Source organism: Falco cherrug, chromosome 19 (assembly GCF_023634085.1).
Source record: "Falco cherrug isolate bFalChe1 chromosome 19, bFalChe1.pri, whole genome shotgun sequence".
In the NCBI taxonomy this organism is placed as follows: domain Eukaryota; kingdom Metazoa; phylum Chordata; class Aves; order Falconiformes; family Falconidae; genus Falco; species Falco cherrug.
The window spans coordinates 6,267,782-6,405,645 of NC_073715.1; the positions used below are offsets into that span (position 1 = coordinate 6,267,782).

The 137,864-nt window shown below is 56.5% G+C and overlaps 8 protein-coding genes and 1 long non-coding RNA gene across 21 annotated transcripts in view; 5 read left to right on the plus strand and 4 right to left on the minus strand.

Annotated features, from left to right (window-relative positions):
* The window catches only part of SP1 (Sp1 transcription factor), a 16,776-nt gene extending 15,498 nt beyond the window's left edge, over positions 1–1,278 (plus strand). Inside the window, 1 exon segment of the mRNA XM_055696406.1 lies at positions 1–1,278. This exon segment is cut by the window's left edge and continues 700 nt beyond it. The gene's annotated coding sequence lies outside the window, so the exon portion shown is untranslated.
* Positions 1,279–3,798: 2,520 nt separating this feature from the next.
* On the plus strand, positions 3,799–11,335 carry AMHR2 (anti-Mullerian hormone receptor type 2). The gene is given in 21 exon segments (XM_055697254.1): positions 3,799–3,882; positions 3,884–3,971; positions 4,468–4,514; positions 4,516–4,633; positions 4,986–5,075; positions 5,489–5,529; positions 5,531–5,599; positions 6,086–6,190; positions 6,192–6,311; positions 7,057–7,134; positions 7,136–7,172; positions 7,259–7,378; positions 7,381–7,416; positions 7,577–7,586; positions 7,983–8,040; positions 8,042–8,120; positions 8,194–8,322; positions 8,971–9,278; positions 10,033–10,072; positions 10,185–10,520; positions 10,628–11,335. Coding segments are annotated over 21 exon segments (2,112 nt in total). The 3' UTR covers positions 10,747–11,335.
* Positions 11,336–12,001: 666 nt separating this feature from the next.
* PCBP2 (poly(rC) binding protein 2) lies at positions 12,002–28,441 on the plus strand. The gene is given in 18 exon segments (XM_055696407.1): positions 12,002–12,142; positions 14,829–14,964; positions 15,407–15,430; positions 15,528–15,560; positions 15,909–16,025; positions 17,484–17,615; positions 18,229–18,357; positions 18,881–18,955; positions 20,605–20,634; positions 20,636–20,692; positions 20,860–20,925; positions 21,704–21,745; positions 22,889–22,924; positions 22,926–22,962; positions 23,506–23,544; positions 24,571–24,623; positions 25,024–25,193; positions 27,968–28,441. Coding segments are annotated over 17 exon segments (1,146 nt in total). The 5' UTR covers positions 12,002–12,142; positions 14,829–14,895; the 3' UTR covers positions 28,005–28,441.
* Positions 28,442–29,149: 708 nt separating this feature from the next.
* MAP3K12 (mitogen-activated protein kinase kinase kinase 12) lies at positions 29,150–40,083 on the minus strand. The gene is given in 19 exon segments (XM_055697266.1): positions 29,150–29,313; positions 30,165–30,347; positions 30,349–30,418; positions 30,556–30,626; positions 31,045–31,119; positions 31,122–31,199; positions 31,201–31,425; positions 31,428–31,497; positions 32,021–32,158; positions 32,582–32,698; positions 32,901–33,010; positions 33,591–33,699; positions 34,106–34,264; positions 34,657–34,815; positions 35,534–35,725; positions 36,734–36,917; positions 37,221–37,326; positions 37,329–37,600; positions 39,906–40,083. Coding segments are annotated over 18 exon segments (2,373 nt in total). The 5' UTR covers positions 37,563–37,600; positions 39,906–40,083; the 3' UTR covers positions 29,150–29,220.
* Positions 40,084–41,566: 1,483 nt separating this feature from the next.
* TARBP2 (TARBP2 subunit of RISC loading complex) lies at positions 41,567–46,615 on the plus strand. Its single transcript, XM_055697196.1, is given in 10 exon segments — positions 41,567–41,677; positions 42,346–42,527; positions 43,282–43,387; positions 43,997–44,080; positions 44,263–44,335; positions 44,930–45,047; positions 45,135–45,262; positions 45,986–46,175; positions 46,326–46,423; positions 46,425–46,615. Coding segments are annotated over 10 exon segments (1,092 nt in total). The 5' UTR covers positions 41,567–41,624; the 3' UTR covers positions 46,485–46,615.
* Positions 46,616–47,070: 455 nt separating this feature from the next.
* Positions 47,071–48,195, minus strand: NPFF (neuropeptide FF-amide peptide precursor). Its single transcript, XM_055696912.1, has 2 exons — positions 47,611–48,195; positions 47,071–47,179 (listed from the first exon to the last, which is right to left on the minus strand). Exons 1-2 carry the CDS (start codon positions 47,898–47,900, stop codon positions 47,071–47,073), a joined length of 399 nt encoding a protein of 132 aa, XP_055552887.1. The 5' UTR covers positions 47,901–48,195.
* LOC129734245 (uncharacterized) lies at positions 47,173–49,188 on the plus strand. Of its 2 annotated transcripts, none has more exons than XR_008729918.1 (3): positions 47,173–47,353; positions 48,634–48,743; positions 49,056–49,188. It is a non-coding gene; the product is annotated as an uncharacterized LOC129734245 (long non-coding RNA). The 2 variants fall into 2 exon arrangements; XR_008729919.1 differs by having other exon boundaries at positions 47,173–47,279.
* Positions 48,738–118,467, minus strand: LOC102056311 (cyclic AMP-dependent transcription factor ATF-7). Of its 11 annotated transcripts, none has more exons than XM_055696901.1 (16): positions 118,331–118,437; positions 103,232–103,308; positions 100,855–100,946; positions 99,716–99,852; positions 99,420–99,502; positions 97,391–97,459; positions 71,966–72,062; positions 68,741–68,859; positions 65,946–66,080; positions 65,195–65,352; positions 62,537–62,636; positions 61,196–61,309; positions 59,934–60,080; positions 58,449–58,646; positions 57,070–57,178; positions 48,738–54,355 (listed from the first exon to the last, which is right to left on the minus strand). In XM_055696901.1, the coding sequence occupies exons 6-16, from the start codon at positions 97,436–97,438 to the stop codon at positions 54,135–54,137; spliced, it is 1,446 nt and encodes a 481-aa protein (XP_055552876.1). In that variant the 5' UTR covers positions 97,439–97,459; positions 99,420–99,502; positions 99,716–99,852; positions 100,855–100,946; positions 103,232–103,308; positions 118,331–118,437; the 3' UTR covers positions 48,738–54,134. The 11 variants fall into 11 exon arrangements, with proteins under 11 accessions (XP_055552876.1, XP_055552882.1, XP_055552878.1 ...); XM_055696907.1 differs by having other exon boundaries at positions 48,738–54,352; positions 118,331–118,436; XM_055696903.1 differs by lacking the exon at positions 99,420–99,502.
* Positions 118,468–119,034: 567 nt separating this feature from the next.
* ATP5MC2 (ATP synthase membrane subunit c locus 2) lies at positions 119,035–121,233 on the minus strand. Of its 2 annotated transcripts, none has more exons than XM_055697268.1 (5): positions 121,145–121,233; positions 120,338–120,411; positions 119,727–119,801; positions 119,386–119,546; positions 119,035–119,302 (listed from the first exon to the last, which is right to left on the minus strand). In XM_055697268.1, exons 2-5 carry the CDS (start codon positions 120,374–120,376, stop codon positions 119,188–119,190), a joined length of 390 nt encoding a protein of 129 aa, XP_055553243.1. In that variant the 5' UTR covers positions 120,377–120,411; positions 121,145–121,233; the 3' UTR covers positions 119,035–119,187. The 2 variants fall into 2 exon arrangements, with proteins under 2 accessions (XP_055553243.1, XP_055553244.1); XM_055697269.1 differs by having other exon boundaries at positions 121,154–121,208.
* Positions 121,234–137,864: the final 16,631 nt, after the last annotated feature.

Genomic DNA, 137,864 nt, shown 5'->3' on the forward strand with positions numbered 1-137,864 from the left:
ACTTTTTAGCAAAAAAACCACAAACAAACAAACAAAAAAACCAAAAAAAGAAAAAGAAAAAAAAAAAGAAGAAAAAAAGATTCTATATTATTATTATATATATAAAAATATAAAATGTGTTTGTTTGAGAGAGGAGAGATTTTGCTGCGACCATGGCTTGGTCTCTTTGATGCCTTATTTTGGAGCAGGTTGACCCTCTGGGGCAGTTCAGACAGTGCCTGAGCTGTCTTTCAGACCTTGTATTACATTTTACATTGTAATCTTAAAGGAAAGAAACCACCCCAACTCCCCTGGCCTTTTTTGTACGCTTTGCTTTTAGGTTGTTCTTTAATTTCTTTGTAATTATTTGGGTGAGGGTTTGTTTTTTTGTTGTTTTTTCCAACACCCCCCCCCCCCCCATCTGCCCCTTGTAAAAACAGCTGCCCTCTCCTTGCTCTTCACTGGACTTTTTGATCTTTATTTTCCAGCCATCTTCTTTGCGAAGATCCTTTTCCTTTGGCTTTTCTAATCCTCGCTCTGGCAGGCTGAGCGGTGACTCTACACGTGGAATCGATTTGTTAAAGGGTTTCGTGCAGGTTCACTCAAACTATTCAGCAGAGGGTCTGGGACCCGGTACGGTGGGAGACGGCTCGGGAGGTCCTTGGGGAAAATGTCTATAGTTTGGGGGTTTTTTTTCCGGCCGCTGTTGGTCTTAAGAATAATAATAATTACAGAAAATCAGCGCCCGCAGAGCTGGTCAGTGGAAGACGATGCTCTTCCACCCCGGAGAGGTCCCAGTGGCGAGGGTGAAGCATGGAGGGGACACACGATGGGGCCGTCACCTCTTGGGTTTTGCTGTGAGGCTGCTGGAGGTGGCTCCTCGTGCTTCCTCCTTAAAAAAAAAAAAAAAAAGAAAAAAAAAAAAAAAGAGGAGGGGGTGTTGGAAATGGGGACGGTTCCAGGAAAACCCTTTTGGTTTTCCAATGCCCAGCTTTTCCCACCCTGGGAGGACCAGGACGGCTCAGTCCTCTTCCGTTCTTCCTCCACACCCTCCTCTTCCTGCTCCGCTCGAGACAATATCTGCCCTTTCCCCTCTGGCTGTAAGCAGGCAGGGGCTCCCTGCCCGCCGCGGGGGGGTCCTGCGCCGCCCCCCCGACACTGGGGGGGATTTCATCTCAGGGTGACGCAGAGCTCACGGGGAACCTTCACCTCATCCCCGAAACAAGGCAGCGGTGGGACATGGGTCCCTGCTGCCCCCTCCCCCGGCTGCAGGGAGGTCTCCGGTGAAACCTCTTCTTGTTTTCAAGCAGAAATTTTGGGGTGAGACGAGCACGAAGCGGGTGTGAGCGGCCAGGAGAGCGCCCGGGGGGGCTCGGAGGGGGGCTGAGCCGAGGGGAGCAGGCTGCGGCGGTGGGAGCGAGGTTCACGGGAGGAGAGGGTGCTGAGCTCCCGTCCGCGCGGCCGGGGCACCGCATCTCCCTCGCCGCCCCACCCGGGGGTCTGCCCTGGAGTTTTCTAGAAGCGTGTGATTCCCCTGCCTGGGGACAACCAGGAGGCTGCTCCGCCCGGGGGCTCCAGCGCAGCCGGGACCACCGGGAGGGAGGTGGCAGCTGGCAGCGGGGGGCCAGGGTTGCTCAGGGGGGCTGGGAAGCCCCTTGGAGAGGAGTTCAACCTGCGCCCCCCCCCCCCCCCCCGGGCCCCCCCCAGACCCCCAGGGGCCCAATTTTCTACCAGACTGCTCGGACGCTTCCCATGGCAGGGTGGGCTCGCCGGAGCCGGGGATTCCCCCCCGAATCCGAACCAGGACCCCCCGGGGCTGATCCATCACGGCAAACCCCAGCCAAACTGTGAAGCGTGAAGGTGTTTTTACCTTGTGGTTGGTTTGTTTTTTTTTTTTTAATAGAAGAAGCTCTGCAGGGAGGGAGGCGGCGAGCCTGGCAATTCCTCCGGCCGATCTTTCCGCGCTCTCTCTCTCTCGATATATATTTTTGCATTTGTATATTTTTATATAGGAAACTTTAAGCATTTGTATTTTAATAATCTGTGAAGCACTATGAGTTCCCCAGCGCGTCGTGTCCGTCTCCTCCCCTCCTCAATTCTGGAAGCTACAGAGAATTGGTAGAAAATAGGATATTTTTTTTTTTTATTTAATTGTTGATAATTTCTTTTGGGTTTGGTTTTGGTTTTTTTTTTCCCCTCACCCCCGTTAACGTGGGGGTCCCCCGAGACCCCCCAAGCCCCCTGCGCTCACCGGCTCTGCTCCGTCCCAGCCCACCCTGTGCCGAGCGGGAGTCAAGTGCCAAACCCCGATCCCGAGACCCCGCCGAGGGGACGGGCTCTGCGTGGGGTTTTGGGGTGTCCCGTGCTGTGTGTCCCCCCCGGTGATTTCCCTGTTGTCCCTGATGGAGCTTAATTTTCCTATGGAAACGCAGCTGGGAGGGAGGGGGAGCCCTTGGCGGGGTCCCCCCGGGGTGGGCTGCGCACAGAGCCTGGGGTCTTCACCCCCCTCTCTGTTTTGGGGGGTCAGAAGATCGGGGGGTGGGGGGTAGGGGGGAGCAGCTGGACCACCCAATCCATCCCCATTTTGGCTCTGCAGCTTCCGGGCCCCTCCCCTGCTCTGTGCACCCCAACCCCCCTCCCCCAAATTCCCCCAGCAGCCCCCCAGAACACCTCCAGCCATTCCCGGGCTGGGGGGGGGACACGAAAACGTGCCTTGACGAGGGGGTGACAGGCTGGGGACAAGCCCCTGCTCCGTCCCCACCTCCCCCAGACTTTTATAGGTGTTGGGGGGGCAGGGGGGAGAAACTGGGGGGGGCGGGGCCATCCCCAAGGCTTCCCCCATCTCCCAGCTTTAATCCACCGTTGTCACCCGTTAATCTCGGGGGGCTGGGGCCAGTTGTCTATGCAGCGCGGGGGGGGGGCGGGGGGGTCCCGCAGGATCGCAGGATCTGGCCCCTCCACACCGGCAATAATTTCTCTCTCCTTGTCAAGACTGTTTGATCTTGTCATGTCTGTGCTATATATAATTTTTTTTGGGGGGGGGGGTGGGGGGGTGGGGGGTGGGGGGTTATTTTTTTTTTTTTTAAATCTGGTGGCTGATGTAATAGCATTCAAAACGTGTTTTTGGGGGGTTTGTTCAGGTTTGTTCTCCCCCCCCCCCCCCCCCCCCCCCCCCCCCGCCCCCCCCCCGAAGTGCTATTTTTTTGTACAAAAGAGTTAGATTAAAATGTTAGTTTTTTGGGGGCTCCTTTGTAAATGGGGAATGACGATTTCTTTTTGTAATAAACACGAGTCGCTGGCATTGTCTGGAGATCTGCGGGGGGTCACCTGGGGGAGCACGGCCCGGGGGGAGGGGGGGGGTGCGCTGTCTGTCCCGGGTGGGGAAACTGAGGCACAGCACCAGGTAGAGCTGGGGCGGGAGGGGGGGAACTGAGGCAGGGTGCTCAGTCTGGGGGGGCGGCAGTGCCTTGGGGGGGGTGCTGGGGCTCTGGGTGATGCAGGGTGGGGGTGGCTGCTACCCAGGGTACCCCATCCTGTTCTCCTCCCTGCTGCGGGGGCAGCACCTTCCTCCTCCTCCTCCTCCTCCCCGGGGGCTGCCTCCGGCCAGGGCCTGCTTTCTTCTTCCCACCGGCCCCCGCACGCATCCTGCCAGCTCCCTCCTGCAGCCGGAGGCACCCATGGGGCTGGCGCCGGGGCCACCAGGTGGGTGCCGGGGACCCCCCACCCTAGGGTGCTGCTGGTGGTTGTTGGGGGGTGGGAGGGGAGGAGAGGAGGATATTTTTGGGGGGTGGGGGGGCGCGGCTTGAAGCCATCATCACCATGTTCTGCCCCCCCACCCCAGGCCCCCACAATCTCAGCTGCGTCTCCTACAAGCATCCCAGCGTGCGGGGTGGGTTGGGGGGCCCCAGGGGGGGCCAAGGCTGGCACCGTCCGCTGCCCCCCCGGCCAGTGCTGCATCGGCATCTGGAACCAGAGCCACGCGCTGGTGCAGGGTGAGACCCCCCCACACCCCCCTGGGGATGTATCCCGATATGGGGGGGCCTCGTCCTGTCCCTGGGGGGGGAGAAGGGGCCTGATCCTGTCCTGGAGCGTTGGTGGGAGAGGGGCAGGGGCCTGATCCTGCCCTGGGAGGGTACTGGGGGGGGCAGAAGGGGCTGGGGCAGGATAGAGGGGCCTGATCCTGCCCTGGGAGGGTAGTGGGGGGGGGGGGCAGAAGGGGCTGGGGCAGGATAGAGGGGCCTGATCCTGCCTTGAGGGGCCGTTGGTGGCCGGGGGGAGGTGCTGGGAGGCCAGAGCCTGGGTCCCTTCCCAGCTGCTGCGCTTGACCTTGGCCTTGAGAAGCAGCTACAGAGGCGCTGGGACGGAGCAGCGCTGCGGGGGGGGGCCTGGGGAGGGGGGTCCAGCCTGGCCCCCTGCCCCTTCCCTGGGCTTGGGGGTCCCCTTGCCAGCACCGTGGGGGTGCCCCAGTGACGGTTGCGGTGTCCCCAGGCTGCTGGGGGGGTGGGGGGGCCACCTGCCCCTCTCCCACCTGCGCCCCCCAGCCCCGCGGGACCCCCCGGCGGTGCCGTCCTCGTCTGCCTCTGCCACGGCCACCTCTGCAACGGCAACGCCAGCGGGACAGGGACGGGGCTGGGGGGGCCCCAGCATGGCCCAGGTGCTGGGGGGCACTGGGGGCTGGATATGATCCACCAGGAGGCTGGGGGTGCTGGGGGACGCTTGGGGAGAGGGGCTGGGGCTGCATGGGGGACTGGGGGGACCCATGGGGACCTTCAGGGGACACCTAGTGGGCTGTGGGACCCATGGGGGGGCTGGAGGCCTGGGGGGGGAGCGACTTGGGACACATAGGGGACCTGGGGGGCGGACTGGGGGACCCATCGGGGGGACCTGGGACCTATAGGGGACTGGGGAACCTGTGCGATCCAAACAAAAGGGGGCCACACACCCGGCCACCTGCGTCCCCACCAGGCGTGGGGGGGCCCCCGTGTCACTGCAGCCTCTGTCCCCAGTGCCCGGCCCTGTGGGGGCTGTGGGGCCCCTGTGGCTGTGGGGTGCTGGCCCCCTCCTCCTCCTCCTCCTCACCTGCCTGGCCATCCTCGGTAGGGATGGGGACATGGGGTGGGATGTGGGGACCCCCAGGCACAGCCCACCCCCTACCCTGTGCCCCCTGGGTGTGGGTGTCTCCAAATGCTGCGTCCCTGGTGTCCCCAGGGTGCAGGTTTCCCAGGGTGGGGGTGTCCCCAAGCATCATGTCACCCCTGGGGCAGGGGGGGTCCCTGGTGTCCTGGGGAGCCCTGGGAGGAAGGTGCCCGGGGGGGTTGTCCCCGGTTTCCCCCTGGATGCAGGCGTCCCTGGGTGTGTGGGGGTCCCAGGGTGCCACATCCCCCCTGTCCCCAGGGTGGGGGGGCTCCTGAGAGTCTCTGGTGTCCCGAGGTCCCCCCGGGTTATGGGGGGTCCCTGGGGGGGGGGGGGGGGGGGCTCTGTCCCTGTGTCCCACATGTCCCTGTGCCAGGGCTGCGATGGGCAAGGACCCACGCAGAGCAGCCACCCCGGGGGGTGCCAGGGGATCGAGGCTGCCCCAGAGCCCCCCAGCCCAGACCTGCCTGCACTGCGCTTCCTGCAGGTAACAGGGCACCTGCGGGACGAGGGGCACCCATGGGGTGGGCACCCACGGGCTGAGGGACACCCATGGGGAATCCCGGGGGGGCCACCCATGGGTGCCTGGGGCTCCCTGGGTGTGGGGTGCCAGGGGACACCTGGGGCTAGGGGACACCCATGGGTGCCTGGGGATCCCTGGGTGAGGGGGTACCTGGGGCTGGGGACACCCATGGGTGCCTGGGGATCCCTGGGTGTGGGGTGCCTGGGGACACCCATGGGTGCGGGGGCATCCCTGGGTACGGGGGCATCTGGGGCTGCTCAGGAGTGGGAGGCACCTGTGGGTGCCCAGCACTGAGGGTAGGAGCTTGGGGCTCCGGGGGGTCACCCATGGGTGCCCAGAGCTGCTTGTCCCTGGAGCTGGGGCCACCCAGCCCCGGATGGGATCCCACCACCCAGCGGGGACACGCTGGGTGTCATGATGGGCACCCATGGGTGCTGTGTGCACCGGCAGGTGCTGCAGGCCGGACGCTTCTCAGCAGTGTGGCAGGGCACCCTACAGCAGCGGCCGGTGGCCATCAAGGCCTTTGTGGCCGGGGCGGCCGGGCGCTTCGCAGCCCGAGCGAGCCGTGCACGGGCTGCCCCTGATGGAGCACGACAACGTGGCACGGCTGCTGGGCACGCGGGCGGCCGGGCCTCGTGCCCATGGGGGGCTCCTTGTCCTCCAGCTGTACCCCGCCGTGAGTGAGGGGGGGGGGGGGGGGGCACGGGGTGCCGGGGGTGCCCATGGGTGTGTGGGGGGGGCTCAGGGTGCCCATGGGTGTGTACAGGGTGCTGGGAGCGTGCATGGGGTGCTGGGGTTGCTGAGGGTGCACATAGGGTGCTCAGGGTGCACTTGGTACGCACAGGGCGCTGAGGGGTTGTGCATGGTGTTCTGGGGGTCCTCAGGGTGCACATGGGTGTGCACAGGGTGCTGGGAGGTTCTGCATGGGGGGCTGGGGGTGCACATGGGTGTGCATGGGGGTGCTGGGGGGAGCGTGCATGGGGGTGCTGGGGTGCACATGGGTGTGCACAGGGTGCTAGGGGTGCGCATGGTGTTCCGGGGGTCCTCAGGGTGCACATGGGTTGCTCAGGGAGCACACGCGTGTGCACAGGGTGCTGGGAAGTTGTGCATGGGGGGCTGGGGGCGCTCAGGGCACACACTGGGTGCTCAGGGTGCATACGAGTGTGCACAGGGAGTGCAGGGGGTGCTGGGGGTGCTCTGGGGGTGCATGGGTGCTCGGGGTGCCTGTGGCTGCAGCGGGGGTGCTCTGGGGTGCACAGGGTGGTGCGTGGGCTGCTGGGGGTGCTCACACAGGCCGTGCCACGGCCACGCACCCACCAGAACACGGGGTGCCCCCGCAAGCAGCGGGGGGCAGCTGGGTGCATGGATGGGGGGGGGCGGCTGCCCTGTGTCCCCACGTGTGTCCCCACGCGTGTCCCCAGGGCTCCCTGCGACACTTCCTGGGGCAGCACGTGGGGACGTGGGCCGGCAGCGTGCGCCTGGCGCTCTCCCTCGCCCGCAGGCCTCGCCTTCTTGCACCAGGAGCTGTGGCGCGATGGTGAGTGCAGCCGCTCCTGCACCCGCCCAGCCTCTGCAGGGGTGTCCCCCTCTGGTGACCCCCCACAAATTCCCCCCCCCCCCCAGGCCTGTACAAGCCCAGTGTGGTGCACCGAGACCTGAGCAGCCAGAACGTGCTGGTGCGGGAGGACGGGACTTGTGCCATCGGTGACTTCGGGCTGGCTCTGGCGCTGCCACCCCGCGTGCCCAGGCTGGCGCCCACCATGCCATGCCCATCCGCAAGGGTGACAGGGACAGGGACACGGGTGGGGCGGGGATGGGACCCCCTCACACTGCTGGTGCGTGTGCAAGTGCAGCCCTGGTGCAAGCCAAGCCCTCGTGCATGTGTGAGGACAGGCGCAGTGCTGGGGGGGCTGGCAAGCACACGCACGGCCCTGGTGCAAGCTGGGACCTGGTGCACCTGCAAGTACAGCCACGGCGCAAGGCTCACCACGGTGCCTATGCACGCATGGCCCTGGTGCAAGCCTTACCCTTGTGCATGTGCACACAGCTGCGGGTGCCGGCTGGGACCTGGTGCACGTGCAAGCACCACCCTAGTGCAAGCCTTACCCTGGTGCCCACGCATGCACGGGCCTGGTGCGAGCCTCACCTGGGTGCAGGCCTTACCCTGGTGCATGTGCAAGCACAGTCCTGGTGCAAGGCTTACCCTGGTACATGGGGCCTTGGTGTAGGCTGGGACCTGGTGCTCATGCAAGCACGACTCTTGTGCAAGCCTTGCCCTGGTGCCTGTGCATGCACGGGCCTGGTGCGAGCCTTACCCCGGTGCCTGTGCATGCAGGCGGGCACCCAGCGGGTACCTGGCACCCGAGATCCTGGATGAGAGCCTGGACCTGCGGGCATGGGGCCGGGGCGCTGCGGCAAGCGGATGTCTACGCGCTGGCACTGCTCCTCTGGGAGATCCTCTCACGCTGCCAGGCCCTCAGCCCTGGTGAGCACCCATGGGTGCCCCCCTGCTCCCTTGGACCCCCCACATGCCAACTGACCCCCACCCTCTCCCGCAGGAGCACCCGTGCCGGCATTCCGGCTGGCGTACGAGGCGGAGCTGGGTGCCAGCCCCACGGGTGCCCAGCTCCGGCGCTTGGCCGTGGAGGAGCGGCGGCGGCCACTCATCCCCCCCCGCCTGGCACTGTGCCCCCCCAGGTCAGCCCTGACAGGCACCCATGGGGGGGGTGTCCTGCCCCAGGGGGGTCCCTGCCTGGATGCCCAGGGGTGTTTGGGGGGGTCTGGGGGGGTTCCAGCCCTGGTGAGGTCCCTGCCTGGGTACCCAGGGGTGTTTGGGGGTGCCCAGGGGTGTCTGGGGAGAGTCTCTACCCTTGGGGGGTCCCTTCCTGGGTGCCCAGGGATGCTGTGGGTGCCCATGGGCAGTGGTGACGCGGGGTGTCCGTGCCCAGAGGGTCCCGGGGTGCCTTCGGGTGCCCATGCCTGGGGGGGGTGTCCCCTGCCTGGGTACCCAGGGGTGTTTAGGGGTGCCCAGGGGTGTCTGGGGAGGGTCCCTACCCTGGGGGGGTCCCTGCCTGGGTACCCAAGGGTGTTGGGAGTTGTGGCTGGGGGGTGTCCAGGGTGCCCTGGGGTTCCCCTGTCTGGGGGGGAACACGACAGCCCAGAGGGTCCCAGGGGTGCCTGGGGGTGCCCTTGCCTTGGGGGGGTCCCTGCCCAGGTCCCCAGGGGCACCGAGGGTGCCCCCTGCTCGGGGTGGGGAGGGGTGGTCTGTTTGGGGGTTCCATGCCTGGCGTGAGGGTCCCTTCCCGGAGCTCCCCACGTGGGGGCTCCGCGCTGAGCGGGGGTCCCGCAGCCCGGGGGGGCGCTGCCGGAGCTGCTGGAGGACTGCTGGGACCCCGACCCCGAGGCGCGGCTCTCGGCCGAGCGGGCGCTGCAGCGGCTCCAGCGCTTGGCAGCCGCCCCCGCGCCGCCCCCCGGCGCCCCCCGGCAGGGTGGCGTGCGGGGGGAAACTGAGGCACAGGGGGGCGGGCGCTCCCGCCCGGCAGGGCCCCCGCCCCGCCCCCGCCCCGCCCCCGGGAGGAGCCACTCGGCGCCCCGCCCCCCCCGGTACCCTCGGGCGGGGCCGCGGCCGGAGCGCAGGCGGCAGGTGGGAGCGGAGCCCCCCGGGACCCCCCAACTCCCCCCCGGGACCCCCAACTCCCCCCCGGCACTCCCAGACCCCCCTGCTCCACCTGTGCACCCCCAGATTCGGCCTGCACCCCCCTGGCACCGCCCCGCACCCCCAACTCCCCCCGGCACCCCCCCCCGCGCCCCCCAACTCCCCTCCCGGCACCCCCAGACCCCCCTGCTCCGCCTGTGCACCCCCAGATCTAGCCTGCACCCCCCTGTCACCCCTCCGCACCCCGAAATCCCCCCCGGCACCCCCCCCAGCACCCCCAAATTCCCCCCGGCACCCCCAACACCCCCCAGATTCTCCTACTCCGTCTGTGCACCCCCAGATCTAGCCTGCACCCTCCTGGCACCCCCCTGCGCCCCCAAATCCCCCTGGCACCCCCCCAGATTCCCCCTGCACCCCTCTGTCCCCTTCTGCACCACCAGGTCCCCCTTGTGACCCCCCAAATCCCCCCTGAAGCCCCTGTGCACCCCCTGTCCCTTCTGCACCCCCAGCCCCCCCCACCGCAGCCCCTGTGCATCCCCCATTCCCCCCGGCACCCCCAAATCCCCTGAGCCACCGACCCTGCAGGCCCTGACCCCAGAGACCCCTGAGCCCCCCCAGCCACCCCCCGCACCCTGCAATATCCCTCTGCCCCCCTCTGCTCCCCTGGATCCAGCCGGGGGGGGTCCCCAGGGACCCCTCCTGGGGTGTTCGGGGGCCCCCACTCACCCCTGTGCCCCCCCAGGTCCTGGAGCTGCCAGCTGCCATGTGGGACCCTGGTGCAGGTAAGGGGGGGGGGAGGGACCCTCAAAGTGGTGGGGGGGCTGCCCTGACCCCCTCGGGGCAGCGAGGGGCTCTGGATCCCCCCCTCAATTTTCTTTTTTCTCCTCCCCACAGGGCAGCCGCCCCCCCTGAACCCCGTGTACCCCCCAAACCCCACGTGCCCCCCTCAGCCCCACCCTGCCAACCCTGTGTACCCCCCCCCGGTGGTACCCCCAAATCCTCTGGGGGGACCCGGGCACCCCCCCATACCCTTCGGGGCCCACCCCATGCCCCCCGGGGACTCCCCTGGCCCCTTCGGGGCCCCCCCTGTGCCCCATGGGACCCCCCAGGGTGCCCCTACCCTGCAGCCCCCCCACCCCGGGGTGCCCCCCCCATACCCCCCCCGGGCTGGACAAGAAGGCGGCAAAGAAGATGAAGAAGAGGATGAAGAAGGCTCAGAAAAGGCACAAGGTGAGGAGGGGGACATGGGACAGACATGGGACACAGGACATGGGGGACATGGGGGGGTGCCCCCCAGCCCACCCCGGGGTGCTCATGGCTGTCCTGTCCCCCCACAGCGCTCTTCATCGTCGTCGTCGTCGTCCTCCTCCTCCAGCAGCTCCGACTGAGGCCACCAGCACCACCCAGCACCCACCTCCTGCTGTGGCCACCTGTGACCACCTGCGTCTTCCTGTGACCCACCCGTGTCCTTCCATGCCCATGCGTGTCCTCCTGGGTGCTGTGACCATCTGTGGCCAGACGTGAACACCCAGGACCCTCTGTGTCCTCCTGTGCCCAACCACGTGCCCATGACCACCCAGGATCAGCCATGACCACCTGTGACCTCCCTTGTCCATCCGTGACTGCCTGTGACCAACTAGGACCACGCATGACCATCTGTGTCCACCTATGACCACCCGTGTCCACCTGGGACTTCCCATGTCCACCCATGACCACATGTGACCAGCCATGACTACGTGTGACCATCTGGAACCACCCATGTCCACCTGGAACCTCCTGTGTCCATCCATGACCATGTGTGACCAACCATGACCACGTGTGACCACCTGGGACCACCCGTAACCACCTGTGTCCCCCTGGGACCTCCCATGTCCACCCATGTCCACCTGTGACCATCCATGACACACATGACCAACCATGACCACGTGTGACCACCCATGTCCATCTGTGCCACCCTGTGTCCCCCCACCCGTGGGTGCCCCCCCGCCCCGTGCTGAGGGTGCTGGGTGCCCCTGCTGCCCCCCAATAAAGCCCTGGGACATCCACTGTGTCAGCATCTCCTTCGTGCCACTGGGGGCTGGGGGGTCATGAGCACCCATCAGCCCCTGGGGGGGGAAACTGCCCCCCCAACTGCCCCCCCATGGTCCCTCGTGTCACTATTGCCCCCTGATTCCCTCCTATTGCCCCCCGACCCTCCATTACCCCCTCTTCCCTCTTTTCCCCCCTTATTACCCCTTGCCCCCCTCCAGCCCCCAATCCTTATTGCCCCCCTCCCCTTTTGCCCCCCATTCCCTTCTATTGCCCCCCGTTTCCCCCATTACACCCCTTCCCCTTCTTCCCCCTCGCCCCTTATCGTCCCCGGTCGTCCCCCCCGCCATTGCCCCCCATTCCCCATGGCCGCCCATTGCCCCCTCCTGCCCCGTTGCCCCCCCCATAACCCTTCCCTCCCCAAGTCCTCCGAGGTGCCGGCGGCGCTGCGGTCGTGCGTGGCCACTCTACCCGCGGGGCGCCGCCTCGTTGGTAGGAGCCGGGCGGGGCGGGGCGGGGCGGGGCGCGGGGAGGGGAGGGGGGAGGCCTCTCTATCCCCGCCCCGCCGCGCCTCGCTGGTGCGCGGCGTCCGTTTCCGGGTCGGGGCGGGGTGTAAATCGGGCCGCTCCCGCCGCCCCCTCCCAGACCCGCCGCGGCCGCCGCAGCAGGAGCAGCCGCCGCCGCCGCCTCCCGCCGCCATCCCGCCCGCCCGCCCCGGCGCGCTCCCTCTCCCCCCCCACCTCCCTCCCCCTCCTCCCCGCCCTCCCTCCTCCCGCTCCGCCCGGAGCGCCCTTCTCCTGCTGCCGTTACCGGCGCCGCTCCAGGTAGGCCCGACCCCCCCCCCCCCCCCCACCCCCCCCCGCCGACCCCCCTCCCCTTCCCGAACCCTCCCGCCGCCATCCGGCGCCAACTTCTACACCGGCAGCCGAGCCGCGGCCTCGCGTAGCGCCCCCGCGCCGCCCGGCGCCGCCCGCCGTCGGCCGCGCCCTCACGCCAGCCCGCGGCCTATGTGCGGCCTAGTCGCGGCCTAGGCCGCGGCCTGCGCGCGCGCCGCGCGCCGCCGGCGGGGGGGGGGGGTGGGGGTGGGGGGCGCTGCTGCCCCTCCCCCCCTCCCCGCCGCCCCCCGCCCCCCCCCCCCCCCCCCCCCGCGGGAACCGGGACTCGGGGGGGGGGGGGGGCCGAGGAGCAGCGTGCGTCACATGGCGCCGCCACCCCCCGCCGTCAGTACCGAGCGGTCGCGAGGGGGGGGAGGAAATTTTTTTTTGCCTTTTTTGTGGGTTTTTTTTCGGTTTTTTCCCCCTTTTTTTTTTTTTTTTTTTTTTTAACGGTTGAGCCTGTCTTTGCCGCCATGCCGAGTTGTTTTGCTCCCGGCTTGGCTCGCGACGCTGCCGCCCGAGGGGGGGGCGCCCCACACGCGGGGCTGGGACGACGGCCCCGCCTCGGGGTCGGGGGTCTCCTCCTCTGCCCCCCGGCCCTGCCCGGGTTGGGGCCGCGATCCCCGGCCGGGGCTCGCCCCGCCGCGGCTGCTGGGGTGTTTTTAGAGCCCCGGAGCCGGTTCTTTCCCAGGCCCGGTTGGGGGTCCCGAGCCGCCTCCCCAGCTCCTCGGGACCGAGCTGGGACTGAGCCGCGCTCCCGGGGCTCGGCCCTTGTTCCCCCTGCTGGGGTCTGGGGCCAGTTTTGAGCTGCGATCTTGGCAGTGGGGACCCCCTGCCCTCACCCCGCTTTGTGGATGGGCCTGGTTCAGAGGCTCAGTCCCAGCCCGGAGGTTTGGTCCGTGCTCCCTCATCCCACCGCGGGCCAAGGAGCCCGCTTTGGAGCCGGGATCTCCAGCCCCGGACTTTTTTTTCACATCCCCCCCTGACTTCCGCCACAGGGATGAGCCAGTGGTGGAGCCACGTTTCCTTCCGCCTCAGGGACAAGCTACTTTTGGAGCCAATTCACTGCCCTGGCAACTGGTTCCCCCCACATAATGGTTCCAGTTTTGGGCCAGGATCCTGAGTGGGGAGGCCCCGGGTGGGTGTTTGATCCCAGTACAGGCAGTGGGCAGGGGCTGGGCCTTACACGTGCCCCGTGGGGGCAGGCAGGGCTGCCGGATGGAGGTAAGGAGAACTTTGGGGGAAGTTTCCCTGCGGAAGAGCCTCTCAGCAAGTTTGGATTGGAGCGATGGCTACTCGCCGGCCTTGGCCTGCCCCGCACGGCTTCGCTTCTCCCTTTGCGTAACCCCCTGGCAGGTCTGGTCGGCTCCTTTTGTCCCCGGCGGGCTGTGAGGCAGCCCCGTAACCAACCCAAGCTCGTTTGACTGGCAAAACCGCTGCCAGGAAAGCAAATTAATGCTAACGAAGGCGAGCTGGGATGCTGAACTGGTGGGAGGAGGAGTGGGTTTAGAGCCAGAGAGACGGCGGCGGGTGCCAGCGAGGCTCCCGCCACCTCCGGTGAACCGGGAAGCTCGTAAACAACCAACTCGTGGGATTGGGTCTAGACTTTCCTCCTCACTCTACTGCTGCTGGGCTCGGATCCTGAGCCCTTCTTTCCAAACTAGGCAAATAAGCGCCTTTTTGGATCTGATGGGATGTCAGTGTGAGTTTTATGGAGGCCATAACTCCTCGCTGGGGGTGGGGGGGTGGGTGGAAATCTTCAGTGCCAGTGGCTTTCCCCTTAAAAGAGCATTAACCCAGAGCATGGCAGCGTTGCTTGCTTGGCATGGTCCCCTGCCAGATTAATGCCCCTGCCCTCACCCTGGCTTCTTCTTTCCTGGGGCATGGTTAAACTTTGATGGGGTGGTGATCAACTGGACTGATTAAAAACAAGAGCTAAAATTTAGTTTAATTTATTTTTAAAGTTAAACGGCTGACTAGCTGAGCTGGTGGCCAGTTGTGTTTTGCAACTGCTTTCGACTCGGCCGCAGATTGTTTGAAACCTGATCGTGTGCTCATGTGGCCTTACCAGGTTTGAGTAAATCAACTTGGAAACTGGTCTGAAAGACCTCCCCCCCGCAGGTTCAGGCCACAGATAAGTTCATATATTTTTATTTTCTCAACAGCCTGGCTCCTCAAGCAGGTTAAACTGAAGGGGAGCGGGGCGGTCACTCTGTCTGGCGTGTGTGTCTATACGCAGCTGCGGAGGAAAGCTTGTAATCTAGATTAAGGTATGGGGCTCGCAAGCAGAGGCAAGTTCTCTGGAGCTGTAAGCAAAGCCTCTGTGAGCAGCGGGGTTGGAAAGAGGCAGGGGATGAGTGAGACCCGTATGGCCCCAGCTGGAGGCGGGATAGTGTCAGCTTAGCCCGTCCACTCTGGAAAATGCCTTAGCAGGAGGAGCAGCCTGTTGGGGAGCTGAACCATCATGGATCAGCTCTCCTAATCGCCACTTGAAGAGGAGTGTGGCCCTAAAACTGCCAGGGGGATATTCAAGGAGAGAAGAAGCATAGAGGGGCTTCAGGCCCCCTGGAATGGGTCTGAAACTGGCCAGGGAGGGTTGGCACAGCTCCTCAAATGCAATCCCTCTCATTTGTAGCTCTGCTCGACCAGTGACCAAAGATCTGAGCACTGACGCAGCCTGACTCAACCCAACGCAGCTCAAGATGGACACTGGTGTCATTGAAGGTGGTTTAAATGTCACACTCACCATCCGACTACTCATGCATGGAAAGGTACGTGTCCATGGGACGTGGCTTGTACTGACGCCACCTCGCCCAACGTGGGGGTGGCCCTTCTGGGAGCCCGGAGGGAGGCTGGGTGCTTCCATGGCAGTAAAGCGGCGTCGGTCGGACCTCTTGGAGCTGCGTCGTTACTGCAGCCATTAGGCAGCGGTGTTAGGAATGTGCTCCTTGGCACTGGGCCGGCTCCTGGATATCTCATGACGAGCGAGGCCGCCCTTTAAAAGCCTGATGCATCAATAAAAATATCAGCTTCAGGGGGGTGGAAGTGACTCGATAGAGGGGCTCAGCTGGGAGAGAGGTGGCCAAATGGCTTGGGGGGCATATCTGAGGTGCAGAGGAACTTGTTCTGGCTGTAGCAGGGAGTTGTTTAAGCTTGGGACTCCCGGGAGTGTTTTTAAGCACTGACTAATTGCTGCTTTTGTTTCCATCCCAGGAGGTGGGAAGCATCATTGGGAAGGTAAGTGAGCAACAAACCCCCTTGCCCTGCATCGCTCTCCCCCCTCACCGCCCAGCACAGCCACGCTAACGCCTCTCCCTTCTCTCCCCCTGCACAGAAAGGAGAGTCGGTGAAGAAGATGCGTGAGGAGGTGAGTCGAGGGGGGCTGGGAGGGTCGGGGCGGGGAGCTGGGGGGGGCCGCGGCTGCGCGGGCCTGAAAAGGAATTTGCAGGCAGTGCGGGCAGCGGCACCGGCAGCAGATGGGAGCCGCGGCGCGGGGCATGCTGGGAGGTGTAGGCAGGGCCGGGCAGGAAGCCGAGCGGGCTAAGATGGCTGCCCGGAGCCGAGGGAGGGAGGGAGGATTCGTCACCAGCGGGGGTTCCTGGGGGACCCTGGCTGCCCCATGCAGAACGCAGCTGGGCACGTGGACCTGCTGCTGCTTTTGGGGGTCTGAGCTGGGGGCCGGGAGCCCTGATGTCTGCCCGTTTTCCTCCTGCAGAGTGGTGCTCGCATTAACATCTCAGAAGGGAACTGCCCCGAAAGGATCATCACCCTCGCTGGACCCACCAATGCCATCTTCAAAGCTTTTGCAATGATCATTGACAAACTGGAAGAGGTGTGTCTGCGGCCTCGAGTCCCCCGGTGCTGCCCTGCCTGCAGTCATCCTTTACCCCCTCCCTGGATAAATTTGCCCCAGAGTGTGTGGGGGTGGGGGGATGTCTGGAGCACGAGGGAAAGCTTTTCCCTGAGGATGAGGAGCAGGATGGGCTTGTTCCGCATGGGCTGGTGGTGTTTTCCCCATGGGGCCTGATCTTTGCCCAGCTGTGAGCAGGTTCAAGGTCCAAGCAGGGACACTTCCCTGTGTGCACTCAGCCATCCTTAAGTGACTGCTTGCCGAGTGCCAGAGCCCTGCAGGGACTTTCCCAGGCCAAAACCACCCTGTGGCCACAGGTTAAACAGCTTAAAACAGAACAGGGCTTTGAAACTCACTTGGCTTTGCTCATCCTCCTGGTGCTGCTTCCCCTTTGGCACGCCTCGGTGGGTAGCGGGGCTCGGTGCCATCTCCAGCCCTGCCAAGGAGGGGACCCGGGGGTGCAGCTGCATGGCACTGGAGGAGAAGCTGCATTGTGCCCCTGGTTCCACTGAATCGATGACTTCCAGAGGGAATGTTGGTTCTAAATAACCAGGAGCCTGGCTGTGGGCGTTAGAGCCTGCTCAGGATTGTCTTGTCAAGGAGCTTTGCATCCTGCTCTGCATTGTTTGGAAGGCATGAGCGCTCCTTGCCTGGTGTGAGGCAGAACTCCGTGGCCCTCGCCTTGTCTGTGGGGGTAGAAATCCTGTTGCCCTTTGGATTTGGGGCCCTTCCGTGGAAGGAGATGAGCCAGTGCTGGCAGATCTGACCTGGTGCCCCTCTGCTTTCGCTGCCACCTAAAAGGCTGCTGAGCCTGGAGCTGTTCCTGCTATACCCCGAGCACTGGAGTCCTCTGAGGGCTCCCCATCTGAGCGTGGCTCCTGGCTGCTGGTGCTCAGAGTGCTGGGCTTGGAGTTAAAAGCTTTTATTTTAGTAGGTCAGTTGAGCCGTGGCCTTGTGCCTTCCCCTCCCCCTGCCAGCACATGACCGCTGTAATCAGCGCTGGGCTTGTTTTCCCTGGAGCTGCTCCTGCCTTGATCCCCTGTTACGACAAGAGGCTCCGTGCTGAGCTGGGAGCTGTGGGCACACGGAGCCTCCAGCCACTTGTTCCACTCCAACATGGGCACAGCCCGTTCGCGTTTGGCTGCAGTGTGACCCAGCCGATGCCTCTGCACTGGGCCAGTGGGGGTTAAACCCCCATTGTCAGTGAGATGACAGAGCTTGGCGCCTTCATCCTTCCCCAAGACGTGGCTGTGTTGTTTCTGGGCAGCTAACAAAGTCTGGGAAATGGGACTGAGAGTGCCCTGGGGTCACCTTGGCCTGGCCTGTCTGTGCCAGCGACATCCTCCCTGTCCCTCTGCCGGGCACGTCACCACCCGCGTGCCATTCTGGCGAGGGCAGTGCACCAGGCTGACCCCTCTGAGTAACTCCTCTTCCTCGCAGGACATCAGCAGCTCCATGACTAACAGTACAGCTGCCAGCCGGCCCCCGGTCACCCTCCGACTCGTTGTACCTGCCAGCCAGTGCGGTTCCCTCATTGGGAAAGGAGGCTGCAAGATCAAAGAGATAAGAGAGGTGTGTGTTGGCCACCCTGAGGAGAGATGCACCGGCTCTAGGTGCCCCCAGGGATGAATCCTTGGGTTGGCCCCTGCTCTGGGTGGTGCCGCATGGCACCACTTGGCTGTTTTGGACCTCCTTGTATTTTTAGTGCTTGTGAAAGTGAGACTTGGGGCAGACCCTCCCCTTCCCAGCACTGTCCCTGGCGGTGGGATGCAGGGGTTGTTGCTCCCCGACTTCCCTGGGCTCCTGATTGCCCATCCCAGCTTTTTCCCAGTTGTTGGAGGAGGGGGGAATGCACTGGCAGGCCTGCACCGCCCTCAGTAATGCCATTTAGTGCACTGGGCGCTGCCAGCTCTGGACTGCCAGTGGATTAACTCTGCCCAGCTCCACTGGCTGCGGAGACAGGCTTGACTTGGGTTACAGGAAAGGCTGTAGCCCAGGTCCTCCTCTCCTGCCCTGGGCTCCTGATGGCCAAATTATTTCCAGCTAGGATTAAAGGACTTTATTTTGGGGGAAAGCAGGAGAGGGGGGCAGTTTTGACTATGTATAACCCAGCTGCGGGGTTTGTCGCTGAGGTCACAGCTCTCCCTGAGGTCTGACTGCCTATTTTTAACCGTAAACTTTGCAGAGTACGGGGGCACAGGTCCAGGTGGCAGGAGACATGCTGCCCAACTCAACTGAGCGAGCCATCACCATTGCTGGGATCCCACAGTCCATCATTGAGTGCGTCAAACAGATCTGCGTCGTCATGCTTGAGGTAGGGCCTCCCCTTGGCCCCATGGGCCTGTTTTTCTCCGGGGGAAGCACGTGCCGCACAGGAATCTCCACTGCCCTTGGCAAGCCACGTCCCTCCTCGCGAGTGGAAACTGCTGAGGACGGAGAAATGGCTGCTGGGGGATAAAGGGATAGCTGGGGATTACAGCCTCATCCAGGTGAGGCTTGGAGCTGCTTAAAACCGGGGTCGAGCCAGGCCTCTAGAGCTGCTGACCAGCTAACGGTGTCGCCTGTGGCTCTGTGCTGACCAGTCGTGCTGCCCAGCATGGTGACACTGAGCAGTGGCCTCCTGCCGTCCCGAGCCTCCCTCGCATGCTGCACTGCTCCTCGCATGTCCTCCCTTGGCCTCATGCTCGGGATGGGGAAGAAAGAGATTGTGCTTTGCGTCCTCCCAGATGGCTGATTTTTAAACCCAAGGCAGAGCGTTGGTGTCTGGGGTGCAGGGAGGGGATTGTTGGTGCCAGCAGTGCTTGGTGTCTAACCTCTCCTCTCTGCCTGTCACCCAGTCTCCCCCGAAGGGCGTCACCATCCCGTACCGACCCAAGCCATCCAGCTCTCCCGTCATCTTTGCAGGCGGTCAGGTAAGGCCTCTCCTCTGCTCCTGGGGTGCAGGGTGGGGAGGGGAAGGGGGTGTCTTACCGAGCTGCCACGCTGCCAGCGCACATCAGCCGCTCTGCGTGCCTGTCACCCACGCCGCTTTCTCTGGCGGAGAGTGGCTCTGTTGGGCCTCGGCCTCCCAGAGCCTGCTCCCAGCCTTCCTCGCTGAGCTCACTGAGGGATGGAAGAGGGCAGAGGTGGGATGGGGTGGGAGGTGGGAGGGTAAAAGGGCTGATCTGGAGAGGAGAGGGTGCTGGCAAACAGTCCTGGAGTTAACCAGAGGGGGGAAAAAAAAATAAAAATCCCAGTGTGGTGGGGGATTTGAATCAGGCCGATGCTCCAGCTGCCAAATCCAGGCTTTGCCCCTCTGCCTGCAGCTGGCTCTGAGGACTCAGCACGACCTGTTGTGGGTGACCGGCCCAGAGGGTTGGGGGGGGTTCTCTGCTCTCTGGGGCTGGCTTTTGGGGTGCAGAGGCTTAGCCTGTGCTGTGGGTAGGGTTGGGGTGTGGAAAGGCTTCATCTCGTATGAGGGGAGGGTGTCAGATAGGAGTAGCCATCAGGTGATGTGGGATTTAGTCCCTCCTGCACTGAGCTGATCCAGGGGAGTTGCTTGCTCCCTGCTGCCCTGCCGCCGAGCCAGCTTACAGGTGACAGGGCTCCCTTGGGATCCTGTCTGCTGTAAAGCCCTGAATCCCCCCGGCCCTGTTGGGGCTGTTGGGGTGCTGGCTGGGTGTCCTCGCCCACGGTCCCATCCAGGCCACTGGGCAAGGCAGGAGGCTGAGGCCTGGGTGCGGGTCAGCCGTTCCCCACCCTGCGGTTCCCAGGGCTGCCGTAATGCTTGGAGAAAACACAGCGACTTGTGCAAACGCATCCGCTGCCTTCCTGCTGTCAGGGAGACCCCTCGGGGGTGTCTGGCAGGGCCTGGCGCCCATAGCCAGCCCGGGGACCCGCGCAGGCAGGGTCCAGTATTGCCGATGGAGGCCTCTGTAGGCAGGGAAAGGGGTAGCTGCTGCCGCCGGCCTCCCCGAGAGCCAGGCCTGACTCTGCTCTTCCCTGCCCCCCCACCAGGCTGGCATGCCATGCTTGTTTTGGGGACGGACCTGCTGCCGTCCCCTTCCTCGCCTTGGCCCCCCCCCACCCCTTGCCCTCCCTGCCTCTTCCTCCTCCCCCTCCCTGAACCTGGTCAGCCCCCCCCGCCTCTCCGACAGCTTCTCCTGCCGCTCTGCACCCCGGGGGAAGCGCCTGGCCGGTACGTCTGTGCCCCCCCGCGCCTCTTGCAAGCGGAGGGCCGTACCATGTGGCCCCCCCCCGTGGCGCGGGAGCCGGCCGCCTTCCCCGTTAGAGCAGTGAGGAGCAGGCTTCCCACGGCCACGCATTTCTTCCCTCCCTTCCCCTTTCTTCTCCCCCTTCCTTCTCTTCCACCCCTCTCCCCTGGCCCAGGGCCGCGGCCAGCCCGACGCAGCCCTCCCGGCCCCGCTCCCGGTGGTGTTGCGCTCTGTCTTTGCAGCTCAGAGTCGTGCGTAGAGCAGGGTTAGCCCTCGAAAAGCAGAGCTAATGTCGATGTGACTTTGGTGTTAGCGGAAGGTTTCGGATTGACAGCCCTGGAGACTGAAGTCCTCTAATTTATCCACAGGACAGGTACAGCAGCGGCAGTGCGAGCTACCCCCCACACCGCCCCATCCATGTGCCTCAACTCTGACTTGGAGGGACCACCTCAGGAGGTGAGAGGGGAGTTCAGTCTCCACGGCCCGTTCAATCCTTGGCCTCTCTGAGACTGCCAACAAGGGTGGCATCCCCGTCCCCCAAAACCGTCAACGGTGGCTTTTGTGCTGTGGACTCCTGTCCACTGGGAACTGGACTCTGAGCCCACCAACCTCTCCTCACGCAGGCCACCCGGCAGCCACTGCATGGCAACGAACTTGGGCCAATTCCAGCCTGGGCTGCAGTTCTTCCGGTGACCTGGAAGTGAGGCTGTGTACCCCCCTCTCCCCTTCCTATCCCACCCACCCCCCACCTGCCCGGCCCCCCCCACCCCCCCAAACCTTAGCCAGCCAGGCCCCAGCCAGTGACTCGCCCTTTCTGGGTAGCTTCAGGAGGAATCTGAAGTCTGTGGCTGTCCCTTAACCTCAAGACATGGAATTGTGGCAGGTCAGGCACTCAGCCTTGTTACCCCCCCCCGAATGCCTCTCTTTTGCCTTGTCTAGCATTGGTAGCCAGCTCCAGCATTTACCTCTAGCTTGCCCGGCGACGTTTTCCTAGGCGTGCGGAAGTGACGAGAGGACTCAGAACGGGACTTTTTTTTTTGGGGGGCTGCTGGGCCGGGGAGAGGAGGGGCCGGGGAGCTAGTAGGGCTGGCGGGGGCATTGGAGATCTTCCCCTGTCGGCGAGGCGGGGGGCGCAGGGCTAGAAGCATTGTCGGACTCCACCACACCATACATCTTCATCAAGATCCCAGCCGTTCTGTTTTTGTCTGCCACTTTTTTTTTTGGGGGGGACGGCACCATACTGTCCACTCCCTCCCTGTAACCGCCACGTAAGGCCAATTTGAGTAACCGCCCGTCTAGAAACTGCTTGTTACAGCATTTATCCGTCCCCTGCCTCTCCCTGCCCCACTTCCCTCGCCCCGGAGAACTCTCCACCTTGGCTCTCTGACTTCCTGGCTAGTTGAAATCTGTCTGTCCCTGGGTGGCTGTCCAATGGTTGTTAATAGGACTGTTTTCCTCCTTTTGTAGGCCTATACCATTCAAGGACAGTATGCCATTCCACAGCCAGATGTAAGTTTTGTTTACAACTTCTTGTCTTGAAATCCACCCTCTTCCTCCCCCCTTCCAAAATTTTCTCCGTGCTTTCTCGACTCGAGCCATTAGCCGTCAGCTTGGGCTGAATGCTCTGTCTGATCCGAGCTCCCCCCCAAAAAACTTGTCTCCCTTCAATTCGCCCTCCTGCAGCCAGCTTCACCCGGTCTCAGATCTCTCCTTTTTCCTTCCCCCACCTTCTTTCTGACACTTCCCTCCTCCTATATATATAATTTTTTTTTTTTTTTTTTTTTCCCCCCAACCCGTCTCTCCCCGGCTTGGCATTTCACACCAGCTTCAGCTCTTCCCTTGCCCCTCCACCCCCCCCCAAATTTGGCCCGCAGCCTGTCAAGAGAAAAACAAAAACAGCACATGATGGTTCACTGTCATGGTGGTTCTCCTGGGGCAGGGGACAGCTGGCCCAGCGAGCAGTCGCAGGTGGCAGTCGCGGGGGGGGGGGGGTTGGATCCGGCCCGGCCCAGGCTGCTGCCAGCCTGTCGGGGGACCGTTTGGTGAGAGGAGTGACAGTCCCAGGCAGGGGCCGCCTCTCCCGCGGGCGCTGTCCCAGCTTGCTGTTGGACACCACCATCCTCTGGCACCCATGTTCATCCTGTAGGCTCGTTGCAGGCTCAGTGGGGGGCCGATCTCCGCTCCTGGCACCCTTAGACCAGCAAGGGGGGGCGGCTCTGACGCACCAGGCCAGGGAGAAGAAGGGCTAGAAGGAAGCTGGGCTAGAAGAGCTACTCCGGCAGCTGAACCGAGCCGGGCTCCATCCCCATCTCCCGTCATGGCACCCCTGTCCCCCCTGCCACTCCCCTGCATGGTGTGGTGTGAGCACCCTGCTGTCTCGTCTCCTGCTCCTCTCTGCTTTTCTCCGTTGAGCTCCTTTCATACCTCGCTTCACCAGGGGGTGGGCGCAGCCCTGCCCCCCACAGCCCACCTTGGCCTGGCGCCTTCCCCCCTCTCCATGTGGAGAGGGCCATGCCGTGTACGGAGGGGCCGGGGAGGGGACCCGGTGCCACTGGCAGTGTCCTGTGTTGATGTGTGTGCTGTGAGTCCTGGCCCCCCCGGGCTTGGGAAATGGCTAACATCAGCCTTTTTCTTTCTCTTTTTCCCCTCTAGCTGACCAAGCTGCACCAGTTGGCAATGCAACAGTCCACACTTTCCAATGTCTCATGGCAACACTGGATTCAGTGGTATGGAAACTCCTTCTCTCTTCTGTACGCTAGCGTGGGCCAAAGGCCAGCCCCGTGAGCCGCCGCTTGGCTCCTCTCTAACGGGGCCTCCGCTTGGGTCTCGCGCTCTCAAAAAAAAAAAACCAACCAACCAAAACCAAACGTTCCCCCAGAGCTGAGCCCAGCCAGGTAATGACTTCTGTTGCGACATCTCTGGGGGTGACTTGGTATCGGCCTCTGCAAGTTGCGGTGGGCCGCAGAGGGTAGAGAAAAAAAAAACAACCACCAAAGAACCCCCAACCATACACCAAAAAAACCGAGCAGGCAGGGCCTCTGTGCTGCTTTCCTTCCTCTTCACTCCCATCCTCCACAGCTCTGCCAATGCACCGGGAGACCCCCCCCAACATGCAGCACCCTCTCTCTCCCCTCCGGCTACTCCAGTCCTGAGCAGGCAACTGTTGAGTTGTACCAAATTTGCTGTAGATTTGCTAAGATGGCTAAAAATACCCATTTGGGGCTCTAAACTTGAGACAGCCAAACTCATTGTCACTTGTATCTTAACAGGCATTGAATCCAGCTCTCCAGAGGTGAAAGGCTATTGGGGTAATGATTAAAAAACAAAATCTGTAGTAATTCTATTGTGTATTAATACTGACCGGGGTCTCATTCTCCCTGTTAAATGCTGCCCGCCTTTGTGCACGGATGGGAGGGGAAAGGGGGGGGTTAGGGGAGCCTTAGAAGGGCTGGAGGGTACCGACTGGCTTGGTTGTACGTGCCCCAGAAGTCGACTTGTTGGAGGGCTTGCTTGTCCAGCACCTGAGGCTGTTAGCAAGCCTTGGGCCCCCTCGCTTTACCCTCCCCAACCATGCGCTGAGGGGGGAGCGATTCCCCCTGCCAAAGGAGTTGCTGGAGCGGATCGAGCCCCGTCTTGCTGCTGGTGACAGAATCGCTGGTGAGGGAGGGGACAGCACCCCGTTAACCGCCTTGGCTGCTGGTGTGTCCCCAGGCTGTTTCACCCCTGCCCTGGGGTGAGGTCTTGAGGCTCCCGCTGCTCCCTGTAGCAGGGAGCGAGCTGGGGAGGGGGGCAGAAAAATTAAAAACGCAAAAAAAAAAAAAAATCCGCTTAGCACATGCACTTGGCCCCAACTGAGGCGTGAGTAGCCTTGCAGCGCCCGTGCCGGCCGGCATAGCACTGCCCTGCCGGGGCCGTGGCGGCGAGGAGGAGGAGGAGGAGGGGGGGTAGCGTAGCCCTTGGAAGCTGGTAACAGAGTGGGCAGCAGAGCTGAGTGCCCGCATGGAGCCCCTGCAGTGAGCGCGCTGCTCTGGGACTGTCCTGACCGGAAGGAAGATCCTGTGGTGATATCGTGGGGAGGGGGACGAGAGGGAGAGAAATCGGGGTGACCCAGCTGGGGGAAGCAGGTGGTCGGGGAGGAGGTGTGGGGAGCAGCGGGGAGGGTTGGAGTAACCTCACAGCTTGCTCTGCCCTTCCCCTCCTGTTCTAATTGTCTTCAAGGTAGCCATGAAGCTGGCAGCAAATGCTGGCTTGACTGCTCCGGTCTGTCTGTGCTGCACCCCCCATCCCACCGCCTCCCCCTGAACTTCTCTTGCCTTTTCCCTGTCTCTAAACAGGTTTGGATGCCTCTGCTCAAACCACCTCTCATGAACTCACCATTCCAAATGATGTGAGTATGCACATGGGGTCCCTCCTTCCCAGCCCGCCTCGGGGAGGGAGGGTTGGTGGGCAGCGGGCAGGCAGCTGCCCCCTCATCCCTGTGGGTCACCGGGATCTGCCCCCCTTTCTTCAAACAAGATGGGGTGTGGGGCTGCCCGTTCTCAGCCTCAAAGCTGCAGGAGGGCTTGTGGCTGCACCCCAAACCGCCTCCTTGGACCACTCTTGGTGGCCATGCATCCCTTCTCCCCTTGCAGCCACCTCTGAGGCAGAACCCCCCTTCTCAGCCCCTTAACCCCCCCCAGTAGGTGCCAGCCCTGTCCCCGTGGAGGACAGACACTGGGCAGGGAGGAGGATGAGGACGGGTTAACACGCTTGGCTCTTTCCGCTAACAAGGCGCTTTCCTCCCCCAGCTGATTGGCTGCATCATTGGGCGTCAGGGCGCCAAAATCAATGAGATCCGCCAGATGTCTGGGGCGCAGATCAAAATTGCCAATCCAGTGGAAGGATCTACTGACAGGCAGGTTACCATAACTGGATCTGCAGCGAGCATTAGCTTGGCCCAGTATCTAATTAATGTCAGGTAAGTCTCTGGACGAGGAGACTCGGTGGGTCGGGGGTCTGGCTCTGCACGCCCGTGCCGTGGGGTACTGCTCCCCGGGCTGGGACCTTCCTCATGCCCTGACACATGGAATGAAGGGGTTTTCTCTCCTGTGTTGTTGTTTGGTTTTTTGTTTGTTGGTTTTTTTTTTTTTTCCTCCCCTCCTTTTCCTTTCCCCCCTCCCTGTGCCTGCTGTCCCATTTTCCTGGTGCGATCGCCTCCTGGTCTGTGGGAAGCTGTAGGGTGACGGACCCGGCTGGGGAGGGGCCTGGCCACGGGGCCGAGGGGAGCACGCGGCCGCTTAAAAGCCGTGCCTGGCCCTGTCGGGCCCTCGGCAGTTTGAGCTGTGCTGTTCCGACCCGGCGCTTGCGTGGCGAGGGCTTTTTCATGGGGTGATAGAGGAGGGACACCCCTGGGCCGGCTGGCGGAGATCCTGGCTATCTCCCAGCGGAATGTCGTGATCCTAGGGAGAGTGGTCGGTGCTGCTGGCAGCACTTGGCTGTGCTCCGATAACCTGGGAGCGGCCGGCGAGCGCCAGTGGGGGCACGGCTGGCTTGCGTGGGGCCTGGCCGCTTGCCCGCCATGCGGCACGCTGCGGCGAGCGCTGCCGCAGTGGGGACTGAGGGCCCGGCTTGGGCTCCCCGTGCTCAGACCCATCTTGCTGTGGTGTCCTACGCTCCCTGCGACGGGCCGGGCTGGGAGCGATGCCCTCCGTGGTCCTCAGCCCCCGGGGCTCTGGATGGAGGCGAGTGGCTGGGAGAGCCCCGCACTGGTGCAGGGACTTGTGACCGCTCCGTGTCGTGTGGGTCGATGCTGGGCTGGTGTGGCAGCTCCAGCCTGCTCCCAAGGGGGAGCAGAACAGAAGCCACTTGTGATTTCTTTTTTTTTTATTTTTTTTTATTATTTTTACTTTGGCTCATGCCACTTGCTCCACACTGGTTGCGTTGAGGTGCCTGGCTCTGGGGCACTGGGATGGCCTCGCTGCTGAGCCAGTGGCTTGGCCCAGGGTTGCGGGGGGTCCCGGTGTGGCTTGGAGGGTGCCGCTCCTTCCTTCCCTCCCTCCCTCCCCGAGCTCGGCTCGTGCGATTTGACGCTGTTTGTCCTGTGCTTTTTTTTTTTGTGGTGTTCCCTTCCACCCACCCGTATTTTTTTTTTTTTTGTTCCTTTCTCCTCTGTTACAGTTTAGAAAGCGCTAAACCCTCCTCCCAGGCAGCCTCCGTCACGATCCCTGACCACCTCAGCATCAACCTCTCTCAACCCTCCACCCCTTCTTCTTCTTCCTCCTCCACCACCACCCCCTCGCTCGCCACAGCGGGGGCCTCCGAAGCACCCGCCAGCCTCCCCAACCCTCTTCCGACTGCCCCTTGTGTCTCCAGTCTGCTTGGCATGAAACCTGTCCCTCTCCTGGCTCTAAATGTTGTGTCTGCTGCTAAGGGTACCTCCGCTCCAGCTGTGCCATGTGTCACTAACAAACTGAAAGCGGAAAAGCAGAGATTTTCTCCTTACTGAGTCTGCTTGTGGCCTTAGAGGACCAGCAGATTGGTGGCAGCATGGAGACCCCGTAGAGGAGACTTGGAAGAGCAATTTTTTTTTTTCCTCTTTTTCTTTTTGTGTTTTTTTTCTTAATATTTTTTTTTCTCCTCCTCCTTTTTACTCCAAAGTGAGCTTGTGATGTTTCTTAGAGTGGAGTTTTCTTGCTGGCTGGGAGACTATTTTCCCTGTGTCCCAGCCCGGCATCTAGTGATCTGTTTGATTCCTTCTTGATCCTGCTAGCTTGTAGCTGTTGCTTTTTTTTTCCTTTTCCTCTTTTTTTTTTTTTTTTTTTTTTTTTTTTAGTAGCTTGGTTGCAATCGTGGTTTTGGGGAGGGGGGTGGGGGGGGTGGAGGGAGGGGGTTCGTTACCGAATAAACAAGTTGGGATTTAATTGCATTCCTGGTGACATTGCCCACGGGGCTCGCGGCCTCACCTGTCTCTCTTTAATGTCTGTACCTGTAATAAAGTTGCCACGGTGAGAATCTGCTCTGCTAGATCTGTGCCGACGGCGGGGGGCTGAGCCCCGGGGAGGGGGCCTCATGGGGTGCCCTCTTGCTGGGGGGGTTCACTGCCACCCAGGTTGGGGTGCCCCCCCAAAAAAAAAAAAATTGCAGGGAGGGAGAAGCTTTGAGCCGTGGAGGTGGCAGCTCCCCGGGATGCTCTGTGTGGGTTGGGGGTGCTGGTGTTGTCCCTGCTTGCTCGGGGACCCCCTTGCATTGTGCGTGTGTCCCCCCTCCCTCTCTGTTCTCCAGGGGGTCCCTGGTGGGGGTAGAGCCCCCCCTGCCCCTTGTGCTCTCCCTTCCCTGCAGGAATCGCTGCCAAATTCCTGCCTGCCTGCGCCCTGGGGTGCCCAGGGCACCTCGGCGTCCCCCTTCTGCTGGGTGTCTGCACCCCAAAAGCTTTGCCCTCGCTGCTTGGAGCAGAGCCTGCTGGTGCCCTCGCTCCGGCCGCAGCCCTCCCTGGCAGAGTCCCCAGGGAGCCCCTGGCTCTGTTTTGGGGAGGACAGTCAGGGGGTGCCCCCCTCCTTGCTGCATCTCCCCTGCTGCTTGTGCATAAAGCAACTCCCCGCACCCCAGAAACCTCCTCCCTTCCCTCCCTGGGGGACTGTCCCCCCTCCAGCGCGCTCCCCACGGGGAAGCCTTTCCTCCCTTGCGCCCCATCCTTCCTCCTCCTGTTCCCCCCCCCAGCCGGGGTCCCCTCTGACGCCCTTTTCTTCGTTGCAGGCTCTCCTCGGAGACCGGGGGCATGGGAAGCAGCTAGGGGCCCCGACGCGGACCCTCGGCCTCACCTCACCATCCATCTGTGTAGTCCCTTAGCAGCCAGCCCCAGGTTTTAACTAGTTTGTAAATTTTTTGGTTCCTCCATGCTCTCCGCGGCCACTCATGAGGTTTATTTTTTGTTTTGGTTTTTTTTTTTGTTTTGGTTTTTTGTTTAAATTGTTTTGTTTTGAATTACAAGCATTTTAATTCCTTTCTCTGTTCAGCTGTTAAAATGCTGAGCCCCAGATCTTAGTTTTATAAAGCTTCTCTCTCTCCTCCTGCCCCCCCCACCTCACCCCCCACCACCACACCCCCTGTTTTTCGGCTCATGAAGTTTGTTTTGTCATGAAATGTAAGAGTGGAAGAGAAACATTTCAGTTTAGTTCTGTAATGTCAGGAAATTTTTCAAAAAAAAAGTTAATAAAAAGATGGACTGGAGCTTTTCCTTGTGAATAGAAACTGGAGGATATTTTGGTTAATGGATCTGCCTGTCTCCGTCTTTAATTGAACCCTGCCCCCTTTCCCAGTTCTTCCCAGGTGGTCCAGCTGGGGTTTGGGTTCCTGCTGGTGGTGGAAGGGGGTTCCCCAGGCTGCATTAAACCCAGCCTCCCCCGGGGTGGGGGGGGAGGGGGGAGGCTTTTTTGATACTCCAGCTGCATTTTGGGGGGTTTCCCTCCTTTTCCCACTACCCTGCAAACTGGTCTTTAATGGAAACCAGTGTCCCCGCTGGGTGTCTCTACCTCTTTACCTGCCCCCTCAGCCTGACGTCCACCTGGGACCCTCCTTTGCTTCACAGGGGTGAAAGCGGCTGTCCCCCACTTGGGTCTCTGCCACCACCCAGTGTTCCCAGTTCCACTGGTAAAGGAGCAGTGGGACTGTAGGGGGGCTCAGCTCTTTATATGCTGCCTCCCTACCCCCCAAAAAACAGCTCACTGGGTTGTAACCCCTCTGGGGTGGGGGTTATTATGGTAGGGGCTACGTAAACAGAAAAGGGAGGTAGTCAACATCTACCCCTGCTCTTGCTGTGCGCGCCCCCCCCCCCCCCCCAAAAAAAACCAACACACCCGTTGTGACCCCTGTGCCCCCTCCCTGAGCCCTGTTCCCCCCCCCAGGCACAGAGACAGCACAGAGCTTTCTGTAGAGATCGATAGATATTTATATAAATATTTGGGGCTGTACAAGTGGGGGGTGTGCAGGGTGGTGGTGGTGGGGACAGGTCACAGGCCGGGGGGGGCTGTGGGCCGGGGGGGCCCCTCGCCGCTGCCTGAGTGGTCCAGCTCTGCGCTGTCGCAGTCAGAGTCCTCAGAGACCTGGGGGTGGGGTGGACAGGCATAAATGGGGGGGGGGGTTAAACATCTTCAGGGTCTCCCCCTGCCCCACAGCTGGTCCTGGGGGTGTTGGGGACCCCCACCTCTGCAGGGCAGAGACCTGAGGAGCCCCCTCTCCATGGCCTCTAATGTTTGGGGGATCCCCACCCCATGGTATCTGTCCTGGGGGGGGGCCTGGGGGACCCTGCCCAGCGATTTAGGAGACCCCTCCCTCCCCACAGTACTTCATCCTGGGGGACACCGGGGACCCCCCCCCCCCCCCCCCGAGATACCTGGGGTATGTCCTGGGGAGCCCTTGAGACCACCTGCCCATGATGTCCACCCTTGGTGGGGGGCCCTGGGATATCACCCCCCTCCCCCAGTACTTGGTTCTGGGGGGCTCTGGGGACCCCGTTCCCCATCGCACCTGGTCCTGCCTTCCTCAGTGGGTCCCCCCCCTCCCCATAGAGGAGGACTCCCCTCTCCTTCCCCTTGCTAACCCCGTCCTGGGGGGCTCAGGGGACCCCCTACCCCATAGTGCCTAGCTCTGGGGGACCCTAGGGACCCCCACCCAATGGCACCCATCTCTGGGAGACCCCTTTCCCCTGACTAACCCCATCCTGGGGGACCTTGAGGACCCCCACCCCATAGTTCCAACCCTTAGGGACCCCCACGCAATGGCACCCATCTCTGGGAGGCCCCTTTCCTCTAGCCCCATCTTGGGGGACTTTGAGGACCCCCACCCCGTAGTTCCAGCCCTGGGGGGCCCTTAGGGACCCCTCACCCCATGCTGTCACCCATCCCTGGGGGACTGTGGGTGCTCCCTGGCACCCACCCCGGGGTTGGGGCATCACCTTGGGGCTGAGCCCCCCATGACGGCGGCCGGGACCCTCGGGGGGTGCGGCGGCATCCAGGGGGATCTCGGAGCCCTGGGAGAGCAGGTCCTCGGAGCGGTCGTCGGGCCGCTCGTCCGTGTTGGTGCTGCCCACGTCGGGGGTGGCACTGTGCGAGGGCTCGCTCGTGTGCCCCTCGTCCCCCGTCCCCGTCCGAGAAGTTCTCCGAGCTGAAGGTCGACAGCGACTGGCGCTTGCTCATGCCCGGGGGCCACCTGGGGAGGAAGGGGTGTTGGGAGCGGTGAGGACCCCCATGTCCGGGCACCCACAGACCCCCCTGCACCTACCCCAGGTGCCTGAGCACCCACAGACCCCCAAACGCACCCGGGGAGGCGGGGGTGTCAGCACCCACCTCTGCCGCAGTGGCAGCTCCACCTCGCTGTCCACTTCACCCTCCTCTTCCTCTGATGAGACCCCCCGCTTCTGGTGGAGGGGCGGGGAGGGGCGTTGGGGTCCTCCTGCTGCCTCTCAGGAGGGATCCGGGGGTCCTCACCCCCCACCACCACCCCAGGAAGGACCCACGGGTCTTGGCCCCCTCCTGCCCCCCCAGGAGAGACCCAGAGGTCTTGGCCCCCCTCCCCCCAGGAGGGAGCCAGGGGTCCTGAAACCCCCCGAGGATGGACCCAGGGGTCCTGACACCGCCCCCCCCCCCCCCCCCCCCCCCCCCCCCCCCCTCCAGGATGGACCCAAGGGTCCTGATCCCTCCTTTGCAGGAGGGACCCCCCCCTCCAACCCCTCCCCAGAAGGGATCCATCCCACTTCCCCCTGCTGGGATGGACCTGGGGGTCCTGCCCCCTCCCCAGCCCCCCAGGGAAGGGACCCAGGTGTCGGGGGCTCTCACCTGCCCACGGGTGACAGCCGCGCGGTACAGCAGTGCTGCGGGGGTGAGGTGCTGCCCGGCCCCCCACTTTCCCCCCCCGGCCGGCCCCCGCTCTCCCGCTCAGGCTCACCCGGCACGGGGGGCTGCGGTGGGGGGGACCCTTGGGAACCTGTTGCCACCCTCAGGTCCTGCATCAGGTACCGTGGCTGGGGGGGCACCCACAGCCTCCAGGGTACCCCCAAGGAGATCGGGGCCGGTGGTGGTTGGAGGGGGGCCGGCGAGCCCCCGGGGGGGTCCAGCCTCGGGGCCTGGCTCCCCGCAGCCCCCCCGGGGTCCCGCTTTGCGATGGCGGCCCTTGGCCCGGCGGCTGCGCCCGGGCGAGGGGGGGGCCCTTGGGACACCCCCGGCAGGGCCACCTGTGCCATGGCCGCATCCAGCTTGGGCAGCAGCACCTCCGGCTTCAGGATGTCGGGTCTTGGGGGGGGGAGGGACAGACAAGGGGAAGGGCTGCGGATGGGGACCCAGGCGTCTGCCAGCCCCTAGGACACCCCCCAGCCAGCCAGGAGGGACCCTCATGTCTAGATCCCACCCCTCCAAGGGACACCCCCCCAGCCAGCCAGGAGGGACCCTCATGTCTAGATCCCACCCCTCCAAGGGACACCAGCATCTGCACCCCCAGACCCACCTCCCCAAAGACCCCAGGGATCTGCACCCGCAGAGCATCCCCCCCGCAAAAGGACCCCAGCATCCACACGCCAGCCCCTCTCCCCAAAGACCCCAGGCACCCAAGCCCCCAGAACCCCCCGCAAAAGGACCCAGGTGTCCGGGCTCCCAGCCCCACCAGGACCCCCATGTCTCCAGACACACCCCCAACCCTGAGGGACCCCCATGTCCATGCTCCCCCCAACCCAAAGCACCCAGGCACCTGACCCGCCAGCCCCCCCACCCAAAGGACCCAGAGTCCACCCCCCATCCCGTCCCAGGCGTCCGGCCGCACCGCTTGCCGTGGGGTGAAAGCTTCTGGGGGACGTTGCGTTTCTTGATGAGGGTCTCGACGGCGTTGCCGTGCAGGAGCCCCCGTGGTGCCCGCGGCTTGAAGAGCCCAGGGTAGCGCTTCTCCAGTGCCTGCTCCCGCCTGCCATGGGCCACGCGTGGGCACCCACCCCCGGGGAGGCAGCGTGGGGTGGGGTGGCCATGGCCTTGGGCTAGTGGCCATGGGGTAACGGCTGGCCATGGGTTCAGGGAAGCCACAGGGTGGGTATAGGGGTGCTCATGGCCATGGAGTAGGTATCAGGTTGGCCATGGCCATGAGGTGGCTATAGGGTTGGTCACAGCCACGGGGTAGATACAGCGTTGGCCATGGCCATGGGGTGCTATTGGTTTGGCCGTGGCCATGGTGTGGCTGTAGGGTTGGTCACGGCCATGGGGTGGCTGTAAGGTTGGCCATGGCCATGGGTGGGTGTAGTGTTGACCATGGCAATGGGGCGGCCATGGGATGGGCAGAGGGGGTGCTGGTGGGTGCGAGGGGTGCTGGTGGGTGCTGGAAGGGCCCCCTCACCTGAGCAGCTCTTTCTCCTTGAGCTCCAGCTGCAGCATGAGGGCGCTGAGCTCCATGTAGAGGTTGTTGGCGCGCTCCAGCTTGCGCTCGTAGTGTTCCCGGATGTCCAGCGCGTGCCTAGCGCCCAGGGCACGCGTGGTGTCAGCACACGCGTCCCATGGCACCCACCACACAAAGTGACAGGGACCCAACAGCTCTCCCTGCGCCACGGCACCCTCCGATACCCCCAGCCCCTCGCCCCTCTACGCGCCCCTGATGCCCACAGTGTCCCCAGCATTCCGTGTTCCCAGCGTCCCCGTGTCCCGCGGACGGGCCCCACCGGAGCTCCTCGCGCCGGCGGTTGATGAGCTCCTCCTCCAGCCGGTGCAGACATGTCCCCTCCGACTTGATCTTCTCAAAGTGCAGCTTCACCTCCTCCCGCCACTCCGCCTGTGGTATGTGGGCACTGGCTACCACGGGCACCGGCTACCGTGGCCACCGGGCACCCCGGGCACCGGCTACCGTGGGCACTGGGCACTGGCTACCACGGGCACTGGCTACCGTGGGCATGGGGCACCCTGGGCACCAGTTATTGCGGACACTGGGCACTCCAGGTACTGGGCACCAGCTATCCTGGGCATGGGGCACTCCCGCCACCAGCTACCACGGGCACCAGGCACCCGGGGCACCGGCTGCCATGGGCACTGGGCACCCTGGGCACCAGTTACCCCAGGCACTGGGCACCACCTACTCTGGGCACGGGGCACCCTGGGCACAAGATACCCCAGGCACCAGGTACCCTGGGCACTGCATGACCTGGCTGCAGCTACTCGAGGCACTGGGATACACTGGGCATGGCTACCACGAGCACTGGGATATACCGGGCATCCTGGGCACCAGCTGCTGTGGGCATCAGTTGTCCCTGCAGCAGCCCTCACAGTCCCTGGGATTTGCAGCAGGTCTCCTGCAGGGTTTGGGGGTCCCGGGGTGCCGGCGGTCCCAGGGTGCTGGGGTCCTGGGGTGCTGGTACCTGGGATTTGAAGTAGGTCTCCTGCGGGGTGGAGAGGACATCGGCAGAGGCGATGTCGAGGTGCAGCAGGATCTGCCGGAAGGACGGCCGGTTCCGGGGCTTGCTGTTCCTGGGGGGAGTGCCAGGGTGCTGGGTGCGGGTGGGGGGGTGCCTGGGTGCTGGGGGGGGGGAGCTATGGGGGTGTTGAGGCTTTGGGGGACCACAGAGAAGGGTGCACAGGCCACATGGGGTGCAGCTTGGCATGGGGTGGCCCTGGGCACACCCCTAGGGTGGGGGTACCACTGTGACCAGGGTCCCCCCTGCGCTGCCCGCGTTGGGGTGCCAACGGCAGGTCCCTCATGGTGGTCCCCACAGTGGGGTGCCCATGGTGGGGTCCTCCATGGCATGACGCATCCATGGCATGGGTGCCCATGGTATGTCCCCAAGGGAGGTGTCCCCATAGTGGGCTGTCCCCGTGCTGTGCTGTCCCCATGGCAGTGTGCCCCATGGTGGGGTGTCCCCACAGACGCACTCACCAGCACTGGCGCAGCAGCACCTTGAAGCCGTCGGGGCAGCCGGAGGGGACGGGCAGGTGGAGGCTGTTGCTGCCCACCCCCCAGATGATGGCCGATGAGTCCACGTCCTTGTAGGGGATCTCACCCGTCAGCAGCTCCCACAGCACCACCCCGAAGGACCTGGGGGCACCAGCACCCATGGCCCCTGTCACTCCCAGCGTCCTCCCACTGTCCCCTCATCCCCCTTGCCCTGTGTCCCCTCCCTGCCTCTGCCCATGCTGGTGTCCCCTCTGTCCCCTGCTGCTCCTGTGGTCCCTGATGTCCCCTGTCCCTGCAACATCCCTCCCAGTATCCCAAATGTCCCCATCCCTGGTCCCCTGTAGTGCTCCTGAGGCCTCACATGTCCCTGATGTCCCCGCAGTGTCTCCCGTTCCTATTGTCCCCAGTGCCTCCTGTGCCCCCCAGTGTCCCCACTGCCTCCCAAAGCCCCGTGTGTTGCTGTGTCCCCAGTGCCACCACAGCTCCTTGGTGTCCCCAAGGTCCCCATGTCCCCAAGGTCCCTGTGTCCTCACCAGATGTCAACTTTCTCGGAGACAGGCTCGTTGCGGATGACCTCGGGTGCCATCCAGGCCACGGTGCCAGCAAAGGACATCTTGGTACTCTTGTCAATGAGCTCCTTGGAGGTGCCAAAGTCCGAGATCTTCACCACGTCGTCGTAGGTGATGAGCATGCTGGGGGGCACCTGCTCAGTGCCACGCCAGCACCACACCAATGACACACGATTGACACTGGCATGACACCGACATGGGCACGCAACTGCTATGAGCATCACCAGGTCATGGGCAAGCCACCACCATGGGCACAACACCATCGCAGATGTGGCACCACCACAGCACCAACATGGACGTGGCACCACTGCGGGCACGGCACTGTCATGGGCATGTGAATGCCATGAGCATGGTCCTGTTGTGGCATGCCACCACCGTGGACACAGCACTGCCACGGTCAAGCAATTGCCATGGGCACGGAACTACCACAGGCATGGCACTGCCGTGGACACACAACTATCATGGGCAAGCAACCAGCACAGTCACTGCACTGCCACAGACACATCAATGCTGTGAACGTGTCACTGCCATAGACACACAGCCACCGCAGCCATGGCACTGCTACGGGCATGCAACTGCCATGGACATGGCACCACCATGGGCACAGGGCACCAGCAAGGACATGCCACCACCATGGACATGTCACCACCATGGACACGGCACCGCCACAAGCATGCGACCATCACTGGCATGCAGCCACCGAGGACAAGACACCACCACAGGCATGGCACTGCCACAATCATGCAACTGCCACATGCATGTCCCCACCACAGGCATGCCATCACCAGGGTCACCCACCCCAGCACCCATGGGTGCTGTCCGAGCCCCCAGCCCTCCTCACTTGGGTGACTTGAGGTCGCGGTGGATGATCTTGTGGAGGTGCAGGTAGTTCATGCCGCCGGCGATGCCCATGGACCAGTCGACGAGGAGGGAGGGGGTGACCTTGCGCCCGGCGCGCAGCACCTCGTAGAGCTGGCCCTGGGCGCAGAACTCCATGATGATGCAGTAGCAGGGTGCCTGGGTGCACACACCCCTGCGGGCACAGCGGCACCCTCAGCACCTGCTGCCCAGCACCACCAGGGCACCTGGCAGCACCCAGCACCACCAGGGCACCCTTCTTCTCCAGGGCACTCATCTGCATGGGTATCTGCCAGCACCCACCAGTGCTGGGGCACCCACCTGCACCCAAGCCCCCCCATTGGCACTAGGAGCACCCATCTGCACCGTGGGCACCCCCTCTGCACCCAGACTCCCAGTAGCACTGGGATACTGGGGCACCCATCTGCACCCACCTTGCCCTGCCCCGAGAGTGCCCTGCCTGTGACAGAGCTGTCCCATGTGTGGCCGTCCCCTGTGCCACACGTGGGACACGCTGGTGTGCCCCGTGCCCATGCTGTGCCCTGCCCACCAAGGTCCATGCCATGCTGGTGCTCCCCATGCACACGCTGTGTTGGTGCCCCGTGCCCATGTCATGTCCATGACCTCTGTGCCCATGCCCCTGCCATGTCCATGCCAAGTTTGTGTCCATGCCCACACCACGTTCATGCTCATGCCCCTGCCGTGTCCATGTCATGTTTGTGTCCATGCCCCTTGCCTGTGGCACGTCCATACCTCATGCTGTGGCTCACGCCCAGGCCGTGTCATGCCCTGTGCCCATGGTGTCCTCCATGGCCACGCCACATGCCATGCCCTCTGCCCATGGCGCATCCATGGCCCATGCTGCGTTCATGCCCATTGCCATGCACATGCCTCCATCCCTCACGCCCACGGCATGCCCGTGTCTATGCCCCATGCCCATGGCATGTTCACACTCCGCCTCACACCCGTGCTGTGTCTGTGCTCTGTGCCCACATGCCCCGTGCCCATGGCTTGTCCGTGCCATGTCCATGCCGTGTGCCCATGACCATGGCTTGCCCATGCCACATACACAGTCCATGACCATGCCCCATGCCACGTGCATGCTGTCCCCATGCCTTGTACCCGCGGTGTCCCCATACCCCTGCCCACACCCCACGCCGGTGCCAGCAGCACCCGTGCTCACTTGAAGGTGATGATGTTGGGGTGCTTGAGCTTGCGCAGGTGCTTGATGTCAGTCTCCTTGAGGTCCCGCACCTTCTTCACAGCCACCTCCTCACCATGGAAGCGGCCCAGGAAGACGGCACCCTGCGCCCCACTGCCCACCCACTGAAGGTCCAGGATCTCCTCGAATGGCACCTCCCAGGGGTCTGCGGGCACTCACACCCATGGCACCCAGGCACCAGCACCCCTGGGGCACCCACGGCCATGGTACCCACACACCAGCATCCTTGGTGCACCCACGGCCGTGGTACCCACACCCCGGCACCCCTGGGGCACCCACATGCTGGCACAGCCTGGGTGCAGGCCCCCCCCTTGGCACCCTCAGCCCAGCCCTACGGCTCCCACCCCACCGCACTGCACCCTCTGCACCCCAGCACCCCAATCCCTGTCCCATAGCATCCTCCCTCGCTCCCCCCTGACCCCGCAGCACCCACGCTGCACCCCCTCACCTTCCTGGGGGTGCTTGTGCTCGGCGGCGTAGGCTTTGCCGATCATGGTCCAGACGGGCTTGAGGCAGCCAAAAAGCCCCTCCAGGAACCCCCCCCCCAGCCTGGCACCCGCAGGTGGGCGGCCTCGGCGGCCAGGGGTCCCGCACCCTCGGGCCCCAGGTCAGGGTGCCGGGGGGGCCCGCGGCGGGGCCAGGCCTCGGCGGGGGCGGCAGGGGCGGCGGGGGCGGCGGGCAGCACGTCGCGCAGCACGCACTGTGTAGGGGTCAGCTCCTGCTCCGGGGTCCCATCCGAGGCCAGCGCCAGCGAGGGCGAGGGCGTCCGCGTCTCGTGCAGGCAGGCCATGGCGGGGGCCCCCCCGCGCCCCTCCGCTGCCCCCTGGCCTGCGGGAGGGGCTGTCAGTGGGATTGGGGGTGCAGCCCCCCCCCCCCCTCCTTGCACCCATAGGCACCCCCGTGCAGCCGCCTGCGCCCTTCGTGCCTCTGTGCAGCTCTGCCGGTGCCCCTCCCTGCATGCACAGGCACCCCTTGGCACGCGTGTGCACCTCTGTGCACCCCATGTGCAGCCCCACACACGTGTGCACCTCCTTGCACCCATGGGCACCCCTTTACATGCACCTGCACCCCCTTTGCACTCCTGTGTACAGCCCACGTGTGTGTGCATCCCCAGCACATATCAGCACCCCCTTGCACCTGGATGCTCCCGTAAACACACGTGCACCCCCTTACACACACGTGCACTCCCTTACACACACGTGCACCCCCTTACACACACGTGCACTCCCTTACACCCCCATGTGCAGCCCTATGCCCATGGGCACCTCTTGCAGGCACGTGTAGCCCCTTGCACACGTGTGTGTACCCCTACAAGTGTATGCACCCCCCTCTCCTGATGCCACACTGTGTGTGCACCCCTAGTTTAGGCATGCATGCCCCCTTGCACACGCGCACCCCTCCTCACACCCCGCATGCACCCCTACGCTTGTGCGCCCCGCTTGGCTGGGAGGAGGGCTGGAAGAGGCCCTCCATAATGCACAGAGGGCACACGAGCGTGCAAGAGGAGGTATGAGTGTGCAAGAGGGTGTATGAGCAGGTAAAGGTGTGCCCAAGTGTGCAGGAGTGTGCAGGAGCGTTCAGGCATGCGCACAAGCACGCAGGAGCGTGCAGGAGCGTGCAAGAGCACGCAGGGGCCTGCACGAGCTTGCAGAAGTGTGCACAAGCGTGCAAGGCCACACACGGCGAGCAAACGTGACAGGGGAAACTGAGGCAGGGCTGGTGGGGGACCCAGGTGGCCGGGGGTGGGTCAGACTCGATCCAGCTCCCCGGAAAATTGGGGGGGGGGTGGGGGGTGGGGTGTAGAGTTGCCATGGCAACAGTGGAACCGGCAGATGAGGTCATCACTAAAATTAGGTGTGTGGGGGGGTGTGAGTCACCGCGGGGGGGCGTGGGCGGGGCTTACTGTCACCCCCGAGGGACCCAGCCGTCCGGGGCCGGGGGAGGGGGGGGGGGACACAGGCGACAAGACGCCCCGCCCCTCCAGGTGTCGTGTCCCCCCCGTGGTGACATCACGTCACGCGGTGACGTCATCCCGGTAAGGGATGCAGCCTCCTCCCCGCCGCACCCCCCCGGCAGCTCCGCACGGGGAAACTGAGGCACAAGTGGGGAACCAGCATCCCGGGGGGGGCGGGTGTGTGGGTGTGGGTGTATCTGTCACGACATGCGACAGCCCTGGCCCCATGTCGTGACAGCGCGGAGCTGGAGGAGGGAAGTGGGGAAGAGAGCGCCCCCACCGACATGGCATGTCGGGACATGGCGCCCTGTCGCGACAAGGAGAAGGGTGGGGGGGAGCGGGACGGGCTGCGAGGGGCTCACGCCTGTGCGTGGGGGGCACACACGTGTGCAAGCGGCTGCACAGGCCTGTGACAGGCGCACACCCACGGAGCAGGGCACACGTGTGTGCACAGGGCTGCGCACGCCGCAAGGGTGCACACGTGTGTGCAAGGCAATGCAGGTGCCGGGGAGGGCACAGGTGTGCAGGGGCGCAGACATGCGTGCAAGGGGTGCACACACATGCAGGGTTGCACATGCAGGTGCGAGGGCATGCACAGACACGTGAGGGTGCTCACGCGTGTGCAAGGTGGTGCAGGTGTGTGTTAGGGGTGCACAGGTATGCACACATGCATGCAAGGGGTGCACACACATGCACGGGTGTGCACAGCAGGTGCAAGGGGTGGGCACTCTTGTGTGCAGCGGGTGCACACGTGCATGCAAGGCGGTGCACAAGAGTGCAAGGGCCGCACATCCATGCAGGGGGGCATGCATGCCTGCGGGCGTTGCACGCGCGTGTGCAAGCACGTCTGCAACGGAGGTGTCATACGTGTGCACGGAGCTGTTCACGCGTGTGCAAAAGCAGCTCACGCATGCGGGGGGGCACGCGCGTGTGCAAGAGGCCGCTGGTGTCCCTGGGCCCCCCTTCGCCCGCCCGCGCCTCCGGGGAGGGGGAAGGGGAGGGCGCGGCCCCCCCCGGGCCCTGTGAGGCGGGGGAGGGGAGGGGGCGCGGCGGGGGGAGGGGAGCACGGGACACCCCTTCCAACCCTCCATCCCGGCCGCATCCCTGGTCCTACCCCCCCACACCGCCGTGCCCCCCCCCCCGGCCTCCCCGCCGCTGCCCGCGGCCCCGCGCCGGTACCTGGGGGGGTGCGGGCCCCTCGGCCGGGGGTGCCGGTGGTGCCGGGGTGATGTCGGCGGTGCCGGGGGTGCCGGGGCCGGGGCTGGGCCCGGCGGGGCCGGGGCGCGGGCGGGCGGGGCCGGTACCGGGGCCGGGGCCGCGGTCAGGGCGAGCGGCGCGGAACGGCCCCGCCCGGCGCTCGGCGCGGCCCCGCCCCGCCCGCCCCGCCCCGGCCCGGCCCCGGCAACCGGGGACCCCCGGCACCGCCGGCATCACCCGGGCACCACCGGCACCCCAGCACCGGCACCACCGGCACCACCGGCACCGGTACCACCGGCACCCCGGCACCGGCAACCGGGGACCCCCGGCACCGGCACCACCGGCATCCGTACCCCCGGCATCAGCACCGGCACCCCCCCAGCACCGGCACTCCTGGCACCGGCAACCGGGGACCCCCCAGCACCGGGACCGCCCGGCACCGGCACCCCCGCTGGCACCGGGGCCCCCCAGCTTCGGGACCCCCCTGGCTTCGGGGACCCATCAGCTCTGACGAGCACCAGGACCTCCCATGGGCCACCAGCACCGGGAACTGGGACCCCCCCCAGTGTCCCCAGGAGCTCCCAACACCAGGACTAGGACCCCCCCGGTATCCCCTGCTGGCCCCAGCATCACACCAGGGCCCCAGTGCAATTCCAGTGCTTCCAGTCTGCCTGTGCCTCTGTCCCCAGTGCTCCCAGTCTGCGTGCGGTTTTGTTCCCAGTGCTCCCAGTTTGCTTCCAGTGCTTCTAGTTCAGGCATCTCTGTCCCCAGGGCTCCCAGTATGGGTGTCCTACTGTCCCCACAGCTCCTTCCCTGTCCCTGTCACACTTTGACCATCCCAGCGGGTCCCAGTCTGACCATTGTCACCGCTGGCCTGTCCCCATCACTGCCCGCCCTCCCCCGTCTGTCCCCACCACATTGTCCCTGTCCCCATCCGCCCCCTGTCGTCATCCCACATTGTCTGTCCCCATCCATCCCAGTCCCACCCAGACTGTCCCTGTCCCATTCTCCCAGTCCCTGTTGTCCCCACTCTATCCATCCCTGTCCAGCCCTGCCTGTCTCCATTGTCCCCAGCCATTGACCCCTGTCCCTCTCCGTCCCATGCTGTCCGTCTGTCCCTGTCCCACCATTGTCCCCATCTGTTGTCCCTTTGTCCATCCATATCCCATCCTGTCCATCCCTGTCCCACCTTGTCCGTCTGTCCCTGTCCCACTCCATTGTCCCCCACTGTCCCCATCCACTGTCCCTTGTCCCTCTGTCCCACGCTGTCTGTCCCTGTCCATCTGTCCCCATGCCACCCTGCCTGTCCCCATTGTCCCCATCCATCATGCCCTGCCCACCCCTGTCCGTCTGTCCCCATTCACTGACCCTTGTCAGTCCCTGTCTCCCCCCATTGTCTCTATCCTGTCTGTCCATTCCCATCCCACCCCATTGTCCCCACTGTCCCTTGTCCATTTCTGTCCCTGCCACCCCCTCCTTTCCCCGTCCAGATTGGGGAAACTGAGGCAGGCCTCCCTCCCCCGACATGGCTCCGCCTCCCGTGTCCTCCACCTTCCCAGCGGTCCCTGCCGCGGGGGATTCTGGGACGCGTAGTCCCAGAATCCCCCTCGGCACCAAGTTCCCATCGTGCCCCGCGCCGGCGCGCAGCGGCCGCCCCCTGGCGGCGCGGGCGGCGCGGCGGCGGGACGGAGCGCGGCGGGGATGAGCGAGGAGGGGGCGGGCGGCGGGGCCAGGCGGAGCGGCGGCTTCCCCAGGTACCGGACCCACCCCGCCCCCCGCCATCCGGGATAGACCCCCAAACCCGGGATCCCCCCGTCCATACCGGTTCTTAATGGGGAGGGGTGGGCTGGGGCCTACACCGGGCCCAGCCCTCAGGCACCGGGCCTGTGTGAGGGGGCTTCAGCCTGGGGCGGGGGGCTCCGGGCTTGTCCCCGTGTCCCCAGGCTGCGTGGGGGGGCTCCGGGCCTGTTCCTGTATCCCCAGGCTGCGTGGGGTGGCTCTGGGCCTGTCCCCAGGCTGGGGCGGGGGGCTCCGGGCTTGTCCCCGTGTCCCCAGGCTGCGTGGGGGGGCTCCGGGCCTGTTCCTGTATTCCCAGGCTGCGTGGGGGGGCTCTGGGCCTGTCCCCAGGCTGGGGCGGGGGGCTCTGGGCCTGTCTCCATCCCCGTGTCCCCAGGCTGCGTGGGGGGGCTCTGGACCTGTTCCCAAGTCCCCAGGCTGCGTTGAGGGGGCTCCATCCCTGTCCCCGTGTCCCCATGCTCCATGGGGGCTCCATCCTTGTCCCTGTGTCCCCATGCCGTGCGGCGATGCCACCCCTCTCCCCACATCCCTATGCGCCATGGCCGTGTCAGCCTCTCCCACCACCTCGCTACCCCCAGCCTGTACCCCTGCTGTCCCCGCTGACCCTTGCGTGGGCTGGTGACAGCCCTGTCCCCAGCCTGGAGCAGATGCTGGCCGCCAACCCCGGGAAGACGCCCATCAGCCTGCTGCAGGAATATGGCACGCGCATAGGCAAGACTCCCGGCTACGACCTCCTGAAGGCCGAGGGACAAGCCCACCAACCCAACTTCACCTTCCGTGTCACTGTTGGGGACATCAGCTGCACTGGTGGGTCCCCGACACCCTCGGAGTGGGGGGATGGCCTGGAGAGGGTGGCCTGGATCTGACTTGCTTGGGATGTGGCAGGGCGGATGGCGAGGACATGGGGATTGTCCCCAGGATGGTGGGGATGTGCTGGGGGAATCACCTTGGATCCCGATGCTTGGGACACTTGGGTGGTCCCATGGGGCCCCAAAAAGTGGGTTGTGGTGGGGGATAGCTTTTGGATCCTGATGCTTGGGACACGCAGAGATCTCTTGGGGCCCCAAAAAAGTGGATCCTGGGGGGAAGATCGGCTGGGACTGTGATATCTGGGACATTCAGGGATCCTCTGGGACCCCAAAAAGTGGGTTGTGGTGGGACATCATCTCAGACCCCCATGCCTGGGACACCCAGGGATCTCCTGGGACCCCAAAAAGTGGGTCATAGTGAGGGATTGCCCTGTACCCCAATGCCTGGGACATATGGAGATCCCATGGAACCCCAAAAAGTGTGTTTGGTGGGGGATCCCCTGGGACCGTTATGTCTGGGACACTCAGAGATCCCTTGAGACCCCAAAAAAGTGGGTTCTGGGGGGGATTGTCTCAGATCCTGACGCCTGGGATGCTCGGGGACCCACCCTGGCACCCTGCTGCTGGGGTTATGGCAGAGGGATCCCCCAGGACCACCCCCCAGCAGCCCTAATCACAGCCTGTGGTCTGCGAGGGGTCTGGGGGGGCCCCAGGTGTCCCCCCCCTCCTCACTCAGCCAGTGTCTCCCCCAGGGCAGGGGCCCAGCAAGAAGGCGGCAAAGCACAAAGCAGCCGAGGTGGCCCTGAAGCTGCTCAAAGGGGGGGACATGCTGGAGCCCACCGCCCCCGAGGAGCCCAGGTGAGGGGACACGGGGTCCCCAGGGTGTTGGGGGGTCAGGGTGGGGTTCAGGATACAGTGCGGGATGGGCTTGGAGGGAACTGGGGGGTGTCTGGGGGGGTGACGGGTTCCCAGGAGAGGGCGCTGAGTGTGTTGAGGTGCTGGGGGGAGTGTGGGGTGCTCTGGGGTGCTGGGATGCCCAGGCAGTCTGGGGATACCCAGGGGCTTGGGAGTACCCCAGGCGTGCTGAGCACCCAGCGCCGGGGGAGTTGGGGGGGGATCTGTGGGGGGGTTCAAGGCATCCAGGGGAGTTTGGGGTTACCCAGGGTGACTGGGGATTCTGGGGCAGCTTGGGCATTCCAAGGGATCTGGGGGGGTTGGGGGTTCCTGGGTAGGCATTGAGGGTACCCAGGCAGGTCTGGAGGTGTGTGGTGGGCGTTTGCAGGTGTCTTAGGGGAGCCAAGGGAATTGGTGGTGTGTGTGGGGGAATAACAGGGGGTCTCTGGGGGGTCGCAATGGAATTGGGGGTGCCTGGCAGGATTTGGGGGGCTGGGGGCCCCAAGGAGTGCCGGGGAGAGGGTGCTGGGGGGGGCCGGCTCAGGCGTTAACGTCTCACCTTTTATCCCCAAGCTCTCCTTTCCCCCCAGAGCCCCCGGTTGAGCTCGGCCCCACGGCCGCCCCCCTGGCACCTGTCGTGCCCCCACCCTCGCCCAGGTAATGGAGTGGGGGGCCAGGTGCCGGGGCTGGGCAGAGTGGGGGCACAGTCTGTCCCCCCCCCGGCTCCCGGCACCCTCTGACACCTCTTTGCTTCCCCAGTGCGGGGGTCCTGGCTTGGCGGGGCTTAGAGCTGCCTCCCGCCGTGCCCCCCTCATGCTGTGCCTGTCTGCCCCACGCAGGGGCACCCCCCTGGAGATGAAGACGCCCGTGTCCCCCCCCCAGTCGGAGTGTAACCCCGTGGGGGCTTTGCAGGTGGGTGACACCATAGGTGGGGACAAGAGGGGACATACCCCCCTCCAGCTTGGGGGCTGACCCCATTTTGGTATTGAAGAGCCTGTTTTGGGGATGCTAATCTCTGTCTGGGGGGGCCCATGCCCCTTTGGGGGTGACCTTACTCATCCTGGGGGTGGCAGTGACCTTTGGGGGCTGCCTCTGCCTGGCCAGGGGGGCTCTTGTCCATTCTGGGGACAGTTATCCCTGTTTTGGGGAGAGTAGACCCATTTTGGGGCTGGCTATCCCTGTTTCAGGGCTGGTTATCCCTATTTTGGGGATGGTAGATGCATTTTGGGGACGATTGTCCCCGTTTGGGGGACAGTTATACCCATTTTGGGTATATATAACAGGATGGAAACACCTGTTTTGGGGATGGCAGACACATTTTAGGGACAGTTATCCCAACTTCAGGGATGGTTATTCCCATTTTTAGGGCAGCAGACCCATTTTGGGGCTGGCCCTGCCCATTTTGGGGCTGGCAGCTCATTTCTGGGGGCAGCTGTCCCCGTTTCTGGGAGGGGGGATCTGTGGCCCTGCCCTCCCTGGACCCCCACATTTGCGTCCCCCTCCCAGGAGCTGGTGGTGCAGAAGGGCTGGCGCCTGCCCGAGTACACGGTGACGCAGGAGTCGGGGCCGGCGCATCGCAAGGAGTTCACCATGACCTGCCGCGTGGAGCGCTTCGTGGAGATCGGTAGGGGGCTGGGGCACCCCCTGGGTGCGTGGGGGGACACGACGGGGTGCCAGGCTCACCGTGGTGTCCCTTGTCCCCTCCCCGCAGGCAGCGGCACCTCCAAGAAGCTGGCGAAGCGCAACGCGGCCGCCAAGATGCTGGTGCGGATCCACAATGTCCCCATGGAGCCGCGGGAGGGCAGCGAGGCCGAGGTGGAGGAGGACCAGTTCTCCATGGTACCCCGCAGCCGGCAAGGGGTTAATGGGGGACACGGGCACCCCGAGGCCACCCCGGGCGGGTTAATGGGGACATGGCTACCCCGAGGGGTCAGTGGGGGATACTGGCACCTCTGTAACCCCTATTTTGGGGCTTCTGGACCCCCAGTGATCAAAGTCCGGTGGCAGTAGGGCAAGGGCTCGCCCAAGGGTGACCTAGGGGGGACCCTCTGGATTTGGGGTCCCTGGGTGGCTGTGAGTGTTCCCCATGGAGGGTCCCTGAACTGGAGGGGGGTCCCACAGTTTCCAAGCCCCCGTGTCCCCTAGGAAGACACTGAGGGGGTGTGTGTCCCAACAGCCCCCACATGGGGGTCCCTGAGCCATCTTGTCCCCAAGGGGGTCCCCGTGTGGGGGGTCCTGGCAGTGTCAGAGCTGCTGTGTCCCCACAGAGGGTCCCCACAGAGGGTCCCTGTGGTTCCTGAGCCGCTGTCCCTCAGGGGTGTCGCTGCACAGGGGTCGTGGTGCTCCCCAAGCCCCCATGGGTGTCCTTGTGTCGGGGTCCCTGCAGTTCCCATGTCCCCGCTTGGGGGTCCAGAGGTTCCCTGAGCCCCCGTGTCCGTTGGGTGTCCCTGTGTGCAACTCTGGGTGGTCCCTGAGCCCCTCACATCCCTGGAGGGGGGGTCCGGATGGTCCCTGTGTCCCCACTGGGGGTCTGGCGGGTCCCCAAGTGCCCTGTCCCCGCAGGCGTGCCCCAGGCTGGAGGGGCTGCGGGGCCGAGCGCCTGGCTGCACCTGGGACTCCCTGCGCAACTCAGCGGGCGAGAAGATCGTGCAGCTGCGGAGCCACCCGCTGGCACCCATGGGCGCAGGGGCCTGCGCCCTCCTGCAGGAGCTCTCCGAGGAGCAGAGCTTCGCCATCAGCTACCTTGACATCGGTGAGTGCCCCCTGCCCTGGCACCCCCCTGCCCTGGCACCCCCCCAGCCCCATGTGTGCCCCGGCTCACGCTCGGGGGTGTCGTGGGGCGTTTGGGGGGGCTCTGTGGTGACGGTGGCTCATCCCTGTGTGTCCCCCCCTGCCGCCCCAGATGCGTTGAGCCTCAGTGGGTTGCACCAGTGCCTGGTGGAGCTGTCGACACAGCCGGCCACCGTGTGCCACGGTGCGGCCCCCTCCCGCGACGGTGCCCCGCTCCCAGGCTGCCCGCAACGCCCTCCAGTACCTCCGCATCATGGCGGGGGGCAAGTGAGCCCCCCACCCACACCTGGACAGACCCACGGACACTCTGAGGGACCCACAGACGAACCCCTGGATTCACTGACGGACGTGCAGAGCTCTGGATGGATGCTGGGACCTACTGGTGGACACCCAGACCCACCCATGGACACCCAGACCCCCCCCGGCCCCAGTGATGCACCCTGTGGGCCCCTGGACCTGCTGACAGACAGATGGACAGATGTGGCCCCCCAGCATGGAGCCCGGACAGACCTCAGGGCTGGGGGCACCCTCCGTCCTGGCCCCCCCGGGGCGAGGAGGGTCCCCGGGTGCCAACCAGCCCCTGGGAATAAAGCTGGGGGGTTTGTAAACTCCCCGCGTTGGTGTCTCTTTGCGGGGGGGGGGGTGGGGGGTGGGGGGCACAGGGGGCAGGTGTGGAGTGTTGGGGGGCAGAAAGGTGGGAGGTTCCCCCCCTCCATCCCCCAGAAGCAAAAGCAGAGCGAGCGTTCAGGGGTGAGAGGCACCAGTTTATTGGGTGGCAGATGGAGCCGCGGACCGATGGACGGACGGACGGACGGACGGCTTTCTAGACAGACGGCTGCGGGACAGACGGACGGAGCTCAGCGGCGGCGGCCGAAGCGCTGTGGCGTTGCCATGGTCCAGAACGGGGCAGCCGGGGGGTCCCAGCTGCGGGGGCTGAGCCGGGCCTGGGCCCCCCCCTGCCCCAACCTGCAGTGGGGACACGGCACTGCTGGCACCCGCCGGCCGGCCGGCCGGGGATGGATGGACGGATGAAGATGCAGATGCTTGGATGGATGGGGCCGGACAGGTGCGGACAGATGGGGACAGAGGGACAAAAGGGGACAGAGGGATGGAAGAAGATGGACAGACGGACAGGGACAGGTACGATGGGGATGGGCAGGGACGGGGCCGGGCAGGGACAGGCAGCGGGGCAGACGGGGGGGGGGGGGGGGCGGGGGGACAGTCGGGGGCAGTGGGACGGACAGGGACACGCGTACGGAGAAGTTCAGGGACAGACACCAAGGGGGACCCCCCCCCCCGGCCCCCCCGCTGGTGCCCTCAAACCACGCGGGTCCCCCCCAGCCGCGGGGTCCCCCCCGGGGTCCCCCCGGTGTCCCCCCACCCCCCGTCCCGCTCACCTCTGCGGCTGGAGGGGCCCGGGGCTGCGGCCGGGCCGCTGCAGGGAGCGGAGCAGTGCGCCCAGGACGGCGGCGGGGGGCGGCCCCGGGGGGGCGGCGGCGGCCTGTGGAGGGGGAGAACGCGGGGGGGTCACGGCAGCCCCGGCCTCCACAAAGCCGGCCCCCGCCTCCCCGAGAAGCCCGAACCCCCGGTCGGGGCTCACCGGGCCGGTACCGGGGCTGGGGCAGCAGCGGGCGGCGCGCAGGGTCCCCGCCAGCAGCAGCAGCAGCAGCAGCCGCGGCCCCGCCATGGCCCCCCCCGCCAGCGCCCCCCGCCGCCGCCTCTTATGGCCGGGCCGGGCCGCCGCGGGGGTCCCGGGGGAGCGGGGGATGGCGGGGATCAGTCCTGGCCCCGCCGCCGCCGCTAATGAAACCCATTTACCAGCCGCGACAGCCGCCCCCGGGGACGGAGGGAGGGAGGGAGGGAGGGGGGGGGGCGGCCCCGCCCGGGACCCCCCCAGCCCGTCCCACCGGAGCTGCCCGCGTCACCGGAGCGAGACCCCCACCCGTCCCCGGTACCCTCCGCCCTGTCCCGGGACCCCCCAGAACCGGGCCCCCTGCCCCGCATCGGCCCCGTTCCCGGGCCAGGCCCCCCGGGGCGAGGGCCCCCTCCCCGCCCCGTCCTCAGGACACCCGGCCCCCGCCGCGGCTCGTTGCCGCCACCCTGTGGCCGCGCTGCGCTCCTGCAGCCCCGACGGGGCGGCCCCGGCTCCGCCAGCCCTGGCCCGGGTTTTAAGGGCTCCCTCCGACCCAAAACCAGCTGAAATCGCCCCAAACGCTCGCCCCGAGGGTGGGGCCTGGACCACTGCGGCGGCGTCGTGGCCCCCCAAGCAGCCTCACCTGCTGTGCCACCCAGGTGGGTGACAGCCCACGGTGTCCCCAGCAGGTCTGAGGGCCAGATGGTGTCACCCAGGTGATGGCTGAGGGTTGTCACAGCCAGTGCTGCCACCCCCTGCCCTGTGACACCCACCCTGTGACCCCCAGGCAGGTGACGGCCAAGAGTGTCGCTCAGGACAGGTGACACCAGCGTTGTCCCCAGCCGAGCCAGTGCCAGGGCCCCTGTGAAGCAGAGGGCGGCAGCCACCAGCTCCTGGGTAATATTTTAATGTTATATTTGCAGCATAAATAAAAGGCACATTACATGTTTGGTACGACACGGCCGAGGTGGGGGGCTGGGACGTGTCCCCCCGCGTCCCCAGGCCCCCGCGGGGGCTGTGAGGACCCGCTCACAGGAGCCCGTGCGGAGGGGGGGGTCCCTCGGGGCCCGGGGGGGGCCGCAGGAAGGGGTTACAGCTAGAAAACCATTTCGTTGCATAAGGAGCTGCGCATCCATTCAGGAAGTTGATATATGTCTATATAGGTCTGTATATACTCATAGATAAGTATTTATTTATTTTTTTTTATAGATACTACACCCTCGTGGTTATGCTTTTGGGGGGGTTTCCTTTTTCTTGGCTTCTTCCATTATTGATCGTCAAAGCTCACCGTACAAAGCAGCTGGGACACACACACTCACACACAATCCAGGATGCTCCTCCCGTGTCCCCAGGGACTGTCACATCCCTGTCACCTCCTGGGCTCGTTTTGGGCCAGGAGAGCATCACCGCTGCCGCAGCCCACGCACGCATGGAACTGGGGGGGAGAACCAAACTGAAACGGGTCCGCAAGTCCAAAAATGACAAATCTGCTGGCTGAGCCATCGAAATCCAGAACCAAGGAGCCAGTCTGGGGGGAAAAAGGAGGCACCCCCACCCCCACCCCCCGCCCCCTCAATCCTGAGGGATTTGGAGGTTGCTGAGATCTTCTTCTCCCCTGGAGGAGTGGAGGGAGAGGAGGGAGTGCTCCCCTCCATCAGGAGCCCTCCCAGGGGTCAGCATTGCCCCAGGACACGTTTTTCAGCCGTTTGTTTCTATTCAACATTACAGCGAAGCCGGATCGATAAAGCCCTGACTCCCAGTGGCCGATGCCACCGTTCGGGCTCTCCCTGCCTCGATCACAAGCTGAACGCGACATTTAGACCCCGTACAGCTTCTCCACACTTGCGCCAGGAGCCCCAGGATCACTCTCCCCCATTAACTGGAGGGATGGAGCTCCCTGGCGCTCCACGCAGGGCTACCGGGTGGGCTTTGTGGGAAGCCACAGGACTGACACCGGCACCCACCAGGGTTTCGGTCAAGGCACTGAGGCCCGAGGGCTGGCAGAGCAAAGTGCAGGTGCCCGGCAAGCTGCCGAGCGGAGCGGCCTGGTGGCTGCCATCCCCTGAGAGCCTCTGAAAGCAGGAGAAATCAGCCTAGAGCAGAAATCGAGGGGTTTTGACCCAGACAAAGGCGTCTGCAAAGTTTTCAAGTGAGAATGGAGCCAGCATAGGAAGACGAAAAAGCCACCTTCACCCTCGCCCATCCTCACGGGTCTGGGGGGAACCCTGCATCACCGACCTGCCAGAAAGTCCGTCTTCCCAAACAGAACACCCCTGACCGCCACCAAAAACCAGAGCACATCCTCCACAGCTACTGCCACGCCGGCCTAGAGAAGCCGCCTCCAAAGAAGTGATGACGTGGGGCAGAAACCCAGCAGCCGCTGGGCTCCTCGGAGCTGCCTGGAGGGCTCCCCAGGGCTCCCCAGAGCGGCACGGGCAGCTTGGCTCTGAGAGGTGACCACATCAACCCTGGCTTTTAACCACAACTGGCAGCCCGATGCATCCACACGTGGCCGCTCCATCAGCGTGGAGGTGCTGGAAAAAGCACTGGTGGGAAGATGCGCTCCCTATGTACCCTCCTCTCTGGGGAGCCCAGAAACGAGTCACCTCTTCAAAACCAAACCTGTCCCTCCCGGTGGAGAAGTGACAACCACCCCGTGACATTCAGCTCCTTCTGAGGTTTAAGGCTGGCCCAGCATCAGCTCTGACGGGCACATTCTGCGACCTCAACACGGGACAGACCTCACCCACCTGCTCCACAGTGATGTTTACAGCTTGTGACATCCATCCATCCACCAGGGTGGGACCAGAGAACTCCCCCGCTGCCCGAGGCTGGCTGGGGCAGAGGTGCCAGCTAAGGGCCATGCTGAGGTTTTGGCTACCTTCCTCACCGCTGGCTCAGCCTGCTCGGGCTGGGTGAATTCCTGCTCCACCTCTGCCCCTGCAAGCAGGGACGCTGGTAGCAAGAGACACGGGGACCTGAAATCTGCTCCGGCACCTGCTTTTGCAGCAGCGGTGCCGGTATCAAATGCTGCTGGTGTAAAACATACCCGAAGGGGACAAGAGAAAGCTGCAACCCTGTAGATTAAAAAAAATAAAATGTTAGGGTATGGTCGAACACTTGTTCCCTGATTATTGCTGCCCAGGTTTGGAGCTTTACAACTGCGTTTTCATGGGTTTGCAGATTTTTGAAGGCACTAAGCACTCACAAGTGGAGGGGAGCTGAGACAGGGAGATGCTGGAATGGGGGCAGCACCGACGGCATCAAGAGCACCGAGGCACGGGGGGATGGGGAGAAAAAGCCGCTGTGTCCCCCACTCGCTACTGGCTGAACTGATGCCTGGTGGGGTGATGAGGTTTCAAGGGTCGGGGCAGGGAAAGTCTTTTTGCAGGATGCAGACACGTCGTGGGCTGGCGGGGCGACCTCGGGTCTCCGAGCACACAACATCGGGTTACTTTCAGTCACCAGGGGCAAAAACTAAGGGTCGGGGAAGCTGCTGCGTTTGATGCCAACGCTGCCATGCGTGTCTCTGTCCCAGAGCTGCTGCCTCTCCAATGTCACCTTCCGCTCCTTCCTCCCACCCTGCCCACAAAGCCCCCGGCTCCTTGCCTTGCCTCATCCACCAGACCCTGACGCCAGGAAGCAAACAAGGAACCAGTGGTGGGGTCAGCCCAGTTCCTCCCTTCTCTTCTTTCTGCAAACACGTTTCCTCGACAGTCGGGTTTCTGCAGAGCCGAACCCTTGGCGAGCCTAGGAGGAGCTGGTGTGCTGCATTCGGAGCTGCCGGAGGCACCACCGCTGTCGCGGCTCCTGGCTCCCAGCTCCTGGCCACCGAGGGATGGGACCCGACAGCTGCCAAGCCATGAAGCAAATATGTTTACAACACATTTTTGTCATTCCTGCTATTCCCGGTCAAAGAAAGCAAGCGAGACACTTGTTTCCAAGCCCCCTGACGCAAACTGAGCAGCTCTGACGACGACAGCAAACCCTCTGCTGCAAGACAGGTCATTTTTATGACCATGCGAAGGTGCGTGGGGGTTTCTGCCATCCCCCCTCGCTGCGCTACAACCTGTATCCAGCAGCAGCTCCAAGAGAGGAAGCCGAGCTGGCTGGGCTGGATCTTGTACCTCCTTCAAACCCTCTGCCCCCCCAAAAAGCTCCTGACCCTCCGCTGTGCCTCACCTGGCTGAAATCCCTGTTCGTCCAGGTCGCACATCTTTAAGACACGCCAAAACCCCGTGTCCCTCTTGTCACAGCCCGCTCTCGCGGCAGGAGCACCCCCCGTGTTGGCACAGCAAGAGCTAAAAGATCTGAACACGCAGACTCTGCAGAAGCAGCTTTACAGAAACAAAAGGCGGGTCTGGGGGGGCTACGCAGGACCTGAGGGGCAAACTGCCGAGGCCGAAGTGCCCCCCGTTACGCACAGGACTCCTCCGGAGCCGCCCAAGAGAAATGAGGGAAGCACACGAGCAGCACCGCCACGAGCAGCACCGCACCAAGACAAACCAAACCCAGGAACGCCGTGGCCGATACTGCTGAGAAGTCAAGGAAAACCTGAAAAGGAGGAGAGGGGGAGAGGACAGATCCCATCGACCGAAAAAACCAAACCGCCGGACTTCCCCATCTAACGGGATCCGGTTTCTTTGCTTTGGGTTTTGCTGTCCCTGGAAACCTCCCAAGTCTGGGTAAGCCAAATGAAATGACTTCGACAAACAAACTTGGCTCAAAAGTGGCGAGTGCAACCTGAGGGGGTGAGAGCTTGGGTGAGGGGGGGCGTCCCGAGGAGGAGAGGAAGGCCAAGGGCCGAGGCAGCTCCCGGGGCTGTGACGAGGTTCCTTCCAAGACCCGAACGTTCACAGAGCCCCTTCCTGCTCCCTCCTATTTCCAAACTATCGACTCCAACCACCCGCCCAGGGCCAGCGGCAGCCTCGGGATGCACACACAGACACACACGCATGCTGCGCCCGCCCAGCAAGAAAACGGACCCGATTTCAAGCGCCTTTCAATGTCAAGGCCGGGTTTTTAACCTGTCCTATGAAACTGGAAGCTCTGCGAATCCTTTGTTTGCCCTGGCTGGGAAGCAACAGGCGCTCCACCACCCAGAGCAGGAGCTAATCACAAGAAGAGGTACAAGATCAGCGAGCAGACACACTCCTTTGTGCTCCCTCCCCTTGGAACAGGCAACTAATTCATAATATTTAAGGCCACCATTATTAAGGTCATCAAGGTTATGTGTAAAGGAGGTGATCCTTGGAAATGGAGGGATTTGTTTGCTAAGATGGACAGTGAGGTTGGGAGCAGATGATGAATCCTGGGACTCAGATTATTCCTGCCTGGTGGGCTGGCTCGTCCTCTCCTGTGCCTCCTGGAGCACCTTTGCACCAGCCCCAGCAGACACAGGTCAGCACCCATTTACTGTAAGGAAGACTGAGCGCAGCCCCTCTGCTGTACAACAGACGGTACCTTTTCCCCAGTGACCCCAGCATCCCACTACGAGTGCGGCACGTCAACGGCTGCAGATCCCAGTGCAGCACAAGCGACAAGGAACACATGTACCCCCCAGCCCCGTGTCCCCCTCTCCCTCTCGGTGGGCACACAGCGATGTACAGTGCCTACACTGCCACGGTGGCCAGAATCTGTCGCTGGTGTCTTGGGAGTGAGTGGACGACAAGACTAACCTCGATCGCTTTAACCTCGGAGCTCAAGGAGGCTTCTTGTGCGAAGGTGCAATGTTTCAGGTAGCTAGAGCAGAGGGGGGAGCAGATGCCTGGAAGCAGCATGCTGTTAAAAATAAAATACATTGACAGCACGACTAAATGTCACAGCCTCCCAAGAGCTATGTTTTCCTTTGCCGAGAGTGGAGGAGGAGGGAGGGGTGGGGACTTGGAAGAGTGAAAGCGCCAAGGGGATCCACCAAGCATGGAGGTTTAGTGTTAATGTAACTGATACCTGAAAGCGAACCTTTCAAGGTGCTTTTCAAAGAGGCTCTGTCTGTTGGGGCGACTCTGCGAGTTGACGGATCGTCAACCCAAGGATGGAGAAGAGCGCTCAACCCGCGGCTGCCCCGCGGGGACAGGGCTGGCAGGGCAGCGGCGGGGGCCAGGATCTGTACAGGCTATGCAGTGTAAGAAGCGCCATAGCTGCCCTTAGCTCACTTGGAAAAAAAAAAAAAAAAAAAAAAGAAATAAAAATCCTTATCGGCCCCCACTCGTCAGGGACGTGGTTATGGTCGGTTTCTCCGGCTGGGAGTTCGCGGTTAGCTCCGTGTCACATGCACAGGCTGTGACATCATCTGCCAGCAGACTGCGACTGTGGAGCCATGATGACGTGTGAGGGAATCGGCATGCTCAGTTCTGTCCTTTGGCTCGCCATCTGCGTGAGCACTGAGGTGGCAACCGCTTCCGCAGCCGAGCGGACGCTGAGCCCGTTGGGGGAGGCCGTCACGGAGCTGTGCTGGATGACGGGAGCAGGGGAGCCGGTGGGCTCGGAGCTCTCCTTCGGGCTTTCTGCTTGACCAGAGAAGAAGGGGATGGGGTGGGGGAAACAGAAAAAAGAAGAAACCAAGGTTAGAGAGAGGCTGTGCACGTTGCTGCCAGTGTGAGCAGCAGGGCGATGTGCTGGGAGGCTGCTGCTGCCTCAGCGGGGGCAGAAACCCGTTCAGGTATTTGCTTAACACTCACCTTCCCGGCCAAAGCAGCCTGGAGCTCCCTACAGGAATCCCAGCTCCCCGCCACCATGCTGCGCCCCCCCCCCCCCGCCCCAAGCAGCTGTTTGGCAAAAGCAAGTGAGGACTGGAAATAAAACTGATTAGAGTTGGGACATAACGACCCACCGGGTCCGGCTGGCCCCGTCCTGCGGAGACACCACCGAGTCCTGCCGCACTGCTGCCAGGGAGGCACGAAGCGCGGGCGTCACACCAGGGATGGCAAACCCAGCGTAACCTTTATCGTAATAAATCTGTTTCCTCATTATAAGAAATGAACTTTCCTACATGTTGTTTCCTGGCGTGGTACTTGGTTCAAGGCCATTTAGCCCAGAGACTGCACAGTTCCTTCAGAGTCCTCACCATCTGGTGGGTGAGCAGGCAGCAGACACCCCTCTGCAAAGGCAGGGCTGGTGGTTTGGGTTTGCTGGGGTGGTTTTTTTGGCCATTTTTTATATAAATTACCTGGTTTGCTCTTTATTGTTCTCCAGAACATTAAAATCAATTACAGCCCATTACAAACTGTTTGCTCACTCGCTTTCTTTCGGTAACTTGAAGCAGTACGATCGAAGGGATGGGAGGCAAACAAAGGCAGAGAGCTTCTTCCCTGCTCGTTTCTGAGCGACGCAGATTGCTTTCCAAAACTTTGGATTCTCTCCCACAAACAGCCTGCTGCGCCCAGGCAGAGCTTCTAACACACAGGATAATTTGTGACCTATCAAATGCCAAGGCGAGAGCAATCAGACCTCTCTCTTTAGGGGTATACACTCATTATCTACAGATGTCAGGAGGAAATTCCCTCCTGTGCACTTGGCTAGATGAATTACGGGTAAGATGCGGTCACCTTCCTTTAAAAGAGCAAAATAATGGCATGAGCTGGGGTACTTCTTCCACATCAAGACGGTAAACCCCATGACACCGGGGGTGGGGGGGCGGGGGGAAATTAAAAAATCAGAAAAGAGGTTTACAACCTTACCAGGCACCAGCAAATGTACTTTAGGGCTCAGTTTTCGACCAGGTGCCAGAATATTGTACCCCCTTCCCAAACGGGTTTTACCTTCCCTTGCGAAACCTTGGCTTGGCCTTCGCCGGCGTGCTGAAAGACGCGGCTAGCACAGCAGATTTGAAATCTGACTTGGCGGTGAGAGAGAAGGTCGAGCAGAGCCATATAATAGTTTGGCATCCCAAAAAGAAGATTTACAAGGTATTACAAATAAAACAACCCAACTGTACATGAGGCAGCTGTAATTCCATCGAGGGAATCTGGCATTTTTGTTTAAGGACCTGCTTAGTCACAAATCTCAATAATAAAAAAGGCAGCCAGGAAGGGGGGGGGCACGGGGAGGGAGGTGTGAATTTAATTTTTATTATTCAGATGTGTGATGAATTCCTATTATTGGAGTAGACAGACTGTGAGGAATAATAATAGGAACTGTAAACTTTGGAAGTTAACAGGAAAAATCATGTTGCCTCTCTGCATTATACACAGAGTGAACACCTGTCTGCAAGGGCTGGGGGACAGCGAGGATTTTCACGACCACATTACTCAAGCTCTGAGTCACTGTAATGAGTGAAAATAAACTGGCTGTGCCGGGCCCCGTGCAGCATGTATTCGTGCCTCACCGCACAGGAGAGGAGCGTTTCGGAGACCCAGGAGGTGGGGATCGGGAGGCAATCAGGAAGGACAGTGCCTGCTTCCTGGGCTTTTGTTTTTTCTCCCCTGTCATTACTTATCTCCATCCATCCCTGCCTCTCATCCTGTTAATCTAGGCGACGCTAGGGGACTCCAGCATCCTCCCAAAGTCTTTGTACGAACACCGCAGCGTGGAATTGTTATTGCAGAGATGACATAAGAACCCAGGCATAATGTTTAGCTCCTGGGTTGATTATAATGAAATAGGCAGCATTAAAAAAAAAAAAAAAAAAAAAAAGGAAGAAAGAAAGGAAGATAAAAAGAAGCCTTCTTACTTCCAAACCCGAGCCAATTTGATGTGAATTGCAGAGAATGAGATATAGAGCCCCATGATGTCATTTATAGAGTCTGGCCTTTCCTGACTCTGGCTTCGCTTCCAGATCAGCAATAGTTTTTAACTTCAAAGCGAATATCAAGTGCTTGGCTCGCTGCCTGGGAGCCCGCGCTCCCGGGAGAAGCAGACGTATGGATCTGTCAAATATTCCACTCTACCCAGGCGTGGAGGGAGACGCGCCACCTCCTTCCCTCGGCGCTTTCATGCTGCGGCTGCCCTGGCCACCTGGATCTTACACACCAGGTTCAAGTGCCGATTTGCAGTGTGGATGTGCGGGTCCACCTGCATGGATCCTCCTCCGTGTGGAGGCTGTGGAAGCCCTACCAGCAGAAGACACAGGACCAAGGTCTGCCCTGTCCTGCCAGCTGCAGCAGCTGGAAGCTGATGGAGCAGACACTAAGACAAAGACTCCCTTCCCTTACGTCGTAAGGCAGGCTGCATCTGCTTAGACCTACTTAAAGGGTAGTAAGGACCAGCAAAAGTCATCACTCACCGAGATAGCCCTGTGTTTTCTTCTGTAGTGCAGTGACGGGGCAGTCCTTGTGAGCCAGCAGGAGCTGTTTAAGTTGAGCAACTTCATTCCTCAGTAGCGTGACTTCATTCTGAGATTGAAAAACAAACACGTGCGTATGCATCACTCACGCTCTTGACAGCAGCCTCCAGCAACGACAGGACGTTAATTTATGTGCCCTGTAAACTTCAGATTTGTTGTCTAATCTGAGATGCCTCTGGCCCCAGAACACCAAACAAAGTTTCTGGGTTCAAGGAATTCAGTGTGCAAGCCATGGACTGCAGCGTTTCCCTCCAGCAGCCCCCACCGCGGGCTGGAAAGCCCCTCGCTGTGTTAATCATCTAATCCTGGACATAGATTTGCCTGAGCCCTCCCGCTAATGCCAACTGCTGGAGGCAGACACTCCGGCATGCTGCTGGCTCTGATGGAAAACTAAAACAGAGCAAGAAGCTGAGTGTACAACCAGCTCAGCCACGCCAGGCTGTGGGGAACAGCATCGCTCCTCCAAGCTCTCGGTACCTCTGTGAGCTTCTTCCCAGGTCTAACTCCCCTGAAAACTTTGTGCAGCATACTACTCCTCTGCTGAAACGTTTGGAGAAACAGCTGAAACCCAGTCAATTGTATTTCAAAATCGCCTGAGGAAACAGTTTCTATAATTATCTTGGGAAGAGAATAAAAATACCATGATCAGTGCTATTGAAAAAATCCCACCGCATGAGTCACTGGCCACCAGCAACAGAAAAAGCCCAGAACAGACACGGGTTTGGTCTTTGCAGACCCTTCGGTCCTCGGCCAGTGCTGGGAGCATTAACAAGGGGGCTAATGGCAATGGAAATGAAGTCTGTATTTTCAGATGCGCTGCACTTCTGCTAGGCAGGCTGGGGGTGCTGCCAGAGAGCTGGGGAAACCCAGTTCTCCAGAAAACAAAAAAATGAGCGTGGCTGCAGGCCACAGCTGCAGAGCTGCTCACCCCAGTGCCAGGTCCACTGTGCCTGGAAGGGAACTGGGACTGCTGGTGCCTACCCCGCACCAGCAGAGTTCTCCCTCTCCACAAACACAGCTGCTCCTGGGGCCTCGGCTCTCTGCTCCTGAGGCCGCTCCAGCTACTGTCCCCACGGGCAGAGGCAGAGCCCTTTGGAGGGGGACAGGGAGGGAGACCAAGAGCGCCAAAGCGCTCAGCCCCCATGGCCTGCTCGAGGCAGGGCACCAGGATGGCAAGCAAGGAGTGAAATCCAGGCAGAGAGGCAGCGATCCCGCTCCAGAGAGCAGCATCCAAGCGCATGCTGTCTCCGCAGCACAGGGAAGACGTTCCCACCCGACGGTCCTAAGGCTGTGCTCAGCCTCCACAGTTACATACTCACGCTCAGCTGGATGTTCTGGGTGGTGAGCTCCTCGGCCTTCTTCTCCAAGGAAGACACCCAGAGCTTGCGTTTCTGACGGCAGCGGGACGCAGCAGCCCGGTTCCGCTCCAGGAACCGCTGCCGGCGCTCGTCCGGGTCCTCGTCAACCGTACGTCTCCGTCGCCCGCCAGTGCTGGGGGTGGGCTGGGCAGGGGAAACCTGGAGATGGGGCACGTGGGAGAGAGAGACTGAACAGAAGCTCTGGTGCAAGCAGGCAGGCGCACACTGGTGTAACCAAGGTCTGGCCGAGGAGAGAGCAGCTCCCGCGGCGGGGGCAAATGGGGATTTGCTTTTGCAGAGCAGCCAGGACCGTGCGGCTGCGATGGGCGAGCTGGGGGCAAAGCCCCTCTCACAGGTGACTCTGGCAGCCCTTCCTCAGCTGAACCTGCAGCGCCCGGCAAACTTCAGGTGGGAAACCCCACCAACTCCCCGAGATCCTGAACCCAGTGAACATGTGAGTGTCAGGGGAACCAGTGAAACCCCAAATCCTACTGGTGGCACTGGCAGAGACGCCTCCTCTCCTCCGTGCTGAGGCAAAACGTGGTGAATGACCACAGGCCACGCAGAGGAAACAGCCATCCGTTTAATGTCACTTAAGAGACTTTAAAAAACACTTCACCCTGCAATGACAGGAGATTCCCACATGGCCAGCGACCACGTACCTGCTGACAGAGGGTAACCTCCAGCTGCAGGGCTGGGAGTGCTCGATCCCGCTCTGACGCACGTCACCACACGTGGCCAAAGCGCCGTCTCCATTTGGGTTCGGTAACTCACCCCCGGAGCACAAGCAATTCCAGTTTTTGAGTGGGCAATTGGCTTTAAAAATTAATTTGGGTGAAATTTTTCCTGAGTACCTTCAGCCAAAAAAGCTCTCAGAGGCAACTGGTACAAAAAGATTTAGTAACGCCGTACATTTCCCAGTTTTATTTTGGGAGAACAAAGGAAAAGTCTGCGAGGGCAAACAGTTGTGCAGACACAGGCTCGCCGGCGCTTCTGCGAGGGCTCTGTAATTACACTGCCACAATCGGGGAGTGCAGTTACACTTCGGTACTCACTGTCAGGCAGCATATGGATATTAAACTTTTGGAAGCCTATCTAACTGACGGAGCAGGTGGCGATCCTGATGGAAGGCTGGCATTTGGTTAGCTGGCAGGAGCCAGTGGAGTTGATTGCCTAAGAGGGGAGCGTTTAACCCCAGTAATTGAGCAGGGAGAAGAGAGCGAAATACTCTTTCGAAACTCCAGACCTTGTCAAGCAAATTAACATGTTGCTGAAGTTCTCTGCCTGGTGGCGTTTGAGAGCATTAGTGCTGAAGCGGCACTGAAAAAACAAGGTGTTTAACCTGTTCTGCAAACCGGGAAGCTGCGAGGTTTTCCTCCTTTTTCCCCAAAGCCCAGACCCCCCCAGCACCTCCAGCCCAGCCTCGCGGGCTGAGCAGCAGCAGACCTGCGGCTGAGCTGGGGAAGGGGCGTCAGGGTGCTGGACCAGTATCTGACTCTGCTCCGGACGTGCAGTCACCATCGTGCTGGCTGATCCCACCACCAGATTGCTGCCATTCAGTGAGGAAGATGCTGTCAAGCTGGCCTTCAGCCTCTGTTAAAGGAGAAAAAATGGATCAGTAGACCTGTCCTCCACACTCTTCAGGCTTTCACCAGCTCCTCTTATCATCCAAGAAGCCACGCCGCTGGGGAACAGGCTCTTCAGAGACTGTGGCTGAGTCAAATGCAACTGAAAGCCATCACCATCTGGCCTACCCAAAGACAGACAGCAGCTTCCTACTTCGGCCCAAGCAGACAGGTGTCCGCATCCCAAAATTGCTACTGCAGCTGGCACCAACCCACCCCTCAACTGGCAGGCTCTGCGGAGGGACCATGGACTGAACAGGCTGCGGAGCCCAACCGTCCTCGAGCACCCGCAGAGGGTCCTCCCGCGGCAGAGAAGGACCTACGCGTGATCCAAGACCATGTCTTGCACGTCCCTTCTCTGGGCAGCCAGATGCAGGATGGCTCTTTCATACCCCAGAATTTAAGATCTCTCACCCCTCTGGTCTGCCCAGGAATCCTGCAGACACCAAAGCAGGGTGTAACGGGAGCAGTGACAACGCAAGGGCAACGGCGAGCAGCACTGCTGCAAGAGGTGGGTTTGCAAACACCTCCACCCTGTCTTGGACACAAAACCTGGAGGGTTTCACTGCTCTTCATTCGCAGTTTGCTTCCCCGGCTCTGTGCGCACCTAGTTTGAGCCATGAAGAGCCAAGAGAGGAATATTCTTTTGTAAACTTTTAGTTAGAAAAGGCCTACATGAAAACCATTACCAGGATCCTTGGATTACAATGCAACAACTCTTCTCTTGGCTCTGCCTTCCTCAAACCCACCTCCAACCCATCTGTCATCTTGGAACTAGAAGCACCAGCTTTACAAAACAGCCGTGTTTAGGATGGGGCTGAGGTTTGTCTTGACAATAGTACCCCTGCTCTGCCTGCCAGAGCCACAGCGCTGATTAGTCTAATATTCCTGGTGGCATTTGTAACACCTGCTCTTGGTGCGGGGAGGTGTTCCGATGGCTGCACAGGATTTTGGAGAAGCAGTGGCTCTTCACGAAGGCTGCAGGGGAAAAGCCTCCATATGGAGTCTCTCCTGGAGGAGCTAGTGACTTAGGGACAACGCTGTGGACACAACACCCTCCCCAGCACGCCTCTGGACACTTACCATTTTGGCTTCAGAGTGCACTGGAAGTCCTGATGGTGAAATGGACCCGCTGCTGTTGATGGGCGGCCCAGGAATACCAGGAATGTTCGGCACCATGGACATTGGCCGAGCCAGCTATTGGGGACGAAGCAACACATGGGTTTGGGAAGCTGAGGTGCTTTTGCAAGCATGCTCCGCGAAGCGGCTCTGTAATAATTCCCCGGCCAAGCACATTTATAAATCTTGACAAACGTTCAGCGTTTAACTACTGCCATCCATTACGCCTGCTGTCACTGAAGGCCAGCAGCCACTCCTTTGGTGGCCATGGTGGCTGTTTCGGAATCAGCCAGCCATACCAGCCCATCACTGCGGACAGGGAGGAGGGCAGCTCTGAAGCCTCCCTTCCTTCCCTGCCCTCCCAGCGGGCTTTTCCCCACCAGTGCAGGAGAGTGGATGGAGAGGGAGGGTACGAGATCCCCCCTGGTTTGCTCTATTGCTCTGGCAGCGCTATTGCAAAGCTGCCACAACACCAAGGGTGAGTCACAGCATCCCCTCCTAAGCACGGAGGGTCTTCTCCCTCACCAAAGAGGGGAAACAGCCGAATTTGCCTTCACTTTTATAAGCCACTTCTATAAGCACCACAAAGGCAGGTCGTGTTTCCAAGGATCAGGAAGGTGCAGATATGTTTCCATGCCCACAAGCTATGCCAAGCTGCCTGCACATCTGCCTGCTTTGACGTCAACACTCCCGTTACCTGAGGCAGAAGGTTTTGGCCATTACTCACTCAAAACCCAAAAGACATGCCCAGCAGGACAGACAGGATTCACACAGGCTGCCTGGTCGGGAGCTGAAGCACTCGGAAGACCTACAAGCCACCCACCAGGCAAATCTGCTCCCGAGTTCTGCACCATGGAAAATTCTCTGTATGCAAAAAGCAAACCCGCAAGGCTGATATTCAAAGAGCTCTTTAGCGCGCTGGCGAGGTTAGGGTGGCTTTCCTGGCCTGCAAAGACCAACATGTTCTCTGCAAGCTCGAATGGTTTCAATTGAGGCACACTGTTCCAAATGGAAGCAGCTAATCAGGGATCCTACAGTTCCCAGCCCTGGATCAGCGGCATGAGCCATCTGTCCAGGCAAGGCTTTGGTTTTTTCCAGACTTATTGCCCTCCAGTGTGATCGGCATGTTATTACTACCTTGCCAGAGCTGGCCCCCCTCCTCCTCCTCCTCTTCCAGTCTTATCTTGCACAGAGGGGGAGATATATTTTAATTTTTACAAAATGGAAGTGTCTGCGTAAATTTGGCAAGGGGAAAGCGCTGTCCCCTCCTCTGCCGTGCAGAGCCATGTTGGAAGTTTCTCTCACCGATATAACAGAAGGCATCTGTACGGGAGGGCCTGGAAGGACGGGCATGGTCTGTCCGTTTGCAAGCTGCACGACAAGTGGAAGGGAACCTGTGGGAGACCTGGAGAAACAACAATTCAAGTTCTCATGGACTATTACAAGTTTACACTGTCCCGGCAGCCCCGTGAGCTCAAGGGCAGAAGCACGAATTAATTCTGGCTAGAACTCGGGCTCACTTTCCCATTTCTGAACGGCCCGTTCTGAACGGGAGGGTGCCAAGCCTAGCAGAGCTTGTGTGAGGGTCCCTCAGCCCCCGCACACCCCCTGCACGTGCCAGTGTCACGCCGAGGTGACCCAGGCTGCTGCTCCTTGCTCGGGGCTGGCTGCGACACTGGTGGCCAGCGCCAGGATGTGCCCTGGCTGACACCTGGGCATACACCCACCACAGATGCCAAGGCCCACCTGAACGGGCAGAAAAGCACATCCAGGGGTTGCTGCAGCTCCTCCTCGGGGAGATTAAAAGTGCTGTCCTGGGCTGAGCCTGGTGCTGGGCAGATTGGGGATCTGGGCAGCTGCTCCAGTCACTTCTCAGCCTGTGAGCCGCACCAGCCAAGCTCCCGTGAGAGGGTTTACAAGGGTTTAGCTTTCCGTTAACAAACGCTTCTGACTCCAGAGAAAACCTCCTAAATACGGAGTCGATGCAGGGCTGGGCTGTGTCCTCCCAGACAATGGCTCTGGGGGATGGGAACGGCCCCGGCACCGCAGGCTCGGGGAGGCAGCGATCGTGCCGGAGCCTCATTATGACAGATTGAAAATACCAACAATTTTTTCCATCGCAGGTCACTTTGAAGCGAAAGGCAGCGTTTCTGCATGTGGGGACAAGCTGGCACACCACCACCCCCCTGCCCCTTGCCTTCATTTTGGAGGGTCACAAACCTCTCCGTGCTCTGGCTCCGACCCTCCGGACTCTGCCTTTCTAGGAGAGCGGAGGAAAAGCCGGAGCCGATCTGCTCGAGCCAACGGGAGAGGAAGGAAACCATTCCTGGCAGCAAGGGCTGATCCCTGCTCCTCCTCCCTTCGCGGCAGGGAACCGAATGGAGGCAGAGACGAGCCGGGGACAGCAGAGCAGAGCTGTTGGGAGCCTGGCTTTGGGGGAGGGAGAGAAAAAAAAAAAAAGTCGCTGCTGCCTCCTCTGCCAGCCCAGGGAAAGGGACAGAGGAGGCTGGGCTGCCTGGGATCCTCAGAGGAAGCTCTGCTGGCATGGAGTAACGGCAGGGTGGGGAGAAGCAGGGGACGTGGGTCAGAGGGGGGAGTTCATCGTGCCAATAACTCAGGCTGGAATTTTTAAGGCTGCCTTGGGAACGTGAACGCTCGACTCTCATTCATTTCTATTGGGCATCCCAAATCCTCCAGGCTGCTTTGAAAATTCCAGCCTAACAAGCCGAGTTACAGGGAGGTCACAGCCTCCCCTCCATCTCTGTCACGCTGACAACCCCACCACGTCCGCAGTGGCCCTAAAGCAGGGACCCTTGCTACAGCTGCAGCCCCACCTCTCCATAGAGTGCCCTAGGAGGGATCTACCCCTGTGGGCTGCAAAGGGCACATAAAATCATATTAAAGTCTAGCTTGCTTACTCCAGTTCTGATTTTTTCATGCCTCCAAGTGCAAGGGGACTTGGTTTCCAAACAGCCCTGTGAGTCTCTGCTGCGCTGGGTTACAGAAGGAATATAACGCCCTTTCAAAACCCCAGGACAATCGCTTAACCCCTTAACGCCTCAAGACAGGATTTAAAACTTTCCGTCAGGAAGTCTGGATTGATGGTGCCAGAGGGTCAAAGCAAAAAACACACACAAAAATATGAACTGACAGCCAAAAAAAATGGCCTTGTTAATGTAAGGAGCCAGCCTCAAAACAAGGGTAATTAGAAAGAGGCCAGGACCACAGCAAAAAAGAAGCATCCTGACACCAAAGAATAGAAGTGGGGCTAAATATACGTCTCCTGAGGGCTCATTGTAATGTGTTTCCTGCATCCTTCAGGCTCCTTCCTTTTATGTGCGGGGCCGGAGCTACCTAGCAGTGTGGCAGGCTCATAACTGCGGCAGCCAGCGCTCTGGAGCCTCCGATCCAGATTGTTAAAGTGGCAAAAAGGAGCAGGTCATTAGATCTGCTGAAACAAACAGCTCCCGAGGCAGAGGCTGACCATGCAGGAGGCCAGCAGGTTGCAGGAGAGGTTACACTTCAGAGGCAACAGCTGTCTGAGAAAATCCCAAAGCCATTAAAGAACCAGACAATTTCCTACCACCAGTTTAGCCGAGCTCTCTCCACCGCGTCAGGCTGCAAAAGCAACTTGGGAGTCCCCAGTCAGGCCACACTCCCATCGTAGACAGCAAGTGTCATGTCAGCGTGTTTGGGGATTGGGTTTAATTTCTCCCCGCGGTGAGTTTTGCCTCGTTTCGTTACACTGCGACAATTAGTTCCTGCTTTCTGCACTTACACCCCATTCTGCTTCTGCAGACAGCGCTGCAACGAGGCCCTTATGCCCAAGCAGCCGCAGCGGGAATCATGGCATCTCGGTTGTTCTGACAATCAGGGAACTTATTTAGGTACCTAATTACTGCCCAGGAAGCCTGACGGTATGGGAGAAAAACCTCGGCGTGCGTGTCCCTCTTCTGTACTTACCCAAGCTGTCTGTTGGAAGGGGGAGCCTGGGTAATGACAGAGGTTGGGGAAGGCAGCGTGGGGTGCAGCGGGTCGTAACCCAAGTGTAGCGGCAGCGAGCCTGGGCGCACAATGGTTGGAGTAGGCGTAGAAATGATTACAGGCTTGGAGGTGATCTCCTGAAGAGGATCAACAGACAAAAGGAGACATGCTGTTACTTATTAGCTTAATAATCACCAGGCTGTCTCTTCCTTCTGATGACTTACAAGTGATTTAGTGAAATAACTGAGGCACAGAGAGGAGCAACGTACCCAAAGCCACACTGATCTGATGTCGGCGCAGGGAGCGCGGCACAGAAATTCAGACTCCTGCCGCCCGCAGCAGCCTCTGGGCAATAATTCCCCTCCCTGAACTACTGCTCCAGCCCCAGGCAGCAGGAGGTTCTCCTGATGGAGAACGTGTCAGCCAGACTAACCCGTTCTGAATCACCAGCCCCCTCTGGACACAGGGAGACGGTTTTGGAGAAGACACGTTACTTGCCTGGCACTTCTGCCCTGCCAGAAAAGCGCTCCCAGGGTGAAAGGCAGGGCCTTCTGCATTAGCCAGATCCATGCGGAAACTTAAGGGCAGCAAGCGTGTATTGCAGCGAACAAGCTTTCCTCTTTCCTTCTAAACCAGGAACCTCACAAGCCCAAACCAGGCCTTGGCACCCAAGTGGAGAAGCTTGTTCTCCTCCACCAGACCTCCGCAGGGCATGGTCGGGGAGACCCACCTTCTCTTTGTTCTGCGGCGACTGCGGGTTGGACGCAGGGCTGTCCGGCGGGGACGAGTCCACCTCCACTGGCTCCTCTTCCTTTATCTTGATGTCCGGCGTGGAGGGCAGAGACATGTCCAGGGCTCCGGCACTCTACAGGAAAACCAGCCACAGATTGAAAGGACAATTAGCTCATATTGTTTGTGAAACATTCGGCTGCTCCCAGAGGAAGAGCTACAGCTCTGAGCTCTTGCCAAATTATTATTATTTATTTGTACTGAAGCAGCATCTGGGAGCCCGAGGTGGAGATCGGTGCTGTGCTGTGCCGGCCCTGTCCAAACAGAGACGGAGGCCTAGGAAAGACAGTCTCTGCCCCAGATGGCACCATTTTGTGGTTTCTCAGTCACACACACACACACAATTCTTTCCATGGGTTAGGTTTTTTGGGGGTTTTTTTTGTGTTTTTTTTCATAAAAGGGCTCTGCTAAGGAGAACAGGTAACAAAGCCAAATGCCTGTGAGTTACAGAAGGCACTTTCATTCACAGAAGAGCTGTAAAGCATTGTATAAATCAGCCTGAATTATTTTATTACCCGATTATCAAAAGCAAACAAAGAGCCATGCAAGTTATTAAATATCTATGAGCGCCCCATTAAAATAAAACCCAACCATATGCCTGAACCTGGCAACTTGCCACCACCCTGGGTTCCAGCAGTGCCATGTGCCCCATTTTAACCAGTTAATGACTTGCTGGGGACGGGAAAAGGGCAAGGTGACAACCAGGTGGGGGAACGACTAAACTGAGCGGCCACCTCTCCCCTCCCCAGACCTGGAGGAAGACAAGACCTGGGAGAAGATGTCATGCAGGAGCATGGGAGGAGCACGCGACGGAGCAGGATGCTGCATTCAACTGGGCTACAAGAGACCTCACAAATCACCCGGTCCCTCCTTCCGTCCAGGGCAGGAGAAACGCTCCCTAAATCAGTCCTGACAGCTGTTGTCCATCCTGCTCTCCCCCTCTCCACAATCAATCCCAGTGCCTTCCTTCACTTGCCCGACCACTGACAGTTCGTCCTAGCGTCTAACCTAAACCTCCTCCTTTGCTGCATTTTAAGTCCTCTCCAGGGAGGGAAAATTGTGGCAAGAGGGTAAATCCAGGCGTCCACGGATGTTCTTGCTGCTCTTGAGTGGGGTGCGGCTCCAGCACCACTCTGCACTGATTTACGCAGGAGCTTTGCTTGCCCTACGTGCAGTAGTAACCATTTACCTGCCCTTTTAAGCAGAGATGTTGCACTGGGAATCACAAAGGAGAAGGGATTAACATGCAGGAAAGTTTCAAACCACTTAAAGTGCCTCCAGGGAAGCTCCTGCTGTGCCGATGTTTTTAATTAACATGCTGGTGTCGAGACCACCCTTGGAACTGGAGGACAAAACACAACAGCAGCAACTGGGCTTGATACAGCCAAATGTCGAAAGCATCTCAGAAATGCAGCAGGCAGCCCTGGCCAGGGTCGGGAGTGACAAGCCATCTGGGCCCGGGGACCTCGCCTGGGCAGAGATTTTCTAGGAGGGATGATGCTTTCCCTAACGCCTGCACCCACCCTGAGCTTCACGCCGCCCCATTTGCCCAGCTGCCGGCAGAAATATTTAGACTGCAGTCATCCGAAAGCAGAAAAGGAAAACATCTAACAGCCTAAGGATCTCCGCTCTGGCTATTAGGTAGCGCAGCCCAGGAGATGGGTGGTCTTACATATAAAACGACTGGCTAGACTGTGGGCTGCTCAACCATTTACATGTGAAACCACAAACGAAAAGCAACCACCTTCTCCCAGCACCGGGGTCTGGGCTGCGGAGAACAAAAGGCAGGGAATTCAGAGCATAAAATGCCACGCAGCCCGACAAGGCCCTGCAGCATACCAATGAGAGAGATCAATTTATGCTTTAAAGAGCCCTATTATTGGGAGAGCGGGTGAAAGACAGTTTTCAGTTTTAATTCTGAATTCCTCCGTTCCCCATCTCAGTGAAGATTTACGCGGCTGTGCTCCTGCAGTTTATTTCCGAGCAGCGCCGCTGACTGCGAGTGTATGTACATACATATATCAATTTAGTAAATGTATGTGCCAGTCTAAGAGCCCAATACGCATCTGCTGCTCCTCAGATCCTGGAAAGGGGAAGGGGGGGAAATGTCCTTAATTAGCTGCTATCTGACGAGATCCCGTTGTCCTTCAGACCCCTGTGCTCCTGAGGTTGGCAGGGGCAGCCTGAATCGATATACCGCTTGCATATGAGGGAGCTCTTTGTTCTCCTCCTGGAGCCCCTCTCTTTGCATGAACCCTGACACCCTTCAGATGCCAAAGGCACGGGGCTGAGCTCATCCCCTCTCCCCTGACTGCACCTTAAAGGCACCATCCTTAAGGACCCCCATCCCCTGGGAGGCTCTGAGTGAATTTTTGCTCAGACCCTGAGCGCTTAACAAAGTCCTGCTCTTTTCCCGCATCTCCTTCCCAAGGTGCGAGGTATTTCAGGTCCTGCCTTTTTTTTTTTTTTTTCTTTTTTTTTTTTTTTGAAGTGAAAAGCCAAAGGAATAATAAACCATTAAAATCTGCTCTCACCAGGCCTTGGATTGCAGGATAGCCAGCCAAAGTCACTCAAGTTAAAAAAATAAAGTCCCAAGCAAGGCAGCATATTAAATCTGAGACCACACTTCGTTAGCCTACAACATATGCCTTTCATCAGAACAGCACCGGCCCCACTCCAGCCCCCACAATATGCGCCCGGCTCAGTTTTACGGCAACGGTGGCCTTTGCCTCTTGCCTTTTTCTCGTCATCCTCCGTGGCTTTCTTGAACTCGTGCTCAAAGGAGCTGGCCAGCTCATTGAAGAGTCCCACTTCTTCGCAGTTCTTCAAGAACCGAGTTGGGGTCGGAGTCTGATCTGTTTGGGTTGTAACACCAAGCATTGGTCAAAGAGAGGCTAGAAAATTCATTTTAACCACCTTAGTCCTCTCTGGGAACCCCTAGCAAACATGGCCTCTGTTTTGTGGAAGCCTGGATGCTTTTCTGCTAAGGCACGCATCGTGTTTGCAAAGCAAGTGGCAATTCAGAAATGGGAAAATCAATTGATTTTGCAATGCTCTTCAAAGAAATAATGACTGCAGTGAGAAGCGTGGAGTGATTTCTCTGAAATTCCGGCCTGTGGGTCGTGTCCTGTCCCTCCCGCCCCAGGGTTTTGCCTGTCCTCAGCTGAATTGCTGCTGCAAGGAAGGAAAATAGCAGGGTTTGATCTCCCTGAAACGGCAGATCTCAAAAATACAGAGCGACAAGAGGGGAAACAGCTGATCGGAGCAGCCCTGCCGCTGATGTGGAATAGAGCTGGGCAGCGTTGCTTCCCTCCCTGTGCCGGCTTCGTACATTAATGCACATCCTAGGACAGATGGCTACGTGGGAGTGCTAATAATTACCACCACTGTCCAAAGCAATCCCTCTGGGGCCCGTTTTCCACCATATTAACACGTTGAGTCATGATCTCTCTGGCCATCACCCAGGCTATAAAGCAGAACGCGAGCTCCCCGCTCCCAGCGAGCCTCGTTTTTCTGCGTGACGCTAGGTCAGGAGTCCAGGTACTAGCGGGAGCCCGACACGAGCACATTACACTGAAAGAATCCATCTGACAGAAAGCTACACAGATTTTTAAGCACAAAGGGGATCCCCAAGATAGTTCCGCCTGACCTCCTGCACAAAGCATCGGCCGTTTGGCACGGATGCTCCCCGCTCCGTAGAGCTGAAGCATCTATGGAAAACATCCCATTGGATTTCAAACTGGCCGGTGGTGGAGAGGCTCCCACAGCCTTCAGGAAGCGACTCTGGCGATTACTTTGCCTTGCTGTCGCAGAACTACACTTTATTTCCAGCCTGACTTCAAACCCTACTTCTTGGGTTTGCTAATAAAGCAAAGGCCTCCTCTGAGCACACTTCGGTTCCCCCCAAATCTCTCTTCATTAAACCAAGGAACTTTATCAACTAAAGATCTCAGCAGCAGGCTGTTTTTCCAGTGCTTTAACAGCTCTCGGGGCTCTTCTCGGGACCATTCCCCACTTAGCAATGTCCTTCTGAGCTGGGCACGCCAGCCCAGGGCCAGATCTCCGGCAGAAGTTTGCACAATGCCACAAAGCAAAGCTGTATAACCTCTCATCCTACCCTTCCCCAGTCCGTACCTCCAGGAATGGCAGCAGCTCTTCCACCCGCAGCGACACCCCAGAAATGCACGTTCCCATTTAAATAAGTCTCTCTGCTGCCAGCTATAACCGGCAGAGAGAACAATTCTTTATGACTCTCTTTAGCTTAACCACGGAGTTGCGGCAAGAGATGTTCGCTGAACCCTCCTGCTCATTAACACACGGGCTGCTGCCCTGGACTCGGCACAAAGCAAGAGGGAGGGAGAGAACAAGAAAATCCAAAGACAAAATGGTGGCTTAAAAAAGAAAAAGGATGTTAGGAATGTAGGGCAATAACGCCCTCGATCTCACTGCTCAAAGCCAGCATGCTTTATAGCCCTTGCAAACCCCCCGGCTGCTCTATCTGCCATCAAGACCTCAGCCAGGCAAAGTCGGTGTTAAATAGGCTGGTCTTGCACTGACCACAGCTAAATAAGTTTGGGTGTTTTTTTGTTTCCCTTGTGGTTTAACCCAGAGCAACCCACTGAGCGTCAGCCCGGAGGAGCTGGGAGACAGGGCTAGACCTTATTCCTGGTGGTAAAACTGGAGCGTTTCATCCCACCCATGGTTTCACCTGTGACAGCTGGTGCAGAGGAGGGACATGCAGCTCTGGAAGTTGCGCAGATGAGGGCTTTTAATGCTGCATCCCTCTTAAGAGCAGGTGGGACTTCGGCTGGAGATGGGACCGTGCCCCATCACCACCTGGCCCGTCTACACCCTGGGTTCATCAGGCAAAAGCTAACCCTCCTGCCGTGCACCCTGCTTCAAAAAGGGGTGAACCGAAGCAAAAAATGACCTTTAGGAATCTGAGGGTTTTTTCAGCCCCCACTCCAAATTCTTCACCATCCACTCCCATTAGTCTGATCCTGTTTGGAATTAACTCCCTCTCCGGAAGCCCGTTTTGTCCCAGGGAGCCCTCCCCGGGGAGCAGCTTTCTGTCCTTCCAGCAATGGCTGCATGAGCTCGCTTACGACCCTACCCACAGCTGCAATTAACTTGGAGGCTTTAAGAAACCAACCAAACTGCTATTTCCTACTTCCACACCGAATTTGGGCTGGAGATGAACCTGGGAGAAGGGTGCCAGGCTCTTGCAGCAGACGTGTTTCCCCTTACGAACTCTCCAGGCTTCAGAACGCGTTTCCTCCTCTCCTCTCCTCTCATCCTCAGCAGCAGCCTTTTCATCCAGCGGGAACACAAACCTCACGCCCTTTTAAGAAGCCCAAACGAACAAGGACTGACAAGGCAGGAGAGTATCTGTAGCCAGCAATGATCTGCTGCCAGACAACAATATATGTGGGCTGGTTTTTTTCCCCCCAGTGTTATAAAGGCTGCATTGACTGTGTACTGCCATTTGCGCTCTGCAAATGCACTCTCGGCAGTAGCCAGTGCACTCGATGGTGTTTTAATTTATTAACTGCTAGCCTAAAAGCTCAAGAAAATTGACACCTGGGCTGAGGAGAGGAAGCTGGGTTTGTCAGATTTTGTTCATCGTCCTCAAAGCACATGCAGAAATGTGAAAGACCTTTTGTCCATAAATCTTCCAGTCTTAATAAAAAGGGTGAGAGCTAAAAAAAAAAAAAAAAAAAGCAAAAAAAAAAAAAAAAAAGCCAAACCCCACAAAACCTGATACTACCATAAAAAAAGAAAAAAAATAGAAACTTGGAAGCCTCTGGCTTTCCTTTCCTCCTGATTAAATGCAGATCACAAGAGCTTTTTATGGGAGGTAGAGACGTTTTTCAGTGCATCTGGTCCCTGGTATTAATCTTGCAGTCATGCTATATTAATGTGCACCATTTTCAGAGCTGGCCTGGATTGAGCGCCACATACCTGCTATGATGACTGAGTCAGTTCGAGCAGGGCCGAATTTCAATGTCATCTCATGCTTGTGTTTATGAACCGCCAGGTGGTCCTCGTTTGTAAACCTCTGAAATGAAACAATTTAGAAAATCGTGAATAAATGCATTTTGTGTTTTACGGGTACATCCTGCAGCAGGGTGGGGGAGAGAGCCGCCCGGAGAGCAACTGTAACAGAATCGCTGCCGAGCATTAAGCAAAACCAGAGCGGGACAGATTGTTTGAGAAGCGGTGTGTGAACACATTGCTCAAAATGAAAAAGCCATTACATGGGGCTTCTGGGGAACGGGGGACAAATATTTTTAATAATCCATTTTTTTAAGTGGCGGGGCCATGCGGCGGCTGCAACCAATGTAGGAAACACAAATCTGCCGCGCTCGGTGAGATGCTCCGCTTTATTGCTGGCTAATGGAGGGATGAATTAGGTGCTATTAGGGGTCAGGCAACTTTTTTTGGATGGCATGCGGCAGAGCTGGCACCTGTCCGGCAATTCAGGCTGTGGCTTTATGGAGCAGGATGGAGGCGGCTGCCCACCGTCCTTGCCCGTGCCTCTTTGTGACAGCACGGTGCAGCGCGAAGCACCACCGCCATCCACCACCATCGAACCGGGAGGGGATGCATTTCACATGCCGTTAAAGATGCCGTCTGAAATTCCACCTGCAGGAGAATGGCAGGATAAAAACCCACCTGCAATGGCTTTAGGGATGTGCTGCAGGGGGAGGCTCACATCCTCCCGTGAGAGCACGGAGGCAGGGCTGGGTGCGTGGGGGCATTGCCAAAATCCCAACAAAAGGGCAGCATCGCCCGCTGCGGGGCTGCTCTGAGCGGCTGCACCAGCCCCAAGCATCGAGATCGAGGAAAGGGGGGGGAGAGGTAGGGACAGGGTTAAAGCAAATAATCATAAAGACCCGAGGATGGATTGCGCCTCTCCTAATAGACTGCGACAAACCGGGAGGCTGAGGGCATTGCACGGGCCGTACTGCAGGATTTTTATGCATCCAGGAGCCGTGCAACATCAGGCTGATTTCTAGAAAAAGCTGCTGCTGTAGCAAAGGATTTCTGCCCTTTTCCCCTTCCTTTTTTCTCTCTCTTTAAACCATCCAACAAACAAGCCAACCCAAAGCCACCTGTTTCTGTGAATTAGTTCAAGCGTGACACCCTGGGTTCCCTCGCTCTTTCCAATGCTTATTTATGACTCATTTTTTTTATCGAGCAAATCTGCGTTTTCCAGGCTGGAAGCCACCACGGCGCCTTCCCAGGAGCCGTGCAGCAAGGGGGGGGCACACGTTAGCAGAGGCAAGGGACCGCACTGCCAAGACAACGGCTGCATCCACGTATGTCCCATCCATCTTCCCCCTCGGTGCAGTAACAAGTGTATTATGCATAGCGTCCTTCAAACACGTCGTATCAGAAGGTGCTTTTGATGCTGACTCGTAACTGGGGCTCAAATTAAAAGAAATTAGAGCTGGTGGGTCTTAACATGCTTGCAGGGAGAAAAGCAAAGAGGCTTTTGCCCATCTAACTCGAGGCACACACGCTCCGGCTTTCCCAGCCACCCCTCCCCAATCTGGTCCGCAACCTTAAATAAAATTTCTCAACAGTTTTGCTAAAGATACATGTGTTCTGGGTTTCTTTCTTCCCCGCAGCTTCCGAAACCCTCAGCTCTGCTCCAGCCCAAATGTGACTCATTCCCAAACAGCATTACAAATCTTGGCGACGCCAAAATGCCACCGAACAAAGGAGAAGCGAGCGAACCACCGCCGTTCTCCGAGGGAGACAAAATTTGCGGCGGCGTTTTGCATCGCACCATAAAGTGCTCGTGGAAGGGGGGACCGGGGAGAAAGGGTGGGCACCGACTGACACTTTGTCATGTTTCTGGCCCAAAACCACCCTGGCTTTTAATGTACTCTGCTGCCAACTCCGCTCGCCCCTTGCGATGCAGTGACAAGCCGTTAGTGGAGGAAAATAGGTGGGTTACGGTAAGCGGAGAAAAATAAATCAAGGTTTTTTTGTGAGGACAGAGGAGCAGCCGGTTTCAGATGAATATTTAGCAGGCAAGTGGCTGCTGCTCCAGTGGTGTCTCAAAATACTAAACATGCAGAGACAGAGAGAAAAAAAGGAAAAGGAAGAAAATTCCCCAATTCTCCGACTCAGTTTTGTACTAAAGAAATGGGAGATTTTTAGGTCAATGAGGGAAGTAGCAAGAAGATGAGGTGGAGAATGGGGTCACACTTCTCTCCCCCCTCACCCTCTCCCCACCAGCCCTGGCTCCACGAGGGACACGTTTCAGCCCAGCCTTGGCACCACTGAATTTATTTTAATCTTTCATTTTGCTCCATTTCAGGATTATTTTTTTTTTTTTTTTTTTACTTTTTTTTTCTAGGGCACTTTTCCTGCTTTCGGTGTGCGTTACAGCTCTATTTAACATCTTTATGTGGTCTCACTAGCTTGGGAGCTCTCTCTTTCTCTGCACAGAAATGCTCACAGACACAATATATCTTTCTACATACATTTCCAAACGCCGAAACCTAGAGGCTGAGTCTGGCACTTCAGTTCTAAATCATGTCATTTTACACAGAGAAGAAAAGCAGGGGGGGAAGAAAGGGGGAAGAGTAGGGAAAAAAAAATGGAATGAGTTAAAGCCACAGCACTGGCTTTAATATTTAATCTCCTTCCATCAGCAGCTGACATACAGCAGTGTTATTTCAGCCTGCTATTTTGCGGGTGTCTGAATTAAGAAGATGTAGGCTGTAAACTCTTTGGGGCGAGGGATGGGCACTGGGATAACGCTGCTGCCTCCGCGCTGCAAATCAGCCCCAAAACCAGCAGCGACCCTTCATGCCGCAGCGGCGAAGGGCTGCGTAAAAATAAAGAGTTTAAACAGCACGCACAGCCCCAATTTCTGCCTTTCTCTCCCCTCAGGATGACCCTACAGCTGCCTTAGTGCAGGGGACGGAGCACATGGGTGACATTTGGGATTTGGGTAAACATGGGGCTGGGTTTATTTACCCCAGAGACTGTCAGAGCTTTTTGGAGAAAACAGATTTGAGGCAGACTAAGGCTGGCCAGTCTGCATTCTTTACTCAACAGGCTGTGACAGCTCGATGAATAAATGTGCTCATTTAAGAATCTTTATTTGATAGGACACAATACTTCCAGCTGGACCAACGCACCATCTCCATTAGGAGCAAGAGCCAGAGAATAAAAGCAGTAGGCTGAAGCCCGGATCTTTAGTCAGAAGGAGATTTTTTCCAACAGTTTAATAAGCACAACATGAGAAACAAGGGGTTGCTCAGGGCTTTTCCTTGCTTCTGTAAAGCCTACAACTGCACTCGATGCAAAAGGAGGATCAGGCAAGTGCTGAACCCACCGTATCCAACACTCCAGCCATGCAGGAGCCCAGGTGCTCGCTGGCTCTCCCAGCAGCTCCAGCACACAAGCTGCACGGCTATTTTTTAACTTTGACAGTAATTTTCAGAGACCATAAACACTGGCTGCACACCGTGCCAGTCACTAGCCAAAATTCGGCTTTAATATAGACTGGGTGTAGGTTGCCCCAGCACAAACTGTTCCAGGGGTGCACACTTGCAAAAAGGAGACTTTACCTTGCTGAAAGCACAAGCTCTGGTACAGCCTCACCAGACCTGAAAGGAGTGAGGAGCCAAACCTGCCTCCATCAGGCTCCTCACACGGCTGAATTAATAAGCTGTCATTAATAAAGGGAAGCCAAAACGCTGCTCCAGCCCCAACTCCAGCACAGCGATGTGTTACTCTGCCCACGGACACCACGGTACTGCCGTGACATGGTTGAAACACCTGGATACCAGGGGAAACAAAAGAAAACAGCACGTGTCTTGCAACTGCAGTGCGGGAGGTAAATGACTGCACTAAGCGCTCCAGCATGGATAAGCTGAGCTTTGAAAGAAGCCACCGCAAGGTTTCACTTCCAAAGCCCGTCCAGCTGCTGCGCTGCCCTACAGCAAGCGATTGTGGTGCGATCAGCCCGGGGCGAGGGGGCTAAGGGAATGTCCGGGGGTTTGCCTGGCTCTCCTGAGCTGAGCGGGTACCAACCTCCTTCGTTTGGGGACCTCCCAGCAGGCAGGGCACCCACACCAGCTGGGAGGCAGTGGCGTGCAGAAGGCAAGGCCAACGGCACGAGGAGATGCCGGACCTCCTGCACGCATCCCAGCCCACCCAGTGTCCGACACAGCGCATCCTCCTTGTGCTTCCCAGCTGCGGCAGACCCGCTGCCTACGCCCCATCCATACATCTCACCGTGACAGGGCTCAGATGGATTTCTAGCCACGTGGCAGGCTGGATAGATATTCCCCGTTCACTCGGCACAACTGCAGAGGTAACTAATGCAGGGTCACGGATGCCCCCAAGGGCTGGGTGCCCAAAGGTTAGCTGTTACGGCTGTGAGTGATGTGACCCCCTAGTTCTGGCGCAGATCTGGGCTCCATCTCACCCATTTCCCATCTGAGCAATGACAACGATAATTCCCTCCCTTGCAGAGAGGCTGTAAGGATTAATTCACTAATGTGCATAAAGTGCCCAGATACTGGAGTGATTCATAGATTTTAAAGGCCGGGGGGACCATTACAATTATCTGCCTGGGACCACGTGAATCCCCAGATGGGCCCATTTCCATAGGAAAGGAGGTGTCATGAGATGACTAGGAGGTAACACCGCAAAGACTTGTTGGTTTGAAAGAATGCAACAATAGCATGGCTACGTTGTCTTATTTCTACACTTAGGAGAGACAGCACACAAGTATTTTGGACCCAGTTCCTCTCAGAGGGCTCCCCATAAGGCAGTGCTCACCAGGCCAGGTTTCAGAAGAGCTCAGAACCTAGCGGCTCCCACCAGAAAGCTCATGACTACATTTTTGAAAGCAGCCAAGGCATCAAGTCCATGCAGCTCGAAGGTGGCCGCAGCAGCTCTGGTTACTGAGCGCTTCTGGAAAGCTGGTTTTGGTGGCAGCGTGCTTCTGCTAGAGGAGGGAAGAGACAGCACCTCCCGGAGCCTGAGCAAGGAGAAACGAGAAGAAAAGTGAAGGTTTACGAGTGATCAGCTCCAGAACAAATAAAAAACCAAACCCAGATGATGTATTTCACATATAGGTATTCAAAGAGAGCTCTGCCGCTCCCGCTGTTGCACAAAGCATTTGGCAGCAGGGGGAGCGGCTGCTTGGTGGGCTGCGAGCGCAGCTCAGGCTTTATACACAGAACGCCCCTGAGCCAAGGTCATTTCACCCCACTCGGTGCAGGGGAGAAAAGAAAACCTGAAAGAGGGCTGAGAGGTAATCTCCACGGCCGCATCAGCCAGGGGATGTCAGCTCAGCATCCGCGTCAGGGCTCTGCTTTGTCGCTGCCGCAGCGGGGCCATTTCTTGCATTGCAGCAGGATGCTCGTCTGCAAAATGTTTGGGCATTAAGTGACCAGTGCCCCTCCCAAGTCACAGGCAGCAGGAAAAGCTTATTTCTGCTCGCTCAAGTCCTGTGACAATCAGAAAGGCCACAGCCAGCTCAATCACCTCGGAAAGGAGCAGGCTTGGATGCATTTTGTGCAGTGTCCCCCTGCAGCTTCCCCCCCTCGCCCCCCTCTGCACTAAAACTGCATCAAGATTAAACCTTGAAATGTTATTTTTGGCTCAGGCAACTCCAGGGACCCATGTGGCTATGCCTTTTACTTTAAAAATCTGCTTACATCCTGCCCTGTGATTAATTCACGTTCCTTTCCTTATTTAAAAAAAAAAGAAAGAATAAGAATAATAATCAGAAACTCCAGCCTATTCACAGGCAGCACTGGGTGCTGCTGTCAGCAAGCCACGTCCGAACAGCAAAAATGCCCTTTAACAAACACTTTCTTTGGGATGAACATTGTGCAAACCACAAAAACCTGGCTTTTTTCCTTTTTTTCTCTCTTAGAGAGAACCATCTGCCTGCAGATTTTGGTTTTCTGCAGGACCGTGTGTTTTGCTGCTGAGCTAGCTGTCACGGATAGGAGCTGTGCAGCAGCATCTTCCCTGTGTCATGCAAACCGCCCTCCCGATGCAGATGGCTCCGAGACCCACTTCTCCAGTCACCAGCAAGCAAAGGGAGAGCGACAGCAAGGTGAAGGTGCCAATGCATGACACAGGCCACTTCGCCTTCCCTGAGACCAGCACCTGGGAGGTGACAGGCATCCTACGCTTTTCATAAGGCAGTGATGACGAGGCTGGAGGGAGCAGATCTTTATGGGCACTTTGGTATTTGGCTCCTACCAAACCACTGGCAATTAGTGCCAAGAAACTCCGGTTGCTCCACAAACTTCCCTGCAATTTAAACAAAGAGTTAAGCAGGTTCTGGAGCCCCTCCCATCCCATTCCTCCTTGGCCAGAAGGGCAGAGCATTTAACTCGGAGTAGGTAAATAATTTAATTTACATTTCTATAGCTTCACTTATCCCAGAGGGCTTCTCATACACATGCCCCTCCACTGAAATGCAGGTGTTTCAGCAGGGGGGAAGGCAGCAACCATCTGGCCTACAGCACACCGTGTAGCAGTGAGGAGGCCAAGGACACACGGGGCAAGCTCTTTAATAAATTCTGTATTCAAGTTCACTTTTCTTTATTTTTAAATTTTAATAAAGTCTCATATGGTAGACACAGCCTCTCCTTCATCTCCAGCACACCCGAGCTGAGCATCAGCACACCTGGGTGCAAACAAAATCAACCAGCAACCCTCCGGAGCAGCCAGCAGCCACCCTGCTCAGCCAGGAAGGCATTTATCCCAGCGGGATCTAATCTGGGTTGGACACTGGGCACTTCAGCTATCAAGCCCAAGCCTCCAGCTACCAAGGGATTTCTCTGCAGCACACCAAAGGACCACAAGCCAACCTCCTCCTCTCCTTTTTTAAAAAGCAGGTGGTTGAGGTTGCTTTATGGAGCAGCCCCTCTTTTTGCCCAAAGTATACCCGGTCCCACAGACAAGGAGCCCTCAGCACCTTGTAGGCACAGCTCCTCCGGGATGGCCGCTGGAATTACAGCCAAAACCCTGGGATGCAAACATAAGCTGGGAAGATCAGGCTCCTACATCTCCAATGGGTCTACACTAGGTGAGAGCAGGCAAGATTTTCTAAGGCACTGATACCCTCCTCTCCTGCTCGAGTGATGCTTGAGGGGGACGGACACCTCGAGGAGTCAGTCCCGAGCTCCCCATCCGTGGCCACGGGCTGCTCCGTGCCGCTGGCAGGTCCCTGCAGCCAGGCACAGCCAAGGGATGCGGGGACCTACCCAGCCGAGGGATTCGGGGACCTGCCCACAGCCACACAAAGCTGGCAGCGCTCAGCCAGAACCTGGAAATGCAATCATTATTTACTTCCACACGGTGGAGCATTTTTAGCCTTGTTTCGGTAGAAGTGAAGGTTATTAAAATACATGTATTAATTACCGCTGCCACATAACTTAAGAGGAGAGGCACAGCGGTAATTAACGGAGGTGAGCGAGGGGGTGGAGTTGCAGAGCGTCAGCGACTCCACAGCTTGTGCCTATGGATACGCGCCTGCCCCATGGGAACCCCCAGATAGCTCCAGTGTGGATGTGAATCATTATTACGTTCCCGGCTCGAATCCCAGCAGCACCACAGGTTTTCAGTGTGACCTTGGGCAAGCCATCAATTTTTCCCCTACCTACCAGACAGAGCAAATAAAAAGGGAAAAGGCACCATACTTCACGAGGGTGTTAGGAGAGGAAGCCGACCGCGCATGCAAGCACCAGGAGCCATGCGAGAAGCACTGCAGGAAAAAAAAAAAAATATATATTAACAAAGGCTATTACAGCTGTTTCCCTGACTGTATTTCAAGCGCGGGCGTTCAGTGATTCATTAGGAGCTCAGCATCTCTTCCCATCACAAGAGCCGGGGAGTAGAGAGCAAGAACAGGGGCAGAGGCAAGGTGGTGGGCAGGGAGCTCGGGCTAAGTGAAATTCCTGCTTTGCCCTACCGCAGCGAGCTGCTCAGGCTGAGCACTTTAGGAAGTTATGTGGCATTGCAGGAGGAAAAAGGTGAATTATGCAGCCGCGCTGTCGTGTTATTTGTGGGGCCTGCCCTCACGCAACGCAAAGAACGAACTGTGAGGCCGTGGAGCTCTACCTGGTGTGGTAGAGAAGAGAGGGTAAAAAAAAAAAAAAAAAAAAAAAAAAAAGGACAAAAAAAAAATTCCCCCCACCAAAGGCTTCAGATCTACCACTGAAACCCAATCTGTGCTCCTGCCTTTCCCTGCAAGCCTCTGCTGTTTACCAAATGAGTCACCCTTCCTGCCTTGAACGCTCCACAGCTCCTGAATGAATAATCTGGGAGCAAAGACTCTTTCTCAGCAAACAAACAGCATCGGCAGCAAGCCCCGTGCAATGCATGCATGCCAGAGATAATTTATAGAGTGAAAAGAAAAGAGTAACAGGAAACTCCTTCTCTGCATACCCCGAGAAACAAGAATGTATGTGTAAAAATAATTAAATGTGAACTGGAGTCGATTAATTTGTCTACAGGGCTGAGGATTTGTGCTTTGGGAGGCTGCACCGGGATCTTAAAAAGTCTCTGGACAGTGGCCAAGTCTGTCAATACCGCACGGGCCTGGAGAGGCTTTGGCAGCAGGTGCCGGCGCACATGCAGCTCCAGCAGTGCCGTGGTACAAGCCGCTCTGGCTCCCTGCTCCCTGCCAAGCCATACATCGCAGTCGAGTGCTCGGCCTCGGTGCAAACGCAGCCCTTAAGCCCAGGGTGACAACGGGGGGGTCTTGCAGCCTGAACGTCCCCTGCACCTGGCGGGGACACTGCGATGCTCCCCCAGCAAAGCAGCGCTATCCATGCCAGGCAGGCGAGCTTCACAATGTAGGCACGGGGAAAGCGAGCGGTTCGAGCCAGCAGAACTCAGCCAAAGCCAGGACTCTGCTTTCCCTCGGATCTCGAGATACCCAGCGCAGCTGTGTCGGAGCAAGGGTCTGCAGTCGGGTCCTGAAGCAGCAGGACAGCGCTGCGGGGAGGATGTGCCCACACGTGGGACGGCGATACCTCCCTTTTTGTACTTACCCTGGGGTGAGCGTAAGAGAAAGCTGTGCTGGGAAAGCAGGACTCCAGCAGCGGACTCTGCTCCGAACAGCTGGTCCCTCAACTCCAATCCAACCCCCTTACGGTCATTTCGAAAGCAAATTCTCAAGGGCCAAGGCAGCAGAGGTTAAATTTGGTTTCATCCGAGAGGTTTGGTGGTTGTCCTCTCGGAAGATGCCTTGCACCAGGCTAACACGATCCTCTCTGCTGCACTATTGTTTCAGGGCTACGAGAAAGCTGATCCTAAAAAAAAAAAAAAGTTCGCTCCAATGGAAAAAGCACTCATTGTGCCAGTATGCTGCAGCTTGAAAAAGTCAACGTGACTCAGCCTTGACCTTTGAACAACACTACAATTAGAAAAAGGATGCCATGGTCCCCATTCAGTTTTTTTACGCATTATAAGGTTGATTTCCTTCAATTCATTAGCGATATTGGGTATGCACCCACCCATTCACGGTGTGCGAGCCTCTCCTTACAGGCTTTATTGCCTGAAAAACAGGGTGGGTTTTGTGGACCTGTGCAAGGACCTCGCTTGGGGAAGCTCCAACAGCAACAGCCTGGAGAGGACATCACATTAAATGAAGGCAGAATTCCAGTGGCTTGGAGGCTTGGGGTGTTTCCTCTTTAACATTGGCATTTGCTAGATCGAGGGAACAAGCTCTAAAGAAGCACAGACCCACGTAACTGGTGCACAGGCACGACTTAAACGCACTCATGCACTCTAAAAATGGGGAGGGTCATTACTGAGAGCGGTAGACGGGATATCATCAAGTGGAGAGGGACAAAATGCAGGAGGCAAATTTAGATTTATGGATCCTCGGCCACCTTGGAGAAGCGACTGGGGCATTTTGGAAATAAGCTGTAGAAATAGGAAGGGTCTGGCCCCCTTCGTGCTGAGGGGTACGAGCGCTCTGCAGAACTCAGTGGTGATCCTTTGCCCAGCTCCCATTTCCACACCTCCCAGCGCAGGATGTGAAAAGGGAGTCCAAGGAATTCACCAAACCCCTGCAGCAACTCCCGCAGGGGCAAAGCCACTCCTGCCCTTGCACCCCTTCCCATCCATCCTCATTTACAGACCTCCCAGATCTCATCCTAGGGCATGATTTCCCCCCATGACTAACCCCATCCTGCAGCTCCTTTGTTTATATTTCAAGGAGCCCTTACAGCAAACAGCTTTCTGGCAACGATCGCATCAATTGCCACATAAGAAAATGCATCCCCTCTTTGTGTCCCCCCTTTCTCCCAGGATTTTGGCCAAACTGCAGAGCCCCTTTATGCCTTTTCTACCCTGCTTTCCAGACACGGACACAAAACTAAGTCCTGTATTTTATAAAGGACCGTGATAGCCCATGATAAGTTGTCAGATGTCAGCGCACCATGGTAATTAAGCTTTTAAAAGGAGAAAGGCACCAGTAGGGAAAAAAAATTCCGGGCGTTTGACTATTTTTGCCTCTTGGAAGAGCCACCTGTTTTATCGTAACAGGTAGATTTATGGGCATATTAACGCGGCGCTGCTGCTCCCACCCTGATGAGGTTCTCAGTGACCCTCTTCTCTCTCGAGATTTATGATTTCTCAGAGCAGACTGCTGCAGAGGGGTCCAACTCCAAGCTCTTTTCCCGACTCCATCCTGTACCCAGAGTGCTGGGAGATCTCCTGCACCAAGGATCCTGATCCTTCCCCGCCCCCCCCCCCCCAGATCATCTGCAGGCATTATGCAACTGCACCGGCTTTCAAAAGGTGCCAAGTTTTCCCCAGCAAGTCAGGTCAGGTTTATGGGGAAGCAAGTCTCCTCTCTCTTCTCACGTTCGTTTCCAAACGCCTCGCAACGCCTGCCATTATAGGAGCTCACGACAGGGAGGTTTTAGCCGTCTACACAACAGGATTAGGTTCAAGGAGTGCATTAACACGCTCCCAGCTCTCTGGCACTTGCCTGCGTACTTAGTGACCCGACAAAATCCCCAGCAAAAGCCCTTCTGCCGCTGAAGCGGACTCCCCAGCTGCAATTCGCACCAGCCCAGAGCTCTCGCTCGTTTCTAATTGCCTCCTCAGCCGCTCCTAGCTAATGGTAAACCCCTCTAACATCACTTTCCACTTTCCTGCAGCCCTTAATAAAAATTAAGTGGATAAACTCTTAAGTGCAAGAAAAATCAGACGAGATAGAGCCAAGCATAACGCAAGCAGCTTTCCCATAAGCTTTCCCCCACGTTGTTTGATCTACGGCTCTCCCCCCAGCCCCAGCGGTGCTCCCAGCCTCGCAAGCAGCAATTGCCCCTGCTGAGGTGCCAACTGGGTGATGATTCAGCGATGTAGAAATATACAGCTGAGGTCACCAAAATCGCTTTACTCGCATCCTTAGGGTCTTAACAATTTTTCCGCCTACGTTATGGGCTGCAGATAATAAAATTTCACACGCAGTCAAAGCAAAATGCATTTAATTTTCTTCTAAAGCTTACAAATGTTTGAGGTTTATAGCAAACATCACACAAGCCTCTTAAAAGGGAGACGAGTTAACACAGCAATCACAAATTGGTTTTAATACCTAAAATGCATGCAGGAAACACCTCCCCCAGCCACAGAAACAAAAGCTTGGATTAATACCCCAGCGAGTAGGTGAATTAGCAGATTTTACAAGTGCAGAAGCCAGAATTAAGATGTTGACAGCGATGCTGTGCACTGAAGAGCTCGCACCTGTACCTCCGGCACTGCAAGTATCTGCTAACACATCGCACAGTGACTTTGCAGATGTCTGGGGCAGTAGAAGAAGTGGGGAAGGCAGGAGTCTCGCAACAAGAAAAGCAAAGCAAAGAGCCAGCAAGATACACACGAGCCAGACATCAGTGGAGTGATCTGGCTCCTTACTTTTAAGTCTAGCTTGGACTGCTTAAAATCCGCTCCTTTGAATATTTATTCTTATAAATGAGCTTTTTTTGAGACCAAACAGCTCATCTCCCTGTCTGAAGCCCACATTAAGGGGATTTAATTAGATAAACGTGACAGGTGATGCTTTGAATTCCTGCCCATTATTCTAGTGACCATAAAGCCCTCCCTGTCTATCCCCCAAAATAAACACCTCTTCTCTGCCTAAAAGCGGAGACTGACACAGCTACACAAGGCACATCCACTATTAATAAATAACCTGAAGAAGTTAAGAAGCCAAAAATCTTTAACTGCCCCAAAGACAGACTGATTCAACATTTTACAAGAACTTCATTTTATGAAATGGTTTAATTTAGCAGGCTTTACTGCTGAGATTAATTTATAGCTTGTTTTGCACTGCTGCAAAACTCTCCCACCCCATCCCCTATACACACACAATTCTTTATTGTCTAGATGTTTACTCTCAGGGGGAATTTTAGGACTTTAATGTTTTTATTGTTTTAATCCGGCATATAAAAAAATTATTTGAGCAAAACAGCTGGTACAAGTGCTTGGAAAGTGGTAGTGCAGCTTCTCAGCTTGCATCATTAAGCAGGTGTTAAATAAACAGGATGCCACGCTCCTCCCGAGATTTACCATGGCAGGAGATTTGCAGGGGATCTTTCAAGAACGGCAGGGATGTTACGGAGCTGACAGCTCAGCTCTCTCCTGCATGGACCTTTGCTTTTCTGCCAACACACCCAGGACCTGCTTTAGCCTAAATTTGTCCAGACAGTACCACCAACCCAGGGAAGGGGTGAACCGTGGCAAAGAAACAAAAAAAATCCCCATGTGCTACCTCTTGTACACAAAGGGGGCTTCTGCAGCTCGGCCACGTGCCCCGTTCTTTACGCACTGAGAAGAAAAAGCCCTAAAGGTACTTTTTTTTTCTGACACACACATGCCAGTCCTTTGTGCAGCTACGGCACCGCAACCCCCCCAGCGGCAGGATAACGCAGCGTTTGCCCAGCGAATCCATCGGTCCTCTACAAACCTCATGTTTCCTCCCATGTCAAAAGCACTACTAGAAATAAACATATTTACGGTGAGCTTTAACACCTCAACCCAAGAACTGACTCTTTAAGGAAGGTTCTCGTGCAAAGCAGCGACCACCAAGGGGAGAGAAGTGTTAGCCAAAAACCCCTAAAGCACAAAAAAACCCCAGCATGACTAGAAATCCCTTCTACACACAGCTCCACGTTCTAGAGATTTCATGTGCGATTTGAGAATGAAAGGACCTGAGATATTACAGCTTAAAGGTTTTTTCCCACCCTGCTCTCCAGCAATGAGATGCTGGGGGAGGGTGATTCCCACCAAGTATGTAAGGACACGGCATCTCCTGTTCACCCACGCTCCGGCATCACCGCCACCGCCCAGGAGAGCTGCATGGACCACCCGACGCCCCGCTGTGCACCAGCAGCCGTGCCGGCCTGGCTGCCAGAGGGGCGGAGCGGCCTCCACCATCCAACAATGCCCGGCGAGCATCCCTGGGAGAATAAAAGAGGATTTTAGCTGCCTTTCCAATTGCCGAGAGCCCTCTCTGGCTGCCTACTCGTGTCCTTGCAAAGCTCAGTTGCATCTGGGATTAGAGAACAGAGCAGAGGAAGCGGGCTTATGGAAAAAAAAAAATCCCCTGGTTATTTAGATATTGAAATAAAACCAAGTCACAGGCTTGTTGGCTACTAGTAACTCTGCCCAGGGCCTAAGGAGCTGAAGGAAAACACGCCTGCCTTTCTCCTTACGATCAAAAGCAGCCCCCTCAGCATTGTTTTTGCTGGGGAAGGAGATGGAAGTCCCAGAACAAGTCCCCGCTACTTGGGTTTTTGTCCTTAAGCAGCAACTTGGCTGAATTTTATGCAAGAAATCTGCAGAAAATCCTGCAAACTCACATACCTTCGTGAAAATTAAACGTATACGCAACAGCATGATAACGGGGTCTTTGTCAAAGCCACAGGCTGCATCCGCACTTGGGAAATAAATTATCTGTTTGTGCAGTAAAATACAAAGCATTTGTAATTTTCTCAGGCATTTAGCAGACAGGTAGCAAGCAAGGCTTTGAACAACTACAACAAAAAAAAAAAACCAACAAACCCACAAAACCAAACAGTCATGTCTTCAAAAGACCGTTTTTAACATAAGGAAATATTTTACTGGCCAAGAAAAAACCCAGAGCTCAAAAGAGGCAGGAAGAATTCAATCCTGAGTGTACGACTGGCTTTGATTGCACCTTAAGATGTCTTCCTTGTTTCCAGCCAACCTGCCTCCCTCCCAGCCCTCCAAACCCAGTGCCCTATTTCTCATTTGCTTTACGAGGGACAGTGGCTGCCACACAGCACGGATGAAAAACAGGTTTTGCAGTTCTCGAGATAAGATCATATGAGGTTAAACTCACATGCCACGGTCAACATGGCAACACTCGCAGGTTTGCATTCGGCTGCAGGAGCATGCAGCCACCGGCAGCTTTCTGCTCCTATTAAGCTCAAGACCACAAGCTTGCTTTTAGATGAGTCTAATTTCAAGTTAATAAAAGAGCCTGGCTCAATTTATGGCTTCGTGCTAGCAGCACACGCAGTTTGCATTTCTGATACAGAGCAAGAGCTTTAGGTAAGGACTGGGCTGAGATTAGTTCATTCAAAGCAGAAACTCCACGGTTGTGAAACGCCCTTAAATCAAAAAGAGAAGAAACCATTCCCTGCAAGTACATGGCCATGTTCCTTTGTGGGTATTTTTGCAGCCCTGATCACATTCCCAAGAAAGGGGAAACCCTCCCTCCTCGTTCCCCTCCACTGCAGAAAGTGGAAACCGTCCCATCATCTGGGAAAAGCGAGGATATGGCTCAGTAAGAAACAAAACAAAACAGAAATTTAAATCATTAAAGAACCCCAGCAGCACCTGAGAGCCTCCAGGCCTGGGTGGGCTTTGCCAGCCTGCAGGCAGCACAACCGACTGGCGCTGCAGGTGGGAGATGGGCAGGGGGCTCTTGTGCTGCCAGGGGAGGCGAGAACAGCGAGAAGGTCTCTGCAGCAGCAAGCCCAGAGGAGAGCGTGCCCATCAGCGGGCACCCTGCAAAACCCGCGTCCCCCCTGCACCTTTCGAGGCCCCTGTTCAAGCAGGGGGTGCCCTCCTACACCGATGTCCAGAGCAAGGACTGCTGCTGACTTTCCTTCCCGCTGCCCCAGCACGGGCCATCAAATGGCCCCAGTAAAGGGCGACTGGTGGCCAGGATACGTTTGTGCTTAGGTAAATATAAATGTAGATACACATATATGACTATTTATATAGGAACACATCTTGGCGTGCGCCCTGTCTCTACACGTATATGTATTTATAGTTGCTGAGTCTGCAAACCACCCATCAAAAAGCAGATGGCTTAACAGTCCATCTTTCCCTGGAAATCAGGCTCGATGCCCCGCGGCGCTACTCGGTGCCCTTCCTCTGAAATGAGGAAGGTTAAACGAAGTTTTAAGCGGCTCTGAAGAAAAGCGTGCCGCTGCCGCCGAGCTCTCAGCCCCCACCTCACTGGCAGGAGGGGCTCCCTTTGCACAGGGGACCAGCAACGCACCGTCCCCAGCGCCACAGCTCCGTGGTAGGTGCATTTCTGATGTGATTTGTGACCGCTTGAAGAATCCTTTGGGACAAGAGGTGCTCCAAAAGGGCAATTAGATCCATTACTGGCCATTCTATTGCCACATGAAATAGGTTTACTAGTTGTGTGCCGCCTCATATACTCCATTTTTACGCCAAAATGAACAAGTATGCTAATGAAGCGATTGGAGAGCGTGCCTGAAACGGCGGCGGTGGACAGTGAGCTGACGCTTTGCAGCACGGCTCATCCTCTGATAATGTTTTCTTTGACAGGACCTGCATTAAAGCCAGCTTGTGCATATTTTAAGGCATTATTAGGTATTCTGCAGCCTCGGCACAGCATCTCTGAGATGATAGAGGGGAAAACCATGCAGCTATTTCTTCATTTTAATTGCTGCAGCAGCCAATATGGCTAAGAAATCCTAATGAGGGCTTGTTCTAGAACAGCCATTCACCAAAACAGAAATGTAAAAGCTATTGCCAAACCTCACTGCATCTCCAGAGCAAGAAACCAAAGTCACAGCCCCATTGTTTCTGAGAAAATCCAAACTGGAAAGGAACTAACATGAGTTGAAACGTACCTCCTCTACATACACGTTAAACCAATTTGTGCTAGTAAGCAATTACTTCACAGAAAAACCCACCCCCACAGATACATTTAATCAACCAGATCTGGGAGGTTTCTAGTGAAAAATGCAACAGAGACTGATCGAGCATGTCCACTGCCGCTTCCAGAGAGCTTTTGCCAGTCAAACCCCAGCGCTGCACGCACAGCACACACAGGAGGACACTGCAACAGCCCAAAATGTCTATTGTCACTTCCAGATAAATTTTGCTTCAATGCCTGCCCTTTAGAACAAACAGCCCCCCCCCCCCCCCGAATGGCCTTGGGGTGGACATCCCAGTTTGTGGCCATCCCCGAATAGAAGGGAAAAGCTGCTCTTACACACCCAGCCCTTCACGCGTGGCTGCGGAAGGGAGAGCAACTCCTGCGGCTTCCACGAGGAAGGAGAGGGAGGGCAAGCAACAGCGCCTGCACATACAAGCGTGCTTGTAGCATCGCAGAGTTTGACCTACAAACATTCCCAACTTCCAGGTTACATTGCTTTCTACTTAGTGCCATTTTTTTAAAAAGAAAAAAAAAGTATACAAAACATATCACCCCAACAGATTAAAGTGACTACTTCAGAGGTCTCTGCATCCTGCTGTCAGCATCCCCGATAACAAAGGCTGAGCTGAGAAGGTACGCAGCAGCAGGGGTAAAAGCAGGGAGCTTATTCAACTGCAAAAGGGAGAGCAGAAAGCAAGAAAAGCAGCAGGAAAATGGAGAGGACACCATGCAGTAACTGGTGCTCTCCCGCTGCCAGTTCCACTTTCAAGCCAGCGCAGGAACCGGGTGTTGCAACAGCCCCTGCATCTGTGGCACTGCCGCAGCCATCCAGGGGCTATTTTTAAACAGCAGCACTTCACGTGAGGAAGGGGGGGGGGAAAGAAGGGCAGCGAAATAGAGGAATTGGTGAGTCCAGGCAAGGGGGCAGGGATGAAAACCAAGCCCCACACTGGGTGGGGTGTGACAGCTGTGCAGCACCATCCTGCCCCATGGCACGAGGCCATTGCACCAGTGCCAGTAGAACGGGCAGCGGGAGGAGAGCAGAGCATCCCTCTGGGAGCAGGGAGAAGCCCGAGCAAAGCCCCTGCAAAAGAAAAGCCTTTTCTTTTGCTGGCAAGGACAGCTCTCCAAGCTGCTGCGCTGCAGCGTGAGCGGCTTCCAGATTCATCACGGCCAAACCGGCTGCTCAGTCCCCAGCTTTCCAAAGTGCCCCGAAAGGCTGTCAGCATGTGCTGAGAACACCAAAGCAGCCATCGCGCTAAAAGCACAACTCCTAATTAATACCTAATCAGCCAGAGGGGATGCAAACATGTTTGCCTGCAAAGAATGAACCACCGGAGTTTCACGTTATTAAAAGTTGAGTCCTTGGCAGAGGCTTACGTGGCAGTTTCTTCCCAGCACCGCAGGATTTGTGCGGAGGTCCAGTGAGCCCTTTGGCATCCAGGCTCTTATTTAGAAATGGGGAATTTGGAAAGCTGTCCAGACCCATTTCCATTTGACAGACAAGTGTCTGTGTCGGTTCAGCACTGCACGCGTGCTTCAAATGCAAAGCAGAGCTGGCATTCGCAGAACTGGCAATGAATCCCAGCCATAGGAATGATAAAGATTTTAACTTACAGGAAATGCTGCTATTAAATAATATTTAAGTCTTAATTATATTTTAAAACAGCCATTTTATAAAAAAAGAAGTTCTATTATAGTGCTTTTGTAGTTAAAGGTCTGTCAACATTTCCATTTTAAACCTTCATTTCTAGGGGGTTTATAATTTGGTCATAAAAATTCATTCTAGGCTGGAACTTGGCATACAGGGGCTCAGCCTAGGAGCAATATTTTTTATTATCCAATTTGGTTTAAATTGGTTTGGCCATTTTTAAGTTATAGGAGTGTAAAAAATAAACGTTTACTGGTTTCAGATGCCTTCTCAAGCTTATTATTATTCAAAATTAGCTTTCCCCTCCCCACCTCCAAAAATACCTTCAGCAAGAGGTGGGAGATATCATTTTACTCTGCTGACAATACATGAGTTACAATTCAAATTAATTCACTTCTTTTGATGCTAACAACCTAAAGAGTTACTATAACCAACCACTACTTTTACGCAGACCCATTACATACTGTAAACGCTTGGAGATTTGTGTAGCATCTGCCATTTTGTGCTTGACGTACAATGTACAGGTACTGCAGCTGTAAAGGCCTTAATTTGAAATAAATAATTAACTCTGGAAACCTGCATTCCTGGAAAATAATAGAAGACCTTTAACCAAGATGTTTCTCTGTAGAATTTTATTTCAGCTGTGGCAGCTTCAAATAAAAAGCTGCAGATGTGAAGCAAGCAGGCGTATACAGCTAGGAATTCCTTGCCACAGAGCTTCAGACGTTTCCTTCAATTTAAAAAACAGGAGAGAAACTCTAGTTTATGGCTCAGCTCTTCAAATCATTTGGGTGCAGTAGGGACACAACACATACGTGACTTTGCATGCTAACTACAGACAAGGGGTATCTGTGCCCAAGCATAACAAAAAGCTCCGAGAAGGATTTTATTCGCACTCCATCGTTAACATCCACAGTTTTTCCTTTTAGTATTTGGCTGGTGTAGAGGGGGGCGTCAGCCGTGGCTCGACCCCAGTGGGGAGCAAGCCTTTTGGGCACACAGGGGAAGTCTCAGTGGCCCAGGGCCACCTGCAAGGGCTTGCAGGTGGATGGGATCTGCCTCCCGTGTGATCCAGCCCTTGGCCTCAGTCCCCCAGTGACACACCGCACCCAGCCCCACGGCATCCCGGTGCCCAGGTCACCTGGGGGCCCCTGGAGCCGAGACCCCGATGTCAGCTGTGCCACGTAACCCTGGCAGGGGCCACTGCATGTCCTGCTCCTGGCTCGCCGCTCTCACCAGCCCTGTCCAGGGTGACAGACACTACCCACCCTGCTCCACAGAAGCCATTCTCCTGATTAATGAGGCTCAGATTTCCAAAGACATAACGGTTCCTACCTCATTAAATCAGTGGGTGTTAGGAGCCTGAATTCTTTAGGAAAAACACCCTGTGCCAGCATCCAAGTCCAGTCCCACTCAGTTCCTGTGCCAGGACAGTAACAATTTCTACTGGAGGACAGGGTGTCATAACTCTGCTTAATAACCATTTAAATTCCTGTTTACTCTAACAGCAGGTAGCCAATTGGGCTGAAGTTTCTCAAAGAATCAATTTTAACTCTGAACTTCTTAGGCAGTTTGTCTGGCTTCCCTTCATAAGCTGCAGGAACAAAGTCTCAAGAGGCAGACCCTAAAGAGGCTGTTAAATCAACACACAAGTATTCCTTTCTGTACACGCTCATACTGAAACCGAACACATTCGTGTCCTGCGCACGCGTGGTCCCAGCCAGGGTTGGCAGGGAGCTCCAGCAGGGCTGAGACATCCCTTTGGATTTTCTCACACGAGTAGAGGCGGCTCCTGGCACCTTTGAGACGGGGAATGTTTTCTTACCTTTTGCTTTATGCAGTAACTGGAAGGAGAGAAGGACGGTAACAAAGCAAACCTTTGAAATTATAGCATGAGAAAGATGCTTTGTTGTAAAGCAAATGGGCATGGGCACTTTCTTCTCGTTACCTCTGGGCTGCTCTACAACACCTACCTACTTGCTTCACTGTATTATTCTGCCTCTTAATCACAATGGCTCGTCTTGAACAATCTGTTTCCACAAAGGGCATTCAGTCACAGACAGAACTGCAGAGACAGGGACAAGACTCATTCCTCGCACTGGTGGAGCTGGTCCCTACCTGAAACCGGGATGAAGATAAACTGTACAAATCGTAGCTCAGGCTGCCGACAGGGTAGCTCCAGGGCTGGAAATCCCAAGGCAGACCTCCGAGCGGCCAAGGCATTATGCACATCCTGGGCCACCTGAAAGTTTGAACCGTGACAAGGAGAGCTCGCCGCTTCTTGGAAAGAGACTAGGGCCATTTTTTCCTCTCTACACCAGCACTCATATAAAAGGAATAATCTATATTCGTTTGGATTATACAAGCTACAAAACACACCTTAGCTTCAGTTCCACATTTAACCAATCGCAGAAGCCATTTGTTGCCTCGTATATTACAAAGCAATAGAGATTTAAGGGATAATGGTCATGGCGGCAGAGTATACAAAGCAATAAACTGCTTTTGAGGTTGGTTAAATGCCAAGTGATGCTGAGGCCTCAATGCCATAAACATTATTTCTATTATATGACAAGATAAGAGGATACAATAAACCACAAAGAAGAAAAATCATTTTCTGGCCTCGTGAAAGTTCTGGGCTTCGCGTTTCTTGGACACTGCACGAGCATCACCTCAGTGGCATGGGTTTAAGGGGAATAAATTGTTAAATTAAGGGTGGGTTTAAAAAGCAAACGATTGTTTGAGGAAATGGCCTGTATAACTGTAGCACTGGAATTAGGACCTGAGTGATGATTTGTGTCACTTTTTATAAAAGTGAAACGGCATGGAGTGGGGAGGCAGGGGCTCGGGAAAGTCTTGCTCCCAGTAGAATATATTCGGTATTATGGCCCCTCCATTAGTTTGGGCAACAGGAGTGGACCAAACAGTTTTATTAATAAAGATGTTCCTCCATCATGACACTTCATAAAGCCTCAAGCATCCAGCACTCCCAAAGCCTTCAGGAGAGGAGCAGAAGAGGCACGACTGCCGGGGAGGCACATCTGTCTCCCCACCAGCCTGCATTTCACGCTGCCAGCTCGCCTGCCCACATCAGCCACCAGGCACCCCGGGAAGGGTTTAACACCATTTTAGAAGGGAGGATACAGAGCCAGACAGAGAGCGACTTCCCTCTGCCACCACCAGCTCATGGTCATGAAGCAGCACTGGAGCATCCAAAGCTCCCACCTTCCTTCCAGACCTTTGCTCTAGATGCCTTAGACAGGACGGCCGAAGTTTTAATTATCTTGTGTTAATGAGTCAGAGCTGTCTCATTATACAGACTTAGTTAATACCTTTCAACTTTAATGGCAATGCTCAAGTTTACAGCCAACACTTGGTTGCGCTAAGGCCACCTTTCATCACTCAGTATGTTTTAAATGGGATTAGAAGATTTTAATAATGATTAGCAGCACACACCACCCCCAGATTAGTTTCACTTAACAGATTCAACTAAAGCCTTACTTGAGGCATTGCTCTACATCCCCTGCAGACATTTTGGAGGCAGGGGCTTGCCTCTGCCTCCCTCCTCACCTCCACAGTGGCACAGGGGGGCCCGTCCCCGTGGCAGAATAGCTCTTCTCCATCTACGCAGAGAGGGCCGGGGAGAGGGGCTCGGGGAAAAACATGTCACCTGTCCTCTTAGAGAAGAAACCAGATAAATGACCTTGAGAAGAATCTTTTTTAAAAGCAGTATATGCAGCACATTTAGAAGTCAGCTGTGTCACAGCAGACTCACTGTTGGGAAGCGATCACATACAGAATCCAAAAATAACAACCATTAAAGACCTAGCAACCAAAACATGTTTACATACCCACTGGAAGTCCACTAGCTGCAATGATATGGGGGGTACAGCAAGATCTGCTCATCTATTTTCGGTGGCCGCTCCCTCTTGCCCCTCCTCGCTTCCCTGAAAAGTAAGCTTTACAGCCTTTTTCTACATAGAAGCAGTGAAGGAAAAGGAGGAAAGAAGGGCATACAGCATAAAAAAAAACGGGGCTGGTACCAGCTACAGAGGGAAAGCAGCAGCTAATGGTTCAAAGAAATTACACTGGGAAGCAAAATATTTTTTTTTTTCCTTTAAGGGGGAAAATCACCACTGACTTTGCAGTAATTCTCTCCAGTCTCCTGTTCAAATTAATTTGGCTCTGCTCTCCCTTCTCCCGCGACCTCCTATGCTACTGTGTGTCTCAGCCCAGCATTTGCAAGAGGCAGATCACTAATTTTAGCCAGCAGAAAAGGACTGGGTGATTTGTCCCCACACCTGCTGGCCCACCTGACAGTAAAATCCAGAAGCCCATCCCAATTTACTCAGGACCAAAGCAGCCAGTTCCCATGGGAGCAGCCCACCAAAACCAGAGCGCACCCCTCCAACAGGAGTATCCAAAAGAACTGGAATATGCAGGGATAAAAACTTGCTAATGGATTGGGCACGGGATCAGAGGTTTATAAACAAGAGAAAGGAACAGAGGCTGGAGCCACAGCAGCAAAAGGATAAATCCCAATATCCTGGCGTTATCCCAAAACCACTGACCCTGATAACCCAAGAGGCTCAACAGCCACCGACATCCTCCCACTCAAGCGGCTTTTTTCCTAAGCAAAATGCACCCAAAGGTCTTAAAAGAATGAGGCGGGGGGGGGGGGGGAAGGCTTAATCCTGCAAGGAAGTCTCCCTCTGCAGTGCCAGCCACAGTCTGGCTGGCTTTTGAGCTGGGGAAAAAAGAAAAAAAGTTTCCCGTGCTGTAAGCAATACAGCACTGCTTGAGAGTGCATTTGTGTGCCTGGGTGAAAAAAACACAATTACCCCCCGGAAAGCTCAAACCTCTGGATCACACAGACTCTGATGGGATCCATAGGCACTGAGCGCCTGTGGAAAGGTCAGGATGTCTCTGTACCAGAACACACTGAGCTGATGCCTCCCTTCTTGCCCCCTATGTTTGAAGACAGGGGTCTTGATCTTTAGGAATGAGGGAATGAACCAAGATAGGTTCACACGAAGAAGCCATGTCTGATGGGATGATCCACAGCGGCTTGTCAAGGGTCAGGGTTTAGTGCCAAAAGGCAGCACGAGCTGCGGGGGAAACAATGCAGCATGTGCTTCAGAGGCTGAGCCCTGCAGACAGCTGCTGGTCACCACCAGCCCCCCAACTTCAAATTTGGATTTATTTTTAATATTCAAAGCTACCAATTGCTCTACCCTGTCCAGCTCGTCGCAGCGATTGTACTCTGCTTGCCCCAGAAAGCACATCTCACCAAACATTAATTTTAGCTGATGATCCTTCTATGACTGTCTGTACAGCTCTTGGGTACCACTGCACTTCTATGGCAGTACTGCTGCATGTTAGCGATGAGCTGGATTTGTAAGTGCTCTTAAAAACCTTCAATGTGAAGCTGATATGTACATATTAGAGGACAAAAAAAAATGCACAGAAGACACCAGGACTTACAGGAAGATGCTCAGAGCTCTGTGTATTTAGTTAGTCTGAATGACTGTTTAAGGGATGACTCGGTCGATCAGCAAACACCTACAGACATCACAAATTTGATGGGAAGGATCTTCTGTCTGACAAACAAAAATTAACAAGCTCCATAGCCTGGAAGCTGCAGCCGAACAGGTTTAGACTGGAAATAAGGCATAATTTTTCCTTACCGGTGAGAGCAATTAACTATTAGAAAAACTTAACCAAGGGCTGTGGTGAATTTTCCATCACTGGAAATATTTTAAATCAAGCTTGGATCATCACTGTTTAATACATGCTCTGGTTTGAACAGGTATTGAAGGACGTTCTAGGAAACTGTGCATGAGGTCAGGTTAGATCACAATGAATCATACCGGTATGAATTACCCGGATTCTAACATTTCAATATTAACATGAAGAATTGTCAGAATTACCCATAAGCAGCAGTCTGGAACAGCGAAAGGAGGAAGCAACCACCTTTATATGTCATTTGTGGGAGATTGTGGGAGATTAAATTTAAATACATTGTTGTTTGCCTTAATTGCTTGTTTGAATCCGATTTTAAGGTTGTATGATTGAAGTCCTCACATCATTAAGTGCTCAAATACAGCTAATACATTTTATAAATGACTTGCACAATTTCACAGGCAAAGAAGTTCAAGATAAAAAGCAGCTTCCAACAAAAAAAAAAAAAAGGGGGGGGGGAAGAGGAAGATCACCTGCAAGCGGATAGAGAATGCTTCAGACGAGACTAGTGCCAGAATGATCAAAAAGCTGAGAAGTCCTAATTGTGTATTTTTAAAGAGCCCCCATCTCCAAGAGTTACCAGATGAGATTTTTGACCCATTTCTGTGCTATAAAAATAAATGCGTCACAGAATTCACATGCAGTCTCAGAGGACGTGCCCTGGGGACGCAGAATTATCTTTAATTTCAATTGAGAGACCCACAAGAGACATTTAAGGTATTAAATACACTGAAGAACTGAGGGGGAACAGGGGACGGGGTGAGTGCCCTGGGATCGGTTAGAGCTCCCAAATGCGTCACAGCCATAACAGTTTGGCAACCTGACATCCAACGGTTGCAGCCAGGAAAACTGTGTGCACAGCACTTAATATCTAATTAAAAGCCACAATTCCTTCCCCCTCCTTCCCCTACAAAAGGCATCTTAGCATTTTGAGGTTCAAATGCTTCAGAACAGACAAACCGAATTCTCCCTGGACTCTCCACAGGGCTGTACTTCCACAGAAGCCCCAATTTCTAATGGCTCCCATTAAAACAGCCCCAGCAGTAATTGCACAATCCCCCTGTTCCTCCCATTAACACGGCGTGCGAGCTGCCAAGACACCACTGAGTGCCGGAGTGACCCTGAACCCAGCTTTGGGGAAGCGTTAGCTTCATTGCAGAACCAAGCAAAACGCAATGGGAAGGTGCCTTCGCAGGCAGGCAAGCCCACGAGGAAGGTCGGATGACTGAAAAGGGGATGTGACTCATTCAGAGCAATAAGCATTTGCCCTAGGAAAGGGACAAAAAGTTTTGCAAGGCCATAGCCAACTCTAGCATGCTGTCCGCAGAGGAAAAATTCACAATGGGTCGTCTTTTTTTTTTTTTTTTGCAAGCCCAAAATAGACTACGGCAGTTTGGGGTTCGCATAACACCAACCATCAACTGTCACATTCTCAGCTGCTTTACAGAATATGCTATAGCTGCTAACTCATCCCAGCAGAGAAGGAATATCTGTCCTTTGGTTAAACAGCCTTGAAAGAAGATGAGCAATGTTATCAGAAAACATTAACAGGAGATCAGCATGTTTTCTCTGGGCTGGATGGGTCTCACGGAAAACACCAGCAGAATAACAATACGCCACAAAGCAAGGCAGATTTCATTACTTTGGAGTGCCTGCACTTGCTCATAACCTGGATTTACACACTGCAAATCCTCTGATCTGATTACCTCCAGTGATCACGTAAAACACCGGCTTTAAACTCTTTGCCTCAGTGATAAAACAGCCACTTTGATTCACAACGACACATTCACAATAAAGTATACTGTAAACGTACCTGTCCACAGCCGGGGGCATTGCACACAAACGGCCTGTCGTCTCCCATATTTCATGCAGCTGAGCTAAGCTGAGGAGAGAGGAGAGAAGAGGAAATTGTTAAATAAGCCAAAAAAAATTAAAAATATCAAGATCAGAAGCTGCCCTTTGCAGGGCTGTAATTAATCAATGCTGTGCTTGCAGAGAAGGAGGATCTCATTGTGCCCTAGACACAATCAGGGAAGAGAAATTAATGCAACCCAAGTTTGAATAAGACTTCGGAGGGCCCAGTCAATTTTTCACGTATGAAGAGAAGGTGCTGCGTCACACCAGAAGGGCTCATTGGGAACTGTGACAGTGAGACAGTGCGGGCCAGTGGGTAGGGAAGAAGCAGGAGCTCTCCACGCCTGGGCTCCCACCAGGGCCCACCAGCAGTTCTCCGGAGGGCCACAGGACTTTCCCAGCTCACTGTCACCACCTGCAAGATAGGCACAACGCTCATCTCTCACAAAGGACCACCTGGCACTGCAAAGACCTACAAAAGACCCCCCCCAACAGCGGGTGCTGAGGAAGGGCCCAGCCTGCTTCGCCCTCCCGCAGCGTTTACAGTAGAAAGCACAGACACATAAGCAAAGACAGTGACAATCTACAGGAAAAAAAACAAAGTGCAACCAAGAAGTGATCAAATAAATCCAAGTCCTCTCTATGTACAAGTTATATTTTCAATGGGAGAGAACTAAAATTTGTCATTTAATTAATTAAGGGATTATAGGAGTGGTGCTCCGTTTTACAAGGCAATAATCTGGCTCCCTAGTGGGTAAACTACAAGGCTGATGGCAGGGGTAGTTTATCACAGATTATAGCCAAGGATAACAAAACACTCAGTCCTATTATGCTACAAGTGAAGCTATTCTTATTAATAAAAAATAAGAGTAAATAAAGTAACCCCCACCACCTCAAATTCAAGAAATAATGGTTCCCTCCACCCACTGATATTTTTATAGCAGGATTTTAAAAAGCTATAATAAAGCAAATGCTATCTCTTCAGGGGGTTTACTGTGCGAACATGTTCTGGCTGTTCATGTTGCTTCCAGCATCTCTTACTCCAAGTTCGGCACTTGGCTGCAGCGACGCATGTCAGCTTGCTACAGCCAAGAGCAGAAATGAAACCCGAATGCGGCCAAAACGCGTTCACGAAGACACAGGCTCTTTTAGTTAGCTTTTTGCATTTCTAACCATTAATACATGCACACGCACTGAGCAGCAGCAAGAGGGTGGGGAGACTTGTTATTTTTAGGAGCTATATGAGAAAGTGCTCCAAGAATGCAACTTAGCAGCAGAGGGTGAATGCATGTGCTACAGAGAACAGTCCCCTTTTGCTTTTATTGAAAAAGACACCGAAATCAATTATTGCTCAACGTGAAAAAAAAGGTTATTTTTCTATTGCCACATGCTAGGGCAGTGTGCAGCTAAAATGGGTGGCTACAGGAGGTGGAATTCCCCTCCTCAAGCACTGGCTCAGCCGCAGCACACATCAGCAACAACCAAAAGTTATGAGAAAGCAGCTGCCAGTTCTTCTCCCACAAAAAGGGGAGAGACTTCCACTACACTAGACTATGTTTGGATTTTTTAAGCAAAACTGCATGGCCTATGCAAACACGAACTCACAAAAGGATAAATAGCCCTCTCACAAATGGAACAGGCGAGCAGCCAAAACGCTCCCTAGCATAGGACGAGCGTAATAATAAAAGCAATAAAGATGGCCAGGAACATCCACCCACAACAGCAGCCCCCTCAGAAAAGCCCACAGAAGTGACAAGGGGCTTGCAGAACTCGCAGGAGATAACAGCAGCTCCGTATCTTCACCAGAAGATTAAATCCTGGCGAAGGCTAGCCTTGAGGTGACACAGGCACAGATGACAGCAAGACAAGGACACGTTAAAGACAGGACTCTTTGTACCATCCTTCTGAACTTCTGCAAGAGCTCTAGACCAGGAGAAACCAAAATACTGAACCATTGCTCTTGCCTGCTAAACAAACTGGGATCTCACCTCCACCCACAGCAAACTGATCCTCCTCCAAGAGTAATCTCCTTCAGGCCCTGACGTAGCTGACTTCCATGCATCTGCTGCATCTAACAGTGGACACAGGAGCTGCTGTTACGTATGACCTGTTCTGAAGGCACAGAGAAACCCAGGCTTCCTCAGGAAGCTTTAACATGCAAAAGCAGCCTCCAGCAAAGAGGGATGAAGAGGCCAAACCTTCCTGTAGTACCAAACCACTGCTCAGACCAACTCTCTGACACCGCAAAGAAGAGAAGCACAGAACTGATTAAACACTTTGTCACCTGTGCTTGGGGTCCAAAAACCACTGCAACCGAACCTTCCAGGTAGCTGCACAAAACGCTGCAGCTCTGAATGAGTCAAGAGTGCTCAGCCCTTCATCACCCACTCCTAGCAGAGGGCAGCCTCACTACAACTCTCTCTGTAAGAAAATAACCAGAGAAGTCAGATCAGACAAAGGACACATCAACTTGATGACTGCTAGAGTTATTTTACCATCACCTGTGCAGTATGGTGGCAGGTAAGACTATCGTATCAGGATACAGACCAAATAAAAGTCAAATATTGCTGTCTTGGGCAGCCTGGGCGTTAGTTTTCCCCCTCCTGACAGTCACATCATCACTCATCTCACTGTGCACCCGTCTTCCTTGCCCATAAGAGACAAGGATCTGTCCCACGGCTCCTGGCACGGCCCAGGCTCCCAGAAGCTGCAGCCAGTGTTGTCTATCAAGCTGAAGGTAGAAGCATGTGTCATTAGTTCCAGAATTCTTAACTCCTATTCAGTCAACGATTTGTGCAGGCTTTGACAAACAGGTTACCTGCCTACAAAAGCCAGGGCCACAACTCTGCGCTTGGTGGGCTCACAGGTTTGTGTTTGAACGGCACTTAGAGTGTAAGCAGCACCAGGCGTGACCATACGTACCTCCAGCAAGCTGAGCACGAGGCCACGCGAGAGCCTGAAAGCTCCTCTCAAGAGTCCTTGCAGCCAGGTATGCTGGTGAACTGGTCTACAAAGGGAGCCTGGGGCGTCAGTTTTTACAGTTTGTTCTCAAACTAATCACAAACCCCAGAAGTCTCTGCCAGTCCAGCACCGCATTCAGCAACTGTCAAGTGATGAAGCAGCTTCAAGTTAGGAGCTACGACATTGAGACAGCAGCAAAGTCACAAAACTTTAGAGGACAGTTGTTATGCCCCTTCCTGTCAAAGTCAGGCTGGTGCTGGAGGTGTTTGAAGACTGTTTAAATCACCCTCCTACATTTAAACTCAGTTGCGTGGGATGAGGTTAGGGATGTGTTTATTCCATCAACAAACAAATCTTATTGTTAAACACGCAGCATAATTATTACGGAGGGAGACTGCTGTATTTCACAGGGCAGCCAACCCTATGCTTTTTTAATTAACAGAGGTCAGAGATTGTCCTTACCACTGTCACTTAAGCAGCCTGCTGCCTTCGCCAACATGAAGAACTTCAGGGGTCTCTCTACCTCGTATTTATGCTTCCAATGTATAGAAAAGCTATTTAGGAAATTAAAGAAATGGATCAGCTGTCACTCCCAGTGCTTCGATAACACTAACTGAAACTGAGAGCAGGAAAACAAAGCAAAAACCCAATGGCATTTCAGGCTGCCTGCCAGCTACTTCTGATAGCAAAACAAGCAGCTCTATTAAAAAAAAATCGGAACCAACACATGGCAAAAACCTCAGTTTACTCGATCTTGCAAAGTGTCAGGAGGATTCACTCATTCTTTAAAGAAAGATTTAGCTGCTCATTCACTACAGAATATGACTGGTATGTACATACATGTGCTCAGATTTATATCACATTTAGTCAGGATAAATTGCTTCAATAAATTCTATTCTTAAGAACAGGCAGAATAAGCAGATGATTGGATACTGGGAACACATTCTCATTCCTCTTCCTGCAGCCGCGGGACAGTATTTCACTGTTTTGATGATTTTTAGCATGTTGGAAACAGCAAGGGGAAGCAGAGAAATGCAGACAGATTACTGAAGCGTGCTTCAAAGTTCTGTCAGCACAGACCTGACAAGCAGCTGCCGTCTCACAGAAAACTGAAGAGACCATTTTCAACCAAAACAGACTGTGCTCCCCAAGTCTGTATGTGTTTTTCTTCCTCCCTTGCCTTATTAACTCATGCAAATAACCTATAGGCTGTCTGTAAAAAGAAGCAAACCCAAAGCCACACTTCAAAGCAGCAGTCTCAAGTGTGTGTTGTGCTGATAATCAGGCACCCCTTGGAGTTTGCACAGGGTATTTAAGATACAAATTTTCTGATGACTAGCTTGTATAGAGCAGCGCTCTCAACAGAAGCAACTCCTCTGGAGCAAGCACAGCATGCAGAAAAACAGAATAAACACGAGCTTTGCTTCCAAGAGTGCATCTGCTCTGTAATGGATCTCATTCCCAGCTCCAACCGCACCTTTTAACTCCTCACCAAAGCAACTGCAGCATTGCAAGAGGATGTTTGCAAAGCTGGACAAGTGTGGCCAGGACAACTGCCACACTTCACCATTTCTCCAGCAATGCTTATCCAAGGGTGTCAGCACCGAGGCAGCAATGACAACTTTTTCCTGAAGTTAATCTTGTTCTTTATTTGTTGGGAACATCGCCTCTTCCTACTTCTGGCATTGAGATAAATGAGAAATACTCTGCGGAGTGGCTCAGTGCATGCCAGGATGCTGGGCTGACACCAAGCTGACACAGGAGGTACGTGCCGTGATAGCATCCGTGAGACAAGAGGCTCTTTTTGCAAACAAAGTGAGACAGAGTCAGAGAGCGATGTTCACCCAAGCCCCACTCCCAGCTCCACCACTGCCATCTGCTGTGATCCTGGCCATCCCGCTTACGATTGCTTTGTGGCTAGAGAAAACGAACCCTCTAGATTAAATGCACACCCATGCAGGCTCCACTTATTCAGTCGCTGCATGAACTGCATTTGTAGGGTATGAAGATACTCAAAGTTTTGATTCCACAAGGAACCTGCGCGCAAAGCCACTTGTTAATTCAGGTCCTTAGCTGGGAGGGATCACATGCATTTCTACCAGAAAGAGTAATCAAGTCACAGCTGATGTGCAATAAAGTTAAGTATTTTGCTGCATGTGCTATGAGGCAGCATGTTTTAAATGTCCATTAACAAGAGAGCATTTGGGCAGCCTGAGGCCTTACTGATAGCAGAGGGCTTCTATTAAGTTCAGAAGAACTACAAGACATTGTTTTGGAGATCATTATTGGTCTGATGAAGAAAGAATTGGAGGCAATCTACTTTGAGGCTTTGGAAAAATCTGAGTCAAGAGTGTGAACGTGGTGGTGCAGACACCACATCAATTTTGTGTGCAATACACCAAGCATGCTGCAGATTACTTAATAAATAATTCAGTCAGCAGACCCACCTGAAACTTGCTGGAAGAATTCCCTCGTGAAGAGTCAAGAGAATTAAAAAAGAAAACCCCCAAACAAATCAAAATATCAAATTAGCACCTGCAGAACTCAAACCATACAAAATTCCCTTAGAACCATGGAGGCTCATAAATGAGAAATCTATCACTGGCTAAACCTGGGTGCAAGAGCTTGCTCTCAGCAATGAAGAAGGTGGCAATTCACCCCTGCAATGGGTATGAGGAGACCTACAGGCCGTGATACAGCTACACTGACAAGGCTACTTACCACTTCTGAACTGTTTTCTCCTCTCAAAGTTTAAGCCTAACAGAAGGTCTTCTTCACGTTTCAGAATATATACCTATCACCTCAGATTAAATATATTTAGAACTATGTTTTAACTAACCTGTTTGCAATGCCTGGCATAGACAGGATCAACTGCAATCCAAGGCTGCCGTGAGGATCCCTGATCTAGGCAAGCCCCTGCAAAGGGAAGGCAGACAGATGGAGGTGAAGAGTTTTACCTGCAGCATCAGTGCCAGTACAGGAGGAGGCTACATGCCACAGTGCCCGCTGCGCCTCCTTCTACATGATGGAAGGAAGAGAGGAGGGTCTTCCCAGAGAGCTGCACGAGGCCCCAGTCAGAGCTGGACAAGCCTTTGCCAATGTCGTGATGACAAAGAATATCGCAGTTTGGAGGAGATTCACACACACCTCTCCACCACCGTTTTAGGGACATAAAGCTCCACATGCTTTTGAAGTTGCTTTATTGTCCTTCCCTATGACTCTTCACAGAAGTCCACCAGGAAGCAAGAGTGCAAACGAGCTGCAGGGATGGGAAGCATGAGGGAGTTCCAGTCTGGGACCTTCTACTTGTTTAGTCAACAGCCTGTTTCCTCCCGCCAGGCTCCCCATCTCCTGTTGGCCAGGGAGAATTGTGCGCCAGAAAGTTCTGCCTTTTCCCACCGTTACTGCTGAATTTCTGTCATGCCTTTTCCCCCCGCCAGCACCCACACACACACAAGCCAGTCATGCCGATTCCCTACTCCGTCCCTGCATAAGGGCATTAGCTGGCAGGTACTTTAACAAAAGGTATAATTTTAAAGTTGGCAGTGAACCACAACCTAGGTGTGAAGTTCTAGAGGGGTTAACAGTGATGCCCAGGTTCATACATAGACAGGACGATGTTACAACCTTTAAAATATGTATTTTACCCATCTCAACAGGCTGTTGGTATTTGCAGGAGCTGGAAGGGAAAAGGCTGCAAGTATCTCATGAAAGCTGAAACCGCCCTGTCCCATCCAAATGAACTGAGCTGCCCACCACACCCTCTTGTTTCCAAGGAAGAACTTGACTGGGACACTGGTCTGGGGATAAGCTGGTTTTGCTTACCTCAATAATCAAAATTTCCACTTTTCTTCCTACAGATATTAAAGTCAGCCCATATGCTACTTTCCCCCTGGTATATCAGTCCATAAACTGAAGTGGTCCCAAAGCATGTTAACGAACCCATTAAGAAAAAACGAAGCCCGTTATCCTAGTCTAGACAGACACCTAGGGGTAATATTTTAACTCCCTCAAAAGGAATTAAGACATATTACATGCATCAACAACAGCAATGAAAGACCAGCCTTCCTGAAAAGGATTTCCCCCAGGATGTGCATTGGCACCTCATGGAACCCATTTTCCAAACTTCAATTTGGAAACAGTTTAGGAAGAGACACCAGAAGCAGGATACACATTTTCAAAAGCACATTTGGCATTTATGGATCCTTTCATCCACGATGCTCTCTATCCTTTCCAACGCACTATTGTAGCTTTACAGAGGAGGAGTTTGAGGTATGTCTGTAGCCACAGGTCAAGTCATGGTTTTGGCTGGCAGCACCAGGCTGATGCCACAGAAAGGGCCACAGTCAGATTCTTAATTGTCTTTAGTAGCATTACCCACAGCCACATGTTCACAAGTGCACGTTCCCACAAATACCCCGTGCCCTGGTGGTAAGGACACTCAGCTGCCCTAACGCGCGTCAGGATCCAGATATGAGCAGCGTGGGTTTTTGTGTTCGTAGCTTTTATGGACCTGTTCCAGCTGAACTACTGACAAGCAGCTGAGGTCTGGAATCAGTCTCAAGCCAAGATTTGTAAGTCTGAGTCACGCCTCTTCTGGTTTGCGAAAGTCATGAGCAAGTAACTCTACATCCCCTCTGAGGACCCTCCTATGTCCAGCTGCCTCCGATGGTGGCCCAGCATCTCCTGTGTCCAACACTGGGACCCTCACAGCTCCCAACTGGAAAGCACTCCCCACCCCCGCCCCGATCACCTCAAATCCCTGGAAAAAAAAAAAAAAAAACAAACCCCACCCAAAAAACCACACAACCTTTTCCTTAAACCTCAGTGGTAAGATGGAAGAAACTGCCAGGTCATTAACTGCTGAACATTGGGGGAGAGAGGTGGTATGAAAAATCCTCTAAAAATAAAGCTCTATTGTCATACTTGCATGTGACCATTGTTATTGCAGGCATGCTTGTGCCCAACACTCTTGCATCTGTGCCTTGCAGACAAACTGAAATACTTTAAATCCAATGAACACTTGGGTGTACATAAAAACTGTTCCACTTTGAGTCTGCCAGCATGGCTCCCCTCTCCAGCACGAATGCGCTTACCAGTATACCAGTACCAGCCCATTTAAGGTTTATTCCCATAAATCATAAGGATAAACTTTACATTAATATGACCACAAAATTAAAGCTAGAGGTTGCACCAACTATGAAACAAAACCAAAAGAGCTGCAGAACAACCTCCTAAAAATAGACTTAAAGTAGAACAGAAAACAAAAGCAAACTGCATGCTCTGCTGACAGAAGTCTCTCTCTGCTAAGATTTACTCGCCTAGGAAGACCTGATTGAAGAATGAGCTGCAAAATGAGTTAGAAGAAAGAAAATTGCTAGAGATAGGGACATCAAGAGAAAGGACGTACCTAGGGAACTGACTGTAAGTTAAGATTGTCAGTGAAAGGTGCAGCACAGAAACAAAAGGGCTGTTAGTGTCCAAGAGACAGCAGACACCTGCAGGTAAGATCAAGCCTCCCTCGCTCTATATTCTGCCTGTGTATGAGTTTATCTATAGTTATTTTTCAGATTCCAGTAAAAGGCTTCAGTCTCCCATCGTGCTCCCTCACCCCTCAGATTTGCAGCCTCCAAAAGAATGAATTGCTCAAGCGTTGTGCTGTGAAAAGGGACAACTTGGGGAATTTTGGCATCAGTTTTAATAGTCTGCCAATAGTTATGGCAACGATGGAAGGAGAGGTGGTGAGGAAAAGCAGACAAATCACACAGGATAACTGCATGGGTGCCTGGTGTCAGGGTCAGCACTGACACTGTGGTGATTGTGGCACCCGGTGCCCCAAAATGGGTTTTAGCAGGGGCTCTAGGGTGAGTGAGTTCATCTGAGACATCTGCAAGCAAAAAGAGGGTACCCAGATGGTTCAGTGCAGCTGCCCCATCCTGTATCACTGCAGGACATGTACTGGCGCAGAGATAATAACTGTTTTACTCTCCAAAATGAAAAAGCGCCCTTCAGAGTCAGATGCAAAACCCATCACAGACACCAGCCTCAGGCACGCAGGAACAAGTCCAAGCAAAGGTGCAGCTAAAGGTAAGACGTCTTTCAACCCACAGGGAATACAGAAAACCAGTTAGCAACTGTCCCAGGCTATTAAACAGGGCAAAGACTTTTCAAGAAGGGTGCAGGACCCAGGGAGGGCTGTGACTTTTGTAGAAAAATTACAGTATTTAGCTGACAGCAGGAGAAGCAAAGGCAGAACTGGATCAGAAACGGTGCTCTTATGACCATAGAACGCTTGAGTTGGAAGGGACCTTAAAGACTGTCTGGTTCCAACCCCCCTGCCATGGAACACCTTCCTCTAGACCAGGTTGGTCAAAAAATCATCATAATACCCATATTCCCCCGAAAAAGAGAAAGAAGTCTCCCCACAGAAGGTTTCATTACCTGGGATTATTGCAAGGTACAGGCCGGGTACTACTACACCTGTGGCAGGCAAAGCGTGTTTTCTCCTCGATCCAGTCACTGTGCTCCTTGCTGCGCCTCTAGTTTTAGCATGCCAGTTTAATGCAAAAGGTAAAACAGAGCTAGGAGTTAACTTTTTATGAGACTGAGCTACATGGGATTAATTCTCAGAGACTAATGAGTCGCAAGGCCATCCCAGATCAATTTGGGTAACTTTGTTGAGACCTGGGAGCCATGCCAAGAGCATTAACAACCAGAGCTGCAATACAAACAAGCCTATTCAAACACAAATAGTGCTCAAGACACTAGACCAAGCCCCAAGGACAGGCAGTACACTGCTACTGGGAAGAAGAGATAAAACCACAATAAACTAGATTATTATAGATGGCTGCACAGAATCTGTGCTGTAGCATACATCTTACTACAGGAGAGTATACAAGATCGCAGACTTGAGACAGAATCTGTAATTGCCACTGGGAGCTGGAACTGGAAGAGAGGTTGGTTACAATCAAAACCCAAACTGCTTTCTGGCAAGTACAAGGGAAAGAAAGACTAAGACAGCCATTTCTACTCTGCTAGCCAAAAGAGAAGGAAGCATAAGGCACTGCCCCAAGCTCTCAAAAATAGTAAGAGATTTCCCACTAAAATGCAAGGAAGGAAACATGTTGCTTTGAGACTGTTCCAGGAAAGGCTCTTTATTATTTTTCTAAGTGCAGTCATTAACAGCTCTATGCCTCGAGCTTCCTGACAAATCGAAATGAATATTCAGCACACAGTGCTCTGAAAAGGCTGGGATCGGCAGGGTCACAGAGGCAGCTGCACCCCGAAAACGCATGGAAGGGAACCCCGTCCTGCCATAGCACTTGCCTGGGGTTCGGCATCAGCGTTCCCCATGCTTGCCTGGATTAACATACCACATCGCAGAGATGGCTTGGAGCACCGTAACCCACCATGAAGTGCGGAAAAACCAAACAGGTCAAGTTCTTTCTTAACAACAACAAAAAAAAGCCACTTTTAACATCTAGGCTTCCTTGTTGCAGGGTTAGCTCTGCAAGGCAGAGGGCTAGGCACCCAGCCTGCCTAGTAGTCAATTTGGCACCTAATTTCCACTGGTGAATGATTGCTGACTCTCAAACTACATTAGGTGCCTGTAGGGACTTAGGAACAGAGCTGTTTCTGCACCTTTGGGTGCCCAGATCTCCGTTTGACTATTGCCAGCTACTACACACATTGCGAAAGATTTTAAATTTTATAGGGAGAGGCCACCACCAAGCTTAGTGAAAACGCACAGGCTGCTGTCAGTCCTAGGCTTTGACTTTAAAGTTATTTTGGGGTGTAAGAGAAGGAGTGCGAATGTTTGCTTTGTAACCAAAAAGCTACAAGAGAGCTTAAAATTGTCAACTGGGAAAGAAGGCCAAAAGCCGACGCTATAAAATCTGCTTTAGCGGCACAACACCCTTATGCTTTATAAGCTTGATAAAGCAAACCCAACTGTATAAACTGGAATATTGGCAAGGAACTCACTTGAAGTAAATCTCCAACAGACATACAGTATTTAACAAGTCGTTACAAGTTAACCTACAGCAGAGGGTGAAAGCAAAGTCCAACCACTTACCACCTGACTGTACCTTTCTGGGTGCTCAGTGCTGCTGAGAAGCTCGTAGAGGATCTCCGAGCCACAAGAGCATCCCCAAACAGTCAGAACTATCACCTCGATAGCATCAAAGATGCACAACACCCTCGCTTCTCACTTGCTAGTGCCTTAAAACAGCCTTGGAGCTTCACCACCCCCATGAGCTGCACTTGCTGCTATCAGAAGAACGATCTTTCCTACCAAGCAGGACATTTGGCCCTAAAGTGACAGAAAAAGCAGCTTTCCTCAGCTCACACCGGAGCAAATTAACAGCCTGAGTGCAAAGAGTATTTCTACATGCTTTGGGAAGAGGGTCAAACCTCACATGAAGCAACAGCCATGAGCGAGAGTTGCGCCCTCCTCCTCTCAAGTGTGCGAGCAATGGGATAGGGAGGCACTGTCAGCATCCTGTCAAACGTAAACCAAACTCCAGCAAAAGGAGCAACACGGGCCCCAAACCATGTGCACCAGCCATGACGGACTTTGCTAAGACCAGGAAAGCTTTTCCCTGCAGTTACAGCAGCAAACCCCCCTCACAGCCAAGAGCTCCAGACAGCTAGGAGGCTTTTCCCACCACAGCTTCCACCAGCCCTCCCAACCACACAACTTACACCGTTTATAACCTTTTTATAAACAGCAACGAGTTTACCGTTACCATAACAAGAAGTGTAATTTGTTAACGTTGCCTCCACATTAGGTTCTGGCAGGATAAAAACCATTATAGAAGCTCCATTGTCCAAAAGCCTCCTCACACTGGCCAGCCTCCAGATCAGATCTGGCCTGGCCTCCAACTCCAGAGCAAGGTGTCAGAGAAACTCTCATGTCATCTCAGCATGGCTGGGGCCCAGCTGAGCCACAGGTCTGGGCTGCACAAAGGGAAGGATACTGGGATTTTTAAAATCTCTGCGGAACACCGTGATGAGAAAAGCCAAGTGAGACCAACTGCGAGAAGCTCGAGCAATCTAGAACTATCTTTGCGAGGTCCTTATGCTCTCCGACATGAGCTGAGGGACACCGGTGTGCAGATGCCTCATGAGCACTTCCCGAGTTTGGTACCTTTGAGAGGTCAGATTCCATCACACTAACAGCACAATCCTCATGCTCCTCCTTTCATGATCAGATTTCTGAGAGAGAAGTAGCTGCTGCTCTTCAAATACCTACTTCAAGTAATCCTTGCCAAACGTCGCTGAGGCAGCCATAGCTTGGCAAAACATGCTTTAACACAAGCAAGGTTTCTCTAGTGAGGTGCCAAGGACTAGATTTCTAATATGAAGAGGCATCTGTCCAAAGGGTTTTGAAGCCTTTGATGAACACAAGACAAAATCCAACCTAAACCAGCAAGTCAGCAACCTCCCCAGGCAAGAAGATGGAGAAGGACCATCTACCAATCACTCACATGCCAAAGCTGTGCTTCCCCTCCCAGCTTCTGGAAGAAAGATGGACTGTACAGGATGTCCCCAAGGTATTTACCCTAAGACACCAGGGAGAATCCAAACTGCAAGACCCCGACAGCAGACAGAGCAGGACTCATCGGCAGCACCTAGGCAGAGCATTTGATGGGAGCACCTACCAGGTCCCATCAAACACAGCACCTGGCCTCCACGCTGCAACAAGCAGCAAGGCCCCAGGCACGATTTATCATGAACTTGCTGTTCCAGGACCTCCTCCAAAATGGGAGGAATTACCTGGAAGTCCCTGAGGCTCTCCACTGAGGTCAGACAAGCCTCCACTTAATTCCCACCACTGCTGTCACCTTTGCTATCAGAGCAGACCTTGCACCTTTGGCCAGACCCAGAGGTAACAATCTAAGTGTGAACCTGGAGCAACAAAGGTGAGAGCACATCCACATCCAACTCTAGCCAAAGCAACATGGCACAAATGTTCCTCACAGCCTCAGGCAACAAGCTTTTCCTTCCTCCTTCATACCACAACCAACTGAATCCTTGCAGCCTGCAGAAAGAAAGGCTCCAAGCGGAGATCACCAGGTAGGAAATGCTTCTGGCATTGCTTCCAGCAGGTTCAAATTTGTAGCACGACAGCACACAGAGTAAACAGACACTCTAAAGGCAGACTCTCCAAGACGCACGCAGGCAGCTTCTGGATCCTGACACTATGGCTCTCGGGTCGCCTTGTGGTTCTTCATTAGCGGTGATACATCTTCAGCTGTATACTTCTTCACAGCAGGGACAACATATTGCAAGATATCTACTACAGGAGACAGAAATAATTCAAGTTTAAGAAAGGAAGGAAAAACCTAAGAGACTCACCGTTTCTCACTGAGCAGAGATAATTACAAGAAAGACATGACAAGCCTTAGAGAATGCATTATTTTACCTAGGAAATGCCTAAGTGACCTAGAAACTCTAGTCCCATTTCCTGAAATTATCTAGCTGCTTAAGAGCTCTTGTTTCAATGAAAGTGAGGAAGAAAAAGGCTGCTGAAAACGGGACGTAAGAGCCCAAGTCAAGCTTGAACATATTTTCCCCACAATGGTGTGTGAATAGTTTTAAAGGAAGATCAAAGTCAAGGCTGCACCGAGTTAGGACTAGGAGAGCCTCTTATGTAAGTGACAACCTCCAGATAAAGCTCTTGTCAATGAATTAAAACAACTGAAACAGCACCAGCGGGACAGGGGACAGAAAGGCACGACACTCCTGTATGTATGTGTGGTCATAAAATAAAAATATTTAGTCTCACCTGTTATTATTTACATCACATGTGGGCATTTTTATTTATTTAGCATTCAAAGGCACACACATTTTATGGTGTCATTATTTGATATGCGAGCCCTAAAATCAGAAGGGAGCAAGAAATATTCCAAATATAAGCAATGCCTAGAAATTTGGTACATTATTGTGAGTTGTTTAACTAGAACTGCATTCTGCCTTCAGAATGATTGTGTTTTAGCAGTGAACAAAGCAGTGATTTCCTATATATAGTTTACATAATTCAAAACATGAAATCTTACATCAGTGAAGGATACAGTATCCTAAACGTGGATCATACAAACGGGCACTCTATATGCATTAAAAACAGACAGGTTTCAAAAAAAAAAAAAAAAAACCAAAGGAAAAGAAAGCAATGTAAGGCAGAAGGATGAAAAACATCCACACAAAGAAAAGCGAGCATCCCTTAGGAACTTTCTTACCACCTGCACCAGAAAACATACTTGCTCATTAAAACACTGCCAGCACATTCAGGATTACGTTTTAAAAAAAAATAAAAAAAATCACATTTCATCACATTTGCTTTGCCCACGGCTCAGTCAGACTGAAGATCTGGACGATGAGCAATGCTTGCTCTTGTATAAACTCTCCAGGTTTGTAACAGTGCACTCTTCCATATAAAGACTTCTGATCCGATTAACATTGTAGACAAACTTCCTCAGCCCCGTTTTCACACAGTACATCTACCCTGCACTGTGGGATGCTCAGCTAAGTCTCTGCTTTCACATTTTTGAGACCCAGCGGTTGATTCCAGGAGACCTGGCACCCGGCTGCAGTCACCCCTGGTGACAATCTGCCTTTGGATCTCACCTCCCTCTGCTCACCCTCCAGCTCTATTTTACTAACACTCAAAAAAACATAAGGGATTATTCCTAGTGCTGGAACAGCAGAAGAATGGCCCATGAATGGCTGCCAAGCCTACCTTCAGACCCTGCTGCAACAAGAACAGCACAAGATTGAAGAAAACTTCACATTTTGCAAATTTGCACATTCTGGCAAAGCTTTCTCTCCCCACATGCAACCTACTTCCAACTTCACCAGTTCAATCTCACTTCCAAAACTTCTTCAGACTTCCAGCATCTTCAGCTGTGGACACGACCAGCTGTACCTCTAGAAACAAGTCTATTTTAGATGCCAGCTATTTTAAATAATTGCAAGCATTAACTACTTAGCAATTTGAAGATTTGTTTCCTTCATCTCAGCAGACTCAGCACCAGCAAGAGCTTTTTGGCAGAAAACCCAGAAAGCCGTGTTCTGCTCCAAGTCTGGTTTACTCACTTTGGAAACAGTTAAAGGGCATAAGACAGCTCGGTACGGTTACACAGGTATAAATACACTCATTTGGGCATTGCTTATTCCCTAGCACTGCCAAGTCCACGTCTAGCCAAGTCCTTAATACACTGAAGCCTGTGAAAGACTGCTTTTTTATTATTATTATTTTAAATAGTAACAATGGTATTCAGAACGAGGTCTCTGCCAACCAGGGCTGAAAACATTCTCCATAAGCACAAAAAAATGAAAGCTGTGCAAGAGCTCTGCTAATAGCAGCACTACAAGTGTGGCAGCGCATCCCCAAAAGGCAGGGAAGTGGTGAACTTCACAGCTTTACTGTCTTTTCAACTCCAGGCACAACTTGCATTTCATACTAAAGGAGTTCAAACATCTGTTTTTCAGGAGAAGGGGAGGAAAATGTCTTCGTACAGCTTCCCTTGTAGGGTTTTTCAGTAGCCGTGCCTGACAAAGAGAGCTCAGAGCTCTGCCGAGCGCGCAGAGGAACACCCGCAGTGGGTAGCACGGCCTGTAGCTGGCAGAGGAGCTTTGTTTATTCATGAACCAGCTTGCAATGGCTGGCACCACGTCTCCACTCTGCTTCATTCTCTCACACAAGGGTGGGACAGCAGAGTGGCATTCCAGACCTCTGCAGGCTCTCCGCAGGCTGGCTTGCTCCTGCAACCAGAGCGGCAGAGCCATCTGTGATCCCCATGAGCTAAAACCACGTTGTTTTCCTTGGGAAACTTCAAGAAATGGTTGCTGTCGCCCGGGAGCTCAGCTCCATGCTTGTCCTGCTGCGGGACTGCAGCCCCTGCTCGTGCACAACAGCAAAACAGTGACAGGGAGGCAGGAAAACTCACCCCGGCCAGCTTGGCCTCTCACTGCCACCCCAGCAAAGCATGCCAAGAGCTTAGACGAAAGAGGTACAAGCCAAAAATCCCTTTCCACTAAATAATTAGCCTACATCAAAGTTAGGTTTAGCCTCGGTGAAACCACACCGTGTTGGGGCTGGTTAAGGCGCTGAATTTATCATGTTTCAAAAACAAACGTCAAACTTGGGCACGTATTAAAATACAGCATGTGCTGTACAAAGGGCACTGTATGGCCGACTTCTGCATCAGCACGTGCCCCAGCAGGTGTGTCGGGGAGGTGGAAAAAAGCAAGAAGCATCTTGGAAGATTATGAAATCGAACTTCAGAGAAGCAATTAAGCCAAATTCCCACGAGCCAAGACTAATTGCAGCAAAACACACTGTTAATATCAGCTCTAAAGAGGGAGAACAAACCCGATCACACCAACATCAACCAGCGGCTTGGAGAGGAACCTCTGTGGATACTGGCACCTCCATGGGCTATAAATTAGGAAATGCTGGTGTCCTCCAACACATGAGCTCGCCATGGCCCTTGCAGCTTCCCTGCCCCCGTGTGCATCGCTTGGTGGAGGGCTGAGGCCACGGACGCAGGGCAGCGGGCCTCAAACACCTGCTCCAGCCACCACCAGAGCAAGGCTGTGCACAGGTCGAGCCTTAAGTCCTCACAGCTGGGCAAAGCAATTTGAAGAAGTGAAGGAGCAGCAGAATTACAGGATTTGCTGAGGACTTGAAGCGACATGATGGAGAAATTCATCAGCCAGACAAAAAGATGTGACAAATATTATGATGTGAAGGCTGATTAAAACCTCAGTTTTATATTCAAAAGGAAGCAAGGCTATAAATGTACTTTTATTTTAGTCTCTATAGACAGCTTCCTACACACTTCTACACCAAACAGAAACCATTTCTAGCTCCCCAGGGAAACCCAGCCCCCTGGCCTGTTTCTCTGCTCAGCCTACACCACTCAGCATTCACCTGCTGTATTACAAGTTCCTTGAAACCAGAATGGAGAAACTATATTACTTCAAAAGGGTAGAGAAAAAATTAATAAAGTTATAGGAAGCAACAGGTCCCCAGTCCTGAAGGTGTGTTACAATGCATTTTGGGAGGAAATATTTTATTGTAGCTGGGTGCTAAATGACTAAGGAAAGAGCAGTTTTGGAAGTCTGGCCTCAATTCTCAGTGCTAGGAATGTAAAAAGGCAAAAAAAAAAAGAAAGGCACCAAGAAATTCAGAAGGGTAAATAAAACCAAGCAGAATGCAAAAAAGCATCACATGTGATGCAGCAAAAAATTAGTCCAAAACAAAATCCAATCCAGAGATCCTCTGCTAACACATGCTGCGAAAAACAACACATGCACCACAAGGCCTGCCAGAAGCTGAGTGTATTTTACTTAGCCATTTTTTAAAAGTTTCCACCACAAAAAGGCGGTGACTGGCTCTGGGTGAGGACATGTCCTAGTCACCCTGATCCCCACTGCACGCCCTCAGAAGAGCTCCAGTTCCTCCTGGCTGCTTCATCATGTGAGACCGGTGGACCCTACAAGCAGGCCCCTGCGTGCTCAAGGAGGATGGAAGGAGGATTTGGTTTCTTCCCCCCAACCATCCTCTCACATCCATCCACTCATGCTTCCTCTCTCAGACTTCCCCATCTTTCAAAACAGGTAAGGGAAATTTCCTGCCTGTCCCGCACCACGTACACAAACCCCCTTTTAGCCATCCTGAGAATGTCCTCTGCAGTCAGCATCTCTTCCAGTCAGGCTCCGAGGGGTTTCAGAAGAGATGGAAATAAAGACATTAATGAGAAGTTTGATTTTTTTTTTAAGCCACATCCTTCTATTTTTGTCACCTTCCTACACAGCATATCTACACAATCACCACCAGATCACAGTCGTGCCACACAGATTGTACAGCATTTCCAAGTTAACTCAGACTAGCAACTGTCCCATCAACCAGCTTAAAAAAAGTAGTGACACTTGCAACGTACCCAGGTGGGCTGAGTGTCTAACAGTGGGACTCAGCAAGTCTCAACAGCGAGTTCATTTTCGCCTGACACCTTCGTAAATCACACAGAGGGAAAACATAAAAATAAAAATCAAGAGTACTAGAAACATACAGTAGGAAATGCTGGAGAAGACCAGAAAATAAGAAACCTCGGGAAAACAAAAATAGGAGCAAGAGTAAGTAGAAATTAACGTTAGAAATATCTCTCAACATGGAAAAAGTTAAGGTACTTAACTTACTTAAAGTTAAGAGAAAGACAAATTGCAAGTGGGCGCTTTAACATACTCAAAGTTTGTGTAAAGCTTTTCCTTCTTTAAATCAGAGCAGGGAGCAAGGAGGGAAAGTCCCCATCTCCAACACTCTGATGCAAAACACATTCAACTCCAAGCTATTCTGTATCAGAAAGATATTGACAAATTGGAAGGCATTCAGGAAAATATAGTTAAGCAGCCGAAGGGATTGATTTACAAGGAAAGATTAAAATAACTAGATGCCTAGTTTGGCTAAGCAGTAAGTTGGACATGGTATGTTTGGTTTTTTTACCATTAGTTGACAGGCAGGTGTCAAAAAGGAGAGGAACTGTTTAACATACTACAGTTAGGTATAACCAAAAGATTGGCATGCAATTAAGGAAGTTCATGGCTGTATTAAAGTTCTCAAAGCAGTGAGGTCTATCGGATACTAAAATAGTCTTCCACTTCTCAATTCTCAACCAACTTCTAGGATCAGAAACACTCTTCTGAGAAAAAGACCATCCCAGCTGCAGGTAATCATTACAAACCTCGCAGGTCGATGGCTGACTAGCTGCTTCCACCAGCGGAACCCACACCTTTTTTGTTTGTTTGTTTTTAACACTAAGAGCAAACAAGCACTCCAGCACCCTCCAGCCTGAAAAGTGATTACAGCTGGCAACAGTAATTACCCCACTCAAGTCACAGAAGGTGAATATGATCTCTCAATTTAAGGAAACAAGGAGCAAGAATGTTAACCCTATTCATTTTCCAAATGGGATTCTGGCTGTTCAATCCACCTCCCACAAACTTCTCCACATTCAAACACTGAAGTTATTCTTAGACTCTGCTGAGAAAACCCCAATCCAAAAAAACTGTCCAACAAAGCCCGTGGTTGAGAACTGCTGCTGAATTCCTCTCCAGAAATGACTGCATTTCAGTCACAACTATTTTTAAAGCCATTTGCAAAGAACTAGACAACCCCTTCAGACCATGCCTGGTGGAAGAAAGCCCAACGAGCACTGCAGTGAAGCAAAATAAATTGTAAAGTCCACTGAAGTGTTAGCAACACTTTTATGTTGTACTCCTAGGTGTTAAGTGGAAATGTTGTCTTTAGAGGGACCTGAGCAGAGAAAGAAGGGATAACTTCATGAAGAAACAACATAATGATGGGACCTGGCAAAGAAGAGCCAGCAAAGAGGCAGAGAGGGCAAAATAGCAAAAGCTGAGCAGAACAAGGAGGTTTTGTTGTCACACACATTTCGTCTCACACCTGAACCAGCCGATCTCTTTTCCTTAGTAAGGCTGAGGGACTCCATACCAGCACTCCTGGCAGTAGGAACAAAACAACTTTGAGACGTGACCCAGGCTCTGCTCACAAAGTTGGAGCTACTGAAAGGCAACGGATTTCACAGCGCCAGCAGGGAAGATGAGCAAGTGCACAGTGAAACCTCACCACTTTGAGAGCTCAAACTTCTGAGAGTGTGTCAAAGTGCCCCAGTGAAAATTAACCACTGTTTCAGACTTCAGAAGAAACTACTTCATTCTCTAACCCCTGCTGTTCGCAGGTCGCAGGTCCTCCTTCGTGCAGTGCTGTGGGAGTCACTGATGCCCCTGCGACTGCGTGGGGCTGACAGTCCCCCACCTCCCAACACTCTGCAGACCCGAGTCCGTACCCCAGCCCACACCCTGCTCCCCATCACACCCCCACAGGCACCTACAACCTCTCCACATCCTTTCTACATCAGTTTGCCCCTGGGACCCCACACACACGTAGGCCTGCGTCCTCCCCAGCTGCCCCAGAAGAGCCACAAGCCACCACACTGAGCCCAAACCCCGCTTCACCCAGGAGGGCTGAATCCCAGTCAGAGGGGCTCCCCCAGCACCTGCACCTCAGGGGGTCCCCGCAGGGTCCCCCCCCAGGCCCCTCTAATACTCGAGATTCCCCCAGGACCTGCACACCAAAGGGCCTCCCATACCTACAACCTCCACAGACATGTCCCCCCTCCAATTTACTCCCTCATCTTCCAAAGCTCCCCCACCCCCCGTGCCCTCGTGCCCACAGTGCCTCAAGACTCCCCAGCACCTCTCCAGGGTCCACCGTCGCCCCCAAATCCAACCGCCAGACCACTGTCCCTTTAAAGCCCCCCATAACTACAACCCCCTCAAGCCCCCCCACCCATCAGCACCCCCCTGTGTGCAGTCCCTGAAGCCCCCTCACCCTCCCCAGGATCTCCCGAGAGTCCCCAGCCCAGAGGCCCCCTCCAGCCCCCCAGCCCCGTGGCCCCCCCGTACTCCTGACGCCCCGCATCGCGCAGACCTCCCCACGCCTCCGCCCCCAGCCCCCCAAGCCCCTCAATTTCCCCGGGATTCCCCCCACCCCGGGGCCCCCCTGGCCTCCGGGCTCCCCCCCTCAGGCACCGCCCGGGCCCCTCGCTGCCTCCAGCAGCCCCGCCCACCTAAGGAGGGGCTTGCGCCATCGCGGCGCCCCCTAAGCCACCATTGGCCACGGCTCCCGCCACTCCGGACTTGACAGCGCGCCGATTGGCCGGAGGGCGCTATCAATCAGCGATGAGGCGGCGCAGGGGAGAGCGGCTGCTTCACGAAAACTCGGGGAGAGTTGTGGGGGCAGGGGCCGGCCGGGGCCCCCCGCAGACCCCCCGGCCGCCGCCCCGCCACCTCCCTCGCCGCCGCCGCCCCGGGGCCGCCCCGCGCCCCGCCGCGCCCGAGAGCCGCCGGTTACCTGAGGGAGGGCCGGGCCGCGCCGCTCCGCGCCGCCGCCGGGGCCTCGCGCTGGCTGCCTCTCGCGCTGGGGCTCCCGCCTCCCCTCCACGAGCCCCCCCTCGCGCCCCATGCGCAAGGCTCTCGCGAGACCCGAAGGAGGGTATAACGGCGCCGGGGCCAATGGGGGGGCTCCGGGGGCGGGGCCTCGCCTCGGAGGGGCGTGGTTAATCACGCCTCCTCGGGTGGGTTCAGCGAGAGGGAGGCCTCCGGCGGGCCAGAGGGACCGCCCACGGGGCCCTCCATCCTGCGGGGACAGCGAGGCGGGTACACCTCGATACCGGGACACCAGCAGCCAGACACACCACAGCCCCCGGCTCCGGGGCTGCCAGGCGGCCGGTCCCCGCTAAGGTGTCCCCAGGTGGGGGGACATCCTTAGGCAAGGGATGGATGGAGGTGACAGCCCAGGCTGCGGCCCCGAGGGCTCCCAGCTGCCCCCGGGGACCGACGATGTGCACGATGTGCACAGGTGGCTGAGGGCTCAGGGTGGCAAAGGGGCTCAGCCCCTGCCACCTGGTGTCCCCTCCAGGGACACTGCCACCTCCCCAGAGTAACCCCAGCAGGGAGGAAAGTGAGCCCAGGGCAGCATCGTCCCCTGCTCCACAGTGCCAGCCACAGGCAAGTGACACAGGACAGGGCGACCAAGGAGACACAAGGAGCCGAGACCCCGATACCAAACCGTCTTTATTCCCTGCCCGCCCATGGCGGGGGGCCGGGGCTCTCTCCTGCCCCCCTGCTGGCATTCATGGCTTGGGGGGGGGGAGGGGGGACGGGCACAGTGGGGTGCTGGCTCCATCACCATCACTGTCAGTGGCTCCATCACATGGCAAAGAGGATGAGGAAGGCCACCATGAGGCAGAAGAGCCCCATGGCCTCAGAGAGGGCAAAGCCCAAGATGGCGTAGGAGAAAAGCTGCTGTTTAAGTGAGGGGTTCCTGCGAGGAGAGGACAGGCCTGTCAGCAGGGGCACAGCTGGCAGCCAGCACCCCATTCCAACCCCTCCGGTGCCCCTGCTGACCTGGCATAGCCAATGATGAGGCTGCCGAAGACGGTACCGATGCCAGCGCCGGAGCCAGCTACCCCCACAGTGGCAGCACCGGCGCCGATGAACTTGGCAGCGGTGTCAATGTCTCGGTGGGCCGTACTCGTCTGGATGGCTCGGTGGGCGCCCAGATGCGCCTGGGCGACGGGAGGGTGGGCAAGGGCTAGGGAGGGATTAAGACTACCGCAGCCCTGCCTAGAGCCTGTCTCCCCCCATCAAGCCCCCTACATCCTCTCAGGGCATCGCTTCCCCACACCCCTCCCACGGCCAGTGCTCAGCACCCCCCAGCATCCCCCAATCCAAGCTGGGCGCATTACCTTCTCTGTCCGGGCCTCGGGGCTGCTCAGCATGGAGGCAGAGAGGGGCTGGGACAGCACCCGTGAGCTCCTCACCTGGAAGGCACAGCCACCCTCAGATTTGGGTGGGATACCCCACCCCCCGTGATCACCCAGGGCAGTGAAATTCCAGCCAGGGGCTCCCTGAGGCCACCTCCGGTACCTCCCAAACATGCCCAGCTGCCTGGGGTGCCCTGTGAATTGGCAGCACCCAGAGGGAAAAGCCTGTCCTGGCACCCACTGCTAAAGAGAAGCTCCCAGGCACCCCATGGCCTTGCCATTGGCACCCCATGGCCACAGGCATCAATGTACAGCTCCAGCGTGCCACCAGGGCCAGCACCCAGCCAAAGGCACTTTACTCCCAGCACGTGGGTAATTAGTAACCATTAAGGGATGGCAAATGATCATTAACCAGAGCAGCTCATCGCTCCAGGCTTTGCTCACCTTCGTTGTGGCCCAAGGTGGCTCTAAACCTGCAAAAAGTGTCCCCAAACCTCTCCCCCTGTCTCTGAGGGGGTCACATGCTTTCCCTCCGCGCCCCATGTCCCACAGAAGGGATGTTGAGGTTGAAGGAGGGGTCTGTCACTACTCACTAGTGCAGGAGTGGAGACGAACTTTGCACAGGCGTACATGGCGAGGGACGGAGGGGCACACACACAGGACTCAGCTGGAAGAGACACACAGACACGAGGGTGTAAGGAGCCACAGCCTGTGTGATCCAGCCTCACGGATAGGGGATGGCTCCCAGGACAAGCAGGAGACTTGGGGATACACAGGAGGTCTGAGCCATGCGGGAATGGTGGGGCAGGACATGTTTTTGTCACCGAGGTGACAGCTCCTGGCTGAGTGTCACCATGGGACTCAGGAATTTGGGGTCCTAGGGTTGCGCCACTGCAATTCCCGGGGGGGTGTCACCCACCCGGGAGGCGATAGGAGCTCAGGAGGTCCCTGGTGCCCACCAGGCAGGGCAGGCCCTGGGGATGCCGCCTCGGCCCTGCAGACAGAGAATGGTGCAGCTGGAGGCGGCTGCTGGAGGACCATGGGGGGGTCACGGCCTGGGGACCCTCAGCCCTGGCAGGGGACGTGGGAGCTGCAGAGGACGGAACATGGCGGGGGGGCAACCCAGTGTGGAGGGAGATCACCTCAAAGGCAGCGGGAGGGAACGTCCCCCCGAACAACGGCGGGTCACCCGCAAAACACACTGAGGGGCTGCCCCAGCGCCAACCGGCTCCGGGGGGCGGGAGGGGCGCCCGTCCCTGCCCCACCCGAGTGAGGGGTCTCTACTCGCCCTCCCCCACCCCAAGATCTCCCTCGCCCTCCCCCGCCCTGAGGGGGTGTCGCACCCCCTCCCCTTGCCCCCCGCCAGGGGCTGCCCCCCCGCCGCGGCCCGCCGCCCTCACCTGCCGTACCGGCGGCGGGCAGGTCGCGGAGGTAGCGAGTGCGCAGGCGCGCCCGGAAGTGCGGCCCGGAAGCACCACCGAGAGGCAAGGGGGGGCCGCCGCCCAGAGCGCCCCATGCCCCGCGGCGCCGCCTGCGGGCCGGGAGGTGGCGGGGCCGGGGGCTGCGCGCCCCCTGCGGGCGGCGGGGCTCAGCGCCGCGGGGCGGGGCCGGGCGGGGAGGGCGGGGCCGGGCGGGGGCGGGGTCCGCGCCCCACGCCCCCTGGCGGCCAAGCGGAGCGCTGCGGGCGCAGTTGGGGGGGCACACGCAGACGTGGGGGGTGCATATGTGTGTGCACGTGTGTGTGCGCGTGGCTGCACCTGTGTGCGCATGTCTATGGTGCATGCACACGTGTACGTGTATGTACACATCTACATGCGTGACACGTGTGCGCTCCCAGGTCTGTGTACATGTGTGTGTGCAGGAGCATGTGCATCACCAGGGTCCATGTGCTTACACATGCATGTTTGCACATGCGTGTGCAAGGAGCATGCTTGTGTGTGAGGCTGGGGGGCACCATGTCAACCCTGCAGGCAGGGGGGCAGGGACACCCCAGGGTGCTGGGGGACAGCGCCACCACAGGGTGCTGGGGACCACTCAGGCTGCGGGGGGACAGCATCACCCCAGGGCACAGTGGGACTCTGTGCCACCCCAGGGTGTTGGGGGGTCCCCAGTGTGCAGGGGGACAGCATCACCCCAGGGTGCTGGGGACCCTCCAGAGTGCATGGGGATATTGTGCCACCTCAGGGTGCAGGGCCCCCCAGGGTGCTGGGGACCTCCCAGGGTGCAGGGGGACAGTGTCGTCCTAGGGTGTTGGGGGACAGTGCCACCCCAGGGTGCTGGAGGGTCCCCAGGGTGCAGGGGGACACTGTGCCACCCCAAGGTGCAGGGACACAGCGTCACCCCAGGGTGCAGGGCCACCCCAGGGGGGCTGCGGGGCTGCACGGGCTGTCAGGCAGCCATATTTATAGGCAGCCCTAATGCGGGAAGCCATAAAGGCAGAGAGAGCCGCTATTAATTAAATCATTGTTATAATTAACTTTCATTAAAGGAAAATCAATAACAAGGAGCCAGGATTGAAAGGGGGCCATCCATCACCCTGCCCCGCCGTGTGGGGGGAGTGAGGGGGCTGCAAGTGTGGGAGGGGTGCATGTGCATGGGGCTGCGCGTGCACAGGTGTGTGAGTGCATGTGTGTGCACGTGTGCGTGCACAGGGGTGTGAGGCATGGGGGTGTGCATGGGGGTGTGCACAGGGGGTTTGCAGAGAGATACATGTGTGTGCACAAGGGTGTGAGTGCGTGAGTGTGTGCATGGGGGTGTGCACGGGGGTGTGAGTGCATGTGTGTGCACGGGGGTGCGCACAAGGGTGCTGCACAGGGCTACATGTGTGTGCACATGGGTGGGGGGAGTGCACATGCTGTGTGTGCACACAGGGGTGTGCATGCGTGTGTGCACATGGGGACGTGCGTGTGTGTGTGAATGGCGAGGTGCACATGGGGGGTTGCATGTGTGTGCATGAGTGTGTGCGTGCGTGCCCAGCGCACAGGTGTCTGCACATGGATGCGAGCGGTGTGTGTGCATGGATGCGTGTGCACATGGCAGGGGTGCATGTGCATGCACATGTGTGTGTGTGCACCAGGGGGGTGTGCGCGTGTGGTTGCACACTAGGGTTGCACGCGTGTCTGTGCACGTGTGTGTGTGCGCGTGCACGGGGGGGGATTGCACAGGGACACGTGTGCGCGTGCAAGACGCATGCCCCCAGCCGCCCCCACCGAAAGCCCGGGCCTCCTGCGCCCCAAGGCGGGGGGGGGCTCCGCGCATCCCTCCCACCCCCGCCCCCACCTCCCCTGCACCCCCACCCCCGCGGGGAGCCCCCTGCCCCCTCCTCCGCCCGTCTTTGCCCGCCTTTCCTCCCCCCTCTGCTTTTTTTTTTTTCCTCCTTTTCCTTTTTTTTTTTTTTTTTTTTTTTTTTTATTCCCTGATTTAAACCACGGCTCCATTTGCTGCCACTGACCTTAACGGCTTAAATTAAAAAGCAATGTTCTGTGCGCGCCTCCAAAGCCGCCGAGCCGGGAGGGTGGGCCCCCCAACCCCCCAACCCCCCCCCCCCGCTTTTCCACCCTCCCGCCCCCCCCGCGGGCTCTGATGGGTTTAATATCCCCGTAATGGCTTTGACCTTGCGATTAATAGCGGGATTTGCGAAGCCGCCGCGGCGTGACGGCGGCCGCCCTGCGGGGTGGGGGTCCCAATTTTTTTGGGGGGAGGATGGGGTAGTTCTGGGTGGGGAAACTGAGGCACAAGCCGTGGTGGGGAATTCCCCACGGAATGGTGGGAACTGAGGGGGTGCTGTAAATTGGGGGGGGGGGGGCGATGGGGGGCTGGAGGGGTATTGGGGTGCGGGAGGGTTTTGGGGTGTTGCAAAGCGGGGGGAGGCGGGACACGCGTGTGGCTGGACATGCGTGTGCTTCTACGCGCGTGGGGGGGTGTGCATGGCTGTGGGGGGTCTCTGGGGTGTGGGTGGCTGCCGTGGGGTGCCCCCTCCCCACGTGGTGGGGGCCGGGGTGGCACATGGGGGGCTCACGGGTACGTAAAGGGAGTACGGGGGGCTGGTGGGGGCGGATGCCCCCGGGGGTGTTACCGGGGGGGGGGTCCGGGGGGTGTGTGCGGCTGCCCCGCTCGGGGCCCGGCCCCGGCGCTGGCGCAGTCGCCGCCCGCGCTGCATCCTAATGAGGCGGCGGCGGGAGCGGGAGCGGGGACGGGGCTAGGGACAGCGACGGGGACAGGGATGGGAATGGGGACGGGGATGGGGATGGGGACGGAGACGGAGACGGGGATGGGGATGGGGACGGAGACGGAGACGGGGACGGGGACGGGGACGGGGATGGGGACCGGGACGGGGATGGGGATGGGGATGGGGATGGGGATGGGGACGGGGACGGGGATGGGGATGGGGATGGGGACGGGGACGGGGATGGGGACCGGGACGGGGATGGGGATGGGGACAGGGACGGGGACAGGGACGGGGACGGGGACGAGGACGGGGACGGGGACGGGGATGGGGATGGGGATGGGGATGGGGATGGGGATGGGGACGGGGATGGGGACGGGGATGAGGATGAAGACAGGGACACAGACAGGATTGGGGACAAGGACAGGGACAGGGACAGGATTGGGGACAGGGATGGGGAAGGGGACAGGGACAGGATTGGGGACAAGGACAGGGACGCAGATGTGGATAGGGACAGGGACAGGGATGGGGCTAGGGCCAAGGCCAGGGATGGTGTCAGGGGTAGGATGATGGGGACAGGGACAGGGATGGCGCCTGGCTGCCTTCCACTGCCTCCCTGCTCTGACAGAGCCCCCGAGGGGCTGGGGGACTTTGGGGGGACTGGGGGATCCCCCCTGCACCAGGGTTCTGGTGCCAAACAGCGGAGGGACAGTCACACACACCTGGCACAACCGCTCAAGTGTGAGCACAGGCACCACCTGGCCCTGCCACACCCGCACAGCTGGATCGGGGGTCACCATTACACCCACAGCTGGATCAGGGGCTCACCACCACATCCACAGCTGGATCCTGGGGGTCACCGTTACATCCACAGCTTGGTCAGGGGATCCCCGGCACATCCACAGCTGGATCCCAGGCATCACTGCCCCCAGCTCCCACCTCCCCTCGCCGGCTGGCCTGGCCCAGGGGGTCGGGGCAGGGGTGGGGGGCTGCCGGGGGGCAGCTGCCGTTTTGCCGTGGGAGGGTAGAGGGCAGTGGCGGTCCAGCCATGCCGTGCCCGGGCCCATTTCTGGACAGTGGGTGCACCGGACAGTGGGTGACACTGGGCTGCAGGTGACACTATGTGTGTGTGGGGGTGTGATCCTGCACCCAGCCCGGCCCTGCTTTCCCTGGATTTGGGTGGCACCCAGGCAGGGGGACCAGCCGGTGTCCCCAGGGTGGCATCCGGACAGAGGGACACAGCATACATGGAGCTGGGCGGATGCTGTGCAGGAGCGGAGCAGGAGTGCTCACCCCACAGCACCCACCAAAGCACCCAAGACCCCCACCCTCTGCCAGCAGGGAAGCACCCAAGGGTGCTCACCACCGCCCTCCACATCTCCCAACTCCTGCCTCCTCCGTGGTGCTGGGGGGCACTTCCCCACCCACACGTCCACCATGGGGCACGACCAGCTCTGCGCTGGAATGGGGACCCCAGGGTGGCAGCCAGGACCCTTGGGTGCCACAGCCACATGAGGAGGGTGCTGCGGGTGTGGGGAAGTGCTGGCAGCCGCACGGTGCCACCACACACCTACGCGTGAAATACGGCCCCATAAATCCATGCCCTGTTGTGTCTTATTGCTTAATTAGTACATGAAACGACATGATTCAGAAGAGCCCAAATGGGATGGCGTCATGGGAGGCATTAAAATGGAGGGGAATTAGCAGCTGGCGAGCCAGGCGGGGAGAAAAAACTAGGGGGGTGGTGTCTTTTGGGGGGGGTCGTGGTTTTTTTGATCTCCCTGGTGGTGCTGGTGAAGGGTTGAGATGCGCCCAATTTATCCACCAGGATTTGGGGTGCCCACTAAGTCACCTTGCCAAAACACCCTTAATCCCCCCACCGTATGCCCAAGCCATCCCCATCCCCTCCCATCCCGGGAGCAGGGGTGCTGCAGAGCCCTTTTGGGGTGGGATGGGGCTAAAATGGGTCCCCTCCACACACAATCCAATGGGAAGGGGGTACACAGCCACCCCCCAGTACCTCCAGATGCTGCCACACTCCGCTCTGGCTCCCGGCCTGCCTCAACAGGGTATTTTCTTTTTTTTTTTTTTTTTTTTTTTTACAGGGTTTTTTATGACAAACTTTACTTTATGTTTGACATTTAAAAGCTGATCAGATCTTCCCTCCAGGACAGCAGGAAATGGAGATATTTATTGGGGTCTCAGCGATGCTGGGAGAGCTGCGAGATTTACTCCGACAGCGCGGCAGGATTATAGATATCGTCTGTCCAGCCAGGACGCCGGTGCCGCGGGATGCGCCACAGGCGGAGGACAGCGATTTACTGGGGGCTTGGGGCTTGTTTTAGTCCCCCTGAGAAGGGTTGTCAGGAAGGCGGCGAGAACCTGGCTGACCCAGTGGGGATTCTCTGGTGGCAGGTGTGAGGCTCTGCTTGGGATGACCGTGCCACCTTGCAGAGGGGTTCTGCTGTCTGAAGACCAGAGGTTTGGCTTTTTGGTGTCACCCTGCAGTTCCTCTCTGCCCTCCAGACTCCTGCCTGCTGCTTTCTGCTTCCCTGCTTGCCCCCTGGCTCTCCAGCATCTCCTACTTGGGGAATGCCCTGGGCTGGGGACAGCATCTAGGACCTGGGGACATGTCCAGGGTCAGGGCTGATCTCTTGCACTTGAGGACATGACATGAGGACCATGTCTTCAACCTGGGGATGGTCCCTCAGGCTGGGGACTGTGTCTCAGACCTGGGGTTGGTGTCTTGTGATGGTGTCTTGGAGCTGGGGACACATCTTGGGCCAAGGGACAATGCCTCAGACCTGGGGACAGTGTTTTGGGAGAATCCTGGCCTGGAGGATGGTGTCTCTGGTAAGGGACAATGTCTTGGACCTGAGGACACATCTTGGCTTGAGGGATGGGGTCTTGGGTCAAACGATGGGGTCTTGAACCTGGGAATGATATGTGGGGACAAGGGACAGTGTCTTGGGTTGGGGGACAGTGTCCTGGACCTGCAAAGAGTGACCTGGGACAGTGTCTTGGACCTGGAGTCATGTCTAGGGTCAAGTGACAGTGTCTTGGACCGGGGCATGGTGTCTCAGACCTGGGGACATGCCTTGGGTGAAGGACATCTCAGAACAGGGACAATACCTCACATCTGGGGACACACTGGGGCCCTCCAGCACTTTGGGGACATGTTTGAGGACACAACGTCTCGCAGCTGGGGACACCAGCAGGATTTGCAGTGATGGGGCGGGCGGGGGAGACGGACCTGCCATGCGTTTCTCCTCTGGCACCGTCACGCTCCACCTCTCCAGCAGCCACCAATATATCACGCTCCCCTCCTCGTGCCAGGGCAGCTTTCAAGAGCCCGCCTCGTAAAAAGACACAAATAAAACATTATCGCTGCCTTTTCGTGCCCGCGCTGCTGTTTTCTGCCACTAATGAAGGAGATTTCCCCTGCGTGGGAGGCAGGTCACCACCACTGCCAGCTCCGCAGCCCCGGGGACCCCTCAGGGACCCCCCGTGTCCTCTTTACGTGCTGCATTTAGGCACAAATATTCCCAGGGACACACACAGAGGTTTTAATGCTGCCGCAGAGGCAGGGGACGATCAGCCTTTCCCCTTCGGCTCCGGCCACCCGGCCAGCAGAGCAGGCAGCAAACGCCCATCGCCGAGGTGTCTGATCACCGGGGTGTCTGGGCCAGAGCTGCAGCCATGGGGTGGGAGAGGTGACGTCACTGCTCACCTCGGTGACGCCATCAGTTATCTCAGCAAGCCTGTGATGTCAGCAGCCCACCGGACAAACCCTACGAAGGTTGTTTGGCTCCTGGGCCCATCCAGCCTCTGCCCAGAGGCCAGGAGAGCCCTGGGGGTACGGGGTCAAACCTGGGGGGACAGCCCCCCAAACTGGGCTGCCTCCAAGCCCAGACCCCTGCCCCGATCTGGGCAGCTCTGGGAACCCCAGGATGGATTTTGGGTTAGAAACTGCCAGGCCCCGGGCAGACGGCCCCGCTGCGGGGGCTCCTGGGGGAGCGGGGCTGAGCCCCCCCAGCCTGGGGAGCAGGGGCAGGCCCGTCATGCCAGGAATTGGGGGGTCACTGCTTTCCTTCACTGGGAATGCAGCAGAACTCGCTTCACCCCTTCCTCCCTTTCCCTTTTCCTTTCCTTTTTCCCTCCATTTTCCTGTTTCCTTTTTCCTCGCTCTTCCTCTTCCCCTTTTTCCCATGCACAAGCCGGATACCCCTCTGTGTGAGTGTGAATCCCTGCCGTGAGAGCGTGATACCCCCCCGTGTGCATGACGCCCCCCCCCCGTGTGTGTGATACCACCCCCCGCCGTGTGGGTGTGATACCCCCTGTGTGAGTGTGATACCCCCCGTGTGCGTGATACCCCACCACGTGTATGTGATACCCCCCGTGTGACTGTGATACCCCATATATGACTGTGATACGCCCGTGTCAGTGTGATACCCCATATGTGAGTGTGACCCCCACGTGACAGTGGCCCCGCCACGAGCGTGGCCCCCACGCGAGGCGCTGCGGCGGGGGGCGGCCGGGGCCCGGGGGTCCAGCGGGGCCGGGGATGCTGCGGGCTCCATGGCGACGGTTGCCGGGGCGACGGCGGGGCCGGCGCGGCGGGCGCGGAGCTGCGGGCGGCCCCGGGAGATTGATGGGATCGATGCGGCCGGAGCGGGTGAGTCACCGCCCGCCGCCGGCCCGGCCGCCCCGGGGGCTGCGCCGGGACCCCCGGGGCCCCCGGGACCTGCGGCCGCGCCGGGCCGGGGGGGCGGCGGGGCGCGGGGCAGGCTGGCGGAGGGTGCATGTCGGTGTGTGCGTGGGGGTGTGTGTGCATGCATGTCTGTGTGTGCACGTGTGTGTGCAGGGCCCTGTGTGTGCGTGTGCATGTATTGCTCTGTGCACGTGTGTGTGCGTGTCTATGCGTGGGGCTCTGTGCGCATGGGTGGGTGTACACGTGTGTGGGGGGCTGGATGCATGCATCTGGGGTGTGTGCATGCATGTATGCATGTATCTGCATGCAGCTTTGTGCATGTGCATGCAGCCGGAGGTGTGCCTGCATCCCTGTGCATACATGTACCTATCTGTGTTTGCATGTCTATGCCTAGACAGGCACTTGCGTACATGCACGTGGGTGTGCGTGTGCAGGCGTGCATCTGAGCACCAGCGTGTTTTGAGAGAGCAGGGTGTGTGCAGGCACATGTGCGTGAGTCGTGTGCAAGTGTGTGCACTGGCTCTGTGTAGGCAGGCATGGGTGTGCATACATACATCAGCATATGTGCGTGCACAGGCACCTGCGTGCAGGTAGGTGTGTGTGTGTGCAAGCACATATGTGTGCACATGTATTGACACATGTGTGTGTGCAGGCATGTGAGTGTGCATGCATAGGTGTGCCCAGGTTGTGTGTGTGTGTACACCTGCACATGCATGTGCATGCACGGAGTGGTGCAATCACACCTGCCCTTACAATTTATGACCCCTTCTCCACCTCTCAGGAGCTCACCCACTGCAGGGGTACACATGGGGGGGCTGCACAAAGCTCACCCCAACTCTGCTCCCAGGCAACCCAGGAACAGGTATTTTTTTTCCCCAGCTGCTGTTCTCCCCTTATTTTTTGGGGGGGGAAAGAGAAGGTTTTGGGGGCTCCCTCCACTGGTGTTGCTCTGCAGAGCATGGGGGGCGGCGGAGGGGGGCGACGGCTCGGCTCTTTCTTCCTCATCTGCTCTCTGCACTGCACCACCACGCTACGGAAAATAATATCCCCGCAGCGGCGAGTGGGAGAACATAAAAAAAAAAAGATGGGAAAAAAAGCGAGGAGCGAGGGAAGGGGGAGGCAGAGCAAGGAAAGGTTGTCCGCTCTGAGCAAAGCCATTTGGGGACGAGTCGGGTCCTTCCCTGAGCCTTGCTGTGACCCCCCCTTTTCCCACTCACCCCTACCCCACAGCTGGGAACCCTGCAGAGCCCCCAAACTGCCCTCACAGAACCCAGCCCTTTATAAATACACCCCTTCCCCAGACCGACCTCGGGTTTAGGTGCCAGTGGATGCCCACGGTTGGGAATTGGGGTGCTGGCGCAGGGGCAGCTTCATTAGGGCCCCTAATTACAGCAGCTGAGTGAGGTGCAGTGATTTACAGGCACAAAGCTCACACACACACACACACACCACAAACCTGCAACAAAAGACCGGGGCAGGGGGCGAATCAATCCAGCATTTTTTCTCCCAATATTTTCTGCCATTCCTTTGTTCTCCTAATGAAGGTCTTGAAATGTGCGTCGCTGCGGGGATGAGCAGCTCCCGCCTGCAGGGTCTTCAGCTTTTCCCACGGTTTTAATATTTTCCCCTTCTCCTGAAGTGTTTCCACCTAAACCAGGATATTTTTTTCCCCTGTTGTCCCAACCCCAGCAGTGTGATGGGGGTGGAGAGAAGGCTGAAGGTTGATGAACACAGGGATGGGGTGGTGGGACATGGGATGGGGTCATGGGACATGGGATGGGGTCGTGGGACATGGGATGGGGTCGTGGGTCATTGGATGGGGTGATGGGACATGTGGTGGGTTATAAGATGGGGTGGTGGGTGATGAGATGGTGTGGCAGGTTGTGGGAGGGGTGGTGAGCAATGGGATGGGGTGGTGGGTGATGGGGGGTGAATGTATGGAGAGCCAGGGGGTGGGATGGGACAGGGCGGGGTGCGGTGGGACAGGATGCAGTGTCCCAGGATGGGAAGGAGAACCACAGGCCAGTGTGGTGGCTCATGGGATGGGGCTGTGTCACAGGATGGGACACAGGCACCCATGGGTGCTCCCCAGGGAAGTGATGGAGCACCTGGAGCCACCCGCAGGTGCTTGGGGTGAGCGATGCAGGACAGGGCCACTGCAGGGACAGGGGGTGACCCAGGGCACCCGGGAGTGCTCAGGTGACACCCAAGGACCCGACGCGGGGCAGAGCTGACCCCCCTGGCAGCTGGGTCTCCCAGGCTGGAGTCCCCCTGAACTGGGGAGGGGGGAGATGGATCTAGCAATTCCCATTTTCGGGACAATTGCTCCACCCTCAGGGCTCGTCCAGGAACGCAGCAAGGCGGCTGCCCCTCGCCCCTGGGACCACTTGGGGGCCTGCCACCCAGCTGGGGGGGTCCACGGGGGGCTGAGGCTCCCCAGCATCCCACCATCTCCCCAAAAAACCAGTGACCCCAGGCACAGCACAATCCTCCCCAGTACCCAGCCACAGTGGGTTCTCTGATGTCTAATAAAGGTTGTGCTTGCTGGGATGTTTCCCCAGGGGGTCACGCCAGTCTTTGCCTAATTCCCCCCACATTTGGCCAAACTGGTGAATTCTGCATTTTTTCTCCCCATCTCCCAACTCTGACTGAGAAAAGCCAAAAAAAGGAAAAAGTTATTAAGCAGGGGGAAAAGCTGAGGTTTGGGTCAGGGGGTAGCAGTGGGGCTGGCTGTGTCACATTCTGAACCCCCTCCTGCCATCACCCTCAGCCCTGGCTCTGTATTGGGGTATCCCAAAGCCAGGGCAGAGGCTCTGACACACACACCCCTCCCCTTCCAGCAGCTTTTTGGGGGAGCAGTGAGTTCCCAGGTCCCGTGGCCACCCCGGTGCTGCCTCTGAAAGCCACCCGTGTTCAAAGCGAGCTGGGAAATGGGATTCGTTCCACCAGCCCTGGTGACAAAAGGAGGGGAAAAGAGCCGCCAAAGCTGCTGGAAAATGAATATTTAAAAGAGAAGGAAACCCATTAAAATGGCTTCATTTTTATTCCCATTACAGCCCATTAAATCAATGCTGGGGCAGGCAGAGGCAGGGTGACTGCGGGAGGGGAAGAGGGAGACAGCCCTGCACCGGGTGGGGGGGACAAATTCAGCCACTAGCTCTGCCCTGGGGACACCTGTGGCAAGGCGGCCCCTCCTGTGCCTCAGTTTCCCCATGTGCAAACCCAGAGGAGGACACCCAGCTCCCTCCAACTCTCCCTGTTTTCCCACCCAGAGGTGAAAATCAGGTGTGGGTTAGTGGGGCCGAAGCTGCCTCAGGGTCGGGAGCTGCATTTCGGGGCTGGAGATGGTTCCCCCACACCCCAATGGCATCGAGGCCACCAGGCCGTGGTGCCACCTGAACCCCAAGCCCGATAAAACCAGAGCTGCCCAGTACCATCACCTCCGCGGCTGCTTTTATGGTGCTGAACATCAGGACTTTGGGTAATACAGGCAGGTCGTAAAGCCGACATGAGCAGAGCTGCAAAATGGCCGGGGAGACCCATTTTGGGTAAAAACAGGGCAAAATAGGGAGTGGTGCCTAAGCTGCTCTCACCTTTCCCTGCAGGAAAGCTGCCTGGAGGAGTTTATCCTCCGGGGATGCTGCAGGGATCTGCTCCACCCTGAACCCCATTTCTCATCCCTGGGGTAGGGGACACCCAAGGTCACGGTCACAGCTGTGTTGGGAGCCCAAGTGTCCCAGGCTGCTCTTGGGGCTCCATCCGTCGCTCAGCACATGGCACGTCCTCACTCATCCCCGTGAGTCCTTGCAGAGTACCACGGGGACCACTTTCCAGCTGAATGGCCGCCACGTTGGCCAGGGATGCTTGGAAAGTTGAAGAGCAGCCGAGGGAAGGTTTCCACGGCAACGGCCAAAAAAAAAAATCTACATTTCTCCATTTGGGGGTAAAGGCTGTCATTTGTATGCAGGCGGGCACGCGGCGCCTTTGAAATTCAAGCAGAAAATCAAAAAGGCGAAGGCAGGAGCGTAGCTGCCGGGTGATTATGCGGGAGGTGGGAGAGCAGCGCAGCCCGGCTGTTATTTAGTGCCATCCCCGGCAAGGAGGACAGGGATGAGGACAGGGATGGGGACAGGGATGGGTATGGGGACACGATGGGGACTGGGACAGCAGGGTGGTGTGAAAGGCAGAGGTGCTCAGGCCAGGCTGGTGTGGGAGCAGTGGAGGTCAAGGTGAAGGAGAAGTGTGCTGGGGAGGATGGAGGTGCCCAAGGAAAGATAAATCCTTCTGGCCATGTTTCCGTCCTATCCATCTGTCCTTCCCACCTACGTATCCTTCCTGTCTATCCACCTACCTATCCAGGTATCCTTTCTCTCCTTCCTCTCCTTCTGTCCTTATCCATACAGCCTTCCTACCCCTGTATCCTCCCTATCCTTCCTACCCACGTCTATCCTTTCTGTCCACCTGTCCTTCCTACCCATCCATCTCCCCTTCCTATCTATCTATCCTTCCTATCCATCTATTTATCCTTTCCATCTGTCTGCCTGTCCTTTCCTTCCATCCATCCTCTATCCACCTAGGCTACCCAGCTGTCTGTCTGTCCTTTCTGTCCATTTATCCATCTCTGCTGTCTGTCCTTCCTATCCATCCCTCCATCCTTCCCATCCACCTGCCCCTCCTGTCTGTTCTCGGGCTCCATCTGTCCTGTCCTTTCATCCATTCCCTCTCCACCTGCCCTCCCACACTCTCCATCCCTCCAGTTTGTGCTCTCCCCTCCCCGTACGCCCCAGGCCAGCACTGGGGGTACCCCCATGGGACCCCACCAGCACCCACACCAGCTCTGAGGGTGGTTTCCAACTCTTGGTTGCAAAATCTGGATTATAGCCCTGGTGGTGCCCCAGGCTGGTGGGGCTGAGCCTCCCAGCCCCCTCATCCTTATCCCAGTGGCTTTGCCCCGTCCCAGTTTCCAACCAGTTTCCTGCAGGTTCAGTGAGCTGAACCGTCCAGGGCAGGGACCAGGGACAGCCCAGACGGACACATGCACCTCTATTCATCCATCCATCCATTCTCAGTGATGCCAAGGCAGGGACCAAACCCCATCCGGGGGTGGGCGATGCTGCAGACCCCCCACCCTGGGGCACACGGGTGCTTGGCAGGGGGTGACACTGAGCCCGGACATCCCCAGACGCCCCCCACACTTCCAGCCACGGGGATGGGGAGACACACCGGCCGTGCCATGATTTAATAGCGGTGGCTCCTCGGGAGACATCTGCTCCTGTCAGGCTTTGTTTCAGGCGGGCGCTGCAGTCCTTTGTCCGTGCCGTGCTCCCAAAACTGGGGGCTGAACCTTATGTTTTTCTTCCCACAGCAGTTTTTCCTTTCCCCACAGCTTTCCTAGGGAAATAGGAGTGGGGATAACAGAGAGATGGGGGTGCAAAGCACTGGGATCGGGGTCTCACCTTGGTTTTAAGGCTTGGGATGCTGTGGGGATGCAGTCCAGGTTCCACGGTGAGGGGTACCTGCTGCCTCTGCCCCCAGCTCACATCTTTCCCTTCATCCACCCACAGCAAGTGTCCGATAGGATCCATTTGGGTTAGAAACATCCCAAAATACTGCAGAGAAGAGCATCTTCATCGTTGCTTGGGCCAAAATGCCTGTGGAGCAGCACCCACACCCTGGCCAGGCGCCATGGGATGGCTGACAGGGGGAGTGAGGGATGAGAGACCCCGATTCCTCCCGAGGCTTCAGATCTAATCCTATTTTGCCTGAAGCAGGAGTCAGCAGCTCCTCTGAGGCATTCCAGGGGCTTCCTTCCCCCCACAACCCACCATCTCCCACGGGTGCTCCCCAGGCTTGGGTGGGGCCTGGATGAGGCAAGGTGTGCTTTGGGCAGGATGCCCAGCTCCATCCCCTGGGACTGGGACTTTCCAGGGAGATCCTCCCTCCTCTGGGATGGGATGCTCCATTTTCACCCAAAACACCCAGCCTTATTTTCTTACACCAATTCATCTCCAGCATCGCCAGCAGCGACACTCCCAGGAAGATGCCAAGATTAAAAAAAACGGGAGGATGATGGTGAAATAAAGGGGTTTTTACCATCATTTTGCAACCATTGTTTTCCTCTGCCTCATTTTTGGGCATGGAAAATGTTGTTGGAAGCATGGCTTCCCACAGGGAAGGCTCATTTTTGGTGAAAAAATCCCAAATTTGGCCACTTTCAGCCTCAAGGTGGAATTTTTAAGAAAATTTGACCATGGGTCCAGTTACAGCAGCCTTGATGGCTATGGTGCATTTTCAACCACAAAATCTAAATTTTCTATTGTTGGAAAGAGAATTAAAGGACATTTTTGGGTCCTAGATTTTGCCCTGGCAGCTTTTGAAGCCTCTCTGGGTCCAGCCACTGGTTTTTGGGTTATTTTTCCATGCTTAAAAATCCCCATTGCAAATGGTTTTACATTCCCCAGCCTGGAAAATTACCAAAAATCCCAAATATTCACCCAAAAGCGTATTTTCTTCAGCCTTTTCTTCTAGCCAGCATTTCTGCTCCTTGCGACAAGAGGAGGTGAAACCTTTGCTGATGGGAGCTGGGTGGAGGTTGGCTCTGTCCCTCTAATATATCATTTTTATTTCCTGTTGTAACTGACAAATTGTTCTGTATTTTATATCGGATCCCTCCAGGCAAAGGGGCTGCGGGATGTACTTTTTTTTTTTTTTTTGGTATTACCTAGGAAAAAAAAAAAGAGTCGTAAAATCAAATAATAAAATAAAAAAAAAAGTTAAAATAGTCCGAAAGAACAGATACGGTGGTAATGAGCACCGCAGAGATGCTCTATAAACCTGAGCAAGGCTGCAGGGATGGGGAAGGGATGGGGAAGGAGGGGGAATAAAAAGCGACAGGGCAGAAATCTCCCCCCGCCCCCAAACCCGTTATTGTCTCTAAAAAACTCTGGGGAAATTTTCGGCCCCCGCACTGCACCCAATTACCATCATCAGGTGCAAATGCACCCAAAACCCCACTTATTTCCCCATAAACCAGCACTGCTCACTGCATCATTTCAGCAGGCAAAAGAAAAAAAACCTCCTTGGGAAAAAAAAAAACCCTGATTTTATTATTTTTTTTTTCATGCAAATCTTTGATTATTCTCCTTAAAACACCGTTTCCGTCAGGATTTTAATTGTCTTTGAAAAGGTCAGGCGACGCTCCTTCCCACAGGTTTCATTTTGCTTTATTTATTTGCCCCTGGAGAAAAACCATGTTGGCTGCGTTCTGCTTGAAAATCTGCTGCTTTCGGGAAAAAAATAATAATGTTAATAAAATTAAAAAGAAATTAAAAAAAAAGAGGGATTTTTTTTCTGGTTTGAAATCCTCATATGGCTTTTGCTGATCTTTGCTGCCAAGGGCTGGCTGGCTCCGGGCTCCCTGCAATGCTTTCCCCTATATCCGTAGGTTTTCCCCCATTTTATGGAGGTACATGGGATTTTGTGCACCTTATTTAATTGGGGGCGATTAATCAAGGCACAAACCCATCCCCACCCATCCAGTCTGGTGCCAAGCTTGGACACGTACGTGATGGGACCATCCTTTTCCCATCACCCTGGCCACGAGTGACCCCAGATCCCTGAGGATTGCCCCACTTTGCCTTTCGTGCTCCCTTTCATGTGACTCTTAGCTGTTGGCTCGGGCACCGTGTGCCGGGTGTCGTTTGGGGTGACACTTGCCCTTTCGGGGTGTTTTGGTGTCCACCACTCTGCTTTCAGTAGCTGTGCAGCTGTGACGAGCCCCACAGAGGGACACCCATATCTAAGAGCCACTGAGACCCTTGGGGGCATTTTTGGGTGGAAAACCATCATTTTCCAGCCTGAAGAGCCAAATCTCTCAGGGGGGAAATGAGCAACCCCCCATGTCCCGATGCCCCACGGCCAGGAGATGCTCCATGATGCTGCAGTCCCTCTCTTGCTGTGTCCACCTTGCAAATCCTATTTTTATGGGTTATTCGATCCGTTTGGAGCATTTCTGGCTTGTTTATAAATATCCTTGTCTATAAATAGCAGCACGGGGAGAAAGGAGCTGTTAGCCCAGGGCTCTTCAATCAGGCCAGGGAGCTGCAGGTAAATAAATTCAAGTAGGAAACAGGATGCTCCTCTCTGTCGAGGCAATGGCATCGTGGTGAATATGGATTCACTGGGCCAAGAGGCTTCTTATTTGAAATAACGTGCTGAAAAATGTCACCCGTGGGAGAGCTGTTCCCCTGGGGACCCTGGTGGTGCTGGGGAAGGGGACCGTGGCCGCATGCGGTGGCAGTGGCAGAGGGACATCCCTGTTTGCCCCAGGGCTGGCTGATGCAGGGTGGCTTGCCTGGGTCGAAAAAAGCAATTAAATGGTTGATCAAGGGTAAATTACTAATTAGTAATTAAATGCTACCTGTGGGGCTGTATGAATACAGATGCAGGGGCCCCGAACTGGTGGAGAAACAGCCCCGTGTCCCTCCAGGCCCCCCAAAAAGGGCTGTCAGCTGAATTAATGCCCCTTTTCCAGCCTGGCATCCCTCCTCAGCTGCTCTTCCCTGGTCTGAAGCTGCTTCCCTGGGGTCAAACCTCTCCCCACAGCTTTATTTCTTTGGGGGAAAATATCTGTGAGATGAGGAAGAGTTGAAACCCTGAAAATTTGGGGGTGCTGTAGCCCCCAGGGTCGAGCAGCATTTTTGCAGTTCAGCTTTTCCCTTCCCAGAGCTTGAAAAGGGCTTGGGGGGTGGGGGGGAGCGGGGTGGGGGCAGGGGGCAGGTCCAGCATGTCACGACAGAGACAACAAGGTTTTGGGGGTGACCCCCTCCATTCCCAGCCCCATTTTCTCCCAGCTGGGAGCAGCCCTGGCTCTGCGGCAGCGCCGGTGGATGGATCCCGGTTTTCCAGCCGGTCTTCGACAGGGGGAGCGTTGTGTCCGCGCATCCAGCCCTGCGTGTCCCTGCTTGCAGGAGGGACACCACCAGCACCCGCAGCCATTGGCACCCACAGCACCCCTGTGGCACCCAGCATCCTGGGGTGCTCCTGGTCCCCCACTTCCCCTTCCTAGCTCTTTTTTCAGAGCATTTCTTTAACTCTCTGAGCAAGCATTCTTGCAGGTAGCTCATCCCTTGCCAAAATCAAACAAAATTTGGCCAATTCTCAGCCATGCTAATAGCAGCGAGAAAACCTCTAAATTATCCTGAATGAGGCAGCTGGGAAAAGGGGAGACATGGCACCGATGTCC

Bases quoted from the DNA above. Each gene is read 5' to 3' on its own strand.
- LOC102056311 (XM_055696902.1), bottom strand. From the start codon at position 97,438: ATGGGAGACGACAGGCCGTTTGTGTGCAATGCCCCCGGCTGTGGACAG. The intron at 66,081-68,740 runs GCAAGAGGCAAA...GTTTTCCTGTAG, and splicing joins CGGAGGATGACGAGAAAAAG to AGTGCCGGAGCCCTGGACAT. The intron at 60,081-61,195 runs GTAAGTGTCCAG...CTCCTTTAACAG, and splicing joins TGCACTCTGAAGCCAAAATG to AGGCTGAAGGCCAGCTTGAC.
- NPFF (XM_055696912.1), bottom strand. From the start codon at position 47,900: ATGGCGGGGCCGCGGCTGCTGCTGCTGCTGCTGCTGGCGGGGACCCTG. The intron at 47,180-47,610 runs GTGAGCGGGACG...TCCCCACTGCAG, and splicing joins GGGCCCCTCCAGCCGCAGAG to GTTGGGGCAGGGGGGGGCCC.
- ATP5MC2 (XM_055697268.1), bottom strand. From the start codon at position 120,376: ATGTACGCCTGTGCAAAGTTCGTCTCCACTCCTGCACTA. The intron at 119,547-119,726 runs GTAATGCGCCCA...CCCGTCGCCCAG, and splicing joins CCGAGGCCCGGACAGAGAAG to GCGCATCTGGGCGCCCACCG. The intron at 119,303-119,385 runs GTCAGCAGGGGC...CTCTCCTCGCAG, and splicing joins CTCATCATTGGCTATGCCAG to GAACCCCTCACTTAAACAGC.